The sequence below is a fragment of the Myxocyprinus asiaticus genome, chromosome 44, assembly GCF_019703515.2.
Source record: "Myxocyprinus asiaticus isolate MX2 ecotype Aquarium Trade chromosome 44, UBuf_Myxa_2, whole genome shotgun sequence".
NCBI classification, from domain to species: domain Eukaryota; kingdom Metazoa; phylum Chordata; class Actinopteri; order Cypriniformes; family Catostomidae; genus Myxocyprinus; species Myxocyprinus asiaticus.
Window position 1 is genome coordinate 12,334,928 of NC_059387.1, and position 144,179 is coordinate 12,479,106.

The following is a 144,179-nucleotide window of genomic DNA, read 5'->3' on the forward strand; positions in this document are numbered from 1 at the left end:
ATTTCAACTTTCATCAAAACTAAGGGGTGTAAACGATCAGCAAATCGGGATCTTCATCCAGATCTCAGTCATGTAGGAGACCTCCCTCAGACGAGCCACTGCATCTGGAAGGCCATCAAAAGCACCACATCAAGGCAGCAGCTGATCCCCATCAGAAATACATTAAGTTCTCTATCATATTCATCAATTCGAGTGGAGCGATCCACAACGCGGACGCACAAAGTATACTTTGGCCTTTAGGTTCACAATTCATGATTCAGTCACTGTGTTGCATGCCTGAGTGGACCCCTGTCGGGGAATCAAGATCTATTATTCATGCATGTCATGATGCACAAGTACATATCATATGTGGTCTATTACTCCATTCAGTCAAGATGATGCTTTGTTTTGTTGGTCGCTCCTATCCATCTACTTCCGCGTTCTCCAAATAAGGAAGCACCACTTGTTGTTGCGTGCCCCTGACACCTAGTGGCAGGCTCCAGTCATTATATTTCCATTTTTCAACAGCTCATTTCATTACCAGCGCAATGCATTTGACTGCCTTATATGATCAGTCAAACGGGTGTGATTCCTATTCCTCAGTAGGGATGGGCGGATCAATGCTAAAGTATCGATACTCCGATACTAATGTGGTATCAAGAATATCGATCCTCACACAAAAAATATTGATTCTGAAGTTTGTTTTTTTAACTAGTGATGGTATTATTTAGACAACATAATATTGATGCATCTCATAATCTTCGAAGTAGAAATAAAATAATTATATCAGCTATAATTGCATGGCACCGTAACTATTTTTCTTCCACTCATCTTATGCACAGAATGCTAAAATACACTAGCAGTCACAGACAGCACTCACCCATTCAGTCATAGTGGTCGTTCAAATAGGGAGCAGTGCTTTCTTGAGGTAATGTCAGAAAAACAGCATCTGGAGTTATTTAAACTAAGTAATGACAAACCTAGACATGACATTTATTATAATGGGCTTGTGTGTTCATTTTTACAGGTTATTTAAATTCAGAGTTGTTAAAACATTGATAACGATATTTAATCCTTGTTAATAAATTATAGCCTTACGAAAACTTACCATGGATTTACCGTAGTAATACTGTATTACCATAGTAACCACAACTTCAGTAAACATGTTCTTTTCTTCTTTTTGGCAGTAACTAAGGTTTTTATACAATTAACCATGGTTTTACTACAGGATTACTGTAGTATCCATATGGTAACTTGGTTTTAGTAATAGTAACCATATAATAATATCTATGGAGAATTTTGAGGTTTTATATGTAGCAGGTAAGAAAGATTGTTTACTCATTGGATAAACCTGTGCCGGATTAGTTTTTCACAGGTTTGAAATTTCAAAAGCTCATTATTTCAATTCCGCTACAGTTAAATTTTCTGTATCGGCTGGTAAGACAAACTTCCTCATAATGCTTTCTACATTATTTCTATGACAATGTTTGCCAAAAAGCATTATTTATTTATTTATTTTTTTTAAGTTACAATGCATTTTGATCTCTGATCCTTTCACTGTTAATATATTTGCGGTCAGGGCAGCTTCAATTTAGCAGCAGGTAAGTAAGATTTGTTCTCTCTTGATTAACCAGAGATACTGAATATTCAAAGCCGAATATTCATAAACATGTATTTAGCAGCTGGAGTCATATGGATTACTTTTATGCTGTTTTTAACTGCTTTTTGGAGCTTCAAAGTTATGACACCAATTCACTTGCATTGTATGGCCTAACAGAGCTGAAATACTCTTATAAATATTTGTTTGTGATCTGCAGATGAAAGTCATACACATCTGGGATGGCTTGAGGTATTTTCATTTTTGGGTAAGGCATTCCTTTAAGTTTAAAAAATGGTTAAATGATTTAGAAATGTGTGAATAAAGTAACTTACCCCTCATGTTTTGAAGAATCTTGAGGCGTCTTCTCTCAGCAGCACAGGAAGTGCACGAAGCACAGTGGTTCGACTTGTGTGGACACTATGTGAATTATCTAAAATCCTTCAGTTCCCAACCCAAATTCATAGCTTTTGTAACCTTCACAATAGTCTGAAGATAGGAAAGCTTAGGCCCAGATGGAATATGTTGACATTTTTGGCTATTTCCAAGCAGATTTTTTGGAAAAATCTGCAGAATTTTGTGGATGGGATTTAAACAAGGTAAAATGTGTTAAATGAACCTGGGAGTACTGTACCCTTAATGGTTGCTAAAAGCATCACACAATTAGCCTAACTATTTCATAAAAAAACATGCAAGTGGTGGATTTAAAAAATGAAAAATGTTGCAATTCTGCTGAGTTTTCTGCACACACAGATTCTGCCTTGGCTTATAACATAAACATATTCTATCATAACATGTGAATAAAACTTTTCAGTACACTCACCATTAAAGGGATAGTTTACCCAAAAAGGAAAATTCTCTCATCATTTACTCACTCTCATGCCATCCCAGATGTGTATGACTTTCTTTCATCTGCTGAACACAAAGATTTTTAGAAGAATATCTCAGCTCTGTAGGTTAATTCAATGCAAGTGAATGGGGACCAAAACCTAAGCTTCAAAAAGCACATAAAGGCAACATAAAAGGTAATCCATACAACTCCTGTAGTTAATTAATTTTTCACTATAAATCTCCTTTGTGATCATGATTTCAAGCTTGATTACATTTCCTATAGCACCATCTAGCACTGTACAAATGCATTAAGCACCAGGAAGTGTAATCAAGCTTGAAATTGTGATTGTGCTTCAAGATTGCAATGGCAAGATGTACAGTGAAAAAGGGGTTTTATTTTGGTCTGTTCTCACCCAAAACCAATTGGATCACTTCAGAATACATTGATTAAACCACTTGAGTTGAATGGATTACTTTTAGCAACTTTCATTCACTTGAATTGAATGGACCAACATAATATAATCTTTTAAAAATCCTTATTTGTGTTCTGCAGCAGAAAGAAAGTCATACACAGGGGATGGCATGAGTGTGAGTAAATTATGAAAGAATCTTCATTTTTGGGTGAACTAATCTATGTGACTCCAGTGGTTAAATATATATCTTCTGAAGCAATAGTTTAAAAAAAAGGACTTGCATATTGATCTGTTTCTCATCCACACCCATCATATCGCTTCTGAAGATATTAATTTAATCACTGGAGTCTTATGGACTACTTTTATGCTGCATTTAAGGGATTTTTGAAGTTTTTAAATTTTGGTATCCTTTCACTTGCATTGTATGGACCGATAAAATTGAGATATTCTTCTAAAAAGCTTGTGTACAGGAAGCATAAGTCACACATCTGGGATGTCATGAGGGTAAATAAGAGAGGTTTTATTTTTGAGTAAACTATCCCTTTAAGTGTGGGACAGGCTCAAATTATTCTGTGTAAAATCAAGGTCTGTTGAACTACAGAATAATATTAAACAACTAAGACCATAATACCTTTAAGTAATGAATCAAGAGAATCTCAGCAAGTTCACCAGAAGTCTTTTCTGACTCCAATGCCTTCTGATGAGATATAAAGTAATCAGCGAAGACTGTGCTGCATACATGTGTTTGGTAGTTTCTAGTTTATAAAGCGCTACTCAGCAAACACCTGAAACAGAGAGATAAGAAAGGCTAGTATATTCACAATGGATTGAAAGACATCCCTACAAATGATAAAATTTGTGCATTTAAACAACAGTTTAACCAGAACATTTTTATTTCTCTTCAAACTGCTTGGCGGTCAAACAAAATCTAAGTTCTAAAAAATGGGGAAAACCAATTAATTCTAATGTTGCCCATTTAGATCAAATAAAGAAATATGGCTATTTTATGGTGAACACACACACACACACACACACACACACAAACACACACTTGTTACTTATTTGTCTCCCCACCCCTGAGCGCCCAGCTGTGGCACAAATCCGCCCCCGATGTGACAGTCTCCATGGGTCACGAGGACAGGCCTCTTCCTCCCCCGTCACAGGCTGTTCCGGGGGTGGTCACATGGAGCCAGGTAAGTGCTTCAATGTCCCTGAACTCAGCACGGCTACAACATGGCGTGGCACCTCAGGCTCTGCCCCGCCGCGAGGCCCCACCCGCTGGTACGTCCGATGAGATTGTGCCCTTGGTCCCCCTCGCCCGGAGCTTGGACGAGTGGCTTGCGCTTTCCAATCCGTTGCGATGGCTGATTCAGACCGTCTGAAGGGCGAGAATGCAGCTACCTTGCTCGCGGAGATCGCTACCCTCCTACGGAAGGATACGATAGAGCCTGTCCCTCCAGCTGAGATGAAGAAGGGGTTTTACAGCCCCTACTTCATTGTACCGAAAAAAGGCGGTGGGTTGCGGCCAATCTTGGACCAGCGAGTACTGAACCGGGCTTTACAGAGACTCCTGTTCAAGATGCTGACGCAAAAACGCATTCTAGCGAGCATCCGGCATCGAGATTGGTTCGCGGCGGTAGACCTGAAGGACGCGTACTTCCACGTCTCGATTCTACCTCAACACAGACCCTTCCTGCGGTTTCCAATCGAGGGTAAGGCGTATCAGTACAAGGTCCTCCCTTTCGGCCTGTCCTTGTCCCCTCGTGTCTTCACAAAGGTTGCAGAGGCAGCCCTTGCACCGCTAAGGGAAGTGGGCATTCGCATCCTTAACTATCTCGATGATTGGCTAATCCTAGCTCACTCTCGGGATGTGTTGTGTGCACAGAGGGACCAGGTGCTCGACTAGGGCTTCGGGTCAACTGGGAAAAGAGCAAGCTCCTCCAGGTTCAGAGCATCTCTTTACTCGGCTTGGAGTTGGACTCTGTCTCGTTGACGGCGTGCCTCACGAACAAGCGCGCACAGTCGGTGCTGACCTGTTTGAAGGCGTTCAGACAGAAGACAGCGGTTCCACTGAAATTGTTTCAGAGGCTCCTGGGGCATATGGCATCCTTAGCGGTGGCCACTCCGGCTCATGGACGGGCCCGCAGCTGCGTTGGCACATCAACTGCCTCGAGTTTCTGGCAATTCTGCTCGCCCTGCGGAGGTTTCGGCCGTTGATCCAAGGCAAGCATGTGTTAGTTCGGACAGACAACACGGCAACGGTAGCATATGTCAACTGTCAAGGTGGTCTGCGCTCCCATTGTATGTCACAACTTGCCCGTTGTCTCCTCCTCTGGAGTCAGCAGCACCTCAAGTCACTGCGAGCCACTCACATCCCAGGCGACCTCAACACTGCAGCAGACGCGCTGTCACGGCAGGTTACCCTCAGGGGAGAGTGGAGACTCCACCATCAGGTGGTCCAGCTGATTTGGAGTTGATTCGGGCAGGCACAGGTAGACCTGTTTGCCTCCCAAGAATCCTCCCACTGCCCGCTCTGGTACGCCCTGACCGAGGCACCTTTTGGTATAGATGCACTGGCACACAGCTGGCCCCCTGGACTTCGCAAATATGCATTTCCCCAATGAGCCTACTTGCACAGACCCTGTGCAAAGTCAGGGAGAACGAGGAGCAGGTCGTCCTGGTAGCACCCTACTGGCCCACCTAGACATGGTTCTTGGACCTCATGCTCCTCGTGACAGCCCCCCCCCTGCGAATTCCCCTGAGGAAGGACCTTCTTTCTCAGGGACAGGGCACCATCTGGAACCCGTGACAAGACCTCTGGAATCTCCATGTCTGGCCCCTGGATGGGACGCAAAAGACTTAAGCGGCCTACCACCCGCGGTGGTAGACATGATCATTCAGGTTAGGGCCCCCTCTACGAGGCGCCTGTATGCCTTTAAGTGGCGTCTGTTCGCTAAGTGGTGTTCTTCCTGATGCGAAGACCCCCAGAGATGGGCAGTCAGATCGGTGCTTTCCTTCCTGCAGGAGAGTTTGGGAGGGTGGCTGTCCCCCTCCACCTTGAAGGTGTATGTAGCCGCTATAGCGGCACACCACAACACAGTGGACGGTAAGTCCTTAGGGAAGCATGACCTGATCATCAGGTTCCTGAGAGGTGCCAGGATGTTGAATCCCTTCAGACCTCACCTCGTTCCCTCATGGGACCTCTCTGTAGTTCTTCAGGGTCTATGGAGAGCCCCCTTTGAGCCCTTGCAGTCAGCTGAGCTTAAGGCTCTCTCTTTTAAGACTGCCCTCCTGACTGCGTTCACTTCCATCAAGAAGGTAGGAAACCTGCAAGCGTTCTCTGTCAGCGAAACGTGCCTGGAGTTCGGTCCGGGCAACTCTTACGTGATCATGAGACCCCGACCGGGCTATGTGCCCAAGGTTCCCACGACCCCTTTTAGGGACCAGGTGGTGAACCTGCAAGCGCTGCCCCAGGAGGAGGCAGACCCAGCCCTGACATTGCTATGTCCGGTACGCACTTTGAGCATCTATTTGGATCGCACACAGAGCTTTAGAGTCTCCGAGCAGCTCTTTGTCTGCTTTGGTGGACAGCGGAAAGGAAGCGCTGTCTCCAAGCAGAGGATCGCCCACTGGCTCATTGACGCCATAACAATGGCATATCACGCCCAGGACGTACCGCCCTCAGCAGGGCTATGAGCCCATTCTACCAGGGGTGTAGCGGCCTCCTGGGCCTTGACCAGTGGCGCCTCTCTAACAGACATTTGCAGAGCAGCGGGCTAGACAACACCCAACACCTTTGCGAGGTTCTACAATCTCCAGGTGGAACCGGTTTCATCCTGTGTAGTGGCATGCACAGCAGGTGTATCGCTTGCGCATAGCGCATTTCACCTCCCCTGAGCTGAAGACGTGTGCTGTTGACTCCCAGTAGTGTTCACAATCTGTGTTCCCTGGATGATTTCCTCCGAGCCCTGTGGCAGGCGAGTTCACGGAGAAACTCGCTGCCGGCTCAGTACACGTGCTAACTAAGCCCTGTACTGGGGTAGGTGCTCCACATGTGGTGGTTCCCCGTAGGTAACCCCATGCATCGTATATCTTCCGCTAATTCATTTCCCTGTTGGTAAACTGCGTCTTCCTTTGGCAGAGGCCCCTCTACCCCAGTCACCATGCTTGTAGAAACTCCTCCCCCGCATGGTAGGACCTACCATGGGACTTCTCCACATGACATACTTCCAACAAAACTCGGCAAGACCATGTGATGAATTTCCAGTCATTCCCTCCATCAGGGAACGGAGGTTATGCAAGTAACCAGGACATTATGTGTGGTTCTAGTAGACATACATCTTTTTACATTTTGATAGACACTGATGCATATAATATCAACATATTGACAGCTTCTTAAACATAAACACTTTTATATCAGTACAACTTTTAAAGGAAAACTTACCCTGCAAATGAAAATTGGACAAACTGAAAATTAAGCAGTTGTAAATCTGAGCCATCTTCTCTGTTGCCATAGTGGAAGGGACAACGCTTAGATTTAACAAAAAGTAACTAAACACAGCTAAAATAAGAGTATTGCAATGAGATGTTTTGGCATTTTGAAAAGTTGTTTTCCGCTGCATGTCAATTGGTAGGATGGGTTACATATGTCTCTTTCTCCTTTAACTCTTCATCATCACCATCATCATCATCATCATCATCTTCTTCTTCTTCTTCTTCTTCTTCTTCTTCTTCTTTCTCTTCACACTTTTCAGGCCATCTGAGTTGGGTGAACATCTTTAATTAGACAGTCTGAGTTGAGGCTCAGAGAATGAACCTAACTGAACAATATTTTGTGTTAATTAAAATGTTAATTAGAAAGGATCCCTGAAGCCAGAGTCTGAGTCAGAGTCCTTTTTATAGGTCAAATGAGCCTTCTCCTTTGGACACTGTCAATATTTAGACACCACATGAATCCAAACTTAAGTCTCTGAATATCAATATCTTGTGTACTTAAAATCCGGCATTACTTACCTCACTTGCCAGTATGATGTCATGCATAGCCATAGGTATTCGGACATAAATGAGAATGTACATTTTTTTGTATGTTTAAATTTACATTGAAAAATAAACTGATCTAAAACGTAAACTCTTTTATGAGTGTGCTACTTAAGAGACATTCAAATGTTAATGATTCATCTACAGACTGGTCAGAACCATTGTCACAGTAGTTGCATGCCAGTTTTTAGAAATCTGAATGAATGTCGTATTTATCAATATGTCAAAATTAACCTATGAATTCCAAAAAAGTCAATATTCCCTAAAGCATTTGTATGTTTCTAAAGTTGTCCATAAGGATTTATGTTTTGAAGTTGTCCATGCATCATATTGAATGTAACCGTGGCTATCTACAAATAATAGTAATAATAATAAAGACTAATGCTATTATTGACCAGATAACTGTGGGATTGTACTGTATATGATACGGCAGTTTTGAAGAGCATAATTGAGCACCAATATTTTGTAATTAAGTATTACCACAAAATATAATGATGAAAAATTAAATAATATGCTGTACCTTTTTAATATGCTGCACTTGACATGAGTCACAAAAGAACAACCAAGCAATTTCTGGCTATTTAATTTCTGCAAAAAACACTTTTCGCATGGCACTTAAATGCTTACCTCATCCAAAAAAAAAAAAAAAAAGACAAAGACCCCATCACAAGTTTGCTTTATTTCTGACACTCTGCTGGAATATTGATTGATCTGAAGACAATGTGTAACATTTTACTTCTTTTTTTTTTCATTTTATGACTTGACATTCCCTCCATTCAAACAACTTGACAACTACATTAATGCCATTGAGTTCAATGACATTGAGTAGATTTAGAGAAAAGCACACTGACGTCAGCTTTGGATGCATTCAAATAGGTTTCCAGAAAATAATATGAGGTAAGCGACATAGGCTAATGGATTATGTGGATAGATTTTATCATAATTCACAATTGAGTTTTTATAGTCTAAACTGGATTTCCAATCTTTGTTGGCAGACAGACACTTCTGGAGAAACTACATAAATCTTTTTATAGTAATAAAATTCAGATGACTAAACCAATTATTTTATTTGAATTAATTGTCATACATTTTAGGCAACATTTTACTCTTTGTGAGCTTTGTGTCAATCACTTGAAATTGCAACTATTAATTTTTAAATGTGATACCCCAGTTTTTCTTTAGATGTTTGCTGTTGACCTACAGTACTATGTGGCTTGAATTCAACATGAAACTTCTTGCACAAACCATTTTACTTCCAATGTGCTGTTTTGTTTTTGTTTTTAAAACTGAAACATAAAAAATAATATACATAAATAAAACCTTGGGCCGGACTTATTTTATCCTTTGTGAATTGACTGGACTGTGTCTAGAAGTGACTTTTTTTTTGGAGCCAGTTATTGTATTTTGATGATAGATACCGAAGACAAATATTGTTATTCTTTGGAATAATATGCACTGATGACTCATTCACAATAAGACCAGAAATGTGTATTAAGATAGTAAATAGGGAAAATTTTCATTTCATGTTGACTAGAAGTTAATCAATGATTAGATGCAACCTTTAGGTCAACATGATCATACGGAAAACCGGAATGTTGCTTCTGAAAGTGGCTGTACACTGGAATCAACCTCATTCTGACAAATTACTGAAAAGCACCATCCTCCATCAAACATTTTTGCATTATTTCAACCATGGTTACCTTCACCTTTGGTGCTGATGATAGCAAGTTGCACGAGCAATCTGAGAGACATGTGTTCTGGTCATATGGGAACAAGGAAGTAACTGCATTTGAAGGCTGCAGTTTCACTTTAAAATTACCTTTTTACTCCACTGACAGTATGGTTTAGGTTTGGGGTCTGGGTTAGAGGGTAGGGTTAATAAAATATGCATTTCTTTCCACTGTATTATAACATTTATAACTAAAAATACAATTTGCTTTAAGTGCCACTCTTTGGACATTTCACCTGGAAATTCACGCTCACACGTGCCCATATGTTCGACAACACTTCTTGCTTTGACCACTGGGGGACAGTGATTCGTAAGCACTGTCCAATTTCAGCAGCCGAACTTCCGATCTACTGATGCTGAATTCATAGGGTGACCAGTCTGGGCAAATTCTACAAAAGTGTTGTTCTCTAAGCTATATGGAAAATGTCCATACATTGACGAGAGCCCGTAGTCTTGTTACTATATTCGGTAGTAATGTTTAATATACAGTATTTTAATATCTTGACAATACAATATGCAAATTCCATGTATTGCAGAATTTGTACACTGTTTTTAAATGTAAACCATTTACAATTGTGTTAAAAGTTTTGGCCTTAGTTTAACACTGTTGTTCCTTACAGCTTCTGTAATGATGCACTTAAAGGAATAGTCTATCCGAAAAATTATAAATCTCTCATCATTTACTCAGCTTTATGCCGCATCAAACTCGCATGACTTTCTTTCTTTGCAGAACACAAATGAAGATATTTTGATGGAGATAAGATGATTTTATATTCATACAATGTAAGTCAATGGGGTCCAACACTTTTAAGCTCCAAAATGAGCATAAAGACATCAACAAAGTAATCCATACAACTCGAGTGGTTTAATCCATGTCTTCTGAAGCCATAAGAGAACAGACCAAAATGTAACTCAGTATAAATCTTGCCATGTGCTGTCTCCAAGGTGTGATTATGATTTGAAGCTCAATTACTCTTCCTCACACTACACCACGCATGTGTAGAGCGTGTTAACAATGTATAGCCTACATAGGGAGAGTGCAAGTACAGCGCTCTGTGGGATGCAGGTGCCCCCCAGCATTCATTGTCACATGCCTTCTAAAATAATTCTCTCCCTGAATCCTCATGATGTTTTTTGACCCTCTTTCTATTCACGTTTATTCCGTTATAATTTACGCCGGCTCATGACTCGCAGCGGTTTTATTTTCCCAGTATTAGGGAAATTTTCAGCTTTGTGTCAGACACAGAGAACAACAGGGCTGTCTGTCTGTCTGTCTTCAAGTCTTGCAAACCTACGGCAAGGACATTCCTGTGTCATGCAAAGTGTTTTAAACATTACATTGTTCTTTTGATGTGTTTAGCAGTGGATGTGCTATAAAAAAGTGCTAGGGGGAAATTTTGTTTTTGTTGATCTACATTGACGTAACTATGCTTCCCTTTCCCCATTTTTTTTTTCCCCTTTTTGCCACTTTTTATAGATAAACAATTGCATCACAGACTGATGTGAGAGCCACAGTTCATTAACAGGAGTCATTTTAATATAAATGTTGTTTTATTATCACTGTACAATATGGTTCTATTCATTAAAGGGTTAGTTTGCCCAAAAATGAACATAGTCTCAAAACGTAATCACCTTTAAGCCATCCCAGATATGTATGACTTTCCTTCTTCAGCAGAACCGAAGTGAAGATATTTATAAGCAGATTTCATCTCTGTTTGTCCACACAGTGCATGTAAATGGGTGCCATCAGGCTGCTGGCTGTTTGACGGTCCAAAAGGCATATTTAGGCAGCATAAAAGTAATCCACAAAACTCCAGTCGATCAATTAATGTCTTCTATAGCAAATTGATAGGCTTGTGTAAAAAGTACATTGATAATTAAAACTTTATTAACTTTAAAAAATCACTTCCTGCCAGCAGTCGACACATCAGTGACGTAAGCACAGTGGTGCGATCAAGCGAGAAGTAGGAAGCGCACACTTTGTATACAACATAGGAACGAACATCATGTAGCATCTGGACCAATCAGACACACAATTATTCGGTATTTAATGAATAATCCAACAGACGTCTCAAGACCGTAACAAGCAAAGGTCCAAGTAGGCTCAAGCAGACTCCAAGATGTCGGCTCTCCCACTAATCATGAGCTTTTACTCCCCCTTTGCTGACACTAGTCCAGCAACTAGTGGACTTCAGAGACATTCCAGGTGGGGGAAGGTAGCCACATGCAAAGCAAAGGAATGTGGGAAGAAGTAACACTCCATTCCCCCATAGGAAAGACACATAAAGCCCATAAAACAGACTTTTCTTCATTAATTTATAGACAAACTTTTCTATAAATGAACATGCATATCCTCAGGACATTGTGTGTATGATTATTACTGTCTCGTATAGTGTCTTTTGTACTGTATACCGTTTTGTGCATGCTTTATGACAAAACCACTAGATAATGTAAAATTATTGGTATCATGCTTCCTATCAAATTAATCCTTGTGTGATGCCTTAAACATTTGAATATAGCACCCCCTTCTAGCATGCATTGTATGCTTGTTATATTAATCAGAGCATAAAGGGGCACAAACTGTTAGCTTACTCCAATGATGCAAATGAGTCAGCTTCCAAACAAAGGAACTTTTCCCGCTGGAAAATTGCACCTTTCTCATTGGTCAAGCCAAACTCGAGAGGCGTGACCTCCCTCAGGAGTTAAAGGGCACTGTCAGAGTGACCTCTCCCTTCTCTTTCCTCTCTCTTCTCCCTCTTCTCTTTCTCCCTTCTGCTCATGGTTGCTACTCATGTGGGACCGGAAACACCCGGTCCGACTGCGAGGTCGCAGGCCAGCAGGCCTCAAACACATCAAGCCATGTGTAACTTCCTCGACCATAATGGAGTCAAACTAACACGCAAGTTCATAATTTCTTCATTCAACATGGAAGAAATTGATTGCAACTTCAACACCATCGACTCAAGGAACCATCAAGACTTTCTCCTGAGACTGCATCCAGGCTCTCTCTCAACAGCCATGGCATTGCAAGTATCATACAATTAATGTGGAGTGGTGGTGGTGTAGTGGACTAAAGCACTGAACTGGAAAGCAAAAGGTTGTTGGTTCAATCCCCATAGCCATCACCATTGTGTCCTTGAGCAAGGCACTTAACTCCAGGTTGCTCCAGGGGGATTGTCCCTGTAATAAGGGCACTGTAAGTCGCTTTGGATAAAAGCATCTGCCAAATGCATAAATGTTAACAAAGGTGCTTTGAAGTAAGAAACTGATGGTTCTTTCAAATGGTTAAATGACTCTTGTCATAGCTTCTTTCTTACTTTCACTTTTCCATTTCCCATGATTTGTGTGTATGTGTTTGTTTAGATTAGTTATGTGTTCATGATTTAGTTAAATAAAGCTTTTGTGTACATTCTTGCGAGTTGATTCTGGTCTCCATGTAAATCAACGTCAATTTTACGATTTGATCACAGCTACATGCTAAGAAAGAGTTATTTTTCTGTGGCCATGAAAAATATCCTTTCTGAGAGTTGATAGACGATCAATACTGTGTTCGCTGGACGAACAGATTAATTGATTGTAATGTTAATTCAGCTACATCAAGTTAATTCTATTAACTGATCCAAATGTTTATAATTAATTACAGTACAACGAGTTATGATTAATTATTCATATTTCCATTTTAAAGATAATTTGATTGGTATATTTTGATAAATAATCTCATCCCTGTTTTTAAAAGATTTCGCTTCAAAGCTGTACCTAAATATGTGTAATATTATTTTCAATAAGCCATGAGAATAATATTACTCCAATAAGTGAATTAATCATAATTCCCTTATTAAAGCTAATTCCTTACAATAGAAATTGTGAGCGGATACAACGAGACAATGTATAACGATTTTAATGGTGGAGAATTTTATTCAGACAAATAATCTAGTTATTTGTTATTTATCTAATTTATCATGGTTGTCCAACGCGACATTGTTATAAATTCCCTTACATAACAATGTAAAATAAGGACAGTTTAATTTAATTCCTAGCTCACACATACTGTTTCCCTACATATAATGGTGGAGGTACGCAGGCACTTTAACCCATCCCGTGTACATTTATACTACCAAATTCGCTACAGTCACGCAAGAGTTAGTTAATTTCAAACAGAAATACAGCGCTGGGAGGAAGTAATGATTAAAGTTAAAAGTATTTTAACTATTGATTTGTTTCTTACACCAATCTATCAGTTTGCTACAGAAGACATTAATAGATCGACTGGAGTCATGAGATTAATTTTATGTTGCCTAAATATGCCTTTTGAACCATCAGAACCGCAAAACGCCAGTACAGGAGCAAGATTGAAGGACAGTTTAACACCACCAACTCTAGAAGCATGTGGCAGGGAATTAACATCATCACGGACTTTAAAGGGAATAAAAACTCTGCCATGAACACCGCTGCCTCTCTCCCGGATGAGCTAAATACTTTTTATGCTCTCTTCGAGGGAAATAACACCGCCCTCGCGGAGAGAGCTCTCGTGGCTGAAGCTACAGAGGTTAGTTCACTCTCCGTCTCTGTAGCGGATGTAACCCGATCCTTCTGACGGGTGAATATCTGCAAAGCCGCGGGCCCAGATGGCATTCCGGGCTGCGTCATCAGAGCGTGCGTGAACCAGCTGGCTGGTGTTTTTACGGACATTTTCAACCTTTCCCTCTCTTTGTCTGTAGTCCCCACATGCTTTAAAACATCCACCATTGTGCCTGTTCCAAAACAATCAAAAATAACTTGCTTAAATGACTGGCGTCCTGTTGCTCTGACCCCCATCATCAGCAAATGCTTTGAGAGACTAATCAGAGATTACATCTGCTCTGTATTGCCTCTCTCTCTTGACCCATTGCAGTTTGCTTACCGAAACAACCGCTCCACTGATGATGCCATTGCATCTGCAATACATACTGCTCTCTCCCACCTGGAAAAAAGGACACTTATGTGAGAATGCTGTTTGTAGACTACAGCTCAGCATTCAACACCATAGTGCCCTCCAAGCTAGATGAGAAACTCTGGGCTCTGGGCTTAAACAGCTCGCTGTGCAGCTGGATCCTGGACTTCCTGTCAAGCAGACGCCAGGTGGTTAGACTAGGCAGCAACATCTCCTCCTCACTGACCGTCAACACTGGAGCCCCACAGGGCTGTGTTCTCAGCCCACTCCTGTATTCCCTGTACACACATGACTGTGTGGCAACACATTTGTCCAATGCCATCATTAAGTTTGCTGATGACACGACGGTGGTAGGTCTGATGACTGACAATGATGAAACAGCCTACAGAGAGGAGGTGCACACTCTGACACACTGGTGTCAGGAGCACAACCTCTCCCTCAACGTTAGTAAGACAAAGGAGCTTGTGGTGGACTTCAGAAGAAAAGACAGAGAACACAGTCCCATCACCCTCAATGGAGCACCAGTGGAGAGAGTCAGCAGCTTCAAGTTCCTGGGTGTCCACATCTCTGAGGAACTCACATGGTCCATCCACACTGAAGTCGTTGTGAAGAAGGCTCATCAGCGCCTCTTCTTCCTGAGACGGCTGAGGAAGTTTGGAATGAACTGCCACATCCTCACACAGTTCTACACCTGCACTGTAGAGAGCATCCTGACTGGCTGCATCTCCGCCTGGTACGGCAATAGCACCGCCAACAACCGCAAAGCACTGCAAAGGGTGGTGCGAACTGCCAGACACATCATCGGAGGTGAGCTTCCCTCCCTCCAGGAAATATATACAAGGCGGTGTGTAAAAAAAGCTCAGAGGATCATCAGAGACTCCAGCCACCCGAGCCATGCGCTGTTCTCACTGCTACCATCAGGCAGGCGGTATCGCAGCATCAGGACCCGCACCAGCCGACTCCATGATAGCTTCTTGAGACTTCTGAACTCTTGATCTCCCACGATCAAATACATCAGCACTGCACTTTATTACCCTTACTCTTATATCTCACACCGGACAGTCATAAATTATATTATTATTATATTATATTCCCTCTTAACAACTGACTATCAACCAACAGCCTGAATGTCAATACAGTACAATACTGTACATTCTGCATATATATATATACTTTTTTTATATATTTTTATATTTTTATTTTTTATTTTTTATTGAATAATGTGTATCTATATAGTGCGTATTGTATAATGTACAGTGTATGTTATTATTTGTATATTGTTGAGTGTAATTATGTGTATAACAGATGTTTAATTGTGCTGTGTTAATTTGATGTTACTGTAAATTGGTATATGTCTCACCTTTGTCTCATCACTGTCACGACTGCTATGTTGATCGGAACTGCACCCAAGAATTTCACACACCATTGCACTTGTGTATATGGCTGTGTGACAATAAAGTGATTTGATTTGATTTGAAACAGCCTGCAGCCTGATGGCACCCATTCACATGCATTGTATGGACAAACTGAGCTGAAATCTGCTTATAAAAAATCTTCACTTCGGTTCTGCTGAAGAAGGAAAGTCATACACATCTGGGATGGCTTAAAGGTAAGTAAATAATGAGAGAATTTTCATTTTTGGGTGAACTAACTCTTTCAAATTAGTAAATGCATTCCTATATATTTACTTTGCATTTTTACATTGAGAATCAATGTATTCATCCAAAAGCTGAAAAATGTTGCTTTCAGAAGCTTTAGATGGATTAGGATGAAAATAAGGTGCATTTCGAACTCTTCTGAGACCAGTGCAGACAGACAGCGCACTTGAAGTTATGTCATTAACTAAATAGGGAGCAAGGGTGCATCCTAAAGCTTTCTATGCAGCTAAGTGCACTCACTCCTAAAATCTGACCAAAAGTTCAGTTTCATGCTGCAGATGATGCTTGGACCACTCAACATGTTTGGCAGAAATGGGACAATGGTAATCAGTACATAGATTCAGAATTTATACGGCAAACTTTTATTTTAACATGGTTGGCAGTGATTGGATGATACTGGCCATTACGTTGAATAAGAATTGTTTATTCTCTTTATAGAAAATCAGCTGTAATGCCTATAATGTCTATAAAGTGAATAACAACACTCCTGGAAACATAAACAATTTGATGAAAAAAAAAAAACTTTCTGTAGCTTGGTATTATTTACAATTTCACAATTTAATCCTGCTGTCCACATATGTGGACATAACATTTTAGGAAAACAATTTGCTCTAGAAATTTTTTATTTTTTTTCTTGCTTGTTTATTATGTGCTACTAGTGTTGGGCTCTCTGGCTGATCTGGCGGTAAGACTGTTCGGTTGTGTTGTGTTTTATGATTCTCCTCGCATGTTCTTTGTTAATGTGCACGCCGGTTTCGCAGGGTTTTCCCTGCAGAGTTTGGCGGACTCGTTACCCTGATTACTGGCACCTGTCTCTTGTCACCCTTCCCCTTTATTACTCCCTTGTGTTTGTTCTGTGCCAGATCGTCTTGTATTCCCAAGCGTCAGCCATGCTGAGCGACTCTCAGCTCTGTCTGTCTAGTTGTTGTGTTTTTCCTTTCTGTCGGTTTTTGTTTTGGTGCTTTATTCAGTCCATTGCCTCCCTATTGTTCCAGTGCTCACCCGGTTACCATCATCAACTGTCTACTCACCTTCTAGCAGCTGGTCTCTGTTATTGAATTATCTGTCTCTGGTTTACCTACTCCTTATCTGCTCTCCCTTGGATTTCGCCACCTCGCTGGTCACGGATATCACCCCTCAGCCCCCCAGCTTCGCTTCTGTTTGCTCTGTACTATTCTTGTTTCTTTTTGTTGCTGCTGAAGTGTTTCATTAAACTTTACTACTGAACTTTTGTTCTTGGGTCCTTTTTGATTGGCCTTGACAACTAGTTAGTCAAATCAAAAAGGGAAATGGAAAATGCATACCGCATTCATGCTTGGGTCGCAGACAGAAACATATACCATTGTTTAACAACCTCAGAGCTCACGATAAATCGGTCTTTAAAGGTTTACAAGTTATTGTTGAAAAACAATTTGTCTGTGAAGAAAATTAATAGGATTTTTATTTATTTTTTATTTTATTATGGAACCCTACAGTTGTGCTCTAATAAGATAATATTCCAAAATAAGATTAATAAAAATCACTATATTCAAAAGAGAGAAAATATTTGTTCATGTCTTACAGTCTGTCTGCTATATTGCAGCATTCAGTCTTAGCAATTGTCACCCCACTGAGGACTCTCTATATTGTTGTTAACATCTCATTATAAGCTCTCAGGTTGAATATACAACTTGGATAAATGTCAAACAGGGTCTTTGCCACATTTTGGAACCTAATATGAGCTGAGGTTGTCAGATTGGCTGGATCATGGCATCAAAACATATTTTATTCCAAACAGTTGGTATAGAAGAACATGTGGGTGTCTGTTGTTCATATATGCATTTTTTTGAGGTGCAATGAACAAAAATGAAGGCAATGCTAGAAAGCATTTTGATTACATTTCACATGTGTAAGGATGGTGGGGAAACCATCTTTGAGTAGTTTATATAATTCTATGTTGTATCTTTCCTCCCATGTTAATAAACCAACTGTCATTTGCTCAAATTCTTATCTGGCAGGATGTTCCGCACACATCAAATGCTTTAAAGTATATTTGCAGATGATGCACAAGCACATGGCACTCTTTAAACTGTAAAATATAACAAGCAGATAAATTTATACAGCACTAAATTATACTGTAAACTCATAACAAATATGTTTCTAGACAGGCCGTGAAGATAGCTTTTCAAAATTTGGCTGATTTCAATTGTTTTCAGCTCTGCCATGACAACTTTAAATTTTACCAATAAAATGAAAATCACGTCATGTATTTTAACAGTCCAGAAAACGTTTAACTATGACTCAAATAAGATGGCAAAGAGGTGATCTATACGGTATATACATTAAGTCCATGTGTTGCCACCTATGATTAACCTGGATGAGGACTATTCAGAAAAAAAAAAGAAAAAAAAAAAAAAAAACTAATCCTGGGCTTTCTCAAATTGGAATTGATTCGATTTATGTCCCATATGCAAATACAATGGATTAAGTGTCACATGCAGAAATCACAAAGATTGTAATCGGAACTGTCCAAGACAATATCCAGAGATCCAAGAAGCAGCTTCATCTTCAGCTATTGTTTTGGGAACACACAAAGCCCCGTTGATGGAATGCATCTCTTTTGTCAGACATAATCTCTGATACTCAACTGAAGCTGTTTGGCTTTTCAAAACTAGGACGATATCTTGAGAGGTGTGGCCAAAACAATATCCCAGAGGCTGAATAGGGATCAGAAGTATTTTCCGCAGAGATCTTCGAGCAGATGGCAACACAGAAACACACATATGTATTTTCTGTACTTTCATTTAATTATAATTCCATACACATATACATTGTGTTCCTTTTCTGAATAAAAAAAAGGAGAGAATAAGAAATGGAAATAAGTCATGCTGTTTGTTTAGTTTACAGGGAATTTTACACAGGCTGTACAAGGCATCAAATATATTGATCTGAATTCCATTAAAAATACTCAACTTCATAAACCTATTTATAAAACGGGTTTGTCTTTGAAATTTGAAGTATGTAACAGTGTGTCAACTTGTATCATTTCAAATGAGATTGTCAATTAACATCTAAGTGTTCTGCGTAAAAATGCAGCTTATGGGTTTAGATAAAGTGTTTTGTCTATTTACAGCGCAATCAAATTTGGATCATCACTGACTGCCCCATTTAAAGTGCTGTGTTAAAGTAACACAAAGTTTTATGTAGATAAACCTACTCAAATCAACAAACCTACACTGTACTTACTACTGAAGGACTCTCGGAGAGCAGCTGCTCTAAAGTCATGTATACCAATAAATCTGTAGTGAATTTAGAGGTCCCAGCTGGTTTTATGTCTTGGTATTAGTCTTCAAATTATACAGAGTACAATTTGACAATGTCTTGTTGCATTACTCAAATAAATACCATGAAATATTTTATAGTTTTATGACCCTTATATTTTGTGGCTTATGGATCAATAACTATTCAACCATAACAGTACAAATAAACTCTAGGAACACTTTAGATTACAGTGTTAACGTTACACATATTAATAATAATAGCAAAAACAATAAAGATGTGTAATTACAAGCTGCCCAGTAGTGGATTTGGCTTACTTGGTGCCCTAGGCGAGATCCGACGTGGCGTCCCCCTTAATATCAACAACAACATCATGAGAAACAGATCAATATTTAAGTCCTTTTTATACTCTAAATCTCCACTTTCACATCTGAAAGTCACATTTGATGCCTGTTTAGTTTCACTTTCACGTCTGAAAGTGAAAGTGGAGATTTAGAGTAAAAAGGGACTTAAATATTGACCTGTTTCTATCATGTCGCTTCTTAAGATATATATTTAACCACTTGAGTCTTATGGATTACTTTTATGCTGCCTTTATGTGCTTTTTGGAGCTTCAAAGTTATGGCCAACATTCACTTGCATTTAATGGAGCTGAAATATTCTTCTAAAAATATTAATTTGTGTTTTGCAAAAGAAAGAAAACCATGTTTCTGGAATGGTAAGAGGGTGAGTAAATGATGAGAGAATTTTCATTTTTGGGTCAACTATCCCTTTAAATAAAAATAACTAGACAATGAATATAGAAATGAAGTAAATATATATATATATATATATAGCTGCCCCACAAATTAATTATATATAAAGTACATTGTTTGTTATTAGGCTATACTAATCCATACACACTCATGTAATAACTGCCATGTAAAGTGTGACCTAAACTTTGTTTTTAAGTTAGCAGCATTCTGTGTTGGTTCTGGGTTTGTTGTTGAGAGATTCTATTACTTATGTTTTTAAATCCTTGTATAATCTCAATGCATTTGCCTTGAACATTGAGGAACAAACATTAAGAACAACTCTACAATGGGTGAAAATTAGTTTTCAAAAACAGAGCATAATACATGGGAGTCTTGTGTATTTTGGAAACAGTACTCCAATGTGCCCATTTCATCAGTCTTTGGTTAAATTATATAAAAACACCACAAGACATCAGTGCAAGAGCAGAATGTCAAATAGTATGAGTTCCATCAACCACCACTTCAAATTATTTTCAAAACCTTGAAATTCCTTTCAGGAAGTCTTGTTGCTCTTGATAACACAGTGTTTGGTAAATGTCAGTATCTTATTTTCAACAACAAGCTTGTAAATGGTGATAAGTGCACCATGGGAGATCTTAAGGAATGTGTAATTTTAAATGCTGTTTGTATGTCCTGGATATTACAAATACAGTGGTACCAAAAAATCGAAGACAACTATTTTTTTCTTTTTTTTTTTTTTTTGCATTTTGCATTTTCAGTTTCCTAATGTAATACACATTTTGTAATTATGAATTATATTATCAAGAAGTTTAATATATTTATTACACATTAACACATTTTATACATTTGATTAATGAACTAGAAATTTTGTGTAATCTTAAAAATTTCTTATTCATTTCAAGTTATATCAAGTTGCAATTTGTTTACATTTCTCATAATCATAACACTTTTTTATTACCAACTTTAAATTAATGAGTAAAAAACCAAATACATGTACAAATATGAATAATAAAATAAAATAAAATAAAATAAAATAAAATCCAGAATTTAAATGTAGTTCCAGACGTTTGGACCCCACTGTACCTTTGCCTCACATAAACATCCAGCAATCATTGGATTCCACTGTGAGATGGTTAGAAGTTTCAATCTGGCCTTGATTAACCACAACAAGTTTCTAGTGGGCATTTTTTTTTTTTTTTTTTTTTTTTGTAGCACTTCAGTCATCAAAACGAAGCAAAACTAGATCAACCAAACTCAATAGTTTTAAGAGGTATACTGCAAGGGCAACTCTCCTAATTTGTTCGGACAATTTCACCTTCTTTCTGATTATTCATTTCACTTTGCAAATCTACCATAAATTTAAGAGTATAAAGATTTTATAATATTTTACAAGGAACTAAGCTAATAATAATAATAATAATAATAATAATAACACACTTGAGAAAACCAATCCAACTATTCAACAACATCCAACTATTGATTTTGTCAGCTAAAGTGGAAATGTAATGGTCTGGTGCAATGTGATTTTTTTAAGACAGTAAACACATTGGAAATGACAGTTGCTTCAAGTGGTGCAAAGCAATCATCTTCAGCACCTAAATGTAGGTGAATCATACATGGCATGTTTAGAAGGACGCAATCACAACATTTAATAGCACTGATGGCCACGTAACACCTTTAGTGGTTTGAAGGTCGAAGTAACATTTATTTCAAACAATTCCTCTGACTCATTAAAAAAAAAAGTGAAAGAGAGAGAGAGAGAGAGAGAGAGAGAGAGAGAGAGAGAGAGAGAGAGAGAGAGAGAGAGAGAAAGAAAGAATATCTTTTCAAGAAATGCCCTTGAATGGTGTTATGGTGTGATTTGGTTTCCAGTTGTAGATTACTTTGCTTGCATGCTACATGAGTTCCTATACATGCTAACTCAACACAACATAGCATGTGGACGCATTTGTTGTCCTTGAATATACATATACAAAAGGGTGGAGAGAAAAAAAAAAGAATATATTCACATTTATTATGCCAAAAAAAAAGAAAAAGAAACACAAAATATCTGCATTAATGCAAATCACTGCAGATCAATGCAAACACTGAATTACCACATAAGTAAACAGAGCTCAATTAGCAATCCAGACACAATATGTACTAAGCTGTGGTGCTGTTGTTTCTTTTGTTTTCAAGGCTGTCTTTGCATATGAGTATACTAGAATGGATGGCAGCTGTACAGAGTCAGGGGGCCTTTCAAATCAAATACTTATATATACTTTATATCGGTTCATATATTTATATGTTACATAAATATAGACTCTTCCGAACCTCAGAGCAATGTATTAAAATTACAACTGGAGATAGAACAAAATTTTATATATATATATATATATATATATATATATATATATATATATATATATATATATATATATGGGTGTAAGATCCCATAAGAGTCTGTGTCCATTTTTGTCTTTTGTTTGATTTGAAGCGCTAAGCACGTGTCCAGTATGGCAGTTTCCCTAGGCTTTTGAAACGAAGGTGCTTCTAGTGATGATCATTAGACTACATTGGGTGCTGTGTATTGTTTTGGAATATGGGACAACTGTGCTGTCCGCTCCATCCAAAAAGCAAACAATTTTCTCTTGGCTCTGAAATATGAGTGACTCTGGGGGAAAAAAAAGAGTCACTGTCTTGGAACTATAGCCATGCTCCCTTCATGAGGCCAGATGTGAGGAGAAAAATAGCAAGTCCATTACTTGTGGCTATCCTTGTACCTGTGGGGAAAATGATAGGACATTGATTGTCTCTTAGAAGTGACAAAAGGCAAAACAGTAGACACTTAATAATGGGCATAACTAAATTCCAGTCTAGACTTTCAATTCTAAATTATAGATTACTGAAAGAAGCAGGAAGTTAAAGACTGTACTCATTTATTTTTATTTACAGTTGAAGTCAGAAGTTTACAGTACTGTGCAAAAGTTTTAGGCACTTGTGAAAAATGTTGCATAGTGAGGATGTCTTCAGAAATAATGACATAAATAGTTTTCATTTATCAATTAACATCATACAAAGTCCAGTAAACATAAAAAAGCTAAATCAATATTTGGTGTGGCCACCTCTGCCTTTAAAACAGCACCAATTCTCCTAGGTACACCTGGATACAGTTTTTCTTGGCTGTTGGCAGATAGGATGTTCCAAGGTTCTTGGAGAATTCACCACAGTTCTTCTATCTATTTAGGCTGTCTCAGTGGCTTCTGTCTCTTCATGTAATCACAGACTGACTTGATGTTCAGTGGAGGGCTTTGTAGGGGCAATACCATCTCTTGCAGAGCGCCCTGTTCTTCTATTCTAATCTTTTCTACTTGCAAAAGTAATGCTTGGGAGTCTAAAATATATTTTTCCTATTGACACACTGAAGCTGAAGATCTTAAGACAAATGTTTTTGTGAAACATCTTAAGTGCCTAAAACTTTTGCACAGTACTGTACATACACCTTAGCCAAATACATTTAAACTAAGTTTTTCACAATTCCTGCAATTTAATTGTAGAAAACATCACTACTTTATTTTAAGAATGTGAAACGTCAGAATAATAGTAGAGAGAAAGATTTATTTAAACTTTTATTTCTTTCATCACATTCCTAGTGGGTCAGAAGTTTACATACACTTTGTTAGTATTTGGTAGCATTGCCTTTAAATTGTTTAACTTGGGCCAAACATTTTGTGTAGCCTTCCACAAGCTTCTTACAATACGTTGCTGGAATTTTGGACCATTCCTCCAGACAGAACTGGTGTAACTGAATCAGGTTTGTAGGCCTCCTTGCTTGCACACGCTTTTTCAGTTATGCCCACAAATTTTCTATCAGATTGAGGTCAGGGCTTTGTGATGGCCACTCCAATATCTTGACGTTGCTGTCCTTAAGCCATTTTGCCACAACTTTGGAGGTATGCTTAGGGTCATTATCCATTTGGAAGACCCATTTGTGAATGAGCTTTATCTTCTTGGCTGATGTCTTGAGATGTTGCTTCAATATCACATAATTTTCCTTCCTCATGATGCCACCTATTTTGTGAAGTGCACCAGTCCCTCAAGCAGCAAAGCACCCCCACAACATGATGCTGCCACCCCCATGCTTCAAGGTTGGGATGGTGTTCTTCGGCTTGCAAGATTCACCCTTTTTCCTCCAAACATAACAATGGTCATTATGGCCAAACAATTACATTTTTGTTTCATTAGACAAGAGGACATTTCTCCAAAAAGTAAGATCTTTGTCCCTATGTGCACTTGAAAACTGTAGTCAGGCTTTTTTTTTATTTTATGGCGGTTTTGGAGCAGTGGCTTCTTCCTTGCTGAGCAGCCTTTCAGGTTATGTCGATACAGGACTCATTTTACTGTGGATATAGATACTTGTCTACCTGTTTAATCCAGCATCTTCACAAGGTCCTTTGCTGCTGTTCTGGGATTGATTTGCACTTTTCTCACCAAACTACATTAATCTCTAGGACACAGAATGCGTCTCCTTCCTGAGTGGTATGATGGCTGCGTGGTCCCATGGTGTTTATACTTGCGTACTATTGTTTGTACAGATGAATGTGGTACTTTCAGGCATTTGGAAATTGCTCCCAAGGACGAACCAGACTTGTGGAGGTCCACAATTTTTTTTTTCTGAGGTCTTGGTTGATTTCTTTTGATTTTCCCATGATGTCAAGCAAAGAGGCACTGAGTTTGAAGGTAGACCTTAACTGTGCCTTTAAGCAGCTTGGAAAATTCCAGAAAATGATGTCAAGCCTTTAGACAATTAGCCAATTAGCTTCTGATATGAGGTGTACTGAATTGGAGGTGTACCTGTTGATGTATTTTAACTTAGTGTATGTAAACTTCTGAACCACTGGAATTGTGATATAATCAATTAAATGTGAAACAGTCTGTCTGTAAACAGTTGTTGGAAAAATTACTTGTGTCATGCACAAAGTATTCCTAAACGATTTGCCAAAACTATAGTTTGCTAATATTAAATCTGTGGAGTGGTTAAAAAACGAGTTTTAATGACTTCAACCTAAGTGTATGTAAACTTCTGGCTTCAACTGTATGTGCTTTTAATGTTTATTGTAATGTAATATCTAAATGAATAGTTCAACAAAAAATTAAAACTATGTCATTATTTACTCACACTAATGCCGTTCCAAACCTGTAATACTTTCAATTTTTAAAGGAAATATTTTGAAAAAATGTTCAACTTTGTTTTTTTTTTTCTCTCCATACAATGGATGGGGGCTGGGGCTGTTGAGCTCCACAAATACACCAAAAAATCATAGTTGAAGTCTTTTGAAACTATAAAATAGCTTTGTATGAGGAACGGATCATAATTTTAACAATTATTTAATGAAGCTCCCTCTGCCAGAGCTCTCACATGTCTGTTATACTTCCGTTCAATTTAAATAATTTAAACATGTCGTGCTATGGTTACAAGACATATGAGAAGCAAGTTTATTTGAAGTCACTGACATCAAACCTGCAGCAAACGTGATGAAAAGATTTTCAACAATAAATTATTTAAATTTTGGCCTATTCCTCACATAAATTATTGTGTTTGTATGGCTTCAGAAGACTTGGAATTTGGCACATGAGTCTCATCACCTGTTTTAATGGCACTTTTATGCTGATTTTTGTTAGTCCCCATTCACTTATAAGGAAATGGGCAGGTTGTACATTCTACTAAACATCTCCTTTCCATGGATTGACACAAGGATTAGCACATAATGATAGAATTGTCATTTTTGTATGAACTATTCCTTTAACCAAATGCTACAGGTGATGTTTCAAAAAGGAATGATGGATGTGTATTTCATTCTGTAAAGAGTAACAAATGCTTACACAAGTTAACACAGTTTCAATGTTACTCATGTTGCACATTAAGATAATAAAAACAAGTTATTTCACATTACATGTGCAGTTCCAGTAAGACATTACAATAAGGTTGTATTTGTTGTATTGTGTTTGTATTAGTTAATGCATTATAAACTTACATTAACAATAAACAAATTTATTTTTATAAATGAACATTAACAAATATTAATAAATGCTGTAAAGATATATTGTTTATTGTTAATTCATGATACCTAATCCATATATATATATATATATATATATATATATATATATATATATATATATATATATATATATATATATATATTACCAAAGTTACATATGAGCATGCTGTTCATTTGTATTGCCAACTTCATTACACATTTATACATCTGTAATTACACAATAACAAAGTACAACACAGCTCTAAACCTCCAAGGTGCCACAAAATGGAAATTTTATCTTGGTCTGCATAACAGAAACGTGATCTACGTATTCACAGAAACCTTGTGCTTAAACCTCCCCTTACAAATCACAATGAATACTGCCATTAGACCATGTAGATAGATTCAAGCATACTGTTCTAAAGGCTTTTCAGAATACATTAAAAAAAACCCAAGTGCTGTCATCAGTTGGTGATGAAAACCATCCACTATGGCAATTTACATAAGTCCATTTCTTGTATGTATCCAGCATGTTGTCCATGACGTACTGTATATATTTTTCCGTGCGCATAATGTATTTTCTCTATACTGAAAATAAGTCTGTCTGTTATTTTTTTCCTCATATTTTGTTAGACCCCCTTTGAACAATCAAATTAGATAGGACTGCAAGGCCTAAAATCTTCAAAGGAGATGCGATCCTATTCTACTTACTGCATACCTGCCTAGACTACAGAAAAGAAGGGAAAAACTCAAGGCTGCATTCTGCCCATAAAACCCTGAAAACAAGGCAACAAAGAGGAAATGGAAAATGAAATATTCAGTAAATCACAGTGGCATTTACAAGATTTTTTGGTCAGACCAAGAACGAAAACGTACAGAGAAGCTTTGGGGGGGGGGGCGTCTGTTGAGTCGAGCTCTATATAGGGAAGAGAGCTGGAGAGAAAGAGGAGGATGGCTCATGACCCTCTGCTTCTCTCTGCCAGATCTCATATGATCTCAAGGTGATCAAGCTGAACAGGATTGCTCCTGAAACAAGCAGTTGCATTGGGCTAGAGCTTCCCTCCATCCTGCTGCTCACAGGGAATAATTAATCATTCCTGCAGGTCCTTTTTTTCTCTGAGCCGAAATGCACAATCGATTATGTATTGCATCTATACATTCATGACCAGTCACATCTGATTAGCTTTAAGGAAGGGTATGATTGATGTAAATACAATTATTTATAATTACAGCTCAGTGATGTTTTTGTCATGAAAGTTCTCTAAGGTTGAGAGAGCCTGAAGCACTCATGATCAAGTGATGCGGGTTAGAGGTAATTGTGAAAAAAGGTATACAACATGTACCAATAATTTGACATAATTAATCTGACCTTGAATCGTTTTACCTGCCGTACCAATTATACCAAATTAGAAACTCCTTGCAATCAAATTGAAATCCACTTGATTTTAGATGGTTGATTGATGGCAAATCAGACCTTTGGTCTTTCAAGATAAACCTTTTCCATCCTGTCTTTCTCTTTTTATAGCTAAAAGGTTCTGGTGAATTCTCTGCTATCTCTGCTATTGTACTGGGTAGCAGTGTTGGGCAAAATTTTGAGTTTAAGAGGAGAAATGTCTGCCTTTCAGTTCACAAACAAAAATTTGAATGAAACTGGCCATGCCCCACAGGATGTTGAAATGGAATGACAGGAAGAGGAATTTACTCAATTGCAATTCAAAGAAATACAGCAGTTACACAACATAGGATCTTACAGTAATTAGTTCAATTGATACAAGTTTTGAAATAAAATATCATAACATCATTAATTTGGACATACAATATTATCCACCTGGGACCCAGCCATTCATTCATTTTGGTTTTAATGTTGCTCAGAGACCATACATGCCACAGTTGCAAATCTTACTTTATCTTAATTTGGAAACCCTGGGACTTTAAGAGATACCTAATGTTTTTGGGTTTGGCCACAACAGCTGTCAATCACAATTCAGAAAATGTTAAGTTTAAATTAACAAATCAATAACCACTTGCTTGATCTGAACAAAATATGTGTCATTTTAAAGCTTAGAACCTGGACTTTACGATGCATATAGCTGATCCTACCAATTCATGTATAATGCTTTTTAATTTGCTGACAAATTAGAACTGTTTCGTTCTCATCATTTTCAAATTTGTTATTTCAACAGTTATATTCAGAGTTGGTAAAACAGTAAAAGATGAGATAGCCATGTGTTATACAGTATATCATTGGAAAGGTCTCAATTAGAAGAATGCAGTGAGCAAACTTGTTTTACTTAGAGGCCAAATTGCAGTGCTTATTAGTGTATGAAATACCCACTTACACATAAATATAATAAACATGAGTGGCTTTTTGTCATGTTTTTCCTTATTTCTTCCTGAAACATACATGTAACGACATATCGTAACTTACAGCAGACTATACCCGATTCAAACGAGCCCAAAAACAACATAATATGATAAGTTAAACTTGAAATATTCCTCAAAGAGTGTATATAGAAAGACGACGCACAAAAGGGCACTCAACACATATTGTGTGTGTGCAGAGTTGGGAGGGTTACTTTTTAATGTAATCCGTTACAGTTTACTTATTAATTAACAGTAAATGTAATCAGTAATGTAATCCAATAATATAAATATGAAATTAATGTAATCAGATTACTTTGCATTACTTTTGGATTACCACAAGGGCACATATGTAAATAAAGACAAGATAAAATCAATATGATCTCTAAAACTTTAAATTATGCCTTGAATGCAAACAGAACATGTTTGAGTAATATTATGAGTACTGTTGTAGCTGTTATTATATCTAAGGAAAAGAAACATGCACACTGCACCCTACCAAGAAAACAGAAAATGAGCTGTTAATGTAGAACAACTCAGTATTTTTAAAGAAATCAGGTAAGTTCTCTGTCTGCTACAGAAAAAGAACATTTCTCATAAAGCAAATATAATCGGAACAGATGCACTGAATTATGTCTTGGTTAATATTAAACTAAATCTGACAGGATATACCTCAGATTCAAAAACACTACAAAGTGTAATTCTACCATGTATTGCAGTGTGTATAGGCAATTGTAATTTGCACTATTCATTAACTTCAGACTGTATTCAATAGGTATCATTCGTTCACAAGTTATCATCATCATCGTCGTTTTTAATTGTCATAATTAAATGCTGGAGAGTGCATTTCCTCTGCTTGCTCATGAGCCAAAGTCAAACATCACCAGTTAACAGTTTATGGCTGATTTCTATGTTTCTGTTTCCAAGAGTTTTGATTCCAAGAAGAAAACTAAATCTAGTTTTAAAGAATAGATCAAAACAAATTCAAACATTTAGTGTGTCTTTTCAATTACTTATTCCTAATTACTATAAGTGTTGAACATATTACATTTGCCAGAATGTCTCCCTCAACCAGACATTTGAAATGTTCTCAACAATAATTTATCAAAATCAGACAAATTCTTTATTGAACTTTCTTTCCTACGAATTCAAAACTCATTTTCAATTAATTTGGCATTTATGTGTACAATTTTGATTTGTTAATAATGATCAGGGATGCAAGATTATGAGAGGTGGAAAAGGAGAGAAAGTCATAGCAGGTTTTCCAGGGGTATTTTTTCAGTTTATTTTTGTATTGTTTTTATATTCAAAACTTAATTTCTTTTCTTAAATGATGAAGGTTTAAGTACCATTCACCTGGGGGAGGGGTCATTTTTTCAGCCTCAATACTGAATGGAACAACATACAGGACATCCTGGCTAATATAGTACAATTCGCATTTGCAACCATGCAAACCAGGGGATTTCTGTTAGTATTGGCAGCTATTCCTGCTACTGCCAAATGATGAGGGCCACAGATTTCTTTGAGCACTAAGGCTAACTCATTTTAGCTAACCTAGTTAATGTGATTTCTGTGTGGCTCTTATTACCTTCAAATTCTCAGGTCCTTGGATAATGAGAGCATCTTCACAGCTGGAAGGCATAAATTCCACTGAACTTTAATGTTGTTTTGATTTTCTCTTTTAAAGAGCAAGTAATGTTGACATTTCCAAGAAAATAATGCATATTATTTTGTGGCCATCGCGATGAAGCAGCTGTTTGCATCGAGAGCAGAGTGCTGATGTGAGACAGGTGTTATTTGCGCATGCAACAGTAGGAAGCGCTCCTGACTCAAGTGAGTCATGAGAGAGAACCCGAAGAGAATGCGCATCTAAACCATGATCTAAACCATCTCTCACTCTAAACAAACAGCTGTATGTATCACTTTATGTCAAGAAAATTCACCATTTCTTTTGTCAGAAATTAAAACTTGTAATCCTGACATTAATCCCAATTTTTTGAAAAGTAACTGTAATCTGATTACAATAGTTTTTTTTTTTTTTTTTTTTTATGTAACTGTTACGGATAACAGTTACCTAATTTTTTGCATCCTGATTACCTTACGCTGTTACAAGTAATCTGTTACTCCCCAAACCTGTGTGTGTGTGTGTGTTTGTGTGTGTTGTGTGTGCACATGTCCGAGGATTTTGTGTGTGCAAACACACATCCACATGTGCTCATTTAAAGGATTTAGATGCTTCTGAACACTTAATATTTTTGTATTTTGTAGTCTAATCCATTAATTTTCAATTGCCGGTCATTTTTGACTGGGAACATAACAAGTGTAACAAAGTGAAATAACCCTTTACGTTTTAAAAATGTAAAGAAAATGGTTTATTTTCTTTTTGTTTTTCTTCTTTTTGCATTTTTAGATACCATATGCAAACAAAGTCAAGGAAATGTATTCCAATTAGATTAAGTATAAAAAAAGAAAAAAAGAATTACAATTGTCCAGGTCAAAATGACTCAAACAAATCGCAAGGGTTAATATTTGATTGTTTATATATATATATATAAACAATATATACAGTGGTGTGAAAAAGTGTTTGCCCCCTTCCTGATTTCTTATTTTTTGCATGTTTGTCACACTTCAATGTTTCAGATCATCAAACAAGTTTAAATATTAGTCAAAGATAACACAAGTAAACACAAAATGCAGTTTTTAAATGAAGGTTGTTATTATTAAGGGAAAACAAAATCCAAACCTACATGGTCCTGTGTGAAAAAGTGATTGCCCCCTAAACCTAATAACTGGTTGGGCCACCCTTAGCAGCAACAACTGCAATCAAGCGTTTGCGATAACTTGCAATGAGTCTTTTACAGTGCTGTGGAGGAATTTTGGCCCACTCATCTTTGCAGAATTGTTGTAATTCAGCCACATTGGAGGGTTTTCAAGCATGAACTGCCTTTTTAAGGTCATGCCACAGCATCTCAATAGGATTCAGGTCAGGACTTTGACTAGGCCACTCCAAAGTCTTCATTTTGTTTTTCTTCAGCCATTCTGAGGTGGACTTGCTGGTGTGTTTTGGATCATTGTCCTGCTGCAGAACCCAAGTTCGCTTCAGCTTGAGGTCACGAACAGATGGCCGGACATTCTCCTTCAGGATTTTTTGGTAGACAGCAGAATTCATGGTTCCATTTATCACAGCAAGTCTTCCAGGTCCTGAAGCAGCAAAACAGCCCCAGACCATCACACTACCACCACCATATTTTACTGTTGGTATGATGTTCTTTTTCTGAAATGCGGTGTTACTTTTACGCCAGATGTAATGGGACACACACCTTCCAAAAAGTTCAACTTTTGTCTCGTCAGTCCACAGAGTATTTTCCCAAAAGTTTTGGGGATCATCAAGATGTTTTCTGGCAAAAATGAGACGAGCCTTAATGTTCTTTTTGCTCAGCAGTGGTTTTTGTCTTGGAACTCTGCCATGCAGGCCATTTTTGCCCAGTCTCTTTCTCATGGTGGAGTCATGAACACTGACCTTAACTGAGGCAAGTGAGGCCTGCAGTTCTTTGGATGTTGTTGTGGGGTCTAGTGACATCTTGGCTGCACTCTTGGGGTAATTTTGGTCGGCCGGCCACTCCTGGGAAGGTTCACCACTGTTCCATGTTTTCACCATTTGTGGATAATGGCTCTCACTGTGGTTCTCTGGAGTCCCAAAGCTTTAGAAATGGCTTTATAACCTTTTCCAGACTGATAGATCTCAATTACTTTCTTTCTCATTTGTTCCTGAATTTCTTTGGAGCTCAGCATGATGTCTAGCTTTTGAAAATCTTTTGGTCTACTTCATTTTGTCAGGCAGGTCCTATTTAAGTGATTTCTTGATTGAGAACAGGTGTGGCAGTAATCAGGCCTGGGTGTGGCTAGAGAAATTGAACTCAGGTGTGATAAACCACAGTTAAGTTATGTTTTAACAGGTGGGGCAAACATTTTTTTCACACAGGGCCATGTAGGTTTGGATTTTGTTTTCCCTTAATAATAACAACCTTCATTTAAAAACGGCATTTTGTGTTTACTTGTGTTATCTTTGACTAATATTTACACTTGTTTGATGATCTGAAACATTTAAGTGTGACAAACATGCAAAAAAATAAGAAATCAGGAAGGGGGCAAACACTTTTTCACACCACTGTATATATATATATATATATATATATATATATATATATATATCATATATATATATATGTATATATATATATATATATATATATATATATATATATATATATATATATATATATATATATAATATATATATATATAAAGTTTACACAGTAAGTAATGATTTTCTTTTACAAGAAAGGTATTGATTTCTTCTGTGTCCTCTATAGGAGATGTCAGGACTCAATACTTATGTTTTCACTTATAGGGTGTCAATGCAGGTGACAAACTGCTAACAAACACTCATTATAATTGAACACTGATTAAATGCAGGCACTGCCAATAATTTGTATGTATACAGGAGTGCATAAAAAAAGTGGCTAAATCATGGTTTATTTTACCCAAATCAAACCTTTCTCTAAACTCCCCGACCTTCACAATGGCCAAATCACTGTGAGGAAATCAACCTTTATTTATTTTTTTATTTATTTATTTTTTTTAATATTATTTTTATTCATTATTTTATGTAGTATTACAGGAAATATTAATATAGAGTGGAGACAGGAAACTGGATGGGAAAAAGTGGGGCAAAATGGGGAATCGGACCCAGGTCATCTGTAGAAGAAAAACACATCCACGGTGTCTTTACACACCACACCATTGATGCAAAACACTTGAGGGCTCAGTCTTAATTATCAGCCACTTTTGACTATGTATTTCACCAAAACCTGATCTCACGGTAGATTATTAATATCTGAGACACAAATAGATATTCTGTGGGTCAGATATGCTAGTTATGATCTAAATGTTGTCAGTGTTTTGACAAGATTTATTTTTTTCTCTCTCTGTTGCCTCCCAAATGTACAGGTTGTGCATGATATTAAGCTGCACATCAAATTACAAAATCAGATTTTTGCAGTTAATCCCTCAGAGCTAATTAACATTATCTTTTTATAAAACACTGAGGCAAATCAGAGTTTGTTTTCAAAATAGGAATACATTTTTTGGTCAATTATATTCTGCATGCAATACCTGGATCAATGAAATGATGAGTTAAAATATAGCTTTTATTGACTGCTGGGATGTTTTAGAAACTCCGTTAATGCAGCCACTATTAATTCTATTTCTAGTTCTTCTACAGTTGCAAATGAAATCTATTACGAACTCTCTTAAATAATAATAATAAATAAATAAATAGATATATATATATATAAATAAATAAAAACTTCTACAGTAAATTCAATTTTATCGTGCCACTTTTTTTTTTAAAACAACCCACTAAGTCAAATTATGTAAGTGTAACTTACTTGACCAATAAATTTGAATTCTTATTCTGACCTCTCAAATGCTTGTACAATTCTGTTGTAAGAAATCTAATGCTACATATTTTTCAATGGCAATGCACAGGCATACTGAAACATAACGACCACTAATGGACCAATGGGACCAATACTTCTTAGCAATACCAACCATGACTTTCAAACATATCAAAGATGTTGTGGTAAGTGACAACAATACTACTGCTTAAATGTTTAGCATTGCATATTGCATATTGTTTCACACACTATAAAAAAAACAAACAAAAAAAAATTTTTTTTAAATTAAATTAAAATTCATCACCTACAGTAAGTGTAATTTACTTGTCCAATACACCTTATAAACTTGCAAATATATTATTATTATTATTTATTTATTTATGGCAATGCACTCGCAATTTTGAAACAGAAAGACAAAAAAGGATTAAGTACCGTAGACAAAAAACTATAACAAAAATAAATAATAAGACAAAAGTAGATCTCTTAGGGGTCTGGAATAAGTCTGGCTTACCTGACCCTGTGCTGTGTTTGATTGTTTTGGATTGTGATGTCTGAGAGGTAGAAGATGACTCGGATCTCTGGTCCGAACTCATGCCGTTGCTGTCCTGTTCCAGAGCTGAGCTGCTCTTGCGGGGCTTCTTATCGGTCAAGTGCAGTGGCGAGGTCTTCTTGATGGCCCGATTGCGGGGTCGGATAGTGACGTTGACTTTCAGGTAGGCTTGAGCCTTGTACTCCTTGAGTTCTCCGTAGTTGGCGTCTGTGACGCGACATTCGTACAGGCCCTCATCATTCTTGCTCACCCGAGAGATCTGCAGCTTGTGGGAGATGTCATTGCCTTGGACTTTGACTGTCTGTGGAGAGAACACAGAAAAAATCCTCACATAAATTAGCAATATTACATGCAATGCTCTTGATGAACTTTTGCTGATTTATTCATCATTTGCTAGTGTCAGTAGTTTAAAGGCAAAAACGAAACCTTTCAGCTGTATAAAAAAACTGTCTCAGCAAAGAAAAAGGGGGGCATTGTTGTGTTTCAAGGAAAATGTTGTATAAGTAGCACGTTGTGCCTGATTTCATAAACGTCATAATACCAATCATTAACTGAATATTGTGTTCAGCTTTTGTGTTAATATTTGGGGTTGTTTGGAATATCATAAGACCATACTATGTTTTTTTGTTTGTTTTTTTACATAGAACATCCGATGAGTTTGGCTGTGTTTAGAGTAGCATTCTAACATACTACTCTTCTGCAGCGCATAATTTATTATGCGCAAAGTATAAACCTTTTCTACATCTACCAGAATCCGCAGTATACAACAGAGGCACTGCACAGAATACTATAAAGTACAACATTCTCTGTTGTATACTGCACATTTAGGCAAATGTAACAGGTCACCCTATTAAAAATGGACTGCCAACATTTTTTGTTTTTTAATTACGTAATTAAAATGCAAAATAGCTATTTTTATTTATTTACTTATTTTCCAAGATGATAACTGAAATCCACTCAAATGCAACATGATGAGTTCATGTGACAACAATGTAGCAGTGTAGGTTTATTGTGGAACAGTTCCTACTGTTTCACTGGGCAAATTCCAATCAAAAATGTGCATCCATATGCAGTACTTACTAAGAAGGGAAAAGCCTTTGAAATAGTACTCTGAAGGGAGTAGTGCATTGATGTCTCATGTGTCCGTTTGAAACACTCAACATGAAAGCATATACTGGCACTATATTATGAATAGGAATGCTTTCTTGATAACTTCATGCTTATAGCTGTTAAGTAAAGTAATGTTTGCATCATATATAGCCTCTTTGTGTCTTAATGAAATTTTTACATTTCAACTTGTGTACTGTCTCTTCATGAGGCGCTTGGTAAAGACAAATGTGAAAATATATAAATATGTAGGGAAAATTTCCCATTGGGTTTAAATACCAGGTAAAATCTCAAACAAATATTCCAAAAGAATCACGCATATATGCCACACAGGATCATGTGATTATATATGGCAACATTACTTCTTTGAAATTATCATCCCAAGTGTCCTACACTAACAGCCTTGTTGAAGGGCCCTTTATGAAGGGGTTCACTTGCTGATTTTTGTTTGGAACGACCCTTCGAGTGCTGCCCTCATCCTACTGTACTCTTCAAGTGTGCGAAAATGACATTTTGAATTCGCCCAGTTATTATGCTTGAAACTAGTTGGCAGACTAGAGTATGCTGCACAGTGTTCAGTAAGAAGTAGGTTAGAACATAGCCCTACTTTGCCAAAATGTACTATATACTACCAGACCACATGCTGTGCAATACTGGTACTCTATCACACCATGAAATGCACTCAATTTGATCCTCAATTTTCAGTGTGAACAAATGAAGCTAAATCAACCATGACTTTTAATATCTCTTTCTGGACTTTTCTGTACAGCAGAAGGCTAAGACATGTTGCACAAAATTTGTACCCAACTTTGTGAAAAAAATGCAAAATAACATCCTGGTTACTTGCGTAACCTCCATTCCCTGATGGAGGTAACGAGATGTTGTGTTGATGTAGTGACACTAGGGGTCACTCTTGGGAGCCCGAGACACCTCTGGTCTTTGATAAAAGGCCAATGAAAATTGGCGAGTGGTATGCAAATATACATAAGGACATAAGGGTATAAAAGGAGCTGGTATAAAACCACTCATTCAGGTTTTATGCTGAGGAGACGAAACAAGGTCCCGGCCATTTCAGAGGGTAGTTCAGCATTGTGGCAGGAGGGACACAACGTCTCGTTCCCTCCATCAGGGAACGGAGGTTACGCAAGTAACCAGGATGTTCCCTATCTGACACTCACTCGACGTTGTGTCGATGTAGTGACACTAGGGTTCCCTATACGAAATACCGCAACTGGCTGAACTGTGTTACATGAACTGGCGGTGTGTGACGGGCAGACCACTGTGTGCCTCATAGCAAGCGCACCAGGCTGACATGTAACCTCCCCCAATACTGTTATGAGTGTCGAACGGCCCTCTGGGGACAAGTTGACTACCCAAAAGATGGAGACGGGCTAGCCCAGTCATGGCCTCTTATCCCCTTTTTTTTTTCCATTCCCCCCAAAAAAGGGGGATTAACCGACTGGGCCGACCAGGTCTAGTCGGGGGGGGGGGGTGTCCCTCCCAAGGGGAGGACACAGCGGAGACCATATCCCGCTCGGGGGGGGGGTATTTAAGTGGAAAATACGTCACATGATCTTGCCGAGCTATGTCGGAAGTATACCATGTGGAGAAGTCCCATGGTCCTACCCTATGGGGGGAGGATTTACTACAAGCATGGTGACTGGGGCAGAGGGGCCTCTGCCCAAGGAAGACGCAGTTTGTCAACAGGGAAATGAATTAGCCAAAGATATACATCACATGGGGTTACCTACGGGGAACTGCCACATGCGGAGCACCTACCCCAGTACAGGGCTTTAGTTAGCATGTGTACTGGGCCCGGCAGCGAGTCTCTCCGCAAACTCTTCTGCCAAAGGACTCGGAGGAAATCAACCAGGGAACACAGTTTGTGAACACTACTGGGAGTTAACGGCACACGTCTTCAGCTCAGGGGAGATGAAAGGCGTTATGCGCAAGTGATACACCCGGCCGGTTGTCCCGGACTTACCTGCTTGTGCGAGCCACTACACGGGATGAAACCGGTTCCACCCGGAGGTTGTAGAACCTCACAAGGTGTTGGGTGTTCCCCAGCCTGCTGCTCTGCAAATGTCTGTTAGAGAGGCGCTCCTGGTCAAGGCCCAGGAGGCAGCTACACCCCTGGTAGAATGGGCCCAAAGCCCTACTGGGGGCGGCACATCCTGGGCGTGATATGCCATAGTTATGGCGTCAATGAGCCAATGGGCGATGCTCTGCTTGGAGACAGCGCTTCCTTTCTGCTGTCCACCAAAGCAGACAAAGAGCTGCTCAGAGACTCCAAAGCACTGCGTGTGATCCAAATAGATGCGTAAAGCGCACACCGGACACAGCAACGTCAGGGCTGGGTCTGCCTCCTCCTCGGGCAGCGCATGCAGGTTTACCACCTGGTCCCTAAAAGGGGTTGTGGGAACCTTGGGCACATAGCCCGGTCGGGGTCTCAGGATCACGTGAGAGTAGCCCGGACCAAACTTCAGGCACGTTTCGCTGACAGAGAACACTTGCAGGTCTCCAACCCTCTTAATGGAAGTGAGCACAGTCAGGAGGGCAGTCTTCAAGGAGAGTGCCTTAAGCTCATCTGACTGCAAAGGCTCAAAGAGGGCTCTCAGTAGACCCTGAAGAACTACAGAGAGGTCCCATGAGGGAACGAGGCGTGGTCTGAAGGGATTCTGCCTCCTGGCTCCTCTCAGGAATCTGATGATCAGGTCATGCTTCCCTAAGGACTTACCATCCACTGTGTCCTGGTGTGCCGCTATAGCCTCTACATACACCTACAAGGTTGAAGGGGACAGCCGCCCTTCCAACCTCTCCTGCAGGAGGCAAAAAAAACTATCTGACTGCGCATCTCTGGGGGTCTTCCCGTCGGGAAGAACACCACTTAGCGAACAGACGCCACTTAAAAGGCATACAGGCGCCTCGTAGAGGGGGCCCTAGCCTGAGTGGGTGGTAGACCGCTTAGGTCTTCCACGTCCCGTCCAGGGGCCAGACATGGAGATTACAGAGGTCTGCTTGCAGGTGCCAGATGGTGCCCCGTCCCTGAGAAAGAAGGTCTTTCCTCAGGGGAATTTGCCGGGGGGGGCTGTCGCGAGGAGCGTGAGTTCCGAGAACCATGTCTGGGTGGGCCAGTAGGGTGCTACCAGGATGACCTGCTCACCGTGCCTTGTCGGCCTCTCCCATCTCGACCAGGTTGAGCCAAAGGTGGCGCTCCTGGACCACCAAGGTGGACATCACCTCCCGAGAGACCGTGCTGTGACCTTCGTCGCCCGGAGATCGAGGTTGGTCACCGAGTGCAGCTCCTGCAACAATCCTGGAGTGGAACTACCCTCGTGCAGTTCCTTTAGCGCCTTGGCTTGGTGGACTTGCAGGAGAGCCATGGCGTGCAGGGCGGAGACGGCTTGTCCAGTGGCACCGTAGGCCTTGGCCGTCAGGGACAACATAAACCTACAGGCCTTGGACAGGAGCTTTGGGCGCCCGCGCCAGGTGGCGGCGCACTGCGGGCATAGGTGCACTGCGAGTGCCTTATCCAACAGGGGGCCGAATAGCACTTGTCCGCCCCACCATCGAGGGTAGTGAGGGCGGGGGAGCTGAAAGACCGGGACCGGGCAGTAAAAGGTGCCTCCTACGACCTTGTCAGCTCTTCATGCACTTCCGGGAAGAAAGAAACGGGGCGGGGCGTGGCTGTGAGTGGCGCCGTGAGCCCAGGAACCACTCATCGAGCTGTGAGGGTTCAGGGGAAAGCGGAGGGTTCCACTCTAGCCCGACGCTCGCGGCTGCCCAGGAAAGCATGTCGTCATCTCCACGCCAGCCTGTGACTGGGCAACCGCACCTGAAGGGAGAAGCCCAGCCGAGGCTTCCGCGTCCGACTGGACAAGCCCGTTCTCCGAAGCTGCGCTCTAGAGCTCATCACCTCCGAATAAGAGGTCGAACTCGCCGTGAGATGAGCCAGCGGACTCATCCGGAAGCCCGATCGGGGCAGATGAGCATGCTGGGGAATGGGAGGTCCATGGGGGGATACCCGGCGGAGGTGGTCCCATTGGGGTCCCCAAATCTCCCCCAGTGCTAGCCACGCTGGCCTCATACCCGTGGGTAGATGGACCGAGGCGGGGAGCCTCTGGGGTGGCTTGCTTTCTTACGAAGGTAAGCCACTGTTGGGTCTCATGTATTCAGATAGAAGACAAAGGCAGGCCTAACACAGTCATAAAACCTAACTGAGGCCCACATACAAAGTCATAAATCTTACTGATAAAAACCGCGCCAAAATCAAACAAAGGGAGTCAAAAACAGATTACAAATCCCATGAAGCCTTGCTCACTAAAGAATTGAACTCTCAACTCCTATTGGATGAGGCACACGACAGAATGCCCCTCAACCATGACGTCATCAAGAGTATAAATACCTCTGAATGCTTCCGGGATTTGCTTCCAGCAACTTTGCTCGCTGTGCGTAGACGCAGCTCATCACTGCTCTCAGGTGCAGCCTCGTAGCACAAGGAAGTAAGGTCCGACTTGAAACTGTGGCCATACAATCTCCATCTCACTGGACAAGTTGAGATTACTCTGTGTTCCACCGAACACTCTAACGGATCCAAAGGAGACCGCCGAGCAATCCGCATCTTCATCCGTTTGCCTGCAGAAGTGAAGAGAGAAAAGATTTCTCTTCCATCTTCAATCAAGTCGACATCGCTGATTTCTCCGCCAGCCCACCGAGAATCAGCGGCCGTACTGCCCACCGACAGAGTGAGGAAACGGCCTCCCGTCATCACACAAGCCTCGGGGAAACCGAGTCGGAGTTAAAGGACGGATGAACACACATTCTAGGTGCATCCTCATGCGATTCAAGTAAGAGGTTTACGTCTGGGCAGAGATAGAATATTATAGTGTGTTATTCTTGTGTATCAATGTTATTGCTTGTACAGTTTACGGACCGGCGTGTCCGCTCATTGCGATTAATACTCAAGGTATTAATTATCACGAATGAGATTTGCTGTGTTGTAGTCCAACCACATTGGACTGTTGTGCATTTCCGCCATCGCGGGTGAGACCGGCACACTGAGTTTATCTATTAAAGAATCAAAGACGGTGGGATGGTTTACAAGCTGTCCATTCTCTGAGTGATAAACTAACAGCTGCTTTCTCTCCCACAGTCGCAAAATCGGGACCGTCACTTTATTCTCTCTCTCTCTTGTACTAACCACACACACACACGCGCGACCCCTCACAAACATTCTTGCACACATTTTTGGCTAATAGATAGCTTCGTGATAAAGTTCAGCTTTGTCCCTAAGCTATCGTACAAGCGGATACATGCGGTAAACTGGTAGACGCCATTGACTGGTTTCTCTCCACCCACATTCGCGGCCATATTCTCTGGCTGGAAGTCTCGCATGACATACTCTCCATGAGAGTCACGTCTGCCATTTTGTGCGCATCCCTCCTTACACACACACACACACACACACACACACACACACACACACACACACACACATCTCTCTCTCTCTCTCTCTCTCTCTCTCATGTGTTATAGGATTATTTTGATTTCCATATCTAACCATATCACTGTTTAGTTTGTAGTTGTAAGTCGGAAGTTTACTGACTGCATTGTATTAATTATTAATTGATATTACTGCATAAATAAACTTTGTTATACTTCAAAGTGAAGTGTTTTGGTTTGTTTTGCATACACCTGTGTCACATGCTGACGGGATGTCAGTGCTCGGATTCAAGCCTTCATTCATTGTTTCTTTTCGAAAATCAGTATTCAGATGTTTTGATGATTGATAATTATCTTTGATGATTGTTGAATTTGAAGGATCAATAAGCTAGTGTTAATTTTAATTAATGTTTCATCGATGTTAATGATTAGTGATTATCTTTGATAATTGTTGATTTAAAGGATTAAAAAAAAGCTAACATTGATTCTCATCAATGTTCTATTGATTTTAATAATTAATAATTATCTTTGATAATTATTAATTATTGCTAATAACCAAACCCGCTCCTAACGTAGCGCACTACATTTACTGGAGCCCCATATTAGGTTTTAATGAGTTAGATTCAATTAATTAATTTAAATATTAATTAATAACCAAATAAATAATTACCAATTATTTATGATAGTAACACTGATCTAAACAACCAGTAAAGCCCTACACCGTGACCGCATCGTTGCCATGGACATGTTCTTGCAATGAGTACATGACCCATCCACAAACGCTGTCTCCGCGTGAGCAGCGCCCAGACACGAAAGACAGCGATCGTGGCCGTCAGAGGGCGAGAGATAACGAGCGCAACCAGGAATAACACACAAACGGAAAGGCATCTTTAAAAAGACGTGTCTTAAAAAAGACGATCCGTGTGCGCCGCTCTTTTAGAGAAATATACTCTTTTATTTCTGCTGAAGTGCCCAGGGGCATTCTCTGCAGTGCACCAGTGCAGAGGGGGGAGAAGCCACTGAAATGCGCCATCAGATCCAGCAGAGGTGAATGAACAGTCGTGGGAAATCAGCTCAGTAAACATCGATCGTTCGGCTCCGAAGAGAAAATCTGAATGAGTGGTTGCATACCAGCTCCTTTTATACCCGTATGTCCGGGGGAGTGGTATGCAAATACCACTCGCCAGTTTTCATTTATCAAAGACCAGAGGTGTCTTGGGCTCCCAAGAGTGACCCCTAGTGTCACTACATCGACACAACATCGAGTGAGTGACAGATAGGGAACCATATTACCGCTGGTAATAAACATAGATTACCATTGCATATTGCATACTGTGTCACACTGTTTCACACAATATTTCTTTCTTTATTTTTTTCTTTATTAATTATATTTATTTATTTATTTACATTGAAGTAAGCAGTATGCTAGCATTCCACTCCAAATATAGCCATAGATTACATACTCACACTTATTTTGGTTCCTTCTTCATCAGGGTCTGGCTCTGGAATCAGCTCCATCTGAAGGTCAGGGAAAATGAGATTAAGAATATTTATGGTTTCCAATATTTAAAGTGTCATCTGCACCAAAGCCAAAGAATAACAGAAAAGAAACAAACATTCAAGTTCAATTCCTCCACTCGTATTATAGATTGCAATCAGGGCTCCACACAAACGCCAAGGGAGCCATTGGTTCTTAAAATGAAACATTTATGAGCCAAATCATTATTATTATTACTATTATTATAAAAAAAAAATGTTTTATGTATAAATGTATTTATTCTGAATAGCCAAATTACAGAATCACTCAATTTAGATCATTATTCAAAAGCACTGACTTCTTCACTAGAATTTTGTTGTTAGACTGATCTTAAACCATGGAAAGGTGTTTAAAACTGAAAACTAAGATACTGATTTGCGAATCTGTTGGAATAATACATTAAAAATAAACAGCGTAACAGAGTCTTTCATTCATGAATTGAAAATTACGGGTCGCACTGTGTTCATGTTTGCATGCATCGAGGACAACGCAAAAGAAACATGCTGAATTGCAGTGTAGGATACACTGGCATGAGCTCCAAATCTTACAAAACAGCATGTAGACACAAACAGATTTTAAATCATTGTTGCATTTTCTTTCCTCTTTGACAATTTTGGTCACATTCTGGAGCCCTGATTGCAAAGACCTTGAATTATTCCCTGGCTACCCACCACAAAAAAAAAAAAAAAAAAAAAAAAAAAAAAACATAATCTCATGAGAAATCTGGATGTTAGTTCCAAAATTTTTTGCACCCAAATTCCAGACAATTGCCACCATGTGCCGTATGTTCATGTCTTGAAAATGGGCTGCTCAGTGCCTTTGATATTGCATGTCTTTTGATCTCCAGCTAGTAAGATAGTCTAACAATTTATTAGTATATTAACAACAGAATATTAATGTAAATACTACTAAATATTTTCAATAAGATAATGTTTACTTATTCTTGTGCTTGCAAAGGTGTACAAGTGATCAACTGTAGTTCAAGCTTAGGCCACTGGCATCAGCTAAGAAATTCGAAAAGCAGAGACTGATTTCACAGATTTCAGCAGACAAAAACATTTACAACATTTACCACGTTATTAGTCTCATTTCTCTCTGATTGTATTCACAACAATTTTAGTCACAGTCTAGAGCCCTAATTGCAAAGTCCTTAAAGAAACAGTCTATTTTCAATACATGGTAAGCTCAATCAACAGCATTTGTGGCATAATATTGATTACCACGAAAATTAATTTAGACACTTTCTTCATTATCTTTATAAAAAAAAAAAAAAAAAAAAAAAAAAAAAAAAAAACAATCTTGGTTACAGTGAGGCACTTACAATGGAGGTGAATGGGGGCCAGTTTTTGAATGTTAAAATACTCACTGTTTCAAAAGTATAACCACAAGACAAAGGATATGCGTGTAAACATTATTTTAGTCTGATAATATCAATTACTAACCTTTGTTGTGTAAAATTATAGCCAATTTTACAACTTTGTTGCCATGACAATGTAATGTCAACAAACCCTAAAACCCTAAAATGATTGTAAAAATTACTATTTAAACAACTACATGAGTTCTAACAGAAGAATTAATGCAAGTGCTTTTATACAATTATAAGCTACACATTTATGCCTTTAAACTCTCCAAAATTTGGCCCATTCACTTCCATTGTAAGTACCTCACTGTAACCTTAATTTTATTATTATTATTTTTTTTTAAAAGCAAGGACGTGTCAAAATTTATTTTTGTGGTAATCAACATTATGCCACAAAAACTGTCGATTGAGCTTAACTTTATTCCTTTAAATAGTTGCTTGATTACCCATGACACTATTAAAAACTTGGAATGTTTGAAAAGCTCAGTTATTTTTTTATTTTATTTATTTATTTTAATTTTTTTGTTTAGGTAAAGGGAAATGCATAGCCTGCAGTTTGTGAGGAATATTTTAGTATCAAGAGCTAAACTGAACAATGAATCATTAGAACAGGCACAAGAACAGATGGCACTGTAGACGGCATTTTCTGCACTTTAAGTAGTTTGAAATATTCAAAATGTACCACAACAAAAAACAATCAGCTCAAAATCCATTAGGCTAAAGAGGAATAATGCTTCCGCTCGACAATGTGCAGCTGAATAATTAACTTCATCTGGTTGAGGTCTGAGGCAATTGTATTTAAATTAAGCAATAAGGAAAAGATTAGATTTATGGTAAACATGTTCATCCTTAATGCCGATAATGTCATGTTTGTTTGCAGCTCTCTTAAACCATTAAACGCTCAGGCTCTTCCTAGGTAACCTTATGAGAGAAGACCTTGAAAATATGTTTGAATGAAAAGAAGCCATGCTGCCTTATATGAGCCAGTACCACACTATATGAGCCCAGATCTGAAGCCACATATGCTTCTGCATTGATTTTTAGTAGGCATTATTTATTTATGATAAAAAAGTTCCAAATAGTATTTTGCAGAGGAAAGTCTTGCTGACAGTGTTCAACGCAGAGGATCCTTGCACTGCCACATGAAATGAATAATATTTTGATTACGTGCTGTGAGTTGCTTTGAGGATTAAAACAAGGGCATGCAAGGATTGCGAGGAAGTCTCTCAAAAAAAAAAAAAAAAAAAAAAAAAAAGAGGCAGTAAGAGCAACAAAGGGCACATATGGTGTGGACTGAAGTGGAGCTTAATATAAAAATTCAAGGTTAACTTGAAGAGCAGACATTATAAGACTTTAGAAAACATTTAGTATTTTTTATTATTTTTTTTCCTCAGAAAAAAAACTAAAGAAAACAAAAAACTCATATACACTCACATGAGATAAAGACAGTCGTATCAGCAGCCTAATAAAAGCATGGAATGGGTCACCTCATATTAAAATTGCATGACCAGCCAAATAAAATTCACTATATCTTGGTAATGGCAGTGGTAACTGAAAGCATTTGCTTTAATGTGGTGAAACATCCAGGCTAATAGGTGTCAGTATATTACAAAGACGAATGCCTTTTTGGCCACCATAACACTGTAGGATTCCAAGTGGACAGGCAGTGTAAAATGTCACGAACACCATGTTTTATAAACGTAAGCCAAAAAACATCTATGGATCCTTGACCGCAGCTGCTGGTTTGCGCTAACCTTTGCCAGTCCGCGTCTGCATAACCTCAATCCATAGCCGCGGGCAGGGTTGGGAGGGGTACTTTTGAAATGTATTTCACTACAGATTACAGAATACATGCTGTAAAATGTAATTTGTAACATATTTCATTAGATTACTCAAGGTCTAAACTTTGGATTACTTCTTCAGCACTGGTAGATTTTTTCACTTGTTTTGGCTATAAAAACTCTGCCAGTACAGTAAGACAAAATACACATGTTAAAAATACATTCTCTGAAAAACATAAATATCTTATGCAGTGTTGTTTCTAAAACAAGATAAATCAAATTGATCTTGTTTTAAGGCATTTTAGATATTTTTACAGGAAAACAATACAAAAATAATAAGAAATTATGATCCAACATTAATTTTCTCGATAACAAAATATGATTGTGCCTGGTAACGTGCATGTAAAATGGCTAGAAATAGCATTTTAGCTTAGCATAAAGCTGACAATTTACACAAGGTTTATTTATATTTCTCGTGCTCCAAACTTACTTCAAACGTACTTGTCTGTCTGCTCGTATGAATGTAACACTTCATAAGAAAGTGTTTCACCACTGTTCAAATGCACTTTGGATTGCATCATTTATATGTATAAATGTTTTCCATCTGAAAGGACTAAATATTAAATGAAACAAATGACAGCAAAATGCGAAGTAATCTCTTCAGTAATCAAAATACTTTTTTAACTGTATTCTAAATACCAATTATTTAAATTGTAACTGTAGTAGAATACAGTTACTTATATTTTGTATTTTAAATACGTATTCCCGTTACATGTATTTCGCTACTCCCCAACCCTGCCGCGGGAAGTAGGGGTGCTGGGGGTGCTGCAGCAGTGTACTGTATACAGTGTATTTTCATTGTATACAGTCTTCTTATTTTGTGTATACTGTATATTGAATATTATTAGGTGTATATTGTATATTGTGTTGTGTAACAAGATGTGTAAATTGTGTTATGTGTAAATCAGATGTTTATTGTAATTGTCATACTGCTATGTTGCTTGTAACTGAACCCAAGGCTTTCACCCACTGTTGCACTTGTGTATATGGTTGAGTGACAATAAAGGGATTTGATTTGATTTGATTTGATAAAGTAATCCTGACTAACTTGCATCATACTCTTATTTTAACAGTCTATGACTGAATTATCCTCTTTTAACAATGAAAGCTGGAATCCATGTGACCGAAAGAACAGGTTGGGTAGAACTCTTTTGCCTTGACTAATTAAGTTAAGTTCTCCGGAGTTTTACAAAATGTAGAGGTTTTGAAGGTCCCAGTGCAGCCACATCCGATCCTCCATCCACGATCGATTTCGTCTGAAATGGACTATACCATCAAACGAAACTCCAGGCCATCAAATAAGCTAAAAACAAAGACTTTCTTCCCAACAAACCAAGACAAGGAACTTCCTTCTCTGCACAATGCAAGAACAAACCTTGTTGCTTAGCTAATTAATGTGTATTAAATGAAGTATTGATGGTTCATTTCAAGGCATGGACTGTTAGGCTGCACGTATGTATGTGTGTGTATATATATATATATATATATATATATATATATATATATATATATTTATATATATACACTGTACGTTCATTTTCTCAGTCTTACATGACTCGCGTCAGCGCTGCAGAATACATTGAAGTCTATGAAGTGACGCCACTTTACACCAAAGTGTTTTTCACACATGTTTTTGCTTCACCCATAATATCTTTGAGAGTATTAAGCAACAAGAAATATTTAAAAACTGTCCACATTTGTTAAGAGACATTGAATGTCTCATAATTTCTTTTAATTAAATATGACCTTGTTTACGAATATCAGAGACTACAGTTATTGAACTCATTTAAATTCACCAAGAAAACGCTTAGACCTAAACATAAACGAGTCCTTTTATTACTTTCTGCTATCAAAGCAACTGCATGCTTTTATTCTCTCTTCCAAATACATGTTTTCAATGTTTATTGTGCACACCTCCCGCTTTTTTACGTGGCAAACTCGTAAAATCGCCACTCTGTGACGCTTTCTGCAACTCTTGTCATGTGGAGGGCAATGCGGCACTTGACGCTGGCTTTGAACGGAGCGTTGACGCCTCGACTCAACTCATGTGAAATGTGCTTTACAATGACGAAAGAACATAATTGAGTTTGTGGTCTTTTCTGATAAGTCATGCTCAGCAGTTTAAATGTGGGAAAATGATACCGTACATCTGCTTTGTGTTTATAATTCTTATACTGAAGTCAGTAGATTTGTAGACATGCAAGTTTTAATAAAGGAGAAGGTAAGGACGTTATTGAAACTCACTATTATTGTTGTCTTTTTGATGAAAAATAATGCTCAGACTGAAGGAAGACTATAGATCTGCTTTGTTCTTTTAATGCTTAAAAACTATAAATTATTTTGGTAGATTTCGGTCATGAAGGACTCCAAATGATTCACTTGACTCACTCATAGCACATAAGACGCTCATTTGTTGCCACCTAGTGACATTTCCAGAAGGGGTCACTGAACTAATCAGTTAATAAAATTGAATAAATTTGTGAAACAGAAGCAAGCCTCACCAAAATACTCTTTATTTTGCAGCTAATTCTGCACAATTGTAAACTTGAATAAACTTGAATCACTAAAATAGCTGGAATTGGTGCTTTTAGCTTATTCTTTAAAAAAAAAAAAGAAAAAAAAAAGAAAAGAAAAATATGCCCAGAAAAAAAATTCGTGGACCAGTGATTGTCTTACCTTTTTTGCCCCACATGAGTTTGCATCCCTGTAATTTGTTGTGGCATTGCAAGAACAAATCTACAAATTAGAAAAGAAGCAAATTTGTTGTTTTTCATTACCCATTTAGTGCTCTTGCCACCTGTGACCTCACACAGTGTGACCTACCTATGTGACTTGTTTTTTGTTTTGTTTTTGCATAGCCAAATTTCAGACATTACAAGTAAACATGCTACTAAGATGGACCGAAAACATGGACAAGTTCTTGAAAAGGAAAAATATTGACGATGGTTAGCCTATGTGGGATAGTGTTGTGCCGTATAATTTTTTAGTCGTAAAAAGTGTGCCGTGGCAGAAAAAAGGTTGGGAAACACTGCCATAGACTCTCTGTGCCAGTTAATAGATAAGATTAACAGTTGGATGTGCCGTAACTTCCTTCAGTTAAATAATGACAAGACAGAGGTCATACAGAAGTATTTGGCAACGAAGGCAAAGTTCCCAAGGTGAACACATACCTTGACTCCTAGGGTCTAAAGACCAGGGATCTTGGTGTCATTTTTGAGTCAGACCTGAGTTTCTGCAGTCAAATCAAAGCAATAACTAAATCAGCCTACCTTCATCTAAAAAAATATAGCGAGAATTTGATGTTTTGTATCTAGTCAAGAATTAGAAAAACGTGTTCATGCATTCATCACCAGTAGGGTGGACTACTGCAATGGACTCCTCACCGGCCTTCCCAAAAAGACCATTAGACATTTGCAGCTCATTCAGAATGCTGCTGCCAAGATTCTCACCCGAACCAAAAACTCTGAGAATATTACTCCAGTCCTTGTATATATATACACTGGCTTCCAGTTACATTTAGAATGGATTTTAAAGTATTATTACTAATTTATAAATCACTCAATGGCCTTGGACCTAAATACATTGCAGATATGCTTGTTAAATATTAACCTAACAGACCTCTCAGATCTTTAGGATCGAGTCAGTTAGAAATTCCAAGTGTTCATTCAAAATAAGGTGAGACAGCGTTTTGCTATTATGCCACCCGCAGCTGGAATCAGCTTCCAGAAGAGGTCAGGTGTGCTCCAACAGTAGCCATATTCAAGTCCAGACTGAAAACACATCTGTTTAACTGTGCATTTATTCAATAAGCACTGTCCTGCACTTACTGATTGCACAGCATCATTTTATTTCTGTATTCTTTTTCTTTTTTTATTCATTTTAATATTTTTTACTTTTTAAAATTGATTTTATCTTGTACTGTTTTTCCTTTATCATTTTTATCTAAAGCACTATGAATTGCCATTGCCATGAAATATACTATATAAAGAAACTTGCCTTGCCTAATGTAAATATTAGGGGTGTGCCCGATGCACGAATAATGACTTCAAAACAAATGACAAATTGATCCGAATAATAGAAAAAAAATAATAATTTAAAATATTTTTATTTTAATTTTAAATAATCATCATACAAATGTATGAGTCTGTGAAGCCAATATTAGGCTACTAGTTTAAGTGTAAACTTTATGAATGAAAATTCGCACAGTGTGATTGCAAATCGGATGGCCGTGGTCTCGATTCTTGCGGTCTCTGTTTATTGCGCACGTCTGGAAGTTGTCGTGCATAACATGAACTAAGATCCTACATCATATACAATTTCCACTTCTTGAAATGTCTATGGTAATGTATCACATGATTCACACGTAATGATTCCCATGTATTCATTTATAAACCAACATGAGCGTGATGTTAAATTCCTGAGTTGAAGTGATGATTTCACCGAGGAGCACGTCTTTGTCTCCTAAAGTTGACCACCTTTATATCCACATCAGCGATTAAGTTAATTATCTGACTTTATTCCCAAGAAAATAAAGAAAGAAATAAAGAAATAAATTAAAATGCCCCATAAAGGTTAAAATGCTCCATAGAGTGTACATCTATGTAGAATATTCCTGCTCATGATACAAAGAACCTGAAACATGCTTTTTTTTTTTCTTTTTTTTTTTTTTATTCTTTTAAACTGTATTAAATTTGATAATGTTAAGTGTCCTTGAGCTCTGGAAAGGCCCTATATAAATTTAAAGCTGAAGTATGTCACTTTTTCTGTGTTAAGATACCTTCTCCTATTCCAGCTTAATATGCAGAGACAATTATAAGTATGCCATTCATAGGTAAATTTTCTTGGAAACTGTAAGCACTGTCTTTCTGTGGCACTTTGAAAATCACTTAGACCCGCTTCAACAGCATTACTCAACCAATGGCATGAGTTGAGGGCGGGGCTATCTCTTAGTTTGGCCAATGGCAGAAGGGGGGCGTATTCAGAAAACTGTTCTGAAAACATTGTTTATTTGTGCAGTTCCGTTTGGTGATGCCTGTGGAGCAGCAATTACATACTACAGCTTTAACATTATTATTATTTATTTGTATTTTATTTTATTCTTTTGAATAATTTATATTTTTTTCAGTATTCACTTCTGGAAAAATTAGAGAGGCTCACTCTTGAGCCTCATTTATTCTTATTTACTAATTTATTCTAATGCATTTTGCTAATTCTGCATGCTGTTTTACTAAATAATGATGTTCCCCACATTATGTTAAAATATGTGTACGCAAATCAGCCTCGGGTATATCTTAAACATTCTTGATATACTAATTAATTCATCTGTTTGTAGGCTATACTGATTTATTTTCATTTATTTTAATGTTTGTATTTGTGTTTAATATTTGCTGCAATGAGTGCTTGGTAGGGATGGGCGATACCACTTATTTTCTATTCGATCCGATACCAAATACTTTTAGGCCAGTATCGCCAATATCGATATCAATACTGATATCTCTGATAAATTAAATTTTTACGAGTTCTTTGGATAAAATGTGCAACTTAAATTATTAAATTTTGTTATATATTTATAGGCCTAAGCAGAAAATGATTAGGCTGCTTTGTTTACCTTTTAAAAATTTGTAAGTATAAACAACATATAAAACCACAAAATAAACCATAGATATTATTAAGTTACAATGTGGATACTACAGTAATGCTGTAGCAAAACCATGCTTACTGCCAAAAAAAAAAAAAAAAAAAAGTCTACAGTAAAAACTACAGTTGTGGTTACTAGTCATGGTTAATACAATATTACTACAGTAAATCCATTAGTAGTTTTCATAAGGGTATCATTTATTAATGTTTTAACGCCTGAATTTAAATAAGCCTGTAAAAATTGTCAAACAAGCCCATTATAATACATCATGTCTAGGTTTGTCATTACTTGGTGTGAATAACTCCAGATGCTGTTTTTCTGTCATTACCTCAGGAAAGCACTGCTCCCTCTTTGAACGAGCACTATGTCTGAAAGGGTGAGCACTGTCTGACTGCTAGTGTATTTTAGCATTTCTATATAGTTCTGGTTCCATGCAACAATTCGCCAATATAATTCTTTTTTTCCACTTCGAAGCTTATGAGATGCATAAATATTCATGTTATCTAAATAATTTAGATACAAAAATAAATAAATAAAAAAAACTTCAGAATTGATATTTTTATGTGAGGATCGATATTTTTGATACCACTTCAGTATCAGAAGTATCAATATTTTAGTATCGATCCGCCCATCCCTAGTTATTGGCATTTAACAATTGTTAAGAGAGACAGAGACAGAGCTTCAGGAAGTCTCAGATCCTGAAAACTTCTATTCAGAGTATTGTTAATGAATTTCAAATAGTTGCATCCACTAACAAAGAAAAGGGAGAGAACTGTATGTGTATGAGAAAGGCAGTGCATGTACTAACATAACAATACATATAATAAAACACACTTACTGTGTAACCACATATTGTTCTGAAAAATTCTCACAAGATTCACATTTGAGTAGGGGTAGGGTTAGGGTTAAGGTTAACAGTGTAACTGCAAATGTAATTAAATGCAGGTACTTTAAATTTAAGCTCAATGCAACAACACAAATGAACATAATAAGTGCATTATATCAAATGCTTAAGCACATAGTAGTTAAAGACACCTAATATAAAGTAAAAAAACAAAAAAACAGGAAACAATCCCCAAGGCTAAGTGCTGGCATTCTGAATGTGGAGGCATTTCATAAAAGTTTCTTTATCATTTTAAAACTGGAAGCCCCTTTAAAGTTGGTGAGGTCTGTTTTTAGAACAGAAAAGGAAACGTTCAAACTGATAACTCACTCAGAGCTGACATTTTGGTAATGTGGGCCGTTGATCTCCATTATGTTGAGATCACTTATCTCTGCATGCTATAACATGCTGGCCATTTAGTTGTACCTCCAGTAGCCTCCCATTAAAATCAAATACAATTAAGCTAAATGTGGTCTAATGAATTTTTAATTTCAATACTGGTTCTGGGCATTCAGCATTGACTTCTACAGACTCTGAGTAGTATCTGGGTTGCATTGCTAATGGTGCCACTTTATTTCATTAATACACTGAAAGTATCTCCACAGCCATGTCTGCCCCATTATCTTTAAAAAAAATAAATAAATAAATAAATCACCCAAAAATGAACATTCTGTCACATTACCTCTCCCGCATGTTGTTCCAAACCCGTTTGAGTTTGTTCTTCCATGTAACATTGAACACATTTTAAAGACCGTTTGCACCACTATTTTCCTATAGGGAAATAATATAGTGACTGGGGGCTCCAAAAAACAAAACAAATGCACAGTAAAAGTAGTCTATATGAACTGAGTTTTGAAAAATACAAATCGCTTTTTGCTGCCACACTTACTGCTATGTTCTTGATGACCATATATACTGTAAATGGAAGTGCATAAGAATGCACATAAGAATGGAAAAGTTCCCTAATAATAAACGGCAGGATTTTTTTTTTTTTTTATTATTATTTATTTTTTTTAGTTAAGTTTCATTTGCTGAAATGCACTACTCACTGATGGGCTAATATCTTTAGTTGTTTGGAACTGTAATTTGCGATCCTCACTCTCTTAATAACAAAAAAGTCTGTCATTCTTCATGCCAGATGAAACTGACTTCTTGTAAAATGTGCCCCTGCAATTATTTTGCATAATGTAAAAGGCTCTAAGGTCCCCTACACTAAATTAATGTCATGGAAGAAGGATAGCATCATCTATATTAAGATATAAACATATCTCACTTGAATGGCCACAGCCGCCAAGCATGTATCACTCCAGAGATTGAGATTAAGCCCTTAGATATCAACAGCCAAACCTTGAGGATATAATTATTATGAACCTCTTTATGAGGATATTGAACAGTGTTTATTTGTTCTCAGGGCAAACAATATGATTAGATATTTGAAACTTTCTCTTTCACACCCACACACACACTGCTGTCCACTGCACACTTTCCATAACCGTTCAGCACAGTTTCGTCATCCTGAAGGCTGAAGTTCAACAAGTTATTATATTGCTCTTGTATGCTGTGTGACTGTGGTGCAGAACAGTGATGCATTATGATGGCCTTGCTTTATGGCCAACCAGCTCCTTCACCAGATGAAATACAGCTGAAGCAGCAGATGGCAACACTTGGTGGAGCACAAATATGTGGAACATGTTCCCATCTTTTCTTAATGACATCTGGGGTCTGAGCAATAAAGCAAATGTGTGTGCATCGGCAGATTTCATAACATAAAAGCTACTAATTAATTGGAAGGCCGGGTCTTTGCTTCTGAAACAGTGCAGGTAATGATTAATCCAGTTATTTCATTAACTCAGGCAGTTTTCCAGATGAAAATAAAAAAGTCAAGATTTACGTTTAATGGCAGTCATCAGAGGTCTTTTCAACACATTCATTACTATCATCAGAAATTGGGCAGTATTGAATTAATTTAGGCTAATTTCATTCAATTTCATTATTTTTTTCATGAGCACTTGGGATAGGGCTGTACAATGATAAAATACAAAACATTTTAAAATAATAAAACAAACAAACAAACAATATTATATTTCTTATTCAAATGCACTGCAAATTTGGTTATTTATTTGGTGAATTTGGCTCACTTTGGCAAAACAAAATAAAATAAAATAAAATCATTCCAAGAGCTAGCCAGTTCATACACCCAATATGAAACATAAAAAAGCTATCTAGTGATAGTTACCTCCTCTGCTAAAGTGAATTAATTTATTTTTGGAGCCACTTATACACATCACGGCATGCCTTAATACAAAAAATTTTAAAATATGAAAAATAAATAAATTTTATTTTAAAAGTAAATATAAAATTATGTTTTGTATTTGAATGTTTGAATTTGCACTGCAAATGCAAACTGACAAACATATAAAGCATGAATATGGTTTGGATTGGCAAAACAAATAATAAAAGAAATACTAAAATTATAAATTTATATGGTAACACTTTACAATAAGATTCCATTTGATAACATAAGTTAACATGAACTATCAATAAACAATTGCATTTTTATTAGCTAACAAAGTTTAATTCATACTCCCTGACTAGTGGTGTATTGGTTGGAACCAGCTACACTACCAGTCAAAAGTTTTGAAACACTTACTCATTCTTTATTATATATTTTCTATTCTTTTTTTTTTTTTTTTTTTTTCATCATTTTAGAATAATAGTAAAGTCATCAAAACTATGGAATAACATAAATGGAACTATAGAAATTATGTTGACTAAAACAAATCCAAAATTAATCAAAACTGTGTTATATTTTAGCATCTTCAAAGTAGTCACCCTTTGCCTAGAATTTGCAGACATATACTCTTGACATTTTCTCAACCAACTTCTTGAGGTATCACCCTGGGATGCTTTTTAAACAGTACTGAAGGAGTTCCCATCTATGTTGGGCACTTATTGGCTGCTTTTCTTTATTATTTGGTCCAAGTCATCAATTAAAAAATAAATAAATAAATAAATTACATTTTAGTTTTATAATGAAATAAATTAATATGTTGGCACAAATATATTTTTGTCTACAAAACTAATTTCAAACATTTAAGCATACACCTTCAGATCAAAGATTTTTAAGATCATGAGAAACATTTCAGTCAAGTGTTTCAAAACTTTTGACCGGTAGTGTATCTAGCAATAGTCACTTTATAGGGAAGAGCACCACATCCATAATGCAATTTCACTATTTGCAAGAGACATAATTTACTTTCTAGCAGCTTCTAAACCCATTGAACATATTTTCAATTGGTTTCTTGCACACAAAATCGCCATTACACACAATACATTGCATGTGAGTTGCAACTTTACACCATTTCACTGTTTAAACTGCCTTCCCACATTAACATACAAAGGCGCAGGAAGGGGGTGCTTAGGGTGGAAGCACCCCCTAGTGAGCAAGACTGGAAAACAGTATCAACGAAATGTATTCATTTAATTCTATTTATGCAGTAATTATAATGCAATTTTCACTTACAGTATATGATTTGTTAATAACAATGGCATCCCATTTCGGAGAGATTTGTCATGCTTATGGGCAGGGCTCTGCCGAACTGAAGAGAGCCCTTGTGATAGGGATGGATACTAGTGAACTTTTTATTCTCCCTTTTTTCCTTTTATTTGCACAAAAGCAAAATAAATAAATAAATAAATAAAATAAAATAAAAAAATTAAAATAAAGTGATTGTTAACAACGAAACAGAAATTTAACAATAAATTACAATTAAATTGTGTTATTTTGTCATCACTGTTGTTTAATAATAAATATTGTATTGTAATATTACAGTTTATATGAATACAAATTAATCAATGCTCAATATTAAGTTTTTTTTTTTTTTTTTCAGAAGAATATTGTGCTTTACTCATCCTTTGAAATTATAATAATTTACACAAAAACAAAACAAAAAAACAGTATGGGTTAGAGCTTCATGTTCTTGTGATTTGTCGCCCTGCGGAAGGTACTAAAACTTCAGCTGAGCAAAAACATCATCTTCTGGTGCTTGTTTGTGTTTAACATCAGTCGCTTGGATATCGAAAATCTCATGAAGACATTTATTAGCAACACCCCTAAGTGCAAGGCCACATTTGGGGTCTTCAAGTTACAGGTAGGACATTTCTTAATAGCTTAATATTTTAGCATATGGGTTCAATTTAATAGCTGTTTTGTCTGAACAATTATACTGTGTTTAATGGTTACTTGTCATTCACACTGACATGACAATTTCAGTGTGGTAGATTATAACTAATGCATTGGCTGACTTGATGAATAACTTAATTGCTGGTGAAAACGTTCCATTGCCTTATGTGTGTGTGTGTGTGTGTGTGTGTGTGTGTGTGTACAGTGATTGTGATGGGAAAAAGATGCTTCTGGTTGTTTCTTGCAGAGTACTCAGCCTTACAGGATCCAAATGGTTAGGATTAGGGTGGGGTTGGGATTAGGGCATCTGCTGCCTCCCAGGAACAAACTGAGGCCCCCTCGTACAATGGGCGTACAGTGATAGGGAGACATGAAGTTCTCTGATGCCCTCGTTACACATGCATGATGTGTAAATCAACCGCCAAAACTGCAGCGCATCTTGCCAAAAAATTGCTCCCACACCTATGTTGACATATTGAGAAAGCTTGTTAATGCCAAGAGGGATGGTATCATTTACTGCTGGGCACAGACACACTGTTGTGTGAGTCATGAATTATTCAGGCCTGTGGAGAGGCAGTAGGGGTGCTAAGCATTGTGTGAATATATGTATATGATAGGAATTATTGTATTTGACAATTGCTCTGGGTTTGATGCGATACATGTGTTGTTGATGATTGTACCTTGTCACTTATTGAGAAACATTCAGACAACAATGCACCTTACTGTCTTTGAAACACTTAAAACTCAGATAAAGTGCTATATGTATTTTAGGCTTGATAGATCTTATGAAGAGATGCTAATGTTTTTATTTATTTATTTATTTATTTATTTTTATTATTATTTGGTCAATAATGTTTTGTCAAATCATAATGTCAGATTTCAAGTTTATGACACTAAACAAAAGATACTTGCAACATCAATTCATGGATGCTTGTGCAGCTTCCTACACACTCTCACGGCAAAATCATAAGGATTAATACGACTTTTCTAAATTTGTCTAATTCGTATGATATCGTACGACTGCACTCATATGAATTCACTGGACATCGTTTCCATCTAATACATGACAATTACATGCTTCTATCACACACAACAGCTTCCTATCATGTTTGCACACTCTACTGATCGGTTAGGTTTAGATAAGGATTGTGGGTAAGGGCATAATATTAATAAGCATGTCCTGAATGCCTCATGCGCAAAACTCGCGCTTCCGCATTAGACATCCTAGCATTTGCACGTGATGAAATCGTACAAATTCATACGAATGAACTCGCATGAAATCATACGAAAAGCCAACTCGTAAAATATGAATGAATTTTCATGAGACTGGGTTATATCCGATGAATACAGTCACATGAAGCCTTCAAAAATACATACAGTACAATTCATAATTCTATTTTTTTTTAAACACCAAGACTGTCATGTAGGTCTAAAAGCAATGCTTTTCATTTCTGTTATTTACTTTATTATTAAGATAAATGAGTATATGCTGCATTATGAAAAGACAGGCTTTTCCCTATTACCAGACTGTACACTCAGGGCATCCATTCACTTGAAGGCTGTATTATTTGCAAAAGGACAAAAATAATATCAGTGCATGGTGTCCTGATGGAGGGTCAAACCCTTGTGATAAGTGAATGAGAAAGAAGTACATATAGTGCTTTTCCTTAGCACTGACAAGGACAGGAATGAAACCAACAGCAAGCATATTCTCATATACAGCATAAAGCTAGGCTATACATAATTTATATATATATATATATATATATATATATATATATATATATATATATATATATATATATTGTCATGCACTTGGCTATACACCATGTTTTACTGAGTATGTGATGCACTCTATTAAAAGATAAAACAAAAGTCTCAGCTTTTAAATTGTGTCAATGCTTTCATTTAATTTCATCTATAAATGTTGTTTTATGTCAGAGATGTGAGAACAGACATAGAGTGGATGCAACTCATTTCAAAGTGTTCAGTCGCTCGGGTGGATGCATGATCTGTGTGTGTCGTGTGGTGTGTTTGTGATGTGTGTGTAGGTGCTTACCCAAGTGTAAATGCATGGATATGTTTTAAGCACTGTACAATATGCTTTGTGAGCCCATATTGTTATATAGACATTGAATGAATTAATATGCACATGTGCACACTGCAAAAGCAGTGTCCCTGCAATATAATTGTATTTTTCTTAACCTGTTATTTAAGTTTCAATTATTAAATGTATGTTTGAATACAGTACATTTCCCAATTCTGTCTGGCAACTGTTTGAAATCTTAAGAGTCAATATTCTCAAAAACAAGGTTCAACGACAGCTATCAATTAAATGACTATATCTTGGCACCGGTTGGGATAGAAACATAAAAATTATATCATTAGAAAGCTGCATTCCTTTTTACATTAGTGCATGAAACAAAATGTAATTCTGTGTCAACATGGCTACAGTGTGATTGTATACATTGTCATATTTTTTTTTTACTGTTTCAGGCTGGACTTTTATTGAGGCTTTAACCAGCATGCATATCAAATAAATGCTCAAAATTGTAAATAGAACAAATACTGTATGCTAAAATTGTAAATTAATCTAAACTGTTCAGGCACTTTAACATTCAGCTGTGGGTTAAACACTTCCGAATGTCCAGGGCAATGTTCGAAGAATTTGTTTGAGCAAAGGAGTGGAAACATGAGCACGAATGGTCAAAACATGTCATTGTTTGCACGGCGCTGGAATAATCCGCGAGGTTCCCACTCAGCTTCTGAAACTTGAGTCCCACCTTCATAAATTTGATTGGCTATCTCATATGACATTGATGAGCGGTGTTAGACTACTGTGCATGTTAAAAAATTAACTCTTTTAAACTATTATGTTATTCCTGAAACAACATATTGACAATTAGACAGTGGTGCATAATGGACTGCAGCAGAACAGCAACAAGGATATCAATTATTGGGGGGCATTCTGGCCATATCTGATTACTGGTGGGGACTGGTCCCCCTCAATGTGTATTGTGACCTTGGGGCTGAGTAATGCAAACTTTAAGGGTGAGCTGTATACCACCCCAATCAATCACAAAATAGCACCTTAAATTTTTAGTATTTTTCTACGTTTGTCATTGGCTGAAAGCAACGAAACTCAAGAGGTGGCTTTATTCTGCTGCTGACTAGAGACAGTCATGAGAGTCGAGAGCGAGAATGATAATAATAGATATTTTTGTGGACTTAATAGGATTTTGGTGCCCATAAAGAAGCTTGTTGGTGGTGCTTCTAGCTATAGCAGGTGGCTACTGTTGATGTACAACAGGTTTTCTTCTTCCCAGCTCCCGCTCATCAGATCCCTCTCCCTGCACCTCAACTCCACAAAAGCATGCTGTGGGTGTTAGCGCACTATTGGACTTGATTTATAATGCACAATCCCAGCTAATATTAGCTAGCTATCCCAAACGTGCATTTGGGGCCATATTCTGAACAGTAAAAACTGGAATATACCATTTGCAAGCATGGCTGGAATATATTGTTTCGTGGGACAAGTAATGCAAGAGACGGGCCTGATTTTGACTAATGCAAAACTCTAGAAAATCCACCTCTGCCTATTGCACTTTTAAGTGAATGTTGAGAGTTTATGCACATATAAAATGTTTCCTTTAAGGTTTTTCAAGCTCAGATCAAACATTTTCAAAAACCCCAGCAACTGAATCAACCAAAGGCATGAGTTTGGGGTGGGACTATCTGTACAGTCAACCAATGGCAAACAGTGGGAATGTTCATGAAACCTGTTTGAAAACCATTAATATTTTTTAAGTTCCACTTTGAATAGTACTACGACATTGTGGTGGTGTTCATGTGCACTCATCTCATAAATACGATTAATCTGACATGACTTAAAAGCAGCAGTAATTTGCAAGTAAAGCATATTATTCATGCTTTATTTCTGTACTCATCATCTTAAACACCTTGTCGAGACCTCAACACTGCTTAGTTCCCTATCGCAGAAGGGGTGTTGTTAGCCCTGCCTGAGGTCATTTAGTATTCGCAGATGTGCTACAGTGACTGGATGTGGTTACCAGTGGTGACAGCTATGTTATTGATGGCTTCAGCCTTTAACCAGACGCCCTGTCACCTCTGTGAGTGACAGATTGAAACGAATTATTTCACTCACAAAGAATGGCGCTAGTCTTCCTGCATCCCTAAGCACCCACTGCTTTCTTTTTCTAGCCTGTGTTCACTTTTCACAGCCTTGCTGTCTTCGCTGTGGAGATGTGAGAAACCCAGTCAACCTGATAGAGATCTGACTTACTTCTAAGGTGAATGTGACTTTACAGTTTGAATAGTTTGCCCGGCAAAGCAAGGCAGACTTCTAAACAATATAGGTATCTGCTGCCAAATAGGAATTTTCCACAAGAAAACAAGCAGGATGCATACCATTTTAAAATAAAGTGATAATTTTATCAGTTTAATGTAATATTAAGGGACAGGGTTGTGCTGTAATGGAATACATGTAATGGTGCTACATATTCAGAATACAAAAAAAGAAAAAAAAAAAAAAACTGTTTTCAGAAAACAGTTAATTTATAACATTTTGTTAGAATACTTTTAGAATACTTCTCTCATAATGAACACAAATAGGGCAGATGTGAAAGAAAAAAATATTATAATTCAAGTAAGAAACAGTTTTTCAAAACAGCGCAAAAGCGCACACTACACACTCCCTCTATCTTCCTTTTAGAGTATCAGCAGCGCATGACTGCAGTGTTGCCAGCTTTCACAACAAATTGGGCTAATTTGAAAACACAGTCGATTACAGCCCGCAATTTACAGCGTAAGTACACCAGATTTACAGCGTAACTTTTTGTAATAGTGTACCTATAAATTACTTATGTGTAGGTATAAGGGAACAATAATCAAAGTTTGGGGAATAAAGGGGTATCAACCTGGAAAATTACAAATAATTTATACTTTAAGTATTTTATAACTTAGGTGTAACTGTTCTAATTTCACGTGGTATGTATGACCTTCTATGCTAAACAATCTTACATTTGCGAGCAATGTAGCAAGAACATACACTGTGTACCTTTCTGTAATGATACATAGGTATTATATATATACAGTTGTGCTCAAAAATTTGCATACTCTGGCAGAAATTGTGAAATTTTGGCACTGATTTTGAAAATATGACTGATCACACAAAAAAAACTTTTATTTAAGGATAGTGATCATATGAAGCCATTTATTATCACATAGTTGTTTGGCTCCTTTTTAAATCATAATGATAACAGAAATCACCCAAATGGCCCTGATCAAAAGTTTACATAACCTTGAATGTTTGGCCTTGTTACAGACACACATGGTGACACACACAGGTTTAAATGGCAAGTAAAGGTTAATTTCCCACACCTGTGGCTTTTTAAATTGCAATTAGTGTCTGTGTATAAATAGTCAGTGAGTTTGTTAGCTCTCACATGGATGCACTGAGCAGGCTAGATACTGAGCCATGGGGAGCAGAAAAGAACTGTCAAAAGACCTGCGTAACAAGGTAATGGAACTTTATAAAGATGGAAAAGGATATAAAAAGATATCCAAGGCCTTGAAAATGCCAGTCAGTACTGTTCAATCACTTATTAAGAAGTGTAAAATTCAGGGATCTCTTGATACCAAGGTCAGGTAGACCAAGAAAGATTTCAGCCACAGCTGCCAGAAGAATTGTTTGGGATACAAAGAAAAACCCACAGGTAACCTCAGGAGAAATACATGCTGCTCTGGAAAAAGACGGTGTGGTTGTTTCAAGGAGCACAATACTTGTTGACCCCTCTCCAAATATAGCGCTTATGGTTGTGACCATAAAGCTCTATTTTGGTCTTGTCACTCCAAATTACAGTGTGCCAGAAGCTGTGAGGTGTGTCAAGGTGTTGTCGGGCATATTGTAACCGGGCTTTTTTGTGGCATTGGCTTCTTTCTGGCAACTCGACCATGCAGCTCACTTTTGTTCAAGTATCATCGTATTGTGCTCCTTGAAACAACCACACAGTCTTTTTCCAGAGCAGCCTGTATTTCTCCTGAGGTTACCTGTGGGTACAAGTACGTACTGTGTAGTTACACTATTAATACGAAAAAGGTACGCTGTAAATTCAGTGTACTTACACTGTAAATTGCGGGCTGTAATCTAAAGCGTTACCAATAATCACGGGTTGTGTTTTTGGGATAGTCAAAAAATTAACCACGGTCACCAAAAGGTCTGATGGTTGGCAATAAAGAAAGGAAATGCAACACCTTATTTATGTATAATGATTCACGGATTTAATATCTGGCAACCGCACCGACACATCTTAACAATCAGCGTGCTGTCAGCTGTGCAGCAGAATCAATACAGTGGGAAACATTATTTCCACAAATAGAACATTCGTGCACATGATACATTGTTTCCCATGATTGTTGCTGTGTAAATACATTTATGCAGCAGCTGCAGATGCGGCTTCTGTGTAAAGAAGACAGATGGCTCATGATAAGCATTTGGGGAGTCCGTCCACATCAGAAACTTACAGAACTGTTGAGAAATAGCAGTTATTAATGACAATAATACTATGAATAGGTAAAATATGGGAGAAAGTACAGCAAAGAATGAAAGAGGGAAAAGGACTTGAAGTAGATCAGATTCCAAACGACGACAGAAAAACCTCATAATTACCTCATAGTTCAGTGTCACACATATTATAACATACAGGCATATTCATATTATTTCTCACTTTAAAAAAAAAATATCTCATACGAAGTGATCCGCAAAAAAACATAAAACAACAATAAAAAACCAAAACAAATGATGAGTAAAAGAATCAAAAGCACCCAAAATAAAAGTGTTGGTAATATAAGAGATATAAAAGAAAATTTATAAATTGACCTGTTTCATGTGACGTTGCTGTATGACCGCGCCGCCATGTTTGTGACCAATATTGCATATACCTTCATTGTGCTACGCCGTGAGATGTGGCAAAAACCTTCTTCAGAAGTTAAAAGAAGCGCTTACATTCATACAGACGGGATCATTACAGAAATTGTTTTTTTTATATATATATATATATATATATATATATATATATATATATATATATATATATATATATATATATATATATATATACTGTGACTAAATCAGACCAGAAAACAACACAAAAACATTTGTAACTTCTGAATGAGAGATGTTTATGGTGATGTACCGGTGGGCGCATGTACTCGCCCGATCACACATCAGACTCGCCTGCGTCCATGGATGAATCATGGATAAAATATTTTAATTGTCTGTGAAAGTTCAATTTGGCAATATTTGAGCTGTTTTCAGACCTGTATAAACTTTTCCTGGGACATGGCGTGGATCAAAAGCAATTTTTATGTTTTACTTGATATCGTTTTTCGGGTGTTTTTCCATTCACCGCCATTGTTTCTTCCCACTGATGGTCACAAATATGGTGGCTGCGGAGAAAATTGACGTCACTGAAACTGGTAGCCTAGCTAGCAATCATTAATATACTACATTTTTGTCACGTGACCTTGCTACTTTATGGCATCATGTTATCATCTAAAAAATAAATACGGTTTATTTGCATTTCTTATCTAATTTTGTGTCAAAATGTATTATTCTTTGTCAGTCCAATCAAAGCTTAAGGAAAATATTAAAATGATAAAATATTAAAATATTGTAGGTGACCAGAAACTGCCTTCTTTTGTCTTCTGCCTTCAATAATAATAATAATAATTATTATTATTATTATTATTATTATTATAAAAAGAAATATTAAAAAAATAAATTAAAAAAAAACATTAGTATACAACTCTAATCTAATTTAAAGAAACTAGCTTTTCAGATTCACTTAAAATAGATAAAAGTGGAGGTTTAGCTGTTCAGATAAGATAACAATGACATATCACACATAATTCCTCCAACTGTGCTTTGCCTTTATAAGTATGTATTCTAAAAGTATTCTTGTATTCTGAATACGTTACTTTTTATTTGATGTATTTGGAATACTTTACATTTAAGAGAGAGTATTCAATATTCAGCCAAGAATACTTTCTTAAAATAATCCGCCCAACCCTGCTAAGGGAAGGGAGAGTAGTTTGATGAAAAATATTTAGATAGATAATTTCATATTTATTATTATTTATATATATTCTAATGCTGAAAAAAATTAAATCTAACATTCAGTTGGACATGCTATGGAGCACCTTAATGCTTTCTGATTCATTGTTTACTGCTTGTATTATAACAAGGACCTTCAAGGCCTGTTAAATGGTCAAGATGATACTTTTAATAGTGAATCTCTTCTTATTATTTGCTTCTTTCCGAACCAGATGAATATATGCCAGTAAACCATCTCCATAACCTTCAAGTTTTATTCAAATAAGGCCCTATTTATTTGAACATTTCTTGCTCTCTTCAAATTCTCTGTATCCATGCTTTAACTACCAGATCAGTATGTGTAAACTACCAGATTTGCAGCAATGTTACGTACACCATTTGTTGTAATATGACTTTGCATGATTTGATTATCACCACCACTTATGCATGAAAAGTATTCAGACAACAAAAAAAGACAGTTCAACCTTGTGTACTAACTCCCTATGGGAGGCATGTCATTCAAGCCTATTTTCAACATTTCAAAAGAGCAGGGCACCTCCAACACCACACCTTCAATCTCAAGTGATTGACTGGAACACCTGACTTCAATTAGCCTTTGGAGAAGTCATTAGCCCTAGGGTTCACATACATTTTTCAGCCTGATCTGTGAATGTTGAAACAATGTGTTCAATATGTATTGCCAAGAGGTACAATTGTTTGTGCTTATTCGTTTAAGCAGACTGTGGGTAACACTTTACAATAAGGTTCCATTTGTTAACATTAGTTAACATGAACTAACAATGAACAATACTTATTAAGCATTTATTAATCTTAGTTAATGTTCACTCCAACATACAGTTTTAAAATGAAAAGTTGTATTAGTTAACATTAGTTAATGCACTATGTACTAACATGAACTAGCAATGAACAATTCTATTTTTATTAACTAACATTAACAAAGATAACCAAATTATGTAATAAATATATTGTTCATTGTAAGTTCATGATACCTTATGCATTAACTAATGTTAACGAATGGAACCTTATTGTAAAGTGTTACCCAGACTGTGTTTGTCCATTGCAACTCATTAAATTTGAAGAGCAAACCACAATGAGTAATTAATGTAAACAGGTAACTCCAAAAGGTTTGCAAACTATTTTTGCATCTGTATTCTGCAGGTCCACGACACACTTGATTGCTTCCAATACAATCAATAGAGCTGTCTACACTGGAAGCTGTCTACATCTGTCTGAAATGAAATAGTTTACTTATAAATATCACATTTTATATATATATATATATATATATATATATATATATATATATATATATATATATATTATTATTATTATTATTTTTTTTTTGTGTGTTTTTTGTTTTTTGTTTTTTTTTTGTTTTTTTAAATAACTTCTGACCATTACATTAATGCCATCTCACAATTTTATGATCTCTGGCCTTATATTTTAAAACATTTATTTTTAATTGTGTGTATATGCACTTGTGGCATTACTAACATTATGTGGATATTTGAAATGAAATACTTTTGGAAAGTTGGCATGTTCATCAGTGTGGACCGATGTTATGAAACAATACTTTACTCCAAAGAAAACTATTTTTAACCGATTTTGCTAATTTTGTAATAGACCTTTTTCACAGACTGTGATGACACATTTTCATCTAAATTAGCAGTGTAAATCTAGCAAACTTTTTTTACATTGTCAAATTTAAAATTATTAAGTGTAAATTTATAACATTATGCTTTGTGTTATTGCACCTGGAATTAGTAAAAAACAAAATACAGCTGTTGAAGGTGTGACAGTAAATTTGGCTTCTCTGTTCTAACTTTATTGTTTTCCTTTTGTGAAAAGTCATGGAAATATAATAGAAAATATTTTATTTTGCTGTTGGAGTGAATGGGTATGCAAAGATAATATTTGCTTTCCTATTCAAGGTTACAGAGGTTTAACCTGCAATCATTTACTTCCATGTTCGAAATTCCAGAAATGTGTAAAAGGTCTATGATAATTCATTTGTAACAATGCAGGACAATTTAAAAAGACTAATGAGGGCAAATAACAGTGCCTACAATCACAGCGCCTGTAATATACACTTTCCCTTATACATGCATTAACATTAATTTTTATGTTTACTAAAAAAAATAAAAAATAGTCTAAGGACATATTATGCATGTATAATATTACTACCCATTAAAACCAAAAAAATAACTATCCATGTATATTATTATTGCACAATTCTAACATAACCCATGCAAAGTCAACTTTTTTATTGATGGATTTAATTTGAAAATACAGCTGGATTTGTCTTTAAACTTTCTTATTTTGAATCTACCTTAGAGCTGATCACTCCATGTTACTAAGCAGATAGTGGAGTTGATGTGCAACTTTGACAATCCCAGTGTAGACAGCATCATAAAGATGCTGTGCATTTTCTTTGTGTAAAGATGACGTTACTGTTTGTATAATAAGTAAAGTTAATCTGAAGTTCTGAGTTTAACAGTTCCCTAAACTGTTCTCTAACGTAGCAGTGTAGTTGCAATTAAAGCTCTAAAATGGCATTCTTTATCAAAACCCAGTGATATTTCCATTTGAGCAAAACCTTTGCTGCCAAGACCTCTCATTTACTGCGTATATTTTATTTGTGGAAAGTATGAAATGAGAGAGACCTGACAGGACAATGAGGTGGTGCTTAGCCCAGATGGGGGTCAAAGTCATCCCACACATCAAGAGGGATTGTTTAATCTGATCTGCCAATTTTATGTGTGGAAACTCATCTCTGTTATGGTCCTCTACAGACGTTCATGGGCCCCGTATACATTGGGTCACAACCGGCTTCTAATTCATCCTGTTCCAGCTGAGAGCTGGAGGTTTCTGCCTCTCAGTGGCACTTGAACGAAAACGGACTGTTAGGAGGGAAATGGAAATTGCGACAGACCAGATCATTATCATGGATAGGTTGGGGATTTGTAGAGTTGTGGGAGTGATATTAGGGGTAAGTACTGTAAGTTCCACGTATTGAATAAATTATTCTTTAATGTTTAATTAAGGTCTGGAGAGATAAATTAGCCTGACTTTCTTTGATAAGGTTTTGATGAATACATGTGTTGGAGAAATGTACACCTCATAAGGTGCTCCATAGTAAAGATAAATCATTGTAAAGATGATTAGTAGAATTATCAAACTTAAGACAAAGTAAAAGAGACTATATCAGAGTAAGGCATCTTTGAAAATGGCCTTTACCCAATAAAAAGTTATAGTATGCATAACTACATAGCTAAAAGTATGTGGACACTCCCTTCAAATGAATAGTTTGGCTGGGCCCCTTCATTCCATTTAGGACAAATCTTAATGCTATGGTATACTATAGAATTTCACAGAATTGTGTGTTTCCAGCTTTGTGGGACCAGTTTGGGGAGAGCCCGTCTCCATTCCAGCATGCACGACAATGTCCCTGTGCACAAAGCAAAGTCCATAAATAAATGGTTTACTTAGTCTGGTGTGGAAGAACTTGACTGACCTGCACAAAACCTGAACACCATTGAACACCTTTGGGATTAATTAAATGCCAACTGTGAACCATGCCCCATTGCCCTATATAAGTGCCTTACCTCTCTGATGTTGTGGTAACTTAAAGGAGGCAAATTCCTACAGCCAAGTTCCAACATCTAGTAGAAAGCCTTCCCAGAAGTGTTGAAGCTGTTATAGCTGTAAATGGAGGACCAACTCCCTATTAATGCAAATGGTTTTGAAATTAAATGCAAATGTGGGTATGGCGTTCAGGTGTATACATATTTTTGGCCATATAGTGTATATGGGTATAATCTCACATGCGTGTTCTAGAAGAGAACTCAACAATCTCATAAATTGTGTTCAGATTTTCCAAGATACCAAAGTTTGTAACCAGAAAGTCAGAGATTTGGAACTAAAATATTTTAAATCAAATGCATGCTATGATATCCACATAACTTTTATTGATCTTGAATCTCACTGTATGCCTGCATACATGTCAGAAAAAGTTGACACTTTGATTAAATATCAGTGTTGGAATACCAAAAAAAAAAACAAAAAAAAAAAAAAACGTGAAAATATTTCAAACATTTCTGTCGATACAGAATATACACAACAAGAGAGAACAGAATAAAAAAGAACAAACTTTTCTTAGCTTTCCTTCCATCTCGAGCCTTTAATACTTCCAATATACTACCTTTATGTAATCCTTCAGTAGAATCAAACATTGGCCACTCTGGGATTCCAATAATTCAAAATCCATTAGTTATTTCCTGCTGCGGTGAGATTCTGGTAATCTGAGAATCTCCATAACAAATGATATAAGAACAGCAAGAAAATAGAAGATACCAACAGAACATTCAGCTCAACATATTGAACACCTCTTGTAAGAGAACTCTATAGACACTTTTCTGATCTCTCTCTTTTACAAAACATTGTTGTGGAAAGCAAACACTTTATCAAGTTTTTACCTTACACTGGAGACACATGGGAACACACGTGCACATGCGAAAAAGCCAGTTCCATCCCTGATGGGTCGTAGAGACAGCTCAAATGTAAATCATTCACTAATTGGACCTCGTAGTGCCCAGTGTCTTCAAAGGGAACTACTTTTGTTTTAATCCCCTAAATTGAATTGGACTGTGCTACTGGCATCTCTTCTGCACATTACATGATTGCTGAGTCCCCTTCCCTCTACACAATCATCTGTCCAGTCACTCCTCTTTCCCCTGCCTGTTTCTCTCCTCTCTTTCTATCTTCGAAACTGGTTGCAGTTGTGGAAAGAATCCATTATGCTGAAATCTCCAAATCCTCAATGGCCGTGAGTCAAGATTAAATGAGTGGCTGCCTACACACATTTATACTTATCATCCAATGAAAGCTTCAACTTGAAATCATCTACCACTAAGTCACTAAGAGTTTTCTTTTTGTTGTTTCTCAGAAGGCCGATGAATATCTGTTCTTTGCCAAATTATTGTGATGCCAGTTATGCTAAATAACTGCATTCAGCAGCGTAGTCCATGCCAGCACTGTGCTAGCTCATTCCTCAGAGGTGCTGTCCACAAATGTTTTTGTGTCTGCGATCAAAGCTTTTGTTCAGTTATCACAGCTTGTCAATGAAAATAAGGCTCAAATGTCAGAATGTATTAAGATGTTTGAACAAATACCACACCAACCATTGTGTCATGTAGAGCATGTAGGATTTTGTCTTGTCAGCCCCCATTGATGGATGAGGTTGAAAGCCATGCTATTTAAAAGCTTGGTTGAAATGGTTCATCATTAGCTTCCGCCTCTACAACACGTCCATCATGCCCAATGAAAACCAACACACTATTATGGACACACAAGAGGTCATCATTTGGAGGACACTGCTAATATTGCGTCACCAAGAACCAACTAAAACAAGTGGATACAAAGGAGGTCTATAGTTCATGGAGAGAGCTTTTCAGAATTATGAGAACTGGATGCTGCATACGGAGTATGAAACTGTTGTTTGCCTGGCTGCTAATGTACCCCAATTTCCCACATGATGAATAAATAAGTCAATTTTTGCTTTTAAGAGCCCTTCAAAAAAATTGGGCACTGGTGACAAATCTACTTTAATATAATGAAATAATTTAGATTTATACAGTATGAAGCTTGCAATTAAATGTATTTTGTCATAATGCATGGCTACTTTTGAATGGCTGTTAATGGAGAAACATGCTTTTGATGTATGTATAGGTTATAACGTCTACCAGTAGGGGCTACCTGCATGAGTTTACCAGCCAAATCTTGACCCCCTGATTGAAACTAGGCAAAATTCACTCCTAATCTCATACCGCCCGACATCTATACATTCACAATACAGAATTTCATGCATTATTGTTTAGTTGAATCCAAATATTGCAAAAAGGGAAAATAGGTACCAAAAAGTGCTCAAATATCAATCATTATGATAAAATGTAGAGGTATAGCCTGGTTCAGAATTCTCTATCATGCACATATCATGCCTGGGATCAGTTTGCCCTACCTAAATTCAAATCTTAAGTACTAATTATGCTTGAGTGTTGCGACCGATTGCTGCATGCATGAGCAAGGAGAATGTCTTAATTTTTTTAATAATCGTATTTATTAATTAATTAATTTATTATTTTAATTAGGTAGTGTAATTCTTGAATTAAAACATCTGGACTATTTCTTAGATTAGCTGTTGTAGTTTTGAAAAGAGTTTATCCAATTTTATAACGTTACATTTATTAAATTGCATCCATTCATATTTAAATCAATAAGCATGACAAATCAAACTCGAAACGAGCATAATGGCGCATGCAGGTCCAAGCGGTTCAGCCATTTCAATTTCATTTTGCTGCATTAGGAGAGACAGTGCTTATTAGTTAATATTCACTTTGCTGTTATGCCAATAAAACAAGTCATGCCTATTGCTCTAGTCATATAACTAAAATTATTATCAATATGAGCACTATTGTCAATGCAAATAACAGTAATAAACAATTTATTAATTTTGGAGTGGTTTGTATGGATTGTATTTTGTACAGTAGGTAGAACATATCATTTGAAAAAAATCTTGCATTGAATGTATGGCTCCAGATAGAAAAAAAATAATAATAATTAAACAAATATAGTATAATATATAGTATAGTATATTTGATAGTATTTACATACCCTGCAGTTTGTTTACCCTCGCCTATGCTTTCATTTCACCAAAATCCATAGTTTCATCCTATATGCTGGTCATTGTCAAAATCATAGAGACTGAATCTTTGGAGTATTAGTGATCATACACTACAAGAGGGGTTACAATTAATTTTGTATGTATATATTTTTAAATGTGTCTGTGTAGTGCTATCAAAATATTGCTCTGTTTGTTTGAGCATTCCGACCAGCCCAACATAGCAACATTGGCTCGACCAGTAGTGTGAGTTTGGGGCTGGATCTGTTTGATGACAAATGGAAGATGGGGAGTGTTAAGGTAAACGGCTTATAAATATAAATAATTTCCGTCTGGTGATGCTAGTGGTGCAGGAATTACACACTTGAGCTTTAAATTCCCTAATAGTGGGAGTCACTATGTGTTTAAAAAAAAATAAATAAATAAAAAATAAAAAAAATGCATGTTTCTCTCCTGAAATGAGAACACCTCTCTCTCTTAACACCCCAACTCAAAGTCTATTAGCAGCCATTTTCAATGACCATGACATCCATTCCAGTGCTAATGCTCAACGGGACTGAAGAATTCTAACCAAGTATAGCTAATGAAAAACTGTAGCTAACACTCAAGTTCCCATTACTACTGCCCTAAACTCCCTGGTGGTATGCACATTATGCTAAGCAGATTGCTTATAACCACAAAAAGGATATGGCTGTGTACAGAATTATAAATCAATGAAACAGTGGCATTTCCATTATAAAGTTTGAGAATGAGTAGCTTGTAAACACATTCATGACTATGGAAATTTGAATGCAATTTTATAAGCATTAATTGTGTCACTCAGTTGTAGGTGTCAAAACCATAATAAGCTTTTCATTAAAGCCCACTGAGTGTTACAGGTCCCAGTTTATACAACTGCTATAAATTAACTCAGTCTAATAACTGCCACACAACAATTCCAATTAAGCCATAGTGGATGCAATATATTTGTCATATTTGACACACAGTAATGAAACTCAGTGTGTACATTTTATGCCAGTGAAGACTTCTTTTCTTTTCTTTTCTTTTTACATTACAGTAATATTCTATACATAAATGTTTGTAATGCATTAGGTATCACAACCTAACAATGAAAATTTTTACAGCATGTATTACTCTTGGTTAATGTTAACTTATAAATATAGTATTGTTCAATGTGAGTTCATGTTAGTTCATAATGCATTAACATTATTATAATGAAATGTAAATGTTAAACAACATTAATGTTAGAATTGTACTAGTATATGTAAACATATAGATAAAACAATATAAATTAATAAATGCTGTGAATGTATTGTTCATTAATAGTTCACGTTAGCTATTATGTTAACTAATGTCAACATATCTTTATTGTAACTTATTTAACATTGTTTTCTTTTTCTTTTCATATCTTTTCTACAGTGAAGTTAATTATGTTAATATTTGCAATGCATTATGTATCGTGAAATATCAATGAACAATTTTTAAAGCATTTATTAAACTGAGTTAATGTTCATTTACAAATATGCTATTGTTTATTGTGAGTTCATGTTAGTATATAATGCATTAACTAATGTTAACATGTTACAGTACAAATGTATTAGGATGTGTAGAAATGTAGAAATTAACGTTATTCATAATTAATAAATGCTGTTAACATATTATTAATTGTTAGTTCATGTTAGCAATGTGTTGGCTAATGATAACATATTTTATTGTAAGTTGTTCTTTACTTTTTCATTTATACAATTTCTTTAACCTCTGTCCTGACACAACTTGGCCTCAGGCTACAGCAAGAATTGCAGATCAAATATCAGGCAAAGGGGACATGGCCTGTCCAAACTCAGCACCATCCACAGACGGAAAGCTTAATCAGAGCAGAATTACATTGATTATGAATGTGTCTGCCCTAACAATAGCCCAGCCTGATGGATATAGCTATCTGAGCCACACACTTTCATTGACCTTCAGGGCTTATTGTCTTTAAAAGTCTGGCGAAGGGACTTAGATAGAGAACAGGCTGGTAATTGGGCTAAGGACAGAGGGCGACTGGATGTTATGGATTTTGCATTAGTGTGCACTTGTAGAGAGTATGCTATCCAGATTAGGCAGTCATTTCCATTAGCAAGACAAGAAATTTGAGCGAAATCTTATTTGATAAAACATTTTATTCTTGTACTGTATTGCTGGCAGTATCAGCAGCAGCTGTCAGTTATGTTTAAAATGACTGAAAAAGCCTTCATTCACATCACAAGCAGCAATGTTGTTTAGAATTTAAGGAGAAACCAATGAATATCTGATCAATTAATTTCTCGTAAATCTTATTTTTACTGTAGTTTTATGTAAAATCCATCAAGTGTCATATATAGCAAGGAACATTAACAAATAATACTTCTTATGCAACAGTTATTCTGGCCCTCTAATTTGATTGGATTGCTTATATATATATATATATATATATATATATATATATATATATATATATATATATATATATATACACACATACGCTATATGTATGTTAATATGCTGGTAACTGCATCAACATCACAGACCCATAGCAATAGAACACCATTAAATATTACTTCTACAACTCTCGTTAAGCTTGTAAATGTCTACTGTACACTGTACATTAGGTTTGGTAAGTGTATACAATCTGAGATTAAGCACCAGTATCCGATCCTCCAGGATGTGCAGGCGTATGATATATAATGTAAATCTGTGCTGTATAATTTTGGCCTGTGAGTCATGAACAAGAACCATTTTCCATTAATGTGCTGCATACTTGCTCTGGTTCACTGGTTCATGCTTCTGTCTCACAGATTTCCCTGATTGTGCATATTACGATTACACTGATGGATCTTTCCTCTTAAAGCCGTAAGAACTGTTATTTTCTTGTCTGAGTTGCCAACGGTAATTTATCCCTTAAAAATAAGTCTCAGTTAAGGATCAAGAAAGGTACATGCCAGCATGTGCTATTATGTTGTGCACTTGTCTTGCAGGATGCAGTCATATTATCCTATTGTTCAGTTCAGTTTAGAAAATATTATTTTGTTTATACACAGTTCTTCTATGTCCAGCAAGTACCTTGAATAGATTTGGTTTAAATAATGACTACACAATCTTGATGCTTCTTATGATACCAACCATGTTTCTTTGGTGACTGTGCAAATGCCTGAGGAACATTATATCTATCTATCTATCTATCTATCTGCTGTATCTCTCTCTCTCTCTCTCTCTCTCTCTCTCTCTCTCTCGCTCTCTCTCTCATATATATATATATATATATATATATATATATATATATATATATATATATAAAGGTTAATAACCGAGGGCAAGGTGACAACATAAAAACATCTATATCATGCAGACTTTTAATGCCTTTTGTATTTATTAAAGAGCCTCTGAATGTGTGATGAGCAGCCATAATTGCATGATTTGAAGTATTGTTATGACTTGTCATCTTAGTACAAAAGCACAGTGATAATAAAAAATATGTTTTTTGAGTTTGTGGAAAATTAATATGATTTACATTTTGGCAGTCTCTAATTGTATCTGTATTCACTCTGTATTTACTTTACTCTGCTCACATCTGGTGGTCTATCAGCAGTGCTAAGGTTAGGTATATTCATGTAAAAATTACAGTGATGTCAAACTGTCTAAAGACACTTTTTGAATCTCTGAATATAAAAACTTAACTGACAAACTAAGTTACTGCATTGCTGTATAATGGTCACAAAGTAAGACAACTGCATGAAACATACAGCTACATCATTTGAGTCAATCAGCAATTGAACTTTGAGCCCAGAAGCTGCAGGGGTCCCAACACTCCTATACGTATGCAAATAAAGAAGATCTTTGCAATCAAATTGCATTATCATTTGCATTTATATGGGATGTAGCTCCTCTGTTAAATGACCTGATGTCTTGCAAAGGGACATGAGAACAGAACATCCCATAACAGATACCATTTATCCAACATAGTGCATGAGGCCAAGCACGTGGAGAGCTTACTGCATCCTGGTCTCAAAGAATCAAGTTACTATACCAAAATTTTTGCTAAATAATTTTAACGAAGTTCGTTGTACATACTGCAGCAGTGTCCTGGTGAAATGCTATCTTCTGACATCAAAACACTTTTACTACAGTGCATGACTTGTAAGTAGGTACATTTTAAAGTTTGCATTGCATAACTAACTAAATTTACAAGCTTATTTGGACATAATAAAATTGCAAGGTAGCTCAACTAAAAGAGCATTGCACTTGCGATATAAAGGACTGGATTACGAGTCCTGAAGAGCATGCGAGTCGACACGTGAGCCGAAAGCATCTTAGAAACACCACAAAATGACATTTGCTTTTAATGACACTTTGGGTTAGGTTCAGTTTAAGGTTTAGGATAGGGTGATAGGTTTTGTTGATTTAAAACTCGATAGAGCATTAACCTTAAAACCTCATCTGTTTGGGAGAACATTTAATTTGCTTTTAGAACCACATACGGGACATTTCACCTCGGAACTGCCACAAAATGTGTAATGAACCATTATCATTTTGCAAAAATACTGTTTGCACAGTCACATAATTTTTATGAGATCAGACTGGCTTTTGAAGGTCTGATGTACAACTGATTTCAGAGAAAACAGCATAGGTGCAGTTTAAGTGCCCTAAATGGCTTGGGTTGGCCAGGGGTAAGTCCTATGCATCATTCTAGAGAATGCATACCATCTCTTGTTCGTGCCTATTAATAGAATTGTGACCTCTGAGAGCTTTCCATATTTCGATTTGAGCCACCGTGTCAGCAATAGAAATGGCCATAATATATTGATGCCTGCAGAATCAGGGTATAGATCATATCCATTATACATTACCCTGTGACACAGCGAAGGCACTGCTTCAGTCTAGCACCAATCTCTTTCCACTGTGCCATGCAGAAAGTCACATATCATATCCTAATAGCCACTCTTCAGAGGTGAACGCTTTGATATTATATATCAGAATCCATTTGCGGATGTCACCCATCTTATTATTCCGACTTGTCGTGGATGTCTTTTTATAGGATGTCTCTTCAATCCCCATTTTTGTCAAGACTTTGCTTCACCGGGGACCCAGCTGCATGTCATTTGACACACATGCTTTGATAAAGAATGAGTTTTAATGAATGATGCCACGTACACAGCACCACAGCTCCTGCCATCCACATTCCAGACTTGGCAATATGTGCATGATGAGAGACTACAATGGCTCTGTAATAGCAGTATTAAATCTGAGCAGATTCCTCCCAGGGGGTAAAAAAAAAAAAAAAAAAAAAAAAAATGGCAGTTCTTCTTCCTTTGAATTCTGAGTGAATAAACAGCTTTATATATATATATATATATATATATATATATATATATATATATATATATAATATCTTGCTTGATGTCAGTGATGACGAACTGCCAAATGGCCTTAAAAACACACAGAGTGAATGAATGCTAACTTAAATTGAATGCCACTGACACTAACACAACTGCCTATACCTTCACCCAAGCTTTTCATTCCCGAAACAAATCTCAAAAACTGCCAAAAACTCACAGGCATTGCGAGGCATTATGACGAGGAAAGCCCACCACAACGACACAAAAGCAAGCCGTGACTCAGATATGGTAATTGTTGACGTTACCCACCACTCACCATCGTTTGAAATTGGTTTGTCATTAAACATGTCACGCCACATCACACAGTGTTTTATGTCACTGGCAAGTTGTCTCACAACAAAGATGCAGGCATCCACACACAGACTTGTTGATATTCAGCCAGTGGCCAAATATCCAAGCTTAGAACCTTGATGTTATTCCTAGATAGGCCTCATCTCCATGTCTTGTCCTTCAAAGCGAGACCAGTGAGCTCCAAATGAGTGTGTCACAGCAGTTTTGTTGCAGATCTCAAAGCCTTTAGGGGTCTCACATTCAGTATGAATCACAACGAGTGAATCAGGCTCCTGTTCGCAAGACAACATCCCTAAGCAAAACAACTGATTAGTCTGACATGTATTGTGCAGCATGTAAGTGCGCGTTTTGACGTAGAGGGTTAGGGGCTCTAATTACGTAGCATGAGTAGAAATACAGGAATACTGCACACTCTGCCTCTCAAAAGGACAGAACAAGGGAAACGAATTGCTGAGGTGGCTTAGCAGAAGAAGGGATGTATCTGCCATACAATAAAATGTAGCAGTCTTTCTGTAGGCTAGATATGATGGTGTCACAACATAAAAGAATAACGCTGTCCATTTATTTCATACAATCAATTAAAAGTGTAACAACTTGCATCAGAGGAGTTAGGTGGATAACATGGTGCATAATATAGGTGTATCAAAATACAAAGTGCCAAAGACATGCTTCAACTAAAGCTAATCACTGTCATGCTTTTCCAGTATGCTACTGCATACACTAGATTCACAAGAGAAGAGACTTTATGTTGGGTAGTTATGGAATGAAGTTATTAACCCTTACCAGACCCATTGCATTGCATGTTATTACCTCTGTATCATCCTCATCCTCCTCGCTTGTAATCGGTTCCTCCGGAGCACGAATAAACCACCACTGGATCTCTAAGTATACCGAGGACATCCCACTTTGAAAGGCACATGCCATTTCAATGTTCTGCCCTTCCCTGGCAGTGATGTTAGAAGGTAAATCGGTAAACTTTCCTGCAAGAAAGATGTAACTGGTCAGCCTTAATTTAAAAGCAGTGTTCATAACTGTGATAATCAATTCTGGTTGGGTTACTCTTTTATAATAAACTCTTAAAATTATATACTATGTATGTATTTGTGTGTGTGTATAATTTTATATATATATATATAAAATATATATATATGTGTGTATAATATTATATATATATATATATATATATATATATATATATATATATATATATATATATATATCACACACACACACACACACACACACACACAAATAATATTTATATGAAATATATAATTAAATTTGTGTAATATACATATAAGAATTATTTAGATAATATAAATAATAATAAAGTATTATTTATAATAATAATAGCAACAATAATAATTAATATTCTTATTGCAGCATATATTTACTATTACATAAACTGTAAATAAAATGTTGCCAACAGAATACGCTAAAATCGTTTTCTTACTGTCCAGTTAAAAAATGTACTTCTTAAAAAAAAAAATATTCCCCTTATGTCAACGACTGAAATGTTCGGTTTGATTACATTTAATGAGATTTCCACAGAAGAATCGACGTGCTCATGCAGTAGTGTCTCTTGCTGTTGAATTGTAATAAATCAAGGACTTTCGCTCTCACGTCCTAATTTTATAACGGCGCGATTAATGCGAGCTGTCCGTGGTGCTGAAAAACAACCGCAGTCCGTTTTAACGAAGCCCAATTCTGACTGAACATCCGCCACTTGAGATGCAAGTCGCGCATGATGTCCTTTCAAAATTAGCCATTTACAACCACAACAATGTTGGCAAATAACAAATCGCATGAGTTCATCTGAAGGGGAAGGACAAAAAAAAAAAAAAAAAAAAAAAGAGACACTAGTACGAACATTTAATTAGTTATTCGCAATCAACAGTTGATTTTTCTCTTAGCCACATCTCGCTTCACAAATAACTGGCTGGTGCATTAATAACTTTTATCGCATAGGCTCTTTGTGGATTATAACGAAATTTAGCAAATATGTTTAATTGTAAAATAGCCAATATTAGGAACATCTTTAGAGTTTCAGTGGGGCGGATAATAGTATGTTGATTGATTTAATGCATTAAAAGCTCTGCTACCAGGAAACCTCTTAAAACATAATACTTACCGTCAAGAGACAATCCAATTTGAAAGGACAAACAGGAAAAGAGCACAAATCCAATACTGTCATGTAAGGTCCACATCATTCCAAAGACAGCTGGGATCTTACATTAGATGCGGAAAAAACAAATGTCCTCCAGAAGTGTTCAACGCATTAGGCAAAAACCAAGGAAATATGATTGGACTCAGAACGCCGAGCGGGAAACATGCTGCAACTCTGGCGCAAAAGTCGCTCATGAACTTGCACACAGGTGCTTCAGGCTCTCGATTGTCTCTGTGAGGTGTAGTGAAGAAATGAAGCTTTCAGTTGCTCTCTCTCTCTCTCTCTCTCTCTCTCTCTCTCTCTCTCTCTCTCTCTCTCTCTCTCTCTCTCTCTCTCTCTCTCTCTCTCTCTCTCTCTCTCTCTCTCTCTCTCTCTCTCTCTCTGTGCTGGAGAAACGTCAGTGCTCAGCTCTCACGCGCTCCCTATAGCGAGCAGAGCTCAAGCTGAAAGAGCCGAGAGACACTCATGAGCGCCACACGGAAATGTGCATCAGTCCGAGGTTTATTTTGAAGAAGAAAAAGGAATGGTATGCCCTCAAATCACAGGATGCTTGCTTCTTTATGTGAATAATGCGATTAAATAAAATAACGTCAAGTAAACTACACATTGTTTTATGGAAATACATTGAAAAGGAGGATTGGATTACAGAGCAGGGCAAGTTGTCACGTGTTTTATTTTATTTATTTATTTTTATTTTTTGCTGTACATCAATAATCATTCTACAATAAAATAGTTTGTTCAGAATCTGATTCATTGTTTAATTAATAATTAAAATAAGTAAAACATATTAGCACACATAAAATGGAGAATTAAATTTATATGCAACACGTCTTAAAGGCTTGGCTACATAAAGCTTTTGCACATTTCCAACTCTATTTCTCAGGACAAACATAAATACATAAATATATAATAGCTATAGTTAATTTAACACACGTTGCCCTTAGCGGAGCAGGCAGTCACACTGGGGTAAGTTGTCACAATGGGAACCTGTCATTACATAGCCTATGGCATTTTATTATTATTTTTTTCTATATTTTTTTTCAGCAAAATGTAAAATAGGCTAATAAGCACAAATAAATTCATGAAAAAAAAAAAAAAAAAAAAAGTAAAGTCATCACAAAAATATCAGACGATTATTTTGGCCAACAGAAATTGTAATTCATGAAATAAATAAAACACAAAAGCACTGCTGGAGAAACCAAGCATTTGTGCAAATGAACCTTTGACTCAAAACCTTATAAGTAATGAGATATAGCCCTGGTGACATCATCCCAGTGTGACAGCTAGACCCGCTCTCCCCATAGAAAACTAAATTTATTTATTTCATACAGCTTTTGACCCCTCTCAAATCATATAAAGACAATCTCCACTTTTGACCTGAAAGGATGCACACTTTTCAGTCTGTATAGCTGACGGTTTGATGTACAACTCTTTTAATCCCCGCATATCATTATTGGCTGTCTCAAAACCTAAAGTGAGCTGACATGCTGTCTGCGTTGGCAACCGTCTATATATAAAAAAAAGCACCTAACCCCAGCCATTCAGTGCACTTAATAGGTCTAGCCATGGAGCAATGCATGCTTGAGCCCAATTTTAGTAAAGCCATAAATCAGCATCTTAACATAAGCCAGTGAGGAACGCAGCACAGGCACTCAATACTTGCTCAACCCACAAATTCTTTTGAGCAGAGCTGGCCGCATGGAAAAATAATTACAGCTTTTTTTCTAGACTGATGATGGTAGCAGAAATGTAAATTGTGTTTAGCATCTGCGATATTTATTAAAGTGCACTCACTATTAATATTTTATAACCGGTCCGATAACTCGCTCTCTATCATGCAGATAGCATGAGGCACACATACTGTAGACTACTGATCCCCACTATTATGTTAAGGCTGATTCAATGGCCAAAGTTTAGATAAATATTTAACTATATTTCACAGACTAAAGGTTGTATCTATTGCAAACATTTTGAGGGACAGAAACGTGGGATGCAATGATAATATTAGGCCAAGAATTTTGTCATCTACATAATATAACACCTCCTTAGTTGGTAAGCGAACCTTGAATTTTGTGTACCGTTGCAGCCCTTATTATATGCAGTGTATTCAGAAAGTATTCAGACCCCTTCATAGTTTTCACTTTTTGTTACAGTATGTTGCAGCCTTATGCTAAAATGTTTTAAATATATATATTTTTTTCACATCAATCTACACTCCATACCCCCATAATGACAAAGCAAAAAAAAAAAAAAAAAAAAAAAAAAAAAACTTAAATATCACATTGACATAAGTATTCAGACTCTTTGCAATGACACTTGAAATTTAGCTCAGGTGCATCCCATTTCGCTGGATCATCTTTGAGATGTTTCTACACTTTGATTTGAGTCCACCTGTGGAAAATTAAATTGATTGGACATGATTTGACAGGCACACATATCTATATTATGTCTCATTTCTGAAAATGCATATCAGAGCAAAAAAACAAGCCATGAGGTCAAAGCAACTGCCTGTAGAGCACAGAGACAGGACTGTGTCGAGGCACCGATCTGGGGAAGGCTACAAACAGTTTTTGGCTGCACTGAAGTTTCCACAGATCACAGTGGCCTCCATAAATCTTAAATTGAAGAAGTTTGGAACAACCAGGACTCTTCCTAGAGCTGGCCGGCCAGCCAAACTGAGCAATCGGAGGAGAAGGGCCTTGGTAAGAGAGGTGACCAAGAACCTGATGGTCACTCTGGTTGAGGTCCAGAGATCATGTGTGGAGATGGGAGAAACTTGCAGAAGGACAACTATCACTGCAACACTCCATTTTATGGCAGAGTGGCCAGATGGAAGCCTCTCCTCAGTGCAAGACACAACCAAGCACCTAAAGGACTCCCAGACTGTGAGAAACAAGATTACCTGGTCTGATGAAACAAATAAGGAACAAATATGGAATAGCCTCAATTACAAGTGTCATTTCTGGAGGAAACCAGGCACCGTGAAGCATTGTGGTGGTAGCATCATGCTTTGGGGGTGTTTTTCAGCGGCAGGGACTGGGGGACTGGTCAGGGTTCAAGGAAATCTGAACGCAGCAAAATACAGAGATATCCTTAATGAAAACCTGGTCAAGAGCACTCAGGACCTCAGACTGGGCCGAAGGTTCACCTTCCAACAGGACAATTATCCTAAGCACACACCTAAGACAATGAACGTAAGAGTGGCTTAGGGACAACTCTGTGAATATCCTTGAGTGGCCCAGCAAGAACCCGGACTTGAACCCAATCAAACATCTCTGGCGAGACCTGAAAAAGGCTGTCCACTGACAGTTCCCATCCAACCTGACAGAGCTTGAGAGGATCTGCAGAGAAGAATGGCAGAAAATCCCCAAATCCAAGTGTGCAAAACTTGTTGCATCATACCCAAAAAGACTTGAGGCTGTAATCGCTGCCAAAGGTGCTTCAACTAATTACTGTGTTTTTTGCTTTATCATTATGGGGTATGGAGTGTAGACTGATGTGAAAATAAATAAATAATTTAAAGCATTTTAGCATAAGGCTGCAACATAAAAAAAATTGAAAATTCTGAATAGTTTCTGAATGCACTATGATATATATATATATATATATATATATATATATATATATATATATATATATATATATATATCACATATACATATATGTATATATATACATATATATACTGTATACTGACCAATCAGAATCAAGTGTTCCGAAGAGCTGTACAATAAGATGGATCAAACAATCAAACACATTGTATAATGTATTCTAGAATTTATTTAGAATTTGTTTGATTGTTTAAACTATCTTATTAAACCACTCTCTAGAACACTTGATTCTGATTGGGCAATAGTGTTGTATAACAACCAATAAATTGTATAATTGACCCAGAATTTCTTGTACATAGCTGTGCTATTTTCATATCTCTCAAATTACTCATTGGTCTCTTTCTTCTCACATAATAAAATGATTTTCACTTTGCTTTTTGGGGTTTATTTCACCATAATGGAAATAGAAATATGTCTGGACGATGTCAATATGAGAAAGGGTGCTCACTTTTAATGGAATGGAGAAAGCAAAGGAAATGTCATCTGTAAAGGTAAGTTACATCATCACAATTAATAGAATGTAAAAGTGCACCTGTATGTATCCATACATCTCAGAAAAGTGTCCACACATCTCAGAATGGGCAGTTCTTCTTGTGTGAATAAGACTCACATCTGCAGTGAAATACAATATGAGAGACTTTGCAATACATTCAAAAGACACTTCCAAGGACACATCTGATGTAGAACATCCATGAATCTACGCTGAGAATGGGACACTGTCATAACCAGGTTTAGCTGGGGGGGGTCAATATTCTGTACTTTCAACATCATTCACAATGACAGCAGGTACCTGTCATTCATGGTGGGCATATTTAGTATTAGTATGTATAACTCTGACTGAGTGAGTGTTTTGTACAACAATCTACTGCATATGCCCCTTCTAAGAGTCATTACATGCATACGCTACTGACCTCTTCCACTTTTACTGTCATGTCACGAAGCCACATTCTCATCAGCTTGTAAATATAGATTTGCCTAATACTTAGTCATTGCTAATAGCATATGCATTAGACAAATGAGAGGTATGAGCCTAAGGGGGTTTATTGAATACACCGTTACCCGGAAAATTAATTATAGCCCATGGTGTTGCATTAAATGTCAGCTGGGTACTGCTCAAGAGGAACAGGAAGGATCAATGGTCAAGTAATTTCCCTAGGTGAAAAATGCAAGAGCCTTGATTGGAGAAATGAAAAAAAAAAAATAATAATAATATAGCGATGCAACCATACATGTCCAAATAGTTTTCTCTAATGAATTGATTTATTTTAAACTTGCCCTTAAATGTAATATCTAAAAATTAGGGCTGTCAATTTAACATGTCAATAAATTGTGATTAATTTTATAAAAATAACGTGTTGAAAAATGTATGCAATTAATCACACCTCCTGACCGGTCCATAAATTCTGTAATAAAATGATGCATTTTCCTACTATCAGTGTAATACTTGAAGTTTATCTAACTTTGTGTTTTTACAAGCTGCATCAACAGGGGGCAGCCAGCATGCCTCAACAAACCTCACAAGCAGCGTGGCCATAAAATGAATGCCAGTGTCACAAACACAGGATGCTTTCTAGTCAGAATCAAGGGCTCTCGAGACACGATTTTCAAAGTTTCAACACATTTGATAAACCTATTTGAAAACGGTCATTATTTTTGCAATACCGCTTGGTGACACTAGTGGCACAGAAAAGACACACTTCATCTTAAACTTTGCCTTCCCAAAACTTCACACGGAGATAAATGGTATTCATATTCCCAGACTATCTGAGCATGGTAGCACAGAGGGTGATCGTCATTACACTTGGCAAGCCAGTCATGAAACACCATCATCTGTCACACAGTCCAGAATGGCAGACGGAAGCTTTGCCTGGCCTATGAATGTTGGCTCAACTCAAGGCAAACTATTTGGCAGGGAAACCTAACACACAAAACTGCAGTGAAGTTATGTGGATTTCACAGATTTGGCTGGGCATGGCAATTGTAAAAGTGGGCTTGCACCTACAACAGAGAGGATCTGAATGGTAGCTTGAAAGGGAGAGAGGATCAATTAGGCAGATATCAGTGCCAAATGACCTGACCACCTGGATTAAAGCCTGAAAACATATTCTGTAATAACTTTGGCTAGCAATACAGAGCTGTCTAAAAGTAATAGTTCACCCAAAAATGAAAGTTTTGGTCATCATTTACTTATTCCCCCCATAGGTTTCCAAAATTATTTGTATTGCAATAATAATAATTATTATTTATTTATTCTGTGGAACACAAAAGGAACATTTTTTCATCAATCTGTACACAGCTCTTTTCCATGCAACAATAGTTTAAGTGACTACTGGCAATCTTTCAAGTCATTATTCACTGAAAAGCTTCCCCTCCCCTCTGCATATTTGATAGTCTTGAATGGGCTCCTCCCAAATTGTAATAAAAACTACGAAGAGGCAAAGTGCATTATAGTGGCAAACTATGCAAATGTGACTATACTGTAGAGATGGAAATATGTTATTTCTTTCCTCATTTTGTTTTACACACTCATTTTGTTTACTCTCAACCTCTGCAAATTAAAACCATAAAAACATATATCATTGCATATTGTACTTAATTAGTCCCTGACAATGTATTTTATGTATAATGTAATTAAACCTGTCTCTTAAATGTTGAGAAAATGACAAAACTCACTGTCTACATCAGCTCAAGTTTACATCTCAAGGACAGTGTTACATACAGTGTTTGTTAGAGCTGTTAATATGCACAACCTCTTTAATATTGTAAGTGGATACAATCAATCTCATTGTAAACACATTATACATACTGCTCTGTTTGCATGCTTCTGCATCCCAGATACACACTCACAAAACATTAACACCGCTGACTGTGCTCTTAGCATTTCACAGTGGTGCATACTGATTGATTTATTAGTGTATACGTTATACTTCATATATTTATTAGAGTTGGGGTACTCGAGTTTGGATTTGGACTTGAGTCCAATTTTAATGGACTTGGACTTGTCACGGACTCGGATGCATTTTTACTCGGACTTGAGCCTTTGGGACATGGGATTTTTTTCCGAGTCCAGCCTAGTCTATGACATTTGTGATGCAATAAAAAATAAATAAAAATAAATAAATAAATAAATAATAAAAAAATATAAATAACAAAACAGAAATTAATGAACACATCTGTCTGCATGCAGATGTATTAGCCCCTGAAGTTGTAGATGTAGCCAGAGTTGTTTCACTGTGTCTAAGCAAACACATGCACACACATATGCACGTGCACAGGCACACTCATCAGTCAACAAATACTCTTGAATGTTACTACAGGGACTACTGTATAACATTGACTACCGAGGTGGCTGGCACGACATAAACATAAAGATGGTTATGTATCCAATGTAATAGAAATTAAACAAGGCAGTTTCACACAACGCTGGACCTGACAACTGGTAAAATTGCATGTGGCATTTGTGCAGCCAAGACAGTGTTCGCATTGCGGTTTCATCATGGTTAAAAACTTAAAATCAAGAACTTCACTGAGTCAAATCACCCACATCATGTCTCTCACAGTTTACTAAAAACAGCATATTGAAATAAAAATACATAAAAATAGTATTAATATTGTATATTAAGTCTTTTTAGGCATAATTTATCTACACACGTAGGCTTGTGGTCTCTTGTGGTGCACGCAGTGTTGTCAGCTTGAATTGGTCCATAACAGCTTGATGAATTAACTGTGTTACTTTTTAAATAGTCAGGGAAAAAAGTGTTATTGCTAAAGTAGACAGCAACTCTAAATAGATAAACAGCACCTATTTATTACTGATTGACTATTTTCAAAGCATTGACGAGCTGCTTAAAATACATTCTTTTACAGCATTTGTCCACCATTCACAACATTCAACTATTACAATAAAATATTAGGATATTTTGGGCAGTGAAATGTTTTGTTTATAATTTAATTATAGACTATAAAATAAATGTATTATTCAAAGACAAAGTTTATGTATGAAGCTAAACTTCATGTTACGAGATGAATTTAGTTGGTTATGACATTTTTATTTAAAATGTTTGTTATTTTATTTTTATTGTAAACCACTGGGTAACTTATGCACATCTTTTTTAGTCTTCATCTCTGACATTTTTTAAGGACAATTCTGTTAAATTTTTGACTCAAAATTATTATTCTCCATGTTTTTGCGGTTAAAGAATAGCTCAATTAAATTTTCTTTGGTTGGTATTTAAAGATATCAGACTGATTGCAGACCAGAGTGGCTGCCGCTCAAGCAAATATCAATTATTATTATTATTATTATTATTTTTTATCTTCTGCGGCAGCAGCTGCAAGACGCACACGGATGCATCAGGGATTTAGGTACACAAGCAGTGCACAGAACTGCCCTACATTGTGCGGTTTCCCGCAAATTAACTAGAAAATCATGTCCATGACGACATGGCCCTTATATTATCAGTGGGCTTTTCCAGTGTTTTTGGATGTAGCATTTGCAGTCAAATCGTGAGACGTAACTTCTCAGTGAGTGCTAATTACTACTGTGTTGACTCATTTGTATGTACTGTATTTTCCCAAATCAGTCGGCAGATAGAGAAAAAGGATTCAGAAAGAAATCTCAGTATAGATTATTATTTCCTTAGATAGGGATAATTTTAAATAAAACTAAATTAAATTGAATTGACAAATTAAAAATGAAGTAGTATAAAATTTGAAACATAATAACCTTGGTTGTAATGACTAACGCAGCTTTCACTTTCTTTAATCTTTGTTTGAGTGGAGGGGAAAAAAAAACAATAAATAATTGAAATGTCAACAGAACACAATAAGAATTGTGTTGAAGGACAGGTTTGTCTTCATACACCTAAATCAAATGCTTTCATTCTGAAACCACTTTGAAGTCTGTTCAGCAGGATACTAATCATAAAATGTATATATGAAATGCAACAGAGATGTTTTTGTTGCATTTATATTGTCAAACTGTTTTTCTTAGTTGTGAAGTCTAAAATAAGCTTAAAATATTGATGTTGAGTTTACAGTTACATTTTAATTCAGATTCATGAACAGATTCATTCGGACTCGACTTAGACTCGGCCTGTTATGGACTCAGTCTTGAGTCCGGCTCGGCCCCTTTTGGACTCAGACTCAACTCGGATTCAATTGTTTAAAGATTCGGACTTGACTCTGACTCGATTAAGGTGGACTTGAACCCAACACGTGCAAAAGTTTTAGGCACATAAGATGCTTCACAAAAGCATTTGTCTTAAGATGGTTATTTATATCTTCAGCTTTAGTGTGTCAATAGGAAATATAAATGTTAGACTCACAAACATTACATTTGCAAATAGAAAATATTAGAACAGAAGAACAGTGAGCCCTGCAGCAGATGTCATGGCCCCCACAAAGCCCCCCACTGAACATCGTGTCAGTCTGAGATTACATAAAGAGACAGAAGCAATTGAGACAGCCTAAATAGATAGAAGAACATCTCGGGTTACTTGACTGTAACCCTTGTTCCCTGAAAAAGCGGAACGAGATGCTGCGCTTGATTCAGCGCTTATGGGAACGTCTTTAGGAGTGACCAGCTGTGTGCATATATGTGTGCAACATGTCAATGAAATTGACTAGAACCTTTATAGCCTCTGTTGGTGACATCATCAGAATGCGCCAGTACCAGGGGCTATAAATAGATGTGCCACAGGTGCATCGTCAGGTATATTTGTCTGAAAAGCATTCTCAGTGTGGCAATGAAGCGCAGCGTCTCGTTCCGCTTTTTCAGGGAACAAGGGTTACAATCAAGTAACCCGAGACGTTCCCTGTCAAAAGCTACACTTAATGCTGCGCTTGATTCAGCGCTTATGGGAACGAGAATACCCATGCCGCCGCACTGTGGGTGTCTGGACCCCTTACGGTTGTGTAGTGTGTGCTCACAAGAATGCGAAAGGTCTCAGACATGAGCTTGTGATGTTGACTCAAGGACGTGAGAGCCCGGAGTGGCATGAACAGCCAAATTATAAAATCTTATGAATGTGTGCAGAGAGGACCAGCCTGCCTCATTACAAACATGCTGCAGAGGGGCACCCCCCGCCAAAGCTTTAGAAGAAGTGACCCCCCTGGTAGAATGAGCCCTGATGCCTACTGGCGAAGCTTGACCGCGCGCCTCATAGGCAAGGGCAATAGCATCCCTCACCCAATGTGACATTGTCTGTTTAGTGGCGGCCGCCCCCCTGTTACGGCCCCCATGACAAACGAATAGTTGCCCTGACTTACGCCACCGGCTAGCACGGTGGACGTAAGCCTGAAGAGCACGGACTGGACATAGTCTGTGAAGTTTCTCCTGATCTGGTGTAGGGCTTTACTGGTTATTTAGATCAGTGTTACAATCAGAAATAATTAATAATTATTTCTGTAGTTATTAATTAATATTTAAATTAATTAATTGGATCTAACTCATTAAAACCTCATATGGGACTCCAGTAAATGTAGTGTGCTACGTTTAGGAGCAAGTTTGGTTATTAGCAATAATTAATAATTATCAAAGATAATTATTAATTATTAAAATCAATAGAACATTGATGAGAATCAGTGTTAGCTTTTTTTAATCCTTTAAATCAACAATTATCAAAGATAATCATTAATTGTTAACATCGATGAAACATTAATTAAAATTAACATTAGTTTACTGATCATTCAAATTCAATCAAAGATAATTATCAATTATCAAAAATCAATAGAATATTAATAAGGATTAACATTGACGGGGCACCACCCTAGAATTAGGGACTAATAACCAAATAGTAAAACAGTCTCAATATTAGATTGTTTTCTTAGGAAAATCGGCATCCGAAGAATATCGATTTTCGGGAAAAAAAACAATGAATGAAGGTTTGAATCTGAGCACTGACATCCCGTCAGCATGACACAGGCGTATGCAAAACAAACCAAAACACTTCTCTTTGTAATGTAAACAAAAGTTTATTTATGCAGTAATATCAATTAATAATTAATACAATGCAGTCAATAAACTTCCGACTTACAACTACAAACTAAACAGTGATATGATTAGATATGGAAATAAAAATAATCCTATAACACATAAGGTGTGTGTGTGACAGAGTGTGTGTGTGTGTGTGTCAGTGTGGTTAGTAGAGAGAGAGCGAGAGAGAGATTATTAAGTGACAGCCCGAAAGCTGATTTCGCGATAGCTGGAGAGAAAGCAGCCGTGTTCATCACTCAGAAATGCGGTTTTACGAGCGGGGCTCGTAAAAGTCCTGCGTTACTTGACTCTAATGGATGAACTCAGTTTCTGTCTCACCCGTGATGGCGAAAATGCACAACAATCCAATGTGGTTGGACCACAATACACCGAAACAAATTTGTGATAATTAATACCCTGAGTATTAATAATGAGCGGACATGGCGGTCCGTAAACTGTACAAGCAAAAACCTTGAAACACAAGAATAACACGCTATAATATTCTATCTCTGCCCAGACGTAACCTCTTACTTGAATCGCATGAGGACACAGGTAGAATGTGTTTTCCTCCATCCTTTAACTTTGACCCGGTTCCTTGAGGCTCGTGTGATGACGGGAGGCCGTTTCCTCGCGCTGTCGGCGGGCGGTACAGCTGTTGATTGTCAGAGGGCGGTACGGCTGTTGATTGTCGGCGGGCGGTACGGCTGTTGATTCTCGGCAGGCTGGCGGAAAACTCAGAAATGTTGACTTGATTGAAGATGGAAGAGAAATCTTCAATCTCTTCGCTTCTGTAGGCCAGCGGATGAAGATGCGAATTGCTCGGTGGTCTCCTTCGGATCCGTTAGAGTGTTCGGTTGAACACAGAGTAATCTCAACTCATCCAGCGAGATGGAGATTGTATGGCTACAGTTTCAAGTCGGACATTACTTCCTTAAGCCACGAGGTTGCACCGGAGGGCAGCAAAAAGCTACGTCCATATTCGGTGAACTAAGATGCTGGAAGCGAATTCTTTTAGCACTTCAGAATTATTTGAACTCCTGATGATGTCATGTTTGAGGGACGTTCTGTTGTGTGCTTCATCCAATAGGAGTTGAGAGCTCGATCCTTTAGTGTGCAAGGCTTCCTGGATTTGTAGTCTGTTTTGGACTCCCTTTGTTTGATTTTGGCGCGATTTTTATCAGTAAAATTTACGACTTAGAAGGTGGGGGCTTGAGGAATGTTTTTATGACTGTTAGGCCTGCCTTTGTCTTCTATCTGAATACATGAGGCCCAGCACTGGCATTGTGAACGGCGGAGGACAGAAGGCCTCAAGAGTGACCGGATGTACGGTCGAGAAAGGAACCTTAGGCAGGTAGTTAGGATGAGGATGCAATATTGCTTTTGCCATTCCTGGGGCAAAGTCTAAGCAGGATGGCAAGACAGACAGAGCCTGCAAATCCCCAATTCTTTTTAAAGAAGTGATAGCCATAAGAAAAAACATCTTTAGAGTCAGGAGCTTGTCAGACAATGACTCTAGAAGTTCAAAGGGGGTCTCAATCAGACCCTCAAGGACTATAGCTATGTAAGTCCCATGAAGGGATCCTGGTTCTAACGGGAGGCCTCAGTCGCATGGCCCCACGAACGAAGCGAGCGAGCAAAGGATGTTTCCCCAGTGGCACCCCGTCAATCAAGGCGTGGCAAGCCGACAGAGTGGCCACATAAACCCTGAGAGTGGCAGGGCATGTGCCTACTGATAATTTATCCTGCAGGAAGTCCAGAACTGAAGCAATCTTGCAGTTAACTGGATCTGCATTATGTGCAGTGCACCACCTTTCAAAGACACCCCATTTATTGGCATAACTTTTTCTAGTGGAAGGAGCCCTAGCACACAGAATGGTCTCAATAACTTCAGGTGAAAACCCAGTGTCCCTCAGTTGGTACCCTTCAGGGGCCAAACATGAAGGTTCCACAGCTCGGGCCAGGGATGAAATATTGTCCCCTGCGCTTGAGACAGAAGGTCCCTCCTCTCCGGTATCACCCAAGGCGAGCCGTCGAGGAGAGATATTATCTCTAGAACCATACTCTGTTCGGCCAACGCTGCGCTATCAGTAAGAGGCAAGATCCTTGTTGACGAACTCTGGCTAGAACTCCTGGGAGCAGAGAAACCGGAGGAAACACATACAGGCACATTTTGGGCCATGTATGCGCAATCGTGTCCAGACTCAGGGGGGATGGGTGACTCAGAGAGAAGTAGAGGGGACATTGCGCTGTCTGTTGGGAGGCGAAGAGGTCCACCTCTGCTTCGTAAAATCTTAACCAGATTTGTTTCACTAGCTCAGGGTGGAGTTTCCATACTTCGGTCAGTATTTTCTGTCTGGACAGTAAATCCGCTCCCACATTCAGGCATCAAGGGATATATACTGCTTTGAGTGACAGGAGCTTGCCCTGGGCCCAAAGAAAAATCTGCCGCGCTAGTCTGTTTAGCTGGCGTGACCGCAGACCTCCTTGGTAATTTATGTAAGAGACTGCTGCTGTGTTGTCCACCCACACCAGGACATGGCAGCCTCTCAGATGCTGGAGGAAGTACTTCAGGGCCAGAAATACAGCCATCAACTCGAGACTCTTGGATGAAATCCCCTGGCTTTGAGCCACAACTAAAATGGCCTCATATGCAAAAGGTCCATAGGGATCACAGAGGAAGCAGATGCCATGAGACCTAACATTCGTTGATACTGAAGAACAGTACGATCTTGGCCTAGCCTGACTTTGCTCAGGGTATTCTGAATGGTCTCGATTTGAGTGGGAGACAGCTGTGCCCACATTGTGATCGAATTCCATACGATCCCTAAATATGTCGTTCTCTGGGCAGGAGAAAGAACGCTTTTCTTGTCGTTGAGTCTCAACCCCAGAGAAACTAGATGAGCTAAGATGACATTTCTGTGCTGTAATGCCAGTTCTTGCGATTGTGCTAGTATCAGCCAGTCGTCTATGTAATTCAAAATGCGGATGCCCTGGAGTCTGAATGGAGCCAGTGCTGCATCCATGCACTTTGTGTATGTGCGAGGTGATAAGACTAGGCTGAATGGAAGAACCCGATATTGGTAAGCTTCGCCCCCGAAAGCAAACCTCAGGAACTTCCTGTGTTGTGGCAGTATTTCTATATGAAAGTATGCGTCCATGAGATCGATCATGACTAACTAATCGCAATGTTGAATTTGTGACACGATCGTCTTGACAGTTAGCATCTTGAACTTGAGCGCCTTGACTGAGCGGTTCAAGCCTCGAAGATCTAAAATCATACACAATCCCCCATCCTTCTTGGGAACCAGGAAGTATCTGCTGTAGTAACCTGACTCTCTCTCTGGAAGGGGAACATGTTCTATGGCCCTTTTGACCAGAAGAGAATGTGCTTGTTCCGGTTTCACGGTAGTGGGGACCATGCTGTTGAAATGCAGAGGACGGCGAACAAATTGAATTCTGTAGCCCTTTTCTACTGTCTTTAGGACCCACATAGAAATACCTGGCAGTAGCTTCCACGCTGCCAGGTTCCCTGAAATGGATACCAATTTTGATACTTCCTGTTGAGGGGATGTTGGATGTTCTGTGTCCTGGGTGACAACAGGAAGCATCGGAACACTCAACATTTCGCTGGAAACTGCTGCCCCCCAAAACACCAGAGGCAGTGGGGATGGAGAGGTTTCGTGGGAGTGTCAGGAAGGAGCGGGTAGATGTTTTGCACGCCCCGTGAGGACTTCTTTTTGGAAATAATGGTCCTGAGGTCTTGCTTTGGAGGCTGCTGAGGGCGACGAGCCAGTCCCCAATCTTTACAAGGGGGAGCGTGACTCGCCACACTTTGTTTTTGAGCCTCCCTTCTAGAAGGACTGGGGCGAGGCTGGGTGGCCGGCAGCCCCTCCCCCTGAGTGCAGCGAGGAAGGAATTGCACAAAGGCTTCCTTGTGTTTTTTCACCTCCCGAAACCTGGTGACGATTGTATTCACCGAATCGCCAAACAGGCCGGAAGGTGAGACCGGGGCATCAAGTAGGAATACTCTTTCCTTATCCTTGATGCCTTTGAGGTTTAGCCACAGATGCCTCTCCGTGCTGACCAAAGCAGCCATTGAACGGCCGATAGTGCGATCCATCATCTTGGTTGCACGAAGAGATAAATCTGTGGAACGACGAAGCTCTGAGAATGCTTCCTCATCAATTGTACTACCCGCACTCAGGTCCTTCAACAGATCAGCCTGGTATGCCTCTAACACCGCCATGGTGTGTAGCGCAGCACCGGCCTGACCTGCTGCTTGATAAGCTTTCCCCACAAGCGTTGAGGTGGTTCTACATGGCTTTGTGGGGAGAGTTGGTCTTTTTAATGATGATGTCGAACCAGGCGAGAGAGAGCCCACGAGCGTCTCTTCTACCCGTGGCATCATCGTATACCCCCATGCCTTAACACCCACGATAGTCGAATATGTCGACGTCAAAGGCACAAAGATACAGGAAGTATAAGGTTTCCCCCAAGAACGAGACAACTCGTCATGGAGGTCTTCAAAGAAGGGGAGAGACTGATTTTGTGTTCCCTTCCCCTGGCCACCAGACAGAAATCTGTCTTCAAGTTTCGATCGTTTGGGGGTCTCTTGTTCGCGTGGCCAGTCTAGCTATAATCTGGCCACCGCACGAGTAACCATCTCGAGTAATTCCTCAACCGCTTTCCTCAGAGGTAGGCAACTCAAAGTCCGCAGGCCCAAGAGGTTCATCGTCCCCCTCATGAACCGAAGAAGCACCAGGGCGTGCTTCGAGATCACGTGATGGACACACTGGATCTGGAGAGAGAGCAAGCAATAGGGACGGACCCGTCTCTTGCATCTCAGCCAGATCCATACGCGAGCCCCACGATGGAATGGTGGGTGCTGGCTTTTGGAAGTAAGCGAGACGAGCGCGCAGCATCTTCACTGTGAACAGCTCACAATGCTCACACTCACCTCGCTCCAACGCAAGAGCAGCGTGCCCTTCCCCCAAACAAACAAAACAAAACTGGTGTGTGTCCGATTCAGCCATAGGACGTAAGCATGGAAACACACACCGTTTGCTTTGTTGATTGCTCATTTTTTCTTTCTTTTGTCTTTTCCACACTTGAATGACAGAGAAAGAAAAAGTTTTCTGCACACTGCCGGACAAATCTAATTCCTATCAGAAGAAAAATAGAGAGCTGAGAAGCTGAGAAGCACAAACACAACACAGAGTGGTCTGAAGACAAAAGACCTGACGATGCACCTGTGGCACATCTATTTATAGCCCCTGATACTGGCGCATTCTGATGATGTCACCAAAAGAGTCTATAAAGGTTCTAGTCAATTTCATTTACATGTTGCACACATATTCACAGCTGGTCACTCCTAAAGACGTTCCCATAAGCACTGAATCAAGCGCAGCATTAAGTGTAGCTTTTGACAGGGAACTGTGGAGAATTCTCCAAGAAGCTTGGTACATCCTATCTGCCAACAACCAAGAAAAACTGTGTCCAGGTGTACCTAGGAGAATTGGTGCTGTTTTAAAGGCAAAGGTGGTCACACCGAATATTGATTTAGCTTTTTTATGTTTACTGGAATTTGTATGACATTAAGTGATAAATGAAAATTATTATGTCATTATTGTGGAAGACATCTTCATTATGCAACATTTTTCACAAGTGCCTAAAACTTTTGCACAGTACTGTATATACATACACCACTCTCTATGCCACTCTCAAACGAAAAGGTTTTGATGATCGGAAAAAAAAGAAAAAAAAAATCTCACTGTGAGTTTGGCAACAGTAGGTCAAAGGTTCTGCTGTTGAAATGAGTCTGTGGTTACCAAAATTCAATCCACTGCCACCCCAGTGGCTGAAGCTGGATGTGTTGTTGAATGAATGGGCACATGTGAGCTCCAGTTTCGTGGTGAAATGTCCACAGAGTGGAGCCAAAAGTGAATTGTGTTTTTAGTTGTAAATGTTGTAATAAAGTCAACAGGAATGAATATGTTATTAACCATATGTCCTAACCCTAATACTAAACCTAAAAGTCAGTGGAGTAAAAAATTAATTAATGCAAAAATGCAACCTCCGAATCATGCTTAAAATTGTTTATGTAAACATGCTTACTTCCTGGTTTCTGTGGAACTAGAACACGTGTATAGAAGGTTGCTCACGCAACGCAGTGTTAGTAGTGCTTCTTGAAAAGGTAAACACGTTTAAATTGATGCAAAAAATGTCTGATGGGGAATGGAGCTTTGCAGTAATTTGGAAGAATGTGGTCAGTTTCAGGGTACCAGAACATTACGTAGCAACAAATCACACATCTTGGAGCTAGTACAGGCATATTTCATGTGTGAATATTCATTGTGATAGAATAGTCGACGTCTTTTTTCAATTTACTGTAGTTGTGGCATTCAGCATTTTCTATTTCAGACAACCTGTTTTGGGTGCCTTTTGTCTCAAAATTAATGTAATAGTTTTAGGGATTCTTACTAGCTACAGAACATAGTTCTGCAACATATACAAAATAAAATAATAATAATAATAATAATAATAATAATAATAATAATCTTACACTGCAAAGAATCATTCTCTTAAGTATTTCTTTCTTGTTTTCCAATAATCATTTATCATCCTTAAAACAAGAAACATTTAATTGAGAAGCAAAATTACATAAGATTAAAGTCTTGTTTTCATAGAAATCTAACTAAATTTTGTGAGGTTTATGCTCATTACAAGAAAAAAATAAATAAATCAATTTGTCAGTTTTATTAGATTTCTCTGGAAACAAGACTTAATGTGCCCATTTATGAGTACTCTGCCTTAAAGGAATATTCAGTGTTCAATACAAGTTAAGCTCAATCGACAGAATTTGTGGCATTATATTGATTACCCCAAAAATTTATTTCGATTCGTCCCTCCTTTTCTCTAAAAAAAAGTCTGTGTTACAGTGAGGAACTTACAATGGAAGTGAATGGGGGCCAATTTCTGAAGATTAAAATACTCACTTTTTTCAAAAGTATAGCCACAAGACATAAACAATATGCATGTAAACATGGTTTTAGTGTCATAAAATCACTTACTAACCTTTTCTTTGTACAGCTACTGCCATTTTTACAACTTCATTGCCATGACAGTGTACTATCAACAAACTCTAAACCCCAAAATGACGATTTAACACTTGTGTGCTGTTCGGGCCATTTTAGACCTGTTTTGATATTGTTTCTTTAATAAAAATGGTATTCTTTATCAGAGTGGTACAAGACTTGGTGACTTTTCCTCCACTAGCTATCTAAACACACACACAAATTCAGGACTTGATTCGATAATTCTAAGGAGTGTTAAAAAGAAAGCAACTCTTGTGATGTTCCGGGTCATTTTTGACCCGCCATAGGAAATGGATGGGAAATACAAAAATAGAGATTTGTATTTTATTTATTTATTGTCAAATAAAAATCAATAAATCAGACACAATGCAGAACACGACCACACATAAATTAAAGAGTGATACTATAAAATGTCCACAATACAGAAAATACACACACACACAGGTTGTTTGACTATATTAGTGATCTCTCATTGACTTCCATTGATTTCATATCAGGCTAACAATATTTTCTATTTCCAAGCTCTTCCCCTAAACCTAACCATCACACAGACATGTGCACATCACTAGATTTGAAAATCAACATCATCTGACCGATTTAGTAATTTTTTTTTTTCAGGAAATTTGGCCCTCACAGGTGTAAACAAACCTGTCTATATATACCAAACGAACCACACAGGTGTGACAAAGTTTATGCTAGAATTTTGATGTTTGAAATAAATGACAAGTAACAAAATAATAACTCTTTTCATTTCTTTGAAGCACAATCAGACTTCACTGTGGCAGCATGGTCATGTTTAACAGCATATTGGAGCATCATTGCAAAATCTGACACTTCAAGTGGTTTAGGAAAAAAAAAATGCTACAATTTGACATATCTCCAATGCACAACTTGTGATAATATTTAGAAATTAAGTTAAAGATCAGCCAGTGCATGGAAAACTGAAACCATATATTGGCCACAGTTCTTTTTTTATTATTATTCCAGCAGATGTCACCAGAGACCCCCAAAGCATGACAAATTGTAATGTTCTGACACTTTCAATCAGTCCCTATGGGATTTTGCAATCGCAAGAATTCTTGCAAGTTCAACCAATCTCCGCATAATTTGCGGTTGCTTGGAAAAAAAAAAAAAAAAAAAAAACAAATCTGAGGGAATCCCATTGCATTCTTTCATGTCTGACAGTGGCAAAACAAATGTTTGAAAAGCTTGAAGCAGTTGCAACATATCCAAATGCATAGCTGCCATTGTATCATCTCCATAGTAACAGTGTAAGTGTCTCCACCTCCTCCCTCCACATTATGCATTCACTATCAAAATCCTTGACTAAACTTTCGTGGGGCTGAAGACAGCACACCCGTAACACAGTTAGTATTTAATCTTCACCCTGAGTGCTGCGAATGACACAAAAGCCCGCGTTTATACATTTGGCAGACAATTTTATCCAAAGCGACTTACAAAAGAGGAAAACATAAGCGAATCATCTTAAGGAGACAGTGGTATGAAAAGTGCTGTATTACAAAGTTTCACTAGCATCAGAATAGTATTCAAAACAGAATAAAGTGCAACAGGAAATGTTTCTCTTTTTTTAATGTCTGGTTAAGTGCTCATTGAAAAGATTTGTTTTTAGTGGTTTTTTTGAAGACAGAGCGAGTCAGCTTCACAGAAGGTCATTCCACCAACGTGGTACGATGAAGCTGAAAGTCCGGGAAAGTTTTTTGGTGCCTCTGTTGGTACAACAAGGCGACATTCCTTAGCCAACCACAGGCTTCTAGTGGGCGTGTAGCTCCGCAGAAATGATTTTAGGTATGCTGGAGCAGACCCAGTGACTGTTCTGTATGCCAGCATCAGAGCCTTGAATTTGATACGTGTATCAACCGGCAGCCAGTGGAGAGAGACAAGGTGTGGTGTAACATGTGCTCTCTTTGGTTCATTAAAGACCAAACGTGCTGCTGCATTCTGGATCATTTGCAGAGTTCTAATTGCACATGCAGGGAGGCCTGCAGAGAGCATTACAGTAGTCCAGCCTAGTTATGACTAGTGACTGGACAAGCAGTTGTGTGGCATGTTCAGAGAGGAAGGGTCTTATCTTCCTGATATTGTAGAGTCTAAATCTACATGATCTTGCGGTCTTTGAGATGTGGTCTGTGAAATTTAGTTTGTTGTCGATGGTTACCCCTAGATTTCTGACCAATTTGGAAGGTGTTACTGTAGTTGCACCCAGCTACACAGTGATGTTGTGTTCAACAACAGGGTTGGCTGGAAAGACAAGGAGTTCAGTCTTGGCTGGGTTGAGTTGCAGGTGGTGTTCCTTCATCCAGGCCGAGATGTCTGCCAGGCAGGCAGAAATTCGAGCAGGCACTGTAGTGTCGTTGGGCTGGAAAGACAAGTAGAGTTGCATGTCATCAGCGTAGCAGTGATAAGAGAATCCATGTGCCTGAATGATGGGTCCAGTGATGTGTCTATAGAGAGGAGAAGTGGCCCAAGCACTGATCACTGAGGTACCCCAGTAAGTAGCTGATGTGGCTTGGATACCTCACCTCTCCAGGCTACCTTGAGGGACCTACCTGAGAGATAGGAATTAAACCAGTCAAGCACAGTTCCTGTGATGCCCAGTGAGGAGAGGGTAGAGTGTAAGATCTGATGCTTGACTGTCTCAAAGGCTGCAGAAAGGTCCAGCAGAATCAGGATGGATGATCTGGATTCAGCTTTCACCCATCTCAGCGACAGACAGCAAGGTGGTCTCGGTGGAGTGTCCACTTTTGAAGCCCGACTGATTATCATCCAGCAGCTTGTTCTGTAAGAGATAGGGCAGTTTTCAATCAAATCTCTGCCTTTCAAGTGTTTTTGCCATGAATGGAATGAGAGAGACTGGTCTGTACTGTTCTGTTTGTGTGGGATTAAGTGCGGGTTTCTTCAACAGCGGGGTTACTCGAGCCTGCTTAAATGTAGTGGGAAAAGTGCCTGTAAGTAGAGATGTGTTAATTATGTGTGCGAGTGCAGGCAGGATGGACAGAGAAATGGCCTGGAGAAGGTGAGAAGGAATGGGGTCAAGGGAACAGGTGGTGGGGTGGTTGGAGAGGAGTTTAGAGACCTCAGTGTCAGTCAGAGGAGAGAACAGAGACAGAAGAGTTGCATACATGAGACAGGTGTTTGACAGGATGTGGTGCTGAGAATGTATTGCTGATGTTTGTAACCTTATTAGTAAAAAATGTGGTGAAGACATCTGCCAGTGATGTGTCTGGTGGTGGAGGGGGAGGGCGGAGAAGTGTGTTGAATGATCTAAACAAGCTGCGAGTGTCTATGGTGCTGTTGATCTTGTTCTGGTAATAGGAGGTTTTTTGTAGATTTAATGTTATCTGAAAAAGTTGTAAGCAGAGACTGATATTTACCTAGATCTGCTGGATCTTTAGATTTCTGCCATCTCCTCTCAGCTGCTCTGAGGTCAGGCCTATGTTCACGAAGGACGTCAGACAGCCAGGGGCTGGGTGGTGTAGCATGTGCCAGCCTAGAGGAGATAGGACAGATGTTGTCTAGACAGGTTGTTAAAGTAGAGCTTAGTGTGTCTGTGGCAGTGTTTACATCAAGCGTGGTAAATACATTTAGTGTGGGAAGAGAGGTAGAGACAGCAGTGGAAAGGCGTGAGGGTGAAAGAGAACGGAGGTTACAGCAAAAAGAAACTAAAAGTGGAGACTTTTTTAATGTAGATGGGAGGGTCATGTTGAATTCAACAAAGTAGTGATCAGAGACATGTAAAGGAGTAACAAGAACATTTGAGTTGGTACAGTTACGTGTAAAAATGAGGTCCAGCTGTTTGCCCGATCTGTGAGTTGAGTATACAAAGAATCCCTAACATTCCTTTAAAAAAAAAAAAAAAAAAATCACCATTAGTTGTTGTTGCACTTCTCAGTGGAAGGAGGAGGCGAGAAGCAGATTTCCTGGTTCAGGTAGGTGTTTTTATTTTCCTCTCTGCAGCACATACACACTCTCAAGGCTTTTACGTTGTTTGATAACACAATCTAAAAAAAAATCCACAAACTAGCTCACAAAATAAACTCTCAACTTTGTAATAATAATAATAATTCTTGGCTTCACAGTCCGTGCCCAAGCTCTCTCTCCCATCTAACTGCTGTGTGGCTCTATTTATGCCACTCTCCCCGTGCTCACTGAAATTAGAGACAGGTGTTAGACATAATTTAACTCAGGTGTAAGCGCCCTTACCGCTTTCTCTCTCTCCGGAGACATGCTTGACCACACCCCCACTGCCACAGTTGTGTAATAAAATGTGATTAGAATTTGAAATGTTATTAATGCAGTAGTCTACAAATATGAAAATGTCAATATATGCTGAACACTTGTATGCTGAAAGTGTTCATAAATGTTTTTACTGATATAAAAATGTCAATTATATACAGTAGATATAAGCAATATACATAATAATACAATATGACAAAAATTTAAATTTTCATATATGTATCATATTTTTTAAACACTTGTGGAATTTAAATGTGTAAATAAATGCTCCAATATGTGAACTCTAATTGTATTTGTTCATATATGGCCATATACCAGATTTAACTATCAGACAATGTAATAATGGCAACAGGCCTAATTATTGAATCCTCATTTGTGTTTTTAGCTTACATATTTATTGTACGTCTATTGTAAGTTTTATTGCATTCACTGAGGCAGAACATTTTAATACAAAAATAATTAAGGGTATTTCAATACCCACAGCTTTCACCTACATTGGTATTTTTTTATTTTTTTATTTTTTGTGCCAGCCGCATATTCAGTTATTATGCACTAAAATATTTACATGTAATTGCATTTACGATGTAATTAACACAATTACAGAAGTATATAATAATGATTTGTGAGTTTTCACTGCAAAACAACCCCAGCTGCAGAAGGCTGAAATCCAGTGAGCCGCAATGTGCTAGTGAAGGGTGTGTTCGTATGATAAGTGTGTGCGTTGTGGAAGTCGGGAACAATCCGAAGAGAGTCCGTTGAAGCTGGTGTGCTGCAAAGCAAAGTCCAGATGATATGCTCCCCGAGACCCGGGCAGAGAACGAGGAATCCTCCTCCACATGGACTGGGCACAGAACTGGCGAGGGCAACGACAAACAGGAAGGTACCCGCACTTCTACAGACAGGCAACCAACAGACACATGAGCATGCTCCAACTACACAAGAGAGCACAGTTAACATGGCAGTGAACAATAAATGGGCAAAGAACGAGGGGAAACACAAGGAATACGTAGGGAGTGCAATCAGAATGAAGCAGATGGTAACGGGTGAGTAAATCATTGATGTGATCAGCTTCTCCCCGAGATCGATCACCGTTCCCATGGAAATGCTGATCGCGTGCCGGCTCCTCCTGTGAGACACGAGGAAGAGAGAAAAACAAACAACAGTATGAGCCAGCACAAATGCCGGGACCATGACAAGTAGTTGTTTGTTGGTAACCAGTTTTTTAATAATTATTCTATGTGCAGACATGCAGTGTTCTAACCTAATTTATGTCCTCATTTGCTCAACATTAATTTATTTTTGGCCAACATTAAAGATTTTTAAATATCAAACAGTGTTGCCATGGCGAATTAATGGCAAAAATAGGGAAACAGGAAGTGTCTCATATCTTCTGCGTGCATTGTGTGATTTAGATCAAAATTGAGTTGTTTTTTCTTGGAGGCTAATCACATGGATGTGGCTATTGTAGGTCATGGTCATAGCGCCACCAACTGGCAGCAGGAAGTGTGGCACTTACAACAGACTTTGAAATAGTCCTCTTACATTTACCCTAGTTGTTTCAAAATTGTTTAGACACTGATGATGGAAAATTTTGAAGGGATGCTTGATAGCGTTAATAGTGTTGTCATGGCAATAGATTAAATTACATTAAATTGTAGTCAAACTGGAATGGTGGCATATATCTATAACACATTGTATGATTAGGGTCTAAGTTTACATTAATGTTGAGTTGTTGCTGTGTCCATCATGCATTGTTTTACGAAAGCCACCGAGTGGAAATGGACCCTTTTGGCACTTTTAACAGACTTTGAAATAGCCCTCTTATGTTTAAATTAATTTCTTCAAAATTCTTTAGAATAATGTCAAGACACTGCTGATGTAAAATTGTCAAGGGATGTTTGATATCTTAAATAGTGTTGCCACTGCAACACATTACTTATTATTCCTTTCTTCTTATATTTGGGTTTTTTTGAGGCACTTGGCATGCTTACACACACATTAAAGTCATTGGCCATTAGGGCTGAGCAAAAGTTAATGCATGGGCGTGTGGGGGGGGGGGTTCTGTAGCGCCCCGTTAAATAAGCATGTAAGACGGCCTCTGTAGTACACCCATTTTCATCTACAGTCACCAAAATTGGTACATATATAATTCTCATCAAAATGGATTATAGTTATTAGCTCCGCTCAACAGGAAATCGGCCATTTTGGATATTGCAGTCTCTGAACTTTTAAACAAAATAAAATTCATGAGACTGTCACCATATTTAGACAACAGTGTGCCAAGAAATTGAAGATGCTAAACTGTGAACAGATTTTTGATAAATTGAACGGTGTTGTCATGGTGAGGCATTAAAGGAATACTTCACCCAAAAATGAAAATTTGCTGATAATATACTCACCCTCAGGCCATCCAAGATCTATATTACCTTCTGTCTTCATCAGAACAGGATTTAAGATTTTTAGGAAAGTATCACAGGTTTTTAGATTCATCCAATGCAAGTAAATGGACATCAATTTTTGATGGTCTTTGAAAAGCTATGTTTGTTGCTATTAAGTGTTTTTTGAGAAAATAAAATCAAAAAGGCCTTTTACTCCGAGGGGCCTTTAGCTCTGCTGTACTTCTTTTCCTACTACTCTTCTACTCTTCTGTGTGTACAGGTTATGGAAGAAGATCTTCTGTGAAGGGGAAAGACCTATGAAAGACGTAATGCCAGAGAGGAAGTCCCAAAAGGCCTTTTAATTTCAAAGAGCTTTTGCATTCGTCTGTTATTAACCTGCAGTCGTGATGCTAGTGAATGCTTGTGCTCCACCAGCACAACTTTCCATTTGGTCATGCATTATGCACCGCTTCAATTTATATATATATATATATATATATATATATATATATATATATATATATATATATATATATATATATATATATAATTTGTCTTTCAGAATGAAAATGAATGCCAAGCAAGCTCAGACCATAAATACTGCAACATAGACAGCCAGAAAACAAAAATGTGCAAAGGGGAAGCAAAGAGTCTGAACTGAAGAAAGGATAAATATGGATTATTTAAATTTGCCAATAGCAGCAGATGATAAAATAGAATATATTTTTTAAGGCTGAATTATGTCTGTCTTTCTGTCTATCTAGAGTCTTTTTGCTAAATAATATTACATTTACATTAATACAGTGTAGTGTCTTGGCTCTTCTTGGAACTGTGTTTGTTTTGCTGTAAATATTTGGAAATTTTAATGGGAGCCTTGGATGCCACAGGACTAAAAATGGGTCACACTGGTCAGTTCAAAATCCATTTTTAAAAAGAATAACTGAAGTAATTTCCTTCCTTTCGACTGAATACCCTCTTGGCTGTAAGACGAACCAGTGAATTTTTCCAAATTTTGCAGATGTGTCATTCAATGCCATACATTTTGAAAGACAGAGAGAGTGAGACTGAGGGACAGAGAGAAAGAAATGGAGGAAAAGGTGGCAAGAGGAATGGCCATTACTAACAATTGAGTCAGCAAGGTCTATGAGCTGCTTTGGCATCTCTTTCGGAAACATTTAATGGCAGCATTTTTTACAGCTGAATCGATGAAAGAATCCATGAAGGAATTTACAGCTTGATTTAAGTCAAGCAGGCAGCAGTCTGAAAGGAACTTTCTAAAAGTTGTATTAAGGCTGAAAAGACAAATTTGCAATACTAATGATGAACATGCTGTCCTTTAAGTCTAAGTGCTTAAGTCTAAGGATTGCCATCATAATGCAAGACATTTATGAAAGACATTTATTCAAACATGAAAAATTTACATTGGACAATTAAAGCAAAAATGTCAATGCCAGGAATGCTTTTTACAGAACACTACAATACAGGCACAAAATTTAAGTTCAGGCAGTGTAACAATGAACACCTAAAGAAAGATCACTATCACTTCAATTCATTATTTATTAAGTTAAAGCTGCACCACACAACTTTGTGCTGTCTAGCAACATCTGTGGTTGAAACTTAAAATTGCAAGCAATATGCTGAAGAATGCATTACGTCAGTTGTGTTCTGTCACTGCTCTTCTGGCGGATGAATTTCCGAATTTGAGTTTACCTGGACATCACATGTGTTTTCTCATGACTGGAGCCGGAGTCATAACGTGCTTTTTCATGTTGATATTATATGATTAAACATTTGAAATGGAAATATTACATGCTTTGATGAAGATAAACAACACTCCTATTTGAATTAATTTTACACTTAAATCGCTTTTCTGACACTACACTCAAAGCACTTTTAAATAGAGAACAGGGGACTCTCAGCCACCACCAGTATATCTTAATATGTTTTATCTACCATCAAAGTTTGAATTGTCCTACAATTTTAAATTTAAGAGGTTAAACTCATGATATGGCAAATACGAGTTCAATAGAAGACTTTATTATTTTTATAGTGCATTGTCCAGCCTCAGTTACTACAATAGCATGTCTATGCAGTGCAAACAATAACACCGTAAACCTAAAATATAAAACGAGGATTCAGTATTGATGGGGATAAAACATACTTTATTAAACATAAAAATAATATGCTTAAATATGCAATATAACAATTACAAGAAGTCAATTTCAGAAGTCATACATATTAAACATGTTGCAGTAACTTCACTGGACAACGTAGATACATTGCGATAGGTTAACACATGAGTAATTTTCGATTCACACAAGCAAGAAAAGCAATATTAGCTTCAACAACCGTGCCAGAAAACATATCCAAGCATTATAGCAGGTAAACAACTTTGCCAAACGGCTAACAGATAAACATCCATCTAGACTGCAATGATGCTGTCCTGAACTGTGTGAGTGTTACTGAATGAGCTGAACAGCGTAGTTAGTTTCTCCAGCTGGAACATGAGACAGCCAGCACTTCTTTCCTGTGTGTGCGGACATGATGTAATGATTCAAGGATGAACATCATAAGCCAGCGATTTCATGCCAAATCGAACACGACAGTTCAAAATACAAATAATTTTTATAGGCTTACCGAAGTGAATCAGGGTAAGAACATTGTTTTGAACACTGATTATGTACTCAATCAATAATGGAAATTTGTTAATTTTTAACCAAAATATCTTACATCGTGCAGCTTTAACTGTTGAATAATGCATGCAGTGCAAAAGTGATTAAGGGCATGCTGTGAATAACTTTACTGTAGACAAACCTAATGTACAATTGCCCCCAAAAAAAAAAAAAAAAAAAAATACAAATCTGAGCACTTAAGACACTTAACGGAATATTCCAAGTTCAAAGAATGTGTGGGCTGAAGGACAAGCGCAGCAGCAAACTGGAAGGTAATCTCTCTCCAGACACATGGGCAGAGAAGGGCAACCAATACAGATACACGAGACAGGACCAACTGAGACAGAGATAGCGAGGTGAGTTAATTGAACAAACAACAACAATCTAGCAAAGTGTCATTTCCCATGACACAATGAAGGGTTTAAGTAGGTAGTGAATCAACGGAGAACAGGTGCTGTCAGCAAGCTAATTAGTGGCATGATCAGTGTTCCCATGGAAATGCTGATCACACATGCCGGTAGCACCTGAGACACATGAGGGAGAGGAAAAACAAAAAATGATTTTGGAATTACAGTAAACGTGATTAAATGTGTACAGGTGTCATTTATTTTCTGCACACTGATTCATATTTGCTGAATAAGGGTTGTTGCTGTTTATTATCATAATATTAACTCTAAAAACAGTAATAATGATAAATATTACAATTAATAATAAATACTGAGTGAGTATTAATCCTGAATTTTACTGAATTCATTCATCTGATCAACAAAATCAGAAACAGCAATGCCATTCTGAGGCAAACCTCTGGTAGCTTCTTCAATGAACAAAATCCATTGCAAGCAAAATAACAATTCATTACGCCACAAGGGGGAGAAAAACGACAGTTGTATGTAAATTTTGGAGACAGTGAAAAGGCGGCTTAAGGCTGTTCCTTTGTTTATTATATTGTAGATGGCAGTACAGTCATCATATTCGGCATCCTCAGGAGTAGCAGTCTCCCCTGCTGATGGCTATCTAGAGAGGGCATCAGGAGCTGCATTATGCCATCCTGGGTGGTATTTCACCTCAAAATCAAAGACAGCTAATTGAGCAATCCATCTTTGCTAAATTGTACCGAGCTTGGCCGTTTTTTTAAATGGCACAGAGGGTTGTTATCTGTGATGACCACAAACTTGGAACCCAGGAGATAACCACAGAATTTTTCAGAGATAGCCCACTTGATGGCCAGTAGCTCAAGCTTCATGCTACCGTAATTTTGGATATTCCGATCTGCTTTACAAAGTCTCCTACTGGCATAAGCTATGACTCTCCTACACTCACCCTGCTGCTGGTAAAAGACAGCACCCAGGCCTTCACTGTTCACGTAAAAAAAAAAAAAAAAAAGAGTAATATCTGCATACCCTAACACAAGCAGAAGTAAGCTTCACCTTAATCAGCTCAATCACTGATTGGCACTCCGATGACCACAAAGCACTTAACTCTCTCTTTGTAGAGCCATACTGCTTGATACACAGCAGAATTTATGAGGAGGGCAGGCAATTCTAAAAAAAACACAAAAAAAAAAAACAACCTCGATGAACTTTCTGTAGTAAATACAGAACCCTAAGAACAAGCGTAATTCCTTAATTGTACTGGGAATTTTTCATTGCTCGACCACTTCAACTTTACCTGGATCAGTACAAATACCTCGAGCAGAGATCTGATGACCTAAGAAAGTTATTTTTTTGCTGCAAGAAATTACACTTTTCAAGCTTAACTTTGAGACCTGTATCTTTTAGTCTGTTAAAGACTACTTCCAGTCTCTGCAAGTGCTCAGGAAAAGTGGCCAAGTACACTAATATTTCATCAAGGTTCACTAGCTTGATTTGAAAAATTTGATCACCCATGGAAGCCTGCATAATACGTTGAAACATCTAAGGTCCATTGAAAACCCCAAAGGGCATCCGAGAATACTCAAAGATCCCAAGTGGAGCTGAAAATGCAGTCTTACGTCTGTCTCACTCATGTACAGCCGGATGATATCCACTAGCTAATTCAATGGAAGTAAAGATCTTTGCTCACTGTAGTGCAAAACTTTCATCTATCTTAGGTAGAGGAAACGCATCTCCCTTGGTTTTTGAGATCAGCTGCCTGCAATCGACACAAAGCCTGAGACCGCCAACAGTTTTCCTAACTAGCACGATAGGTGAAGCCTAAGCACTAGTGCTTTCTTGGATCACTCCTTTCTTAAGGAGCTTGGTGATATGTTATCTGACTTCCTTATAATGAGTGGGTGGGATACACCTATAAATCTGGACCACCGGGACATCATCCACCACGTGAATCTCATGTTGCACTTTGTCTGTAAAACTAAGGTCTTCATCCTTGAGAGCAAAAACATCAGAGTACTTCATCAACAAATCACTCAGCTCTGTCTAGTGTTCAGGAGTACCACCAATGTGTATCTTGTTGAGAAACTCTTTGGAGCTGTCCTCCAATAACTGACTGTCTTTTGTGTTTACAGTGACAACCTCGATATCAGCAGAAATACTCTGAAATCTCACCTTACACATCTTATTGGACTTCACACTCTCGACACGAGACAGAGTAGCAAGTCTGGTTCTGGCCTGTAACCAGACATGTTCTGAGGAGAGATTCACAACCTGTAGAGGAAACAACAGTTTCTCTGAAAACACAAGAGAGGGAACAACAATTAGATTGCCAGATAAGGGTGTGTTCGCTGGTTCTAACAGGAAGTCATATCAACCATCCTGTAACATATTATTTGCTCCCTTGACCATTACCATTGTAACTGGTGAAGCAGGTATGTGTACCATGTCTTTTCCAGCTACTCGGACTAAGCTTTGTTTCTATAGACTGCTAGCACTCTGCATCTGCTTAAATGCCTCCCTCCAATCAGACTGCAACACTCCAGCTAGGGTAGTACCAAACTCTGCATGAACCAGTTGTCTACATACAATTTTGAGCATTTTGTGTAAACTTTGATAGTTACCCAAATAATTATCAACCGATGAACAAAACCGTGAGCTCTCCTGCACAATGTATGCACAACGTATACTCTCACATTCTAACCAGCACGTATGTGTGTAACAGCGGACATCGCAAATGCCGGTGTCACAAAGCTCCGGTCTTAAAAGGGCCACATACAATTTATGACTAGAGTTAAATTACATGAAATTTCTCCTCTTAGCTACATATAAGCCTCACATTTCTGCCTTTTAACCCTCCAAAAATTGACCCCATTCTCTTCCATTGTAAGTGCCTCACTGTAACCTCAATTGAGTTTACCTTGTACTGAAAGCGAAATTTTGTACTGTACCATTTTAAATAAAGTTAGCAACATTTTCATAGCAATACATATTACAATATAAGATGTTTGTTAGATTTAAGATCTTGAAACAATTTATATACTGACCATATTAAGACAATATGCTTTGTATCTGATTTCATATTTACCTTTTTCGGTCTGTCTGTCTGTAACTCCCTCTCCACCCTCTTTCTTAACAAGTTTCTACACCACAGTCATTCCACTTCCCCTGCTTCACAATAAGCTGATATCTTTGGTAGAATTAGATTAATGATGTATATGACCCCAGTCGAGAGAGATAGAGAGGACACAAATGAAATATGTTCTCAATGAGGCTGGGAACAAACAGTGTGTCGATGGAGCACAGCGACTGTGTGATCATCGGGTTGTTGCATATTTTGTCAGCAATGTTACCAACACTGCATATGAGATTTGATTGCATAAATAATATTATACTGAGATTGTATCATATGTCTTTCAAACCACATGAATAAGATATGAGGGTTCAGAGAAAACCATGTTAAAAGTTATTTCATATTACCATATGCTAATACAGAACACCTGGCGGCAGTGGCCACTCATACTGCAAGTCATTATCCCAGTTTTGTTTTGCTGTTATTTGCATGGCTGTGTTATTCCACTAGTTTAATTTTTGAAGTCACTTTCTTCATTAGCATGTACATATTTACCCTCAATGGTAGAAACAGCAAACCTGCAGTAAACAGAACAAAGATGGCACATCATGGCAGACTTACCAGTTCATACTGGATATAGAGTTTTCATTTACAGAGGAATCTCATGTACTTTGAAGTCACACCTGTAGAGTATACTAGTCCCTGCCTGTCTGTGGAGAATCTGATTATTATCCGTAAGCGGAGAGCAGCTGTCTGTGACACGGGAAGAGCTTTATGGCACATTGGGTCTCTAGTACTGTGGAATGAGAAATAAAATTGCCATTACTCATTAGTAGATTATAATAATTATCATTTGATAAGCATGTTTATGTTGGAGGTACAGCATGTCCATTTTGATATGAAATGTGGCTTTAAAAAGCATCTCTGTGAATTAGTTTCAGTTTGCTTTTTTAATTAGCTCCGCTGTGCCATCTTGTTGCCATGAGAAGTCTGTCGCTGACTCTTGTGACACGTTATAAAATATGTCCTACAATTTTACCTGCCACACATTTTGAAAGCAGCAACTTCCATTTTGACATGCATCAGAGATTATCAGTTTTAACACAAATGTACCATTGCATTTACTCTTTACTTACTCTTTAATATGATTTTTCATTATCACACACTACCCCTAAAACCACCTATCCTCTAGAACAGCAACATTTTTTAAAAAATAGATTATAATTGTCACAAACTGTTCTGTGATTTCCCCTGTCTTCTGCTAGAGACTTTATGTTGAAATCACCTTCACTATATTTCCCAGTATGCACTATTATCATCCTCACCTGTCCTCCATCATCATTGTGTTAAGCTGTTTTGTGTTAACCATCATTTGTACCTCTATTTATACCATCATGTTCAGTTATTCAGTGTCTAGTCTCATCTACTGTGCCTTGAGAAAAAGCCATTCTTCTGTTATAATCTTTAGTATTCCTAGTGCTATTTCTGTTTGTATATTTGTCCTCATCTTGAATAAACTCTGCGTTTGGGTTCAACAGCATCTCTCTCCATGTTTATGTGTTGACAGAAGACTAGACCCAAATATGAACCCAGCAGAAGAACCGACCGAGGACAGGGATCTGGTGGATGCATTTATGGAGTTGTTCAGGCAAAATGTTCCTCTCTGAAGTTTTATTGACTCGCTGTGACAACCACAATAACTGACACCTACCTCAAATACATCTATGTATGGGACTTAACTTCCACTAGAGTACAGCTCTTCCAGAGATGGGGAACCTTTAATTTCAGGAATATGTGCAAGCAACACTGGTGAGCTATTACCTCTTGATGAAGGCCCCTCTGCTTCCCGCTCTGGTGGCCCCACTCTCTTTCTCTTCTGAGCCTGCCATCACAGCCCATAAACCACGTAGCATACCAGCGTCCATGGCTCCTTCCTTCAAGCCTTCCATGGCTCCTTCCTCCAGGCCTTCCATGGCTCCTTCCTCCTGGCCTTCCACGGCCTCGCCTTCCCAGCCTGCCACAGCCTCGCCCTCCACGCCTGCCACGGCAAACGGGCCAATGGGCCAATGCCCATGCCTGCCATGGTCAACGAGCCAACGCCCATGCCTTTGTCCATCCCAGAGCCAGCGTTGCAAGCCTCGTCTGTCCCTGAGCCACCAACGGCTCCGTTCTCTGAGCCTCCCACAGCAGTGTTTAGGGATGTCCGGAAGAGGAGGAGGAGAAGAAGGGCTCCTACTCCCAAGTCGCTGCCAGTGCTCACGACCATGGAGGTCGTTCCCCTATCACTGCTAGTGCCCACAGCCACGGAGGCCGTTCCCCCGTCACTGCCCATGTTCATGACCACAGAGGTCATTTCCCCATCAATGCCAGTGCCCATGGCCATGGAGGCCGTTTCCCTGTCACTACCAGTGCCTACGGCCATGGAGGCCTTTTCCCAGTTGATGCCAGCATCCTGACCATGGCGAATCCACCCTCTGAGTCTTCCACAACTCTGCCCACTCCTCCTCCAGCAGTCCCGTCCGCTCCCCCAGAGACTCCCCCTCCAGTGGTTCCTCCTGCTCCCCCAGATATTCCTTCTCCAGCGCCTACACCCGCTCCTCCTGAGATTCCTCCAGTGACTCCTCCCACTCCATTTAACACTTCATTTCCTGATTAACCCTGTGGCTCTGCCCGCTCCACCTCTGGCTCCTCCTCCTGAGACTCAAACATCTACTCCTCCTGCGGCTCTGTCTGCTCCACCTCCGTCTCCTCCTCCTGAGACTCAAACCTATGCTCCTCCTGTGGCTCTGTCTGCTCCTCCTCTTGAGACTCAAATCCCTGCAGCTCCACCTCTCCGCCTCCTGGGGACCCTTCCCTAAAGATGCTCTTCCCAGTTCCTCCTGAGGCATCGCACACTCTGACGTGGGATCTACCTCCTGCTCCACCTCCTTCCCAAGGGTCTTAAATTCCTGAGCCTGCTCCCTTCCTGGAACCATCTCCCAAACTGCCGGACCCTGTTCCCTTCCTGGTGGCTCCTCCCTGGCCTCCTGATCATCCACCATCACCTCCTTGGCCTCCTGACCATCCGCCAGCCCCTCCATGGTCTCTTTGGTCAGACTTCCCATGGTGCCCCGGCCGTCCACCTGGGATCCCTTTCTCAGTATGATCCTCTTCATTTGGGTATCGGGAGCCACCCCTTTTTTTTGGGGGGGGGGGGGGGTGTCTGTTATGAACTGTTCCGTGTTTTCCCCTGTCTTCTTCTTGAGACTTTTGTTGAAATCACCTTCACTACATTTCCCAAGATGCACTATTATCCTCACCTGTTCTCCATCATCATTGTGTTCAGCTGTTTTGTGTTAGCCATCATTTGTACCTCTATTTATACCCTCATGTTCAGTTATTCAGTGTCTAGTCTCATCAATTGTGCCTTGAGAAAAAGCCATTTTTTTGTTAACATTAGTATTCCTAGTGATATTTCTGTTTGTATATTTGTCTTTATCTTGAAGAAACTCTGCGTTTGGGTTCAACAGCATCTCTCTCCATGTTCATGTGCTGACAATAATATAGCTATATTTAAATTAAGAAAAACAGAAATATTAATGTATATCTTTAAAAGAAACATTAGTCCTGGTCTAAGGAAGAGGTAAAATATGGACTTATTTTATAAGATTTTAACATCTCTGAGTCCCTACTTTTTGCTACATTGTCAAATAATCAATCCTTCCAGGATTTTGCAATTTTGCTATAACAAAAATGTATAAAAATCCAACCACTCTGTGTTATTTGTGGTATCTTGAAATTGTGCATAATTTCCACTTTTTTTTTTTCCACATAAGGCCGGGCGTACATGGTGCGAGTTCTGTCACCCGGGAGGTCATGAGCCCCTGCACACATTACGAGTCAGTTTATCTGAAAATCATACAGGTGCAGTTGTCCACGATGCGACTTTATGACCTGCCAAATTCCGGAGCAATTGCATGAATTTTCATGCTATTTATCATTATAAAACATAAAGTCAGAGCAGGACATTTCTTTAAATCCTCATAGCTTGTGATTTAGAAATAAAAAAGAAGACTGGCATGGCCAGGGGCTGCATTAGCTGAAAACGCATCTGCCGATAAATAATAATAATAGTAATAATAATAATAATAACAACAACAATAATAAATAATGGATAATTATTAAAAATGCTGTCCAGCATTTGACAGATTCAGATTTCGAAGGGAGGCTGTGTGATTTCATGACTGCATACATCAATCGTAACATCAGTGTTGCTGCCAGTTACTGCATGACAATAAAATGCACAGTATGTACAAGATTAAAAAGAAAGTGCAGAAATTTTGTGCACCGTTTCTGTTGGATGCACCAGTTATACATGGATTTAACTGAAGTTATTTTAGTGGAGTAGGCTACCTGTATTATTCAGCTTTAGATGTAGTCTGCATCCTTCTCATCTGTGTCACTGCTTGTATGTTGATAGTAGACATTCTGAAGAAGATCCTTGAGGTCTTTTTGTCCATATGAATGTGCTTTAAAGCCACACAGCAAAGTTTAAAAATCTTGTTTTAGCACAGCAGTTGGTTGACAGGTAGAACTTTCAACCTAGAACTTTCAACCTAGAAGTCCTTGGTTTCACTAGACATGTGCTTGGAGAGTTAAAAAAAAAAATCACATATCCACTATCGTGTGCATATACAATTATAACAGATGCTATATCCCCCTAAATGTAGCTCTGGAACTGAAACTAATGCAAGTATGACGAATAAAAATAGACCATGATGAAAATTTTACAACTCTGTCCATCAGAGTGATAAAGATTGCTCTTCAGACAAATCATTTGCTGCACGGGTTGTGCTAGAAAACAGAGAACAGCATGGCCTTTCTGTAGAATCATTCCCAGTGACATGGACATTAATAATATGGAAGAAACACAACAATATGGTTTTAACACAACCATTTTCTCCAAATATGTACAAGTTTAACGAACACTCAGTTTTCATTGATCGTGTGAGTTGTAACATTTTCTCCTGATTGGTCAACTTCAGGGAGATTGCCAAATCGGTTCGTTCATCCACACACACGCATCATCATGAATTCAAGCCATTTTTTAGACATTTTAAAAAAATTTCATGAGGTCGTGAGCTGCTCGTAAGCCACACGAGCACCAACGATGCGATCTCTCCAGACTGGAAACAAACTGGTCGCACGACAGCCGAAAGTCGCACCGTGTACGCCCACCTTAAAACGTACATGTGAGGTAATCTTATCACTTTTGACCATGTTTGACAGTGAAAGCTTGACATTTATTAATTTAGTCAACTGACACAGTCCAGATATATCCAACTCCACAGCCACACACATCACAGGTTTAACCTCTCAAATGTATGTTATTTCTGTAATTCTGTATTTATGTATATGCTTGCTAACTGCATATTCAGTTATTATGCACTAAAATATTTTCAGGTAATATACAACCATTGACACAAATTGCAAGTGCACTGTAAATATTTATGAGTTTTCGCAGCAAAAAATAAAATAATTTTAGGCCAATAATCAAGAAAAAGTGCTGCAGAATCTTGGTGGGACTGTATAGTAATGTAATTTTTTAAAAGTAAGGCAATATAAGGTAGCCTTCATCCTTAAAGTGGTCATGTCATGAAGAATCAAAATGTCCTTGATCTTTTGAAATACAGTATAAGAGGTCATTGTTCTATATAAAAATAAATAAATAAATAAATAAATAAATAAAAAAATCCTGTAGTTTTCAGAACTCAAAACTTCTCCAGTCCGAAAGGAGCATTTATTTTTTCCACCCAGCAAAAACGATCATTTTGAAATTGGCTACATTGTGATGTCACAGTGTAGTGTCATTTGAATAGCCCTGCCTCCACAACATTCGTAATCGTCACAGTGAAAGAGAGGACCGCTGAGGGATTTCAGCGCTGAAAGTGGTACTATTGTGTAATGATGGCATACTCGAGAAGGTAAATAAAAGGTCCTTTTTAATGTATTTCAGGCACCAGGCAGGGTTTTAACATACCAAAGTTAAATTATTAGGTCTGTACCCAGATAGCCCCTTACCACCAGTCACAAATGTGGGAAAAGCATATGCTGTATCTTCTCTTCTAACCATTTTCCCAGAAAAAAATAAAAAAAATAAAAAATAAAAAATATATATATATATAATAATAATAATAATCTATATATAATTAATTTTTTTATATTGTCATAAGCAATACTAAAAAAAAACACATACATCATTTCATTTTACACAACCATAACCAAATGCTAAAATAGTTCAGAAAAAGTTCAACTGAAATGAAAACCCCTTTAAGAACCTTGAGGTATACCGGTAGGGTTAATGATTGATTTTATATGTGTGGGATGTGTGTGTGTGTAATGTCAATGTCAGATTATTCCTATGTATAATGAATGACACTAACCAGCCAGATGGTTCCGATGGGTAATGGATGTCAATGACCAGCTTGGTGGATGAAAGGTAGTTGGAGAGTTGAAGAGACCTGCTGTTGTGGCGATGAATGAACACGTCCGCATGTGAGAACCAGCCATGAGTCTTTGCAGCTGTGCAGCGTGATCGCTCCATCAGTATCCAGCTCCCCAGCAGCCCAGATGGATGAGGGTTTCCACCATTCAGTATTCATGTTTGCTCTGCATCAGTGTTGGTGTTTGGTGATGAAGCCAAGGGGTTGAACCATAACAGTAAATCTTTTAGCAAGTGTAACAAAGTTCATGACTTGTCTTGGATGATGTCTTGAATGCGTGTTCAACAGGTGTATGTTACACCTGATGTGCGTTTATGGATGAAATCTCAGGAACAAATTCATGTGCTGTGCATACCAAACTCCGCACAACAGTAGGTCTCTTGGAGTGTGTAATGAAGTTTGTGACTTACAGTGAATGCGTGTCTGTCGATGCGCCCGGACTCCCAAAGGGCACGGCAAGTCCTGTGATTGGTATGCGAGGAAAATGGCATCCACAATCCAATGGGCCAGCCTCTGCTTGGAGACAGCTTTCCCCTTCTACTGCCCTCCAAGACAGACAAAAAGAGCTGCTCCAAGCATCTAAAGCTCTGCATGCGGTCCAGATAGATGCGCAGGGTGCGAACTGGACACAGCAATGACAAGGCAGGTAGGGCAGGTAGGACCACAGAGAGATCCCAAGAGGGAATCAGGTGCGGTCTAGGAGGATTCAACCTCCTCGTGCCCTTAAGGAACCTGTTGATCAGGTCACGCTGTCATGAGGGTCTCCCGTCCAGTGTATCATGGTATGCTGCTATGGCAGCCATGTACACTTTCAGGGTAGAGGGAGACAGCCATCTCTCCAGCCCTTCCTGAAGGAAAGACAGCACAGTCCCGATGGCACATCTCTGTGGGTCTTCCCCATGGGAAGAACACCAGTTTGCGAAGAGACGCCACTTCAAGGCATACAGCCACCTCGTAGAGGGAGCTCTGGCCTGGGTGATCCTATTTACTACCGCTGGTGGAAGACACGCTAGGTCTGTGGAGAGGATGCCACTGAACCTGGGAGGGCGTCTGGCGAACTGGATCACGTAGCCGAGGCGAATTGTCCTGATGAGCCACCGCGAGGGGCTGGAGAGTGCTAACCAGGCCTCCAGCCTCCGTGACAGCGGCACCAAGGGGACGACTGGACTTACCGTGCCCGGGCAGGGTGGTTCGCGGCAAGGCAGAGCAGGCGCCCCACCTGGAAGACAGCCCAGGGGAGACATGCTGCTCCACAAGCCCACAATGGTGGCCAGTGACTGGGGCAGGCGTGCGACCCCAGAGACCAGCATACTTACCTGTTTGCCGGCTATCTCTCGACGGAGAACAAGGGAACAGGAGGTACTTGCATTCGCCTGATTTACCGGAAAGACTTCCGCCGCCTGGCCGTCGCAAGTGTGCTGGCCCAGGGAATGAGGAAACTGCTCTTTTATTATTTACCATGTGGGTGCCGAAGCCCAGAGGGCACTCGGTGATGGCATACTCACCACGCGCTGGCCCAAGGGCGATGGTGGGGCTGGAGAGATCACCCGGGCCAGACTGGTCAGAAGTAGTTGCCTCATCCCTGGGCTATCAAGTATCAGGACTGCCTCGAAGCCCTTCTGGGGTTCTTGGGGCCGGCTGATGGGCAGGTGGAAGGAGGATCTCTTTCTCTGAGGCCGGCATACGGGCTCCGATGGTACAGGAGCTGGGACCAGCACTGCAGGGGAATGGCTCTGGCGAGAAGCAGACAGGTGCAGGACTTCAGAGGCCTGAAGGCTGCAGAATTGAGCATCAGCCCAGGACAGACCAGGTTGGGGAGCATCCGCGGTGGCTCCTTGCTTCATGAAGAAGGAAGTGAGATGCGACCGCAACATTCTCATGGGCATGTTCTTGCAATGAGAACATGACCCTTCCATGAAAGCTGCCTTGGCATGCTGGTGCCCCAAGCACTCAAGACAGATTTCATGGCTGTCCGGAGGGGAGAGATAACGGCCACATCCAGTAGCGCAAACACGGAAGGACATCTTTAAAAAGACTCCAAGTGTTTGTGCAATCTCTTTTAGAAGGAAATATACTCTTTTGAATATACTCTTTTAGCACCCATAGACTTGGCCACCGAAGTGCAGAGGGGAAGCAGAACACTCGATCGTGCGAGGGTGACCGCTGATATGCACCATAAAATCCAGCAGCGTAAGCGAAAGGTGAGATGACGAACACAATATATGAATTCGGCTCCGAAGAAAAAATATTAATGAGTGGTGCACGCCATCTCCTTTTATACCCGTATGTCCTGGGCAGAGATTGGCATGCAAATTCCACTTGCCAATTCTCATTGGCCTTTTCTATTTTAAGCAAAAGTGATTGGGGCTCTCAAGATCAAACTCCTAGTGTCACTACATCGACACAACATCGAGTGAGTGACATACAGGGAACCCCATTTTTAAACAATGCAAGGTTCTTGATGGCATAAAGAATGTAGACAAGTGTGTTCAAGTCAATCACATACAATAAATCACAAAGTCTATGAACAATAAAGTCACCTTAATGGTTTAATTTTTTTTTTTTTTTTTTTTTTTTTTTAATCCTTATTAAATGTTAAGGTTAAATTCACATATTTTATTATTATTATTATTATTATTATTATTTTTGGTTCAAATCATTCAACTCCCTGTTTGGGCATCACTTCTGTAAAGATGGCAGCCCCGAAAATACATTTAAACAACTTTTTTAAACAACTCTCATGAGCTGGTATCCAACAAAACTGTACATTAATACCACCTCTATGAAGTCTAAATAAACTGTGGTACAGTTCAATGAGTAAATCTTCTCTGACATTTGTTGTTGATTGTATGCTTTCCAAGATGGCTATTGAATCAGTACATATCACCACCCTGTCTGGTCTGACCTCTTCAACCCACTGTAATCCAATAATGGCTGCCACTATTTCTGCTGTATATACTGATAACTGGTTGGACAACCTTTTGGAGATAGATATTTTAAACCCACACCAATTCCCACACACTGCTGTTTGTTCTCAGAACCATATGTGTAGAGTTTGAGATAATTGTGATAATTATTCCTCAGGTACATACTTGTTGTAACTCCCACTTCATTCATTCGCCATTCTCTTTTCTTTTCCAGAATACTCATGTCTATCTGTACTTCTGGAAAAAGCCAAAGGGGAATGCTACTAACTGGGGTGGACCTTGTGAATTCTAAGGCCTCCATATCATACGTCCTTGCTCTTTCTTCCCTTATCCACCCAAACCCATTCCCATGGAACTTGGAATATTCCCAAAAATTCTGTATTGTCTTTCTTTTTTGTAAGGTTTTCTTCCCCACTTCCTTTTAACATGACCCAATATGCTAGTATGAGTTTCTCCCTTCTTAACTCCAGCGATGATTCTCCTGCTTATATATGTACTGCATCAGTGGTGGTTGGCTTAATAACTCCTATACATAACCATAGTGCTCTACACTGTAGTCCGTCCACTTTTTGCAGTGATGTCTTTGCTGCTGCTCCATACACTATACAACAATAATCTATTGTTGACCTCATAATCGCCCTGTAAATGTCAATTAATGACTGTTTGTCTGCCCCCCAGTCACATCCGGCCACAGCTCGTAATAGATTTATTACTTTTTTGCATTTTGTTTCTAGGTGTTTGATATGGACTTTCCATGTATATTTGTTATCTAGCCATAGCCCCAGGTACTTAAATCAGACAACCTCACCATCGGCTGACCATATAGTGTTAGCTTCTCAGCACTTACCTTGCACTTATTTGTAAACATCATGTAACAAGACTTGCTTGCTGAAAGCTTGAACCCCCACTCATATGACCACTTCTCAACTTTCTCTATTGCTTTCCTTAAATTTTCTAACACGTCATATTTCTTCCCCTCATTCATATGGCCCCATCATCTGCATCCATTTATATATATATATATATATATATATATATATATATGATGTCAAAGCTATGGGCCTGTAGCTACCAGGATTAGCAGGATCTTTCCCCTGGCTTGTTAAATGGTAGCATTACTGCCTTTTTCCAAAAGTTGGACATAACTCTATCCCTCCAGATTTTATTACAAAATCTCAGCACTAGCTTCAGTGTTTCCACTAGTAGTTGTCGGAACATGGCATAACATAACTGGTCTTGTCCTGGGGCTGTATACCCAGTATTTTGCAAGGCTATTTTGAGTTATGACATTGTAAAGTCCTCATCCAGAGTTGACATATCATCCTCTCTCTTCTCCCTCACATGCTTATTCTCTCTGATTACACAGTCTTTCTGCTGTCTATAGATATCATCAAGGTGCTCCCCACTATGTACTGCAGAAAATATCCTACCAAACACATCCAACTTTTCTTTGGCTGACACTGCCAACCTCTCTCCATCAACCAGTTTTGGGATTTTAACTAATTTCCTTTTCCCACTCATTTGCTTAAACATGGACTAGACATCCCCTAACTCTATTCCTCTGCCAATGGTGGAACAAAATTCTCTCCATGTCCTCTTTTTGTATATTGAACTATTGTACCAGCCATTGCCCTTTTCCTTTGAAAATCTATAAGATTCTCTTGTGACATGTTTTTCCACAATGCTCTGAATGCCTTGTTTCGTTCTTTTATAGCTCTGCTGCATTCCAACACACCTGCTCTATGATGAGCGGCCATTTTATAATCTCTCTCCCTCTCTCTGTAATTAGGTGGTGGCGGACCCTAAAAGGAACAGCGCGCAGTTTCACTCAGCCACAACTGTTACTGTAGTTTGGTTTTAACCAACAAAAATATTAAGATGTCAAGTATGGTCCCCAGACTTTGCTGTGTTCCTGGTTTTTGGAAAAACTAAAATTCTGCATAGCCTTTTGAATGATTCTAACATAGGAATGATGACTAATCAATGTCCAGCACATTTCTCTAAGGATACTATTGAGAACCATTGTGATTCAGAATTTGCAAAGAAACTTCTATTGAAAGATGGAGCAGTGCCAACTATATTGACACGACAGTATTGCTGGTGAGAAACAAATTTAATACTGATGTTTCATCTGTCTGTGTTTGTTTGATATGTAAGGAACTGTATAGTCAGCAGTTTTTGTCTCAAAATGAACCATAATCATGACTCCAGCACGGAAACTGTGCTTTAAAGATGTTAGTAATGAATGACCGCTGAGCTGACAATTTTCTGTCTGATGGTGGTGATGATTCAACAAGTCCTGCATTCTCAATTAATTCATTCACTCATTCATTAAACACGTTTAACAGGATAATGCAAAACAATTACTTGGTAACTAAACTTTTGCATTGGTGCAGTGCTGTAGCATATTTAGTCAAATGTCTCAAGAATCAGAGCTCTTAAAAAAATCAAACCATGCCTTATTCTCTGATCCGAAAATGCAACACTGACTTCAATTGTGCCAACAGTGCCAACTTTGATCATAACATCGGCAATTCCAATGAGTTTTGAATCATTTTCTCTCTAAAGGTCAAGTCATTGTTGAATCCCATTCTAACGTCATGCTTGCTCATAGGTAATATTTCTGGTGTGAAGTTATTATTTGAGCTGTAACTCACTGCAGTTGTCAACTTCAAACAGCATGCAAATACGGTGAGCTTTCACATATCAAAGCCTGTTCTCATACTCTGCTCGGGGGTGGGGGGGCGCTAAGTAAATACCATACCTGTCAACGTCCACTTCTATTTGCAAAAGCTTTTTTTTTTCTATTTTTGACCTTTCTTATATTAAATTCTTGTCCAATGCGGGAATGGCTTTCTCTACAAGTGTGCTTAATTTTAAGTAAAGGGGATAAATCCATTTCACTAGGAAAGTCAGAGAACTAGACAGCAGAGAATATTGCATTGTCCATCAATGTAAAAAAGACAATTCATTTCAAGCTTTTCATAATCTGACAGTACTCTTCTAGCAGGTCATACCTGAAGCATTCAACAAAATGGTGAGGTAAACTATTGACCTTTGTTTCTTGTCACTTTCAATTACGGTGAGGATGGTTTCTCGGTTTGTATACTTCCATAAAGCCTGTCAAACCAACTTTTCTTCTTTTTTTACATAACTTTTTCTTCTTTTTTTTTCTTTTACATAAAAACATCTCAGCCATCAAGACATTTGTGTCCTTTCATGTAAGAGTAGATATGTGACTTGCATGGCACCCTTTTTCACTTTGTCAGTGTTCAGTAAATAAAGGCACCAACTAGTTTTGTTTGGATGAGCTCTTGTAAGCTTTTGAATGTTTTCCCTTTGACTAACACAATCAGCTGGAATTAAACAGGTCTGTACTATACTACACTGTACATTCGGACAATGGCAATCCATGAGGGATTGATTAAACCAATAAAATATTGAGGTAGATTTTTTAATAATCTTTTTTAAATCAGATAAATCACATTAATAAAATTTCATCAAATTAATTACATGGTATGCAGATTAATTAATTGAATTAATTAAAATTAATTTCATATATCAATATTTGCACAGAAAGGCCCCCAAAATAATTATTTTTCAATATGTAATATTAATATATATATATATATATATATATATATATATATATATATATATATATATATATACACTATATTGCCAAAAGTATTCGCTCATCTGCCTTTAGACGCATATGAACTTAAGTGACATCCCATTCTTAATCCATAGGGTTTAATATGACATCGGCCCACCCTTTGCAGCTATAACAGCTTCAACTCTTCTGGGAAGGCTTTCCACAAGGTTTAGGAGTGTGTTTATGGGAATTTTTGACCATTCTTCCAGAAGTGCATTTGTGAGGTCAGACACTGATTTTGGACGAGAAGGCCTGGCTCGCAGTCTTCACTCTAATTCATCCCAAAGGTGCTCTATCGGGTTGAGGTCAGGACTCTGTGCAGGCCAGTCAAGTTCTTCCACACCAAACTCGCTCATCCATGTCTTTATGGACCTTGCTTTGTGCACTGGTGCGCAGTCATGTTGGAACAGGAAGGGGCCATCCCCAAACTGTTCCCACAAAGTTGGGAGCATGGAGTTGTCCAAAATCTCTTGGTATGCTGAAGCATTCAGAGTTCCTTTCACTGGAACTAAGGGGCCAAGCCCAGCTCCTGAAAAACAACCCCACACCATAATCCCCCCTCCACCAAACTTCACAGTTGGCACAATGCAGTCAGACAAGTACCGTTCTCCTGGCAACCGCCAAACCCAGACTCGTCCATCAGATTGCCAGATGGAGAGGCGTGATTCGTCACTCCAGAGAACACGTCTCCACTGCTCTAGAGTCCAGTGGCGGCGTGCTTTACACCACTGCATCCGACGCTTTGCATTGCACTTGTTGATGTATGGCTTGGATGCAGCTGCTCGGCCATGGAAACCCATTCCATGAAGCTCTCTATGCACTGTTCTTGAGCTAATCTGAAGGCCACATGAACTTTGGAGGTCTGTAGCGATTGACTCTGCAGAAAGTTGGCGACCTCTGCGCACTATGCGCCACAGCATCCGCTGACCCCGCTCTGTCATTTTACGTGGCCTACCACTTCGTGGCTGAGTTACTGTCATTCCCAATCACTTCCACTTTGTTATAATACCACTGACAGTTGACTGTGGAATATTTAGTAGTGAGGAAATTTCACGACTGGACTTGTTGCACAGGTGGCATCCTATCACAGTACCACGCTGGAATTCACTGAGCTCCTGAGAGCGGCCCATTCTTTCACAAATGTTTGTAGAAGCAGTCTGCATGCCTAGGTGCTTCATTTTATACACCTGTGGCCATGGAAGTGATTGGAACACCTGAATTCAATTATTTGGATGGGTGAGCGAATACTTTTGGCAATATAGTGTATATATATATCCAGCAAGGCTGGAATTGGGCAGTTCCCTGTCTGTCACTCACTCTATGTTGTGTCGATGTAGTGACACTAGGGTTCGATCCTGAGAGCCCCAATCACCTTTGCTTAAAATAGAAAAGGCCAATGAGAATTGGCAAGTGGAATTTGCATGCCACTCTCTGCCCCTGGACATACGGGTATAAAAGGAGAAGGCGTGCACCACTCATTCATATTTTTTCTTCAGAGCCGAATGCATGTATTGTGTTCGACGTCTCACCTTTTGCTTACGCTGATGGATTTTACGGTGCATAATAGTGGTCACCCTCGCACGGTCGAGTGTTCTGCTTCCTCTGGGCGCTTCGGCAGCTGAGTCCGCTGGTGCTAAAAGAGTATATTCAAAAGAGTATATTTCCTTCTAAAAGAGCTCACGCAAACTCTTGCCGTCTTTTTAAAGATGTCCTTCTGTGTTTGCGCTACTGGATGTGGCCGTTATCTCTCCCCTCCAGACAGCCATGAAATCTGTCTTGAGTGCTTGGGGTGCCCGCACGCTGAGGCAGCTTTCGTGGAAGGGTTATGTACTCATTGTGACATCATGCCCATCAGTCAGCCGGGTCGGCAAGCACCGCGGGCAATCTGGATGTGGATATGGGAGCATTTTCCCCCAGCACGCTCATTCTATCCGGAAGAGCTGTTGAGCGATACAGGCGGTCCACCTCAGGGCAGATTTAATGTGTCGTTCATGGCTCACGACATGGATGAGCTTTCGGTCGCAGCATCAGAGGGTGGGCTTCTGCTATCGGAAGTGGACGAATCTTCTGAGCTCTCACCCATGGGCTGCGAATATCGGGCTGAAGTGGAACCCTCCACCCTGCCCTGAGCATTTGTGGCTGGATGATTGGTTTCTGGGCTCAGAGCGTGACTCACGGCCACGCCCCACCCTGGTGCCTTTCTTCCCGGAAGTGCACGAGGAGCTAACGAATTCGTGGAAGGCACCTTTAAAAAAAAAATAAAGCTGCCCGTACACGCTTTGCGGGCTCGTCCATCCTAACTACCCTCAAATGCGGAGCGGCTAAGGGATATGTCGAGCTCCCCCAGGTGGAGCGCGCCATAGTGGTGTATTTATGCCCGCAGGGCACAGCCACCTGGCGTGACCGACCAAGGCTCCCTTCCAAGGCCTGTAAGATCTCTTCCTCATTAATTATGAAGGCTTACAAGACTGCAGGTCAAGCTGCTTCCACCCTGCATGCCATGGCCATCCTGCAGGTCCACCAGGCCAAGGCACTGAAAGATCTGCTCGAGGGTAGAACCGACCCAGGGCTGATGCAGGAACTGCATACTGCGACCGACCTCACCTTACGGGCGACGAAAGTCACAGTGCTGGCCCCAGCTCCCGTACCATCGGAGCCCGTATGCCGGCCTCAGAGAAGAAGATCCTCCCGTGGGAAGTCGGCTCAACCTACCCATCAGCCAGCCCCCTAGAACCCTGGATGGGCTTCGAGGCAGCCATGGCACGGGCAACCCGGGGATGAGGTGACTGACTCCGACCGATCTGGCCCAGGTGAACTCTCCAGCCCCACCAAACAGCAGTTTCCTCATTCCCTGGGTAAGCGTACTCGTGACGGCCAGGTGTTGGAAGTCTTTCCGGTCAATCAGGCGAATGCGTGTACCTCCCATTCCCTCATTCTCCGTTGAGAGACAGCTGGCGAACAGGTAAGTGTGCTGGTCTCTGGGGTCGCTCGCCCGCCCCAGTCACCGGCCACCATTGTGGGCTTATGGAGCAGCACGTCCCCCCTGGGCTGTCTTCCAGGTGGGGCGCCTGCTCTGCCTTGCCTCGAACCACCCTGCCCGGGCATGGTAAGTCCAGTCATCCCCTAGGTGCCGCTGGTGCGGAGTCTGGCTGGCCTGGTTAGCGCTCTCCAGCCCCTCGCTGTGGCTCATCAGGACAATTCACCTCGGCTACGTGATACAGTTTGCTAGACGCCCGCCCAGGTTCAGTGGCATCCTCTCCACTATAGTGCGGGGCGAGGGTGTCTCCGTCCTCTGGGTGGAGGTTGCCACCCTTCTGGTGAAGGGAGCAATAGAGCCCATTCCCGTAGCCAAGTTGCACAACAGTACGACATCAGGAATGGTTTGCGGCCATCGACCTGAAGGACGCGTACTTTCACGTTTTGATCCTTCCTTTCTTCGGTTTGCCTTCGAGGGACGAGCATACCAGTACAAGGTCCTCCCCTTCGGTTGGTCCCTGTCACCTTGTGTCTTTATCAAGGTCACAGAGGCTGCCCTGGCCCCGCTGAGGGAGAAGGGCATTCGCATTCTCAATTATCTCAATGACTGGCTAATCCTAACTCACTTGTGAGATCTATTGTGTGCACACAGGGACCTTGTGCTTCAGCACCTCAACCGACTTGGGCTTCAGGTCAACTGGGAGAAGAGCAAGCTCTCCCCTGTGCAGAGCATCTCTTTTCCCGGTATGGAGTTGATGCATATGAGACCGCATCAGCACTGGCTACAGACTCGAGTCCCGAGGTGGGCATGGCGCCATGGCACCCGGCATGTGACCATCACGCCACAGTGCCATCAGACTTTCAGCCCTTGGTCGGATCTGACGTTTCTATGGGCAGGCGTTCCCCTAGAGCAGGTCTCAAGGTGCGTCATGGTCATGACAGATGCCTCTAACTCGGGCTGGGATGCCGTATGCAATGGACAGGCAGTCTCGGGGCTCTGGACAGGGCCTCGACTCCTTTGGCAGAGCATCAACTGCTTGGAGTTGCTGACGGTATTGCTGGCCCTGCAGAGGCTTCGGCCGTTGATTCAGGGCAAGCATGTGTTGGTCTGGACCGACAACACAGCAACCTTAGCATACATAAACTGCCAAGGCGGCGTACGCTCGCGTTGCAACTCGCCCGCCATCTCCTCCTCTGGAAAGGTTACATCAGTTACATCAGTAACCAAGACGATTCGTCTTTGTGAAGGATGCATGAATCAAGCCACGTACAAGGTGATCCTGGAAGAAAACTTGCTTCCTTATGCTCTGACAATGTTACCCAACTCTGAGGATTGTTTTTTCCAGCAGGAAAACGCTCCATGCCACACAGCCAGGTCAATCAATGTGTGGATGGAGGACCACCAGATCAAGACCCTGTCATGGCCAGCCCAATCTCCAGACCTGAAACTCATTGAAAACCTCTGGAATGTGCAAAACCTCCTTTAGTGTATCAGCCACATTGGAGGGTTTTTGAGCATGAACTGCCCATTTAAGGTCCTGCCATAGCATCTCAATTGTGTTCAAGTCAGGACTTTGACTAGGCCACTCCAAAACTTTAATTTACCTTCTTTTGAGGCATTCAGAGGTGGACTTACTCCTAAGCTTTGGAACATTGTCTTGCTGCATAATCCAGTTGTGCTTGAGCTTCAACTCACAGACTAATGACCAGATGTTCTCCTTTAGGATTTTCTGGTAGAGAGCAGAATTCTTGTTTCTCTCAATTATTGCAAGTCGACCTGGCCCTGAAGCAGCAAAGCATCCCCACACCATCACACTACCACCACCATGCTTGACCATAGGTATAATGTTCTTTTTGTAGTATTCTGTGTTGACATCAGATGTAACGGGACCCTTGTCTTCCAAATAGTTCCACTTTCGACTCATCAGTCCACAGAACATTATCCCAAAAGCTTTGAGGATCATCAAGGTGTGTTTTGGCAACAGATGAGCCTTAATGATCATCTGGGTTGGCAGTGGGTTTCACCTCACCACTATTCCATTGATGGCATTTTTGACCAGTGTATTTCTGATAGTGGAGTCATGAACAGTGACATTTATTGATGCGAGAGAGGCCTGCAGTTCCTTGGATGTTGTCCTTGGGTTTTTTTGTGACTTCCTGGATGAGTCGTCGCTGTGCTTTTGGTGGAATTTTGGAAGGTCGACCACTTCTGGGAAGGCTCACTACTGTGCCAAGTTTTCTCCATTTGGCGACACTGCCTCTCATTGTGGTTCTTTGGAGTCCCAGAGCCTTTGAAATAGCTTTTTACCCTTCCCAGACTGATGTATTTCATTCACCTTTTTCCTTATAATTTCTGGAATTTCTCTCAACCTTGGCATAGTGTGCTACTGGGTGGGACCTTTTAGCCAACTTCATGCTGCTAAAAAAGTTATATTTAGGTGTTGATTTGATGAAACAGAGCTGTCAGTAATCAGGCCTGGGTGTGTCTAGTCCTGCTGAACCCCATTATGAATGCAGTTTCATAGATTTGGGGATTTAGTAACTAAGGGCAAATACTTTTTCACACAGGCCAGTTGGTATTGGATACATCTTTTGGCTCAATAAACAACATTATCATTTAAAAACTGTATTTTATGCTTACTCAGATTGCCTTTGTTTTATGTTAGATTTTGTTAGATTTTTTTTTTTTTTTTTTTTTTTTTTAACAATTTAGTATGAGATATACACAACAACAGAAGAAATCAGGATGGGGGCAAATACCTTTCCTGCTGACTGGGACTCACAAACACATGAAAGTGATGTTTCAAGCTTGAATTGTTCGGATGGCAGGAATATTTATTATTACTTTCTGGGGGCATGATTAATTGCATTATTTCTGTGACTTTTTTATATAATTAATCGCACTTAATTAACGTGTTAAATCAGCATCCAACTTATTACTCAAAAAAGTATAAACATTCTGGATCTGTGGTGCTATCAGAACATCACTCTATTTGTTTGAGCATCCCTTTCCAGCCCAGTGTAGCAGCAATGGCTCAAGTAATGGTGTGAGTTCGATTTGAAAATATTTATCTTCTCGACAAATGGCAGGAAGGGGAGTATTTGGGAAACACTTCAGGAAAGACATTTTACATATGCATGTTGAAACAAAATTCTCCCACCATTTCATATCTCAGAATAATCTGTGTTCCTTTTAAGCTTTTAAGAATGTCAAAAGTATTTCTTCTTTTTTTTTTCTGAAGGTTAGAATTCTTCTTTTAAAAGTTTGCACTCCACATCTATGGGGCAAAACAAGTCAGAGTGCAAAATGAGAGATGCCTGTCAAGTCAGAACCCGTACCTTGCTATCAACATTTTCCTAGGCAAACAAGATGGACAGCACATTATGCATTCAAAGATGCATTCTTTCTTCCTTTTTGCTTTCTCAAAAATAGGAATTGGCATACAAGCAGTAACCTCCTTTTATAAAATTCCTTTTATAGATAATTTTCCTTATCTAGTAATGCGCAAAGAGAATTGTACAGCAGATACTATTGTGTCAATTGGGCAAACGACCTTTCAAACAGCAAGACAAATAATCTGTACAGTACAGCACAGTATGAGTATACCATTGTATGAATCACTCTCACTGTGTGAGATCTTACTTCCATAATACATATTCTAGCAACCAGAGCAACTGGGGGGAAAGGTGGAAAAAGACAGAATTGGGACACACAAATCGTGGGCCTCTGGCATCTGACTTCTCGAACAGGTAGAAGAAACACACGCACCTTCTTTGTCTTGCTCTCTGGGGAATAGAGAATGACTATAGGTCTTTAGGCAGAGCTGCCATGTGGAATCTCAGTGAGTGTGTAGCACAATGCAGGTAGAATAGTTTGGATCTCTGTTTGTTTATCTGTGGTAGCTGAGGCAATGATCCATGTGTTGAAGTGTTACAGTTTTGCATTCTTCAACAGAAAGACATGGACCTCTGTCTTTTTTAAAATGGTTAAAACTTACAGAGCATGTCAACCTTCCTTTCCATAGTTCTGAATTGCTAAGCGTTATTATACATTGAGCAAAACATTTAACCACACAACAGATTAAGTCAACTGAATGGCCAGCCCAATGTCCAACATGTGTGTGGGTGACCACGATCTTGTCTGGAGAACAAAGAAGGGCTGTTCATGTAGCTCAACTGGTAGAGCTTGGTGCTTGCAATAGCAATGTCATGGGTTTGATTATCAGGAAATGCAAAAACACAAATGGGTCTTTGACAAATAAGGTTGTCTGACATTTTATAAAATGAGAAATAATTTAAACAATCTTTTTAAAAACATGCATATTAAATGTATTCAAATGTATTAAAAACTGCACCTTATACACGTGTCCACAACTTAATCATTATTTTCAAAAAGTTCAGTGTTCCTCATTGGCTACCACTCCGTGTGTTTCTGGGTCAAAATGACCGACCCATTTAAATGCTATATGAACTTCACATAATCCATATATTTTCACTAAATGTTGCATTAGATTATTTTATTTTTTTTTCTAGTAACTAGTACAGGCTTTGTACCTCTTTTTGGAATTTACTGACAATAGGCCTAAATTACCTGAGCTAATGCACCTCAATTTTTGTGATAAAAAAGTGTTTTTTATGGACATCTTTACTATATTAATGTGGTGATAGGGGCATGGTCGTGTGTCTGTTTGCGGGAGAGAGGGAGTGGTGTGGCTCATTAATATGAATTCTAACAGCTGTTTCTTGTCAGTTATAGTGGGTAGAGGCCTCAAAAGTGGCCAAAACATGCCAGAGAGGGAGAGAGGGAATGAATGTACAGTGTTGGCATGTGATCTGCTTAGTGTTTATGATCTGACCAGTGTTCTGAAGAAATGTATGTTTATGTTGAGAGTGTATTATTGACTGAATGAAAAGCAACAAAAATTACCTACGCTGTACACAAAAGAGACAAGAGTATAAAACCTGACCTGAAATGTGTCACTGCTCCCCGCCTCCTCATTTCCACACCCAAACCCTGACGTAGTGTCACAATTAAATACCATACATGCAATTTTCTGTCCTGTTTATTACACTACATTGTTTTAATGTTTAACCAGAAATTATTGTCTCCTTTATTTGTCAAAAAAATAGAAAAAAGTCACACTTGTGGTGTTCCCAGTCAAAAATGACCATCCCATTAAAATGGACAGTATATATGTCTCTCATTATGAATATATTTTCTCTAGATATTACATTAGATATTTTTGTTAACTTTATTTCTAGTAATTAGAATGGGTTTTGTATTTCTTTTTGGAACTTTGGAACTAAAATAGCATTCTTTTTTATTATTATTGTACTACAAAACAAATAAATAAATAAAATAAAATAAACATTCACAAAATGTGAATCCTCAGCCGGACTGAGGAGGACCCATAAGATATAATTTTTCATGAGTCCAGTCGGGAGTTTGTGCGGGCCTGATCCCACGCACCCCCACATGACCTTTGGATTACCAGGCAACCTCTGAACTTTTACTGCATTGGTAAAAGTTATTCAAAATTTCAGAGCTTGCCAAGGAAATCAAAGAGTGTGTGTTTGTGTGAGTGTATGTGTGTGTATGGGTGTGTGTATGAGTGTGTACACATGTCTGAGGACTTTATGTGTGCAAGTACACATGCACATATGTGCTCATCAGATAACTGGACAGGCCCCTGAACACCCATTTGTTTTTTGTTTTTTTGGTAACCTCATCCATTCATTACTAATGGCTGGTCATTTCTGACCCGGAACACTACAGGTGTGTGTTTGTGTGTGTGTGTGTGTACTTGTCCGAGCACACACACACTCACCCACACACAGGGTTGGGGAGTAACGAAATACATGTAACGGGAATACGTATTTAAAATACAATATATAAGTAACTGTATTCCACTACAGTTACAATTAAATCATTGGTATTTAGAATACAGTTACATTCAAAAAGTATTTTGATTACTGAAGAAATTACTTTTCATTTTTTTGCATTTTATTTTCATTTGTTTCATTTAATATTTAGTCCTTTCAGATGGAAAACATTTATACATATAAATGATGTGATCCAAAGTGCATTTGAACAGCGGTGAAACACTTTGTTATGAAGTGTTACATTCATACGAGCAGACAGATAAGTAAGTTTGAAGTAAGTTTGGAGCAGAAGAAATATAAATAAACCTTGTGTAAATTGTCAGCTTTACGCTAAGCTAAAATGCTATTTCTAGCCATTTTACATGCACGTTACCAGGCACGATCATTTTTTTTTTATATAATAATTTCTAATAAATTATTTCATAATTTATTTTTTTCTAGTAAGACCTTTGATATTAGGGCAAAAATCTTATTCTTGATAATAATTTTAATATTGTTTTCCTGTAAAAATATCTAAAAATCCTTAAAACAAGATCAATTTGAATTATCTTGTTTTAGAAACAACACTGCATAAGATATTTAGGTTCTTCAGAGAATGTATTTTTAACATGTGTATATTGTCTCACTGTACTGGCAGAGTTTTTATAGTCAGAACAAGTGAAAAAATCTACCAGTGCTGAAGAAGTAATCCAAAGTATTTAGAATACGTTACTGACCTTGAGTAATCTAACGGAATATGTTACAAATTACATTTTACAGCATGTATTCTGTAATCTGTAGTGGAATACATTTTAAAAGTAACCCTCCCAACCCTGCCCACACACCCCACGTACCCACATCCCCTTTGGATTCCCAGGCAAGCTCTGCTGCATTAGTAAAAATAATGCAAAATTTCAGAGCTGGCCTAGGAATCCAAAGGGTGTGTGTGTGTGTGTGTGTGTGTGTAGAGAGTGTACACTTGTCCGGGGTTTTTATGTGTGCAAGTACACATGCACATACTGGTTGGACAGGCTCCCCCTTTTATTTTAATTAATTTATTTATTTATTGTAGCCCTGCCCACTCATTTCCAATGGCTGGTCATTTTTGACCGGGAACACAACAGGTGTAACAAAGTGAAATAAAGAAATAAAAAAGGTCCAATTTTGTATGCTTTTTCAGATACCAAGTGTGAACAAAGTCAAGTAATTATATTTCAAATGGATTAAGTAAAAAAAAAACAAAAAAAAAACAAAACATAAATTGTCTGGGTCACAATGACTATAACACAACATAAGGGTTAAGGTGTGTATATATGTATATATATATATATATATATATGTGTGTGTGTGTGTGTGTGTGTGTGTAACGAATGAGGCTGATATCCATTTAGCCAACCGCCAGAGGGAGCACTCTCCCAAATACTAGCCATGAACTGTTTCTTCTACGTTTACTTCCTGTTTGTACTGTATATATAACCATACCTTTCCATAGATACCTTGCGAAGTATTGCCAGTTATTTCACTGCCTTACCGAGCATTTTTCCATTGCTTGTTTCATTGCCTTCTTGTTATGACCATTGTGCCTGTCTTATTGGATTACCGATTGTTTGATTACTGTTTTGCTTTGTTTGCCTGTTTGGACTGATTACTTGTCACTACTACTTTGCCTGCTTCATCGACTATGTCTCTGCCTTGTGTTTTGGATTTGTCTGCTGAGTTTATTAAACTTCCTGCATTTGGATTCTACCTTCGCCTCTATGTTGAGTCCCTCACAATATATACTTTTTGGTGGCCAAAAGTTTGGAATAATGTACAGATTTTGCTGTTTCGGAAGGAAATTAGTACTTTAAGTCACCAAAGTGGCATTCAACTGATCACAAAGTATTGTCAGGATATTACTGATGTAAAAAAAACAGCACCATCACTATTTGAAAAAAGTAATTTTTGATCAAATCTAGACAGGCCCCATTTCCAGCTGCCATCACTCCAACACCTTAATTTTTTTTTTTTTTTTTTTTGGGATTTTCTCCCTTTTTCTCCCCAATTTGGAATGCCCAATTCCCAATGCAATCTAAGTCCCCATGGTGGCATAGTGACTCGCCTCAATCCGGGTGGTGGAGAATGAATCTCAGTTGCCTCTGCATTTGAGACCATCAATCTGCGCATCTTATCATGTGGCTTGAGCGCGTTAACGTGGAGACCTAGCGTGTGTGGAGGCTTCATGCTATTCTCTGCAACATCCACACACAACTCACCACACGCCCCACCGAGAGCGAGAAACACATTATAGTGACCACGAGGAGGTTAACCCAATGTGACTCTACCCACCCTAGCAACTGGGCCATTTGGCTGCTTAGGAAGCCTGACTGGAGTCACTCAGCACACCCTGGATTTGAACTTGTGACTCCTGGTGTGTTAGTGTCTTTACTTGCTGAGCTACCCAGGCCCCCCAACACCTAATCCTTGAGTAATCCTGCTAAATGAAGCTTAACATTGTCTTTGTGTTTGTTTTTGAACAGTAAAGAGAAGACTCAGGTGTGCAGACCTTATGGAAAGAATTGCAAAGAAAAAGCCACTTTTGAAACAGAAAATCAAAAAGAAAAGGTTAGAGTGGGTAAAGAAACACAGACATTGGACAACAGATAATTGGAAAAGAGTGTTATGGATCTTAACCCCATTGAGCTTTTGTGGGATCAGCTAGACTGTAAGGTGCGTGAGAAGTGCCTGACAAGACAGCCACATCTATGGCAAGTGCTACAGGAAGTGTGGGGTGAAATGTCACCAGAGTATCTGGACAAACTGACAGCTAGAATGTCAAGGATCTGCAAAGCTGTCATTGCTGCACGTGGAGGATTTTTGATGAGGACTCTTTGAAGTAGTTTAATTTGATTTTTTTTTTTTTTTTTTTCAAATTGTAATAGTAATTTGTCATGTTATTAATGTCCTGACTATACTTTGTGATCAGTTGAATGCCACTTTGGTGAATAAAAGTACCAATTTCTTTCCATAAGAGCAAAATCTGTACATTATTCCAAACTTTTGGCCGCCAGTGTATATTACATATTTTGACATTTTTATGAAAAATACGTTTTGTTCAGGTCAAATGGAGTAACCCTAAAAAGAAATCTTGATATGTGTTACTCAAAAATGTATGATATTTGTAATTATATAAGTTTGGAATAATATACAGAAAAAACAAACACAAAGACAATGTTAAGCTTCATTTAATGAACCAAATAGCTTTCAACTGTGTTTGATATAATGGTAAGTGATTTTCTAGTACCAAATTAGCAATTTAGCATGATTACTCAAGGATAAGGTGTTGGAGCGATGGCTGCTGGAAATGGGGCCTGTCTAGATTTGATCAAAAATGACTTTTTTCAAATAGTGATGGTGCTGTTTTTATACATCAGTAATGTCCTGACTGTACGTTGTGATCAGTTGAATGTTATTTTAGTGAATTAAAGTACCAATTTCCTTCCGAAAAAAAAAATAAATAAATTAATATATATATATATATATATATCATTTAAAACAGGGTCTTCCTGTTTTATGTTTTTTATTATTATTATTTGATAGACAAAGTTTTTCAAATATAAATAATACTTTAAAACAAAAAAGAAATAATGCCAATAAAGTAGTTATGCCAACATTTCTTATCTTATTTAAACATTTTGGCTTTTAGTGATGCTTTTAATTAAAAATAAATAAACGATTAAATAAGTAAAGTCTCTGGCCGGTTACACCACAAAGACATTTCTCAATTGTCAAAAAAAAATGACAAAAAAAATCTAACGAACTTAGAACATGTCCATCATAGTAAATGGTTCAAGTCATTGTTTTGTGTGTAATGCCTATCTTTGAGTAACTCAATAGATCTAGACAAAATAATGACTGTCACATCATTGACCCACACAGTATCTTAAATGCACTGTAAATTGTGTTAGATAGAAGTGTTTACCAAATGCATAAATGAAAAATGAGAAGGAAAGAGAAGAGATGTTGTCTCAACACGGAACAAATACGGAATAGGGGAGACCAGGGCTAGTTGTCACATGGGCTGTTTCTTAGTAACTATAAGGTTTTGAGTCAAACGTCCAATTTCACAAAAGCATGTTTTCTCTAGCAATGGTTTTTATTGTTAGTTTTCAATTCAAAATCACTTTAATGTCCAAACTTAAATTCCAGTGAACTGAACAAATATGTTAGTTTTCATGAGTGTTAGGCCAGGGCAGGTTGTTGTATTTGTATGAGGACAAGCTGTCATATGTGTTTTAAATGTGTATTAAATGTTGCTTTAATTTTATACAAAAGTTATGTTTTTTAAAAGTTTGTTGCATACAATTGTTAACATTTAGCTTAAAAGCCATTAAAGAGCCTATAATACATTTTAAACACATATGTTTTTGAAGATGACTCTTTTATGTTAGATAGTATTTAATATTTAATTAAAACTTATCCTTTTCAAATCAGTGTCAATTCACAGCTGGTTCCCATTGTGACAACTAACCTCATACAGTGTACCATATGAGAATACGATAATATGACAATATGCCAGTCCCTGTTCTCCTGTATGGTGTGCCGTGGTATGAAAACAAGCACTTTGAGATTGTTGGTGACATGCCTCAGAAAGGATAATATGTAAAATAAAAATACAAATCGAAAGATTAAAGTGTCCACAGGGAAGCGTGAATACAGAAATCGGGCATTGTGTTCTTGTGAAGTGAAGGTTGAGCTACGCAAAGAGGCACAGGTCCAAAGACACTGGGCCTTGCCTGATAAAACAACCACAAAACTAATTTAACATTCCATGTAACTACAAGTTGAATTCAATTTGCATTTGTCTGCCTGCCATTTAATACATTTTCTATAAATGAGAATGAATTGCTATCAAAATGAATCACTGCACAATCCCAACATTCAGTTAAAAATGAAGGCCAAAGCTCAGATTATTTTGAAAGTAATGTCCTTGAGAAATGTTCCAGAAACATTTCAAGTGATTGCAGGTTTCCTTTTTTATGATCATACTTTGTTCAGATTTTTCCAATTTACATTTTGGGAAGTTTGAAAGAAAAACACATTTTACAATGACTCCCTTAAAAATTACAGGACTCACACCCACATTTTAAGAGTGAGTTTAGTAGGGGGCCTGGGTAGCTCAGGGAGTACTGATGCTGACTACCACCCCTGGAGTCATGAGTTCAAATCCAGGGCGTGCTGAGTGACTCCAGCCAGGACTCCTAAGCAAACAAATTGGCCCGGTTGCTAGGGAGGGTAGAGTCACATGGGGTAACCTCCTTGTGGTCACGATTAGGGGCTCTCGCTCTCAATGGGGTGTGTGGTAAGTTGTGTGTGGATCGCGGAGAGTAGCATGAGCCTCCACATGCTGTGAGTCTCCACGGTGTCATGCATAGCAAGCCACGTGATAAGATGCGTGGACTGACTGTCTCAGAAGCGGAGGCAACTGAGACTTGTCCTCCACCACCCAGATTGAGGTGAGTAACTGTGCCACCATGAGGATCTACTAAGTAGTGGGAATTGGGCATTCCAAATTGGGAAGATAGTGAGTTTAGAAAAACAATGCTCCACTCACTGGACAATGTGTTGACTTTCACGGCATACAGTGTAATAATCAATTCGCTTTTCTCGTTAGTGCTTTTTACGTGTGATTGGTTACTCATAAAGACAGAGAAATGAGATGTGTGCCATCCTAATGTTTTGTATCCAGATGTTGTCTTACATCGGTGGTGCTTCCTTCAGTTTTGTGGTTTAAGCCAGAGCTAAATGCTCTACTTAAGCAATATCAAACAAGCAAGAATGCTGAATGGTCCTACATCAGCACGGCTGTGATTCATCCGCAGGCCGAGTACCACAGATAATCATAGCCGTGCTGATTTAGGGCCATAAAGCATGATTGTGAGTGATACTGCTTTTATTCAATAGTTCAATGAACAAGTAAATAAAAAAAAAAAATTTAAAAAAGAGGAAAAAATAAACACTTTCTCCAAAAAAAAAAATAAAAAAAAAAAATACTTGTGCATGAGACTACTTTCTTACACCACAGATCAGGATCTGCTGTTGCTAGTTCAAAAGTGCGCACAAACATCTGTTATTAGTTCAAAAACGTCACTTTAGAACTAGTAACGACGGCTTGGGCTGTTTCTAACAAGTCATTGGAGAAACAAAGATGTGTGTGTCTGTGTGTGTGTGAGTTTGAGAGAGAGAGAGAAATACGGTACATCCTATTTTCTCTGTGTAAAAATAGCCGTCCAAGTGGTGCATTTTGCGGTAACTGGTGCATACTCTCCTCAGCCATCTTGAATGTTTACATTTACCAATGTGGACACTCCGGTATCCAGTATCATTTAAGCATATGTGCAATTACTCAGTCACTTGTGTCTCTCTGCTGTGATATGCCTTAATGCTGAAGCTGTTAGTTTAACTGTATTTCCCAGCTGTAATATAGCAGTAGTAATCCAATTGATCATAGAGTGAGAGACAATACAGATGACTTCAAAGAAACCATTCGCTGACTGAGGTGTGCTGACTCAGTGCACATCAGACTTAACTGGCTCATAACACATCAAAATCTTTTGATGCCATCTATTGGCTAAAAACTTGAATGCCACAGGGATAAATAAAAAGACACACGCAGCTCTATAACACATCTGCGCTGCTCTTACATGTTAATTTAGAATGCCACGAACACAAGAGGAGTGATACAAATAGGAGAAAGATGCGAGTGATTGGGATTTGAGAGGAGAGAGACGAGATATTCTGAGTGTATCCAATGGAATAGTACATGGGATATTGTTCATTGTTTGGTTGACAAGATTGCAAAACAGCAGTGTCTGTTGTGTTTTTTCACATTGCGATGGCAGAATAAACACAAAAAGGCAACAACTTGCAACACAGCACTTTAACAATGGATGACTATACCGTTGTGTCCGGATTATGATTTTTTTTTTTTTTTTTTTCATAACATTTACCTTTACATCTTCTCTGAATGTGGTCAGAAGCCATCCCCGACCACCTCCGAATGTGGTTTCAGTGATCCAATCACTATCCAATCACAATGCGTCTTGGGTTTCTTGGGCATTTAATGTGGTCATGTGCTATCCGGTAGCGATCCAATCACTGAAAATGCATGTTAATACAAGGTGTAAATGGGGCCAGAGTGGCTCCAAAAGTGAGTTGCAAAGTGAATTGTATTTTTAGTTGTAAATTATGTAATACAGTCAACAGGAATGCATACTTTAATAACCATACTCCCTAACCCTAAACCTAGCCGTTAGAGGAGTTACAATGTATTGTTAGATGGAAAATGCAACCTCAGAATCAGGCACATAATTGTTTGTGTGAACATGATTGCTTCCTGGTTTCCATGAGACCAGAACCTGTGCCTCTGAGGCTGCTCATGCAACGCCTTATCACTAGCGCCACAGGAAACGTAAAACACATTTGAATTGATGCAAAAATGTCTTATGGGAAATGCCACTTGTCAGTGACTTGGCAGAATTTGGTCAATTTCAGGGTACCAGAGCATTCAGTTGCATCATGACGATTTCCTGTATGATAATGTTAAGCTGTTATATGGCAGGACAATTCAAATGAACAAACCATGTAGCCCATTGGTGCTCTTTGTTTGCAAATGTTACAGTTTCAAACCTGAGAATCTTGGATAATTATGAAGTATGTGTTTCACTTGCCAATGACATTGTAATATGACTTTGCTCACTTATACACACACACACACACACATTTGCAAGGACAACAGCCAAATAATCAGTACCATTTGTTTCACAAGCCTTTCACAAAGGCTACAGTTTGCTGTATGTGAGCGAGTCACTAGATGTAAACAGACTGACATGCTGGTAAACACAGGGTGTTAAATTAACTCTGCATGGATCCTCATTGCTTACAAAAGAGTGAAGTTTTGTGCTCTCCAATCCACCTTATTTGGCAAGAGGACTGTTTTGCCTTGAAACAACCTCTCTCTCTCAGTTTCCCTATGTTGTACTCTCTCTATCTCTCTTTCTCTTAATGTAAGGGGCTTTAAATGTGGGAGGTCTAATGAGCCTCTGACATTTCACAGTGATGGCAGGTCATGGCTTTTGGTGTTTAGGAAAATAACAGGGGAGGTTCAGCCGGCAGCCTCCTCCACACAGAAGATTTTGCAATCGGTGGGCAAGGGGTTGTTATGTCATAGAAGGGCTAATTTTACACCCTTTACTCATTCTGTGGTTGTGGTATCTGATGACATGACTTATTTTGCTACAGATGATCATGACCATGGTCAGATAAACCATTGGTTGTGCATTTAAAAATACTGCTCTAGATTCCAATCTGTATTTGTATCCAATCACTTGATATTTTGCAATGCAACAGTATCACACTATAATGAGAATTAGGTATAAAGGAAAGCAGAGACTGTTTAGCCCCAGACAGAGCACTTGTATTAAAATGAATGGTAAAAATTGGAACACCCAATATGATGTGAGAAGAAAAGGAAGTTCCGCCTTACAGGTAAAAGACCCAATCACTTTTTAGATACAGACATCACCTGTCAGGTAACTCGAGAATGTACATGCTAGACTGGCCTGAAAAATAGAAATTATTTGTGTGATCTGAGCTAAAGAAGCACAATTTAAGATACCTGTAAGATTTCATGGTTGATTTGAAATATGTTCTTTGTTCATAATCCTGACCAAATATTTGGAGAGTTTTATTTATTTATTTATTTTATTTCCCATTCAAGTAGAAAGCAGCTGTACTTTTTTGTTGCTTGTATCCATTGAAATTAGCTGCCCAGGAGCATTCCAAAAATAGCTGCCAAGTGGACTGACTTTCCTTGAAAGAGACTTTTGAGAAAAATTCTTCCTTTTTACAATACGGAGCTCCCCATTTTGCAAAAACGCTAATGATCAAATCTTCCTTTTCTAGCAATATTTTGTAGCTGGGTGAATCTTACAAAACCTGTCAAGGTCTGGGTAATATTTCACTCCAAAATCTAAACAAAGAAATAAGAATTTCAGTGGAGGCTCATGGGGGAATTTTCAGAGGAGGCTATTGTGTAAATTGATGTGAAATAATCAAACCTAGTATCTGGTATCCTTAGATAAGCTATAAAAAAAAAAAAAAATGATGTGTTGGTTTATCATTTATACATTTAAGTTTTATTAATTTAATATATTTAAAGATTACTCAATTCAATTTGATGGAATTTTGTTATGAAAACGTCATGGTTACTGGTGTAACCTCCGTTCCCTGATGGAGGGAATGAGACGTTGGTGTCGATGTAGTGACACTAGGGGTCACTCTTGGGAGCCCGAGACACCTCTGGTCTTTGATAAAAGGCCAATGAAAATTGGCGAGTGGTATTTGCATGCCACTCCCCTGAACATACGGGTATAAAAGTTGCTGGTATGCAACCACTCATTCAGGTTTTACGCTGAGGAGCTGATATAAGGTCCGGCCATTTCAGCGGGTAGTTCAGCGTTGTGGCAGGAGGGACCAACGTCTCGTTCCCTCCATCAGGGAACGGAGGTTACACCAGTAACCATGATGTTCCCTATCTGTCACTCACTCGACGTTGGTGTCGATGTAGTGACACTAGGGGTCCCTATACAAAATTCCACAAGGCTGAACGGTGTTACGTGAACTGGCAGTGTGCGGTGGGCAGACTTGCTGTGTGCCTCATAGCCAGCACACCAGGTCGACACGTAACCTCCCCCAACACAGTTATGAGTGTCGAATGGCCTTTTTGGGGACAAGTCGACTACCCAAAGATAGAGACAGGCTTAACCCAGTCGTGGCCTCTTTTCCCCTTCTCTTTTTCCACTCCCTAAAAAAGAAGGAGGATTATCCGACTGGGCTGCCAGGTCTAGTCGGGGGGTGTCCCTCCCAAGGGGAGGACACCACGGAGACCACACCTCACCCCAAGAGAGGGGGGGATATTTAAGTGGAAGAATACATCACATGGTCTTTCCAACCATGTGGAGAGCCTTCAAGGTAGATCCTGCCCAATGGGGGAGGAGTTACTACAACATGGAGACTGGGGCAGAGGGGCTCTGCCCAAGGAAGATGCAGTTTGCCAGCAGGGAATGAATTAGCGGAAGATATAGATCGCATGGGGTTAGCCTTACAGGGAACCGCCACATGTGGAGCATGTGTACTGGGCCGGCAGCGAGTCTCTCCGAAATCTCGACTGCCACAGAGCTCGGAGGAAGTCAACCAGGGAACAACTTTTGTGAACACTACTGGGAATTAACAGCGCACGTCTTCAGCTCAAAAGGAGGTGGAAGGTGCTATGTGCAAGCGATACACCCGGCTGGCTATCCCGGGCTTATCCGCTTGTGTTGCATGCCACTACCTGGGACGAAACTGGTTCCACCCGGAGGTTGTAGAACCTTGCAAAGGTGTTGGGTGTTGCCTAGCCCGCTGCTCTGCAAATGTCTGTTAGAGAGGCACCTCTGGCCAGGGCCCAAGAAGCCGCTACACCACAGGTAGAATGGGCTCGTAGCCCTACCGGGGGCGGCATGTTTTGGGCGAGATATGCCATAGTTATGGCGTCAATGAGCCAGTGGGCGATCCTCTGCTTGGAGACAGCGCTTCCTTTCTGCTGTGCACCAAAGCAGACAAAGAGCTGCTCAGAGACTCTAAAGTTCTGTGTGCGATCCAAATAGATGCGTAAAGCGTGCACCGGACACAGCAACGACAGGGCTTGGTCTGCCTCCTCCTGGGGCAGTGCTTGCAGGTTCACCACCTGGTCCCTAAAAGGAGTGGTGGGAACCTTGGGCACATAGTCTGGTCGGGGTCTCAGGATCACATGAGAATAGCCCGGACCGAACTCCAGGCACGTTTCGCTGACAGAGAACGCTTGCAGGTCACCTACCCTCTTGATGGAAGTGAGCACAGTCAGGAGGGCAGTCTTCAAAGAGAGTGCCTTAAGCTCAGCTGACTGCAAAGCTCAAAGGGGGCTCTCTGTAGACCCTGAAGAACTACAGAGGTCCGATGAGGGAACGAGGCGCGGCCTGGAGGGATTCAGCCTCCTGGTGCCTCTTAGGAACCTGATGATCAGATCATGCTTCCCTAAGGACTTACCGTCGACTGTGTCGTGGTGTGCTGCCATGGCAGCAAGGTACACCTTCAAGGTGGAAGGGGACAGCCTCCCTTCCAACCTCTCTTGCAGGAAGGAAAGCACTGATCTGACTGCGCATCTCTGGGGGTCTTCCCAACGGGAAGAACACCACTTAGCGAACAGACGCCACTTAAAGGCATACAGGCGCCTCATAGAGGGAGCCCTAGCCTGAGTGAACGTGTCTACCATCGCAGGTGGGAGACAGCTTAGGTCTTCCGCATCCCGTCCAGGAGCCAGACATGGAGATTCCAGAGGTCTGGGCGCGGGTGCCGGATGGTGCCCCTTCCCTGAGAAAGAAGGTCCTTCCTCAGGGGAATTTGCCTGGGGGGAGCTGTCGCGAGGAGCGTGAGGTCCGAGCACCACGTCTGGGCGGGCCAGTAGGGTGCTTACCAGGACGACCTTCTCCTCGTTCTCCCTGACCTTGCACAGGGTCTGTGCAAGCAGGCTCACTGGGGGAAAACGCATATTTGCGAATGCCAGGGGACCAGCTGTGTGCCAGCGCGTCTATGCCAAGGAAGGCCTCGGTCAGGGCATACCAGAGCGGGCAGTGGGGAGGATTCTTGGGAGGCGAACAGGTGCATCTGTGCCTGTCGAATTGACTCCAAATCAGCTGGACCACCTGAAGGTGGAGTCTCCACTCTCCCTTGAGGGTAACCTGTTGTGACGGCACGTCCGCCGTAGTGTTGAGGTTGCCCGAGATGTGAGTGGCTCGCAGCGACTTGAGGTGCTGCTGACTCCGTTGGAGGAGACGGCGGGTGAGTTGTGACATACAGCAGGAGCGCAGACCGCCTTGGCGGTTGACATAAGCTACCGCTGCTGTGCTGTCCATCCAAACTAGCACGTGCTTGTCCTGGATCAACGGCTGGAACCTCCGCAGGGCGAGCAGAATTGCCAGTAACTCGAGGCAGTTGATGTGCCAACGCAGCCGCGGACCCATCCAGAGGCCGGCGGCTGCGTGCCCGTTGCAAACAGTGCCCCAGCCCGTTTTGGAGGCGTCTGTCATGACTACGACGCGCCTGGAGACCAGTTCTAGGGGAACACCTGCTCGTAGAAACAAGAGGTCGGTCCAAGGGCTGAAAAGACGGTGACAGACCTACGTAATGGCCACGCGGTGTCCCGTGGCGCCATGCACATCTCGGGACTCGAGTCTGGAGCCAGTGCTGAAGCGGCCTCATATGCATCAACCCGAGCGGGGTGGCCACCGCCGAGGATGCCATATGCCCCAGGAGCCTCTGAAAAAGTTTCAGTGGAACCGCTGTTTTCTGTTTGAACACCTTCAAACAGGCCAGCACCGACTGGGCGCGATCGTTCGTAAGGTGCGCCATCAAAGAGACTGAGTCCAACTCCAAACCGAGAAAAGAGATGCTCTGAACCGGGAGGAGCTTGCTCTTTTCCCAGTCGACCCGAAACCCTAGTCGGCTGAGGTGTGAGAGCACCAGATCCCTGTGTGCACACAAC

At 39.0% G+C, this 144,179-nt stretch overlaps 1 protein-coding gene across 1 annotated transcript; it reads right to left on the reverse strand.

Annotated features, from left to right (window-relative positions):
- Nucleotides 1-22,626: 22,626 nt before the first annotated feature.
- LOC127434748 (V-set and transmembrane domain-containing protein 2A-like) lies at nt 22,627-79,465 on the reverse strand. Its single transcript, XM_051687701.1, has 5 exons — nt 79,218-79,465; nt 77,897-78,066; nt 42,594-42,644; nt 34,539-34,878; nt 22,627-22,949 (listed from the first exon to the last, which is right to left on the reverse strand). Exons 1-5 carry the CDS (start codon nt 79,294-79,296, stop codon nt 22,873-22,875), a joined length of 717 nt encoding a protein of 238 aa, XP_051543661.1. The 5' UTR covers nt 79,297-79,465; the 3' UTR covers nt 22,627-22,872.
- Between the last annotated feature and the right edge of the window lie 64,714 nt (nt 79,466-144,179).

Excerpts from the sequence above, each read along its gene's own strand:
- LOC127434748 (XM_051687701.1), bottom strand. The coding sequence starts at position 79,296 with ATGATGTGGACCTTACATGACAGTATTGGATTTGTGCTCTTTTCCTGT. Across the intron at positions 78,067-79,217 it reads AATTGGATTGTCTCTTGACG|GAAAGTTTACCGATTTACCT; the intron begins GTAAGTATTATG and ends TCTTTCTTGCAG. Across the intron at positions 22,950-34,538 it reads CAAACACAGCACAGGGTCAG|GTACAAGGATAGCCACAAGT; the intron begins GTAAGCCAGACT and ends TTTTCCCCACAG.